We start from the raw sequence: 144,179 nt of genomic DNA on the forward strand, positions 1-144,179 counted from the left end.
GCAGTGATCGAAAATATGGCGTCCAGCTCCCTCAACAAGAATAAGGAGAATGATCGCTCCAAAAGTGTAAAAAACATAGACGACCTCGCGGCCAAGGTTGATCAGCTTTTGAAGGGTAATCAGAGCCAAGTATTCATCATGGAGGAAGCTGCATCAGAGAACAATGTTTCAGACTCTACAACTAAAGGAGACAATACTGTGGATGCTCAGCAAGAAGTGAGATACGTCAATGGGCAAGGATGGTAGTACAAGAACTACCACCCGAACCCCAACGTTAGGAACAATCCTCACCTCTTTGTGTATCCCAAGGCTGACAAACCGGTTGACAACGCGCAGAACAGTCAAGGATAGAACAGCGGCTATCAGAAACCATACCAGGGAAGAACATATGTCCTGAGCCAGGCGCATCACAACCAGTTCCAGAACTAGAAACAACAAACTGCTCAACAGACCGCTCCTTCGCCAGCGATTGCTCCGCAAGACGAGATAAAAGGTCTAGCGACAATGATGCAGCAGTTGCTCCAGGGTTAGCAAATTCAAGGGGAAGCGTTGAATCAAGTCACCACAGACATTAACTCCAGGATGAACGAAATGTTCAATGACTTGAGTACCAAATACAATAACGTAGCCAGCCATATGCGTCAGATGGACGTTCAGATCGCCCAGACAGCCGAGAGCGTTAAGAGGCATCAAGGTACTCTACCTGGAAAGACCGATAAAAGCCCTAAGGAATGCAGTGCCGTAGCACTAAGGAGTGGAAGAAATTTACTGGATACAGTCCCTAAGAAGTTGTCAGCAGCGGAGAAGGGTAAGCAAAAGGAGGGTGAGCAACCACGATCTGAAGCACCCCCTTTATCTGACGAGGAACCAAAACAGTCTGGTGAGACTGATCCAACCCCTGTCGCTACACCTGTTGAGCCTGTTCCTCCGCGTGAATACACCCCTAAGGTTCCATACCTTGTTCCAGCAAAGACATCTCGCAAGGATCGGGAGGAGACAAAGTGTAAAAAGATGCTAGAGGATCTAACTATCAAGTTACCTCTTATGGATGCGATCCAGATGATACCTTCTATGCGCAGTTTGATGAAAGGTTTGATCTCTGGCAAGGTAACTGGTGATAGTGAGCTATTGATGGTTTCAAAGGAGTGCACCGCGGTACTTAAGAACAAGCCGATTAAGAAATTGGATGATCCAGGCAAGTTTGTTCTCTCGATACAAATTGGGAGAACCGTGTTCGCTTATTCTCTATGCGATCTGGGTTCAAGTGTCAATCTCATGCCTTACTCCGTGGAAAACGATTGGGCTTCACGGACTTCAAACTGACAAGAATCTCCCTGGTGTTCGCTGACAGATCAGTCTCGTCACCGGTGGATATTCTGGAAGACCTTCGGGTCCAAGTGGGCAACACGTTTGTTCCGACAGATTTTGTGGTTTTGGAGGTTGACGAGCAACCAAGAGATCCACTCATCCTAGGTCGTCCTTTCTTGTGCACAGCTGGTGCGATCATTGATGTTCGACAAGGAAGGATTGATCTTCACCTATGAGACATTGCGATGAAGTTCGAGATGAACAAATTGCTGAAGAAACCGATGCTAGACGCGCAAACCTACACAGTTGAGGATAAAGATCAGGCGCTATTCCCTCAAGAAGGAATGATTGAGGAAATCTTGACCGATGATCCACTCGAACTAGCCCTGATTCGTTCTGAGACTGAGCATAACGTTATGAGCGAGGACGCGGATGGCTACAACAAGATGCTTGACTCTGCGAAAAGCATGGAAAAAGCTTGTCACCTATCTAAGTCTCGAGGAGAAATACAAGAGCAATCAGAGCAGTGCAACTGGAGCAGCCGCTTCGAAAAGCGCTACTAAGCCGAACATGCAACTCGACGATCCATGGAGCGAACTGAAAGCTCCAAAGATCGAGCTCAAATCCCTCCCTACGGGGCTCAGGTATGCATTCTTGGGGCCAAATTCCACGTATACTGCTATTGGGAACTCTGAATTGAACAATGTGGAAACAACTAGACTTTTGTGTGAGCTAAGAAAGTGCCGTAAGGCATTAGGTTATTCTCTAGCTGACATTCATGGCATTTCACCTGATCTTTGCAAGCATAAAATACACCTAAAAGATGAATCAATGACTTCTATAGAACATCAGAGGAGGTAAATCCGAATCTTAAAGATGTTGTAAAGAAAGAGATAATGAAACTTCTAGAGGCTGGTGTGATCTATGCCATCTTTGATAGTAACTGGGTTAGCCCTGTTCATGTAGTTCCTAAGAAAGGTGGAATAACTGCCATAACAAATGAGAAGAATGAATTGATCCCTAACTCGAACAGTAACTGGACATCGCATGTGCATTGATTTTCGCAAATTGAATGTTGCGACTCGCAAAGATCACTTTCCACTACCTTTCATTGATCAGATGCTTGAACGATTGGCTAACCACCCATACTATTGCTTTTTAGATGGTTATTAGTTTTCATTCAGATCCCTATCCACCCAAATGATCAGGAGAAGACGACGTTCACATGCCCATATGGCACGTTTGCCTACAGGAGAATGCCATTCGGCTTATGCAATGCTCCTGCGACCTTTCAACGTTGCATGATGTCTATTTTTACTGACCTGATTGAGGACATAATAGAAGTTTTCATGGATGACTTTAGTGTCTATGGAAGCTCTTTTTATGTTTATTTGAAAAACTTGTGCAGGGTGTTGCAGCGATGCGAGGAGAAAGATCTGGTGCTAAACTGGGAGAAGTGTCACTTCATGGTCAAGGATGTGATTGTTCTCGGGCACAAGATCTCTGAAAAGGGGATTAAGGTCGACAAGGCAAAGATTGAGGTGATGATGAGCTTGCAGCCGCCAACATCAATCAAGGGAATCAGGAGTTTCTTAGGGCACACTAGTTTTTACAGGAGGTTCATCAAGGATTTCTCAATGATCCCAAGACCGCTCACGAGACTGCTCTGCAAGGACACCAAGTTTGAGTTTGATAGCGACTGTTTGACTGCCTTCCACACGATAAAAGGAGCCTTAATCAGTGTGCCGGTTGTTCAGCCTCCAGACTGGGACTTACCTTTTGAGATCATGACAGATGCGAGTGATTTCGCAGTGGGAGCAGTGCTGGGACAGAGAAAAGATAAGATACTGCATGTGATCTACTACGCGAACATGACGATGGATGAAGCCCAATGCCGATATGCAACAACCGAGAAGAAGCTTTTAGCCATTTTCTATGCCTTTGAGAAATTTAGGTCCTACCTAGTAGGTTCTAAGGTGTGCACACAGATCACGCGGCTCAGAGGTACTTGCTGATGAAGAAAGATGCCAAATCGCGCCTGCTCTGATGGATCCTCCTACACCAGGAATTCGACCTTGAGATCAAGGACAAAAAAGAAATTGAGAATGGAGTCGCCGACCATTTGTCAAGAATGAAGATCGACGAAGAGACCGCTCTTGATGACAGTCTCCCTGAAGAACAGGTCTACGCGATTGATCCGTATGTCAAGAACAGACTAGATGCCCACACCACAGATCGTTCTGCTGATTGTTTCGCAGACTGTTTCTCCGATTATTCCGCGGACTGCTCTGCTGACCAGGAACACTTTATTACTGCTATAAAGCAGAGATATTTCCACCTACCTTGGTTCGCTGAGATAGCTAATTTCTTAGCTGCAGAGAAGGAACCAGTTGAGTTTACTGGGAATGAGAAGAGAAAATTCCTGAGAGATGCAAAACTCTACTTTTGGGATGAACCATTCTTGTATCGACACTGCAAGGATGGAGTGTTCTGACGATGTGTTCTAGAAGATGAAATTCTAGAGATCATGGATCACTGCAACGGTTCTTCTTACGCCAGACACTTTGCGGCATTCAAGACCATCTCCAAGGTTTTGCAAACCGGTTTTTGGTGGCCTACAATGTTCCGTGATGCTCAAGCTTTCATCTCCAAGTGCAATTCATGCCAAATACAAGGGAACATTAGCAAGCGCAACGAGATGCCCCAGAACTTCATACTTGAGATCGAGGTATTCGACTGCTGGGGGATCGACTACATGGGACCATTCCCACCATCATATAAGAACAAGTACATTCTAGTGGCGGTGGATTATGTTTCGAAGTGGGTAGAGGCAATCGCCAGCCCCACTAATGATGCACGAGTGGTGACCAAAATGTTTAAAACCATCATCTTTCCAAGGTTTGGAGTTCCTAGAGTGGTTATAAGCGATGGAGGAACCCACTTCATCAACAAAGTCTTCCAAGGCCTCTTGAAGAAGAACGGAGTCAAGCATAAGGTTGCGACTGCATACCATCCTCAGACAAATGGCCAAGTGGAAGTGTCTAATTGAGAGATCAAGAGAATCCTGCAGAAAACAGTCGGAACTACACGCAAGGACTGGTCTCTAAAATTAGATGATGCGCTATGGGCTTACAGAACAGCCAACAAAACGCCACTAGGGACCACTCCATATCATCTGGTCTATGGCAAGGCTTGTCACCTCCCTGTGGAACTCGAGTACAATGCGGAATGGGCTGTCAAACTACTCAGCTTCGATATCAAATCAGCCAAAGAGAGGCGTTCCATCAAGATTCACGAACTTGAAGAGATCAGGCATTTAGCTTATGAAAGCACGAAAATTTACAAGGAAAAGACCAAGGCCTATCATGATAAGCGGATCATTAGTAGAAGCTTTGAACCGAATGATCGAGTCTTGCTCTTGAACTCCAGGCTGAAGCTGTTCCCTAGGAAGTTGAAGTCCAGATGGTCCGGGCCGTTCACTATCAAGGAAGTCAGACCATATGGAGCAGTGGTGTTACTAGATCCGAATGGAGGAGAGTTCGTTATTAATGGTCAGGGTCTAAAGCCATATCTTGCCGAAACGACAATCGCAGAAGGTGAAGAAATTCCCTTAGGCGATCCCTCCATAGTTCAATAGACTGATCAAAGTCAAGCTAGTGACTTAAATCGAGCGCTTGGTGAGAGGCAACCCACTGGTGAGTGTAAATATGTTTTTCCTTTCAAATTCTTTTGTAGTTTGTTTTGAATTTTGTTCTAGGAAAAGAAAATCGAAGATTCCCAGAGGAACAATCCATAGACTGTTCTCGCTGGAGAACAACTGCTCCTCCATGTAAGTTTTCGACACAAAAAAAAATACAAAGAAGGAGAAGCGGTTAGGGTTTGCCTATTTAAGGCAACCCACCCCACTCCCCCACTTAGCCCAAAGTCGCCGTACACTCCCTTTCCCTAAGAATAGAATCCTAAATCAAGATCTTTAACATCTCTCTCTATTATCACGATTGTTGGTTCTAACTCCTTGGGATTTCAGGCCTAATCTAGTTTTGCAGCAATCTCTCTCAACCGAACAGGGTAAAACTCGAACTCTCTCCAAATCGCGCATGCAATTCGAGATTCGTGGTTCTCTCATTTTCCTTCTTCTCGAAACTTGAATAGATTTTGTCGGCACTATCCTTTGAATGAATACATCTTAAGATTGCTAGAAAGATAGAAGAATCAAAATTGAGAGTTAATCTTAACCGCCTTGTTTAGAATTCGAACTGAGAATCGCGACTGTTCGCAAACTTAGATAATGTGGGTTCTTTGGGATTGTTGATTGTTGATTGAATGCTGCAGATTTGGGTTTAGGGTTATTTACGGGTCGTTGATCTTCATGTTGTGATCGGGTTGTTTGGAAATTGAATGGACTTGAGTTTAAACTGAGAATGGGTAAAGTTCCATCCTTTTCTACACAACCCACGAATAGTACTAATCCATAGTTCATTGTTCTGTTTTGCAGATGGCTCCAAGAACCAAACGAAAGGCAGTGAAAACTCCGAAGATCACCTGTGAGAACTACGTGCCTCCGCCAGGCCACAATGGCCCGGCTTCTTACCCATGGCCGCATGTGGGACACGAGGGTCAGCCGATCGATCTCAACGACCCAATGCTCCTCACCTTCAACTACGAAGGGTGGAACAAAGAGTCCGCACAAAGATACAACACACTCCTCAACACTGAGATCTTTCCTACTCGATTCAGTCACACAGAGACCCTCGCTGCTCTTTGGCTTGATACCGACGTGTTCGAGACGCTCAGTGCCATGGGAATTGCTCCCCTCTGCTACCAGACGTACGAACTTTACCCAGACCTCGTCCGTCAAGCTCTCGCCACTGCTCAGATCAGCTACGAAAACCCTCAAGCGCCAACATATGAGACATGTTCTTTCTCATTCATGGCTGACAGCAAGTTCTGCTCTCTTTCGCTTGACCAGCTCAACGAGATATACGAGATCTCGGACGAGCGAAAGGATGTCGCAGTGGAGAACAAGTTCACTCCAACAGAGAGGTTTTGGGACCTCATCGCAACCGGTACCGGATCATTCGCCTCCCGCAAGGCGTATCAGTCCCAAATCAGAAACCCTACGTTGAGGGTAATTGCTAAGATGATCTCCAACCTCCTTTTCGCCAAGGATCAGACCTCCAAGGTCACCAAAGGAGAACTGCAGATGTTGTACTCGGGCCTCAAAGATGAGATTCGCAGATCTCGATCTGGAATCCCATTTCAGCCGATGCAAACTAACTCTGGGTACCATCTCATCTGGATGTTCTACTCGCGCAGAGACTGCCTGCTCCGGAATGAGAACAAGAAGGATCGCTGCGGCAGCTTGCTCACTCCGCTGTTTAAGCACTTCAGGATCAACCTCAGAGCCTACGCGGTTAACTACAACATCGAGTATGTGGATACTCCCTATCTGATCTCATGTCACATACTTCACGACGAGACCACATACAGGTTCATGGATAAAGATGGGAACATGTTGTACTTCAAACTTCCACAAACCCACCTCACGAACTTCAGCTCGATAGAGAACATTCGCTTCTTACCTGACCCGGAGTTCTTTTGCGCCGACCCACGAGCACCACCTCCTGATGACGAGATGGATGAGCCAGAGGACATCACACCAGACGAGGACACCGTTTATGACCTAGGCCTACTCGATGATGACGCAGACGACGCGACATACCGCCGCTGGATGGTTGATTTGCAGCGAAAGAACAACAGACTCATGAAGAGGATCCTCAAAGTGATCACAGGAGGTTGTTTCGGCGGCCAAGAGGCCAGGCCATTCGCACATGAGCAGACTCTGTAGCAATCACATCACCCGGGCAAGGAATTGGTTGGATCTTCCGCAGCAGGAGAGCGTCTACCGCGGAACAGGAGGACAGCTGGTCGCTCCGAGAGCGGGAGTCAGACTGATCCCGCCTCATCATCCTATCTCATTGTGTTATCCATCTGAACAATTTATTTTCCTGCTTTTTATTTGCTTTTATTCGGTTTGTTTTAGCCTACCTCGAATTTATTTTCACAACCAGGGATGGTGTGAAGTAATTCTGGGAGAGGCGATTGTGTGCAACTAATCTCCCTTCTCTTTCTTTTGGCTTTTATGTTTGAGTCAGTCCTTGTGCTTTATCGAATCAGTCCAAACTCTTGTGGGAATTAGGACCCTATTTTGTGATGATCTTTTAACCACCTCGTGCTTTAACTTTCTTATTTAGTGACCTTAGCAGCGACGAAAGACCCACACTTGGACCTGGAACAATCCTGACTTATCTCACTTGACTCTCCTAAAGTTTTCAGCCGATCAAGTTACACTGGGTAGACTTAACTCCACCTAACTTGAACCTAACATTGACTGCAATTTCCTCTTGTTATGGTCATTAGATCAGTGAAACGAGACCCACACTCAGAACTTCTTATTCTTTTCATCCATCTTGTTGATCCTGAGTGGCTAGCTCATTTTTAGCTAGTTCCTACCTTGCACCTAAGCCTTTATTCCAACTTCATGCCTTATGTTTTCAGTTTCATATGTGCAAATATGTGCAAAAAGGCTGGAGAGGAAAGGATCGACACAGCCTCTTACTTGTTATCGTTGCAAAGGATCGAACAGAACAAGAAGAACAGTCAGTCTAAGCAGTCGGAACAACTGCTCCAGAACAGTCAGTAAAGAACAAAGGGGAACTAGCAGAATCACCATCGGCACCGATCATACCATGCATCATCTCCTTCTCCGTCACACCATCATCGTGATCTCATCTTTTGTATTCAGTTAAAAAAAAATATGATGATGATGATGTATATATTCTTTTATATGAGATCACTGATTGAGAAGGATGATTAAAACGAGCAGACGTCAACAGCTGGTTGGACGTCGACCCTCTTGAGCTAATTCAATTGGAGCTAGACAAGGAAGAATGTATGCTTGACTGAGACTCTGAATGAGTGCTCTCCTTCCGATATCATGAGAACTACAGAAAAAGAACCAATAAGGAGAACCGATGGGCGATAAGGACAAGGAGATTTGGTACCAATAAAAGGGAGCACGGGAACAGTCGGAGCGATAGCTCCAGAAGTCAGTAAAACGAGTAAGGGGTTGTGGACATCAATGGATCCATCCTCTCTTGCTATTTTGCGCGATATCCTGCATCCACTACAAAAAAAAAAACTGGTAGCCCCTAAACACTCTTTGACTCCACTATTAAATTAGCCTGTTCACACCTAGCCCGTCTACCCTGAATGATGCCTGTGACAAGAGGATCATGCCACTTTAAAATGAATGTAGGGAGTTCTCTCTCGATAGTGTGCTTTTTCAGGTTTGAGATGTAGAGTATGGAGCCGATCTTTGAACAGCGATCAGTGAAAGTTCTGGTAAAAGTGTGTGGTCTCAGTTGCCTGCATGTATGGTTCAGAGATTCGTGGTTAAGGTATGGTTATTGAGAATTAAGAGAGTTCCCACACTTTCAAACTTTTTTCCCTGTTCTTGGTACTTGCCTTGTTTGAGGACAAACAAGGAGCTAAGTATGGGGGAATTGATATATGGTGTTTTTGACATCATTGTGTATATGTTTTCTAACTTGTTTTCAGTGTTTTATCGAGTTAGCCTAGTCCTTTTAGAGTCATTTCAGGCCTGGAGAAGACTGAAGAGCTAAAGGAAGGAGCGTGAAGAAATGAGCAAGAATTGGAGACCTTCCCTGAAGAACAATCAAGCAGAACAGTCTGACGGTTGATCCTACCAGGACTAGCCAGACGATTGGTCTCGACATTTATGGAAGTTTCCATATCTTTCAGAGATTGGCCCTAATTTATGATTCCCTACTACGAAGTCTAAGGGTGCCTCCATATAAAAAGCGGCCTCTATCTTTATTTTGGAATTACGCTAGTTTTGCAAGAGACTTAGACCTATTCTGGAATATATTTGCTATTGCAAGGGAGACGGCTCCTCTTCTTGACAGAGAAGATCATTCTGAACCCTATTGATTTATCTTTAAAATTATATGCAGTATTATTCAGTTATCATGTCTTGTTCATCTTGTGTTATGGCTGAGTAGTCGACTAGCTTGTCTAGGGTTCTAGGGTGTTAATCGCAAGGCTAAACATAAATAAGCAACTCTATTTTGTCTTCGTTCATCTCAGCTCTTAATGCTAGCTTTAACCTGATCACTTACTTCTAGATCTTAGGTTTAATTCACTCATTAACCGTGTAGTAGTTTGCTTGATATTGAGTGAATGAGCCGCGCATCTCTAGTCAGCGAAAGTAGATACTAGAGTGCCCGGTGAACCTATCGGACTTGATTTCTATTGCTTGTGAACGATCCTTGATCCAAACGACAGTTTAGGTATCAAATTCGAACCGCAAAGGGAACATCACCACGACAGTGGGTTGTTCTACTAAGAGAGATCCGTGTTCTAGATTGTGTTTCAAGGAGCTTGAATAAATGTTTGGTTGAGCTTTGACACCCAATGAGAAACCCTAGATCGGCTTATCTCTAACATTGAATTTTAATCATCTGAAATCATTTACTTTACTTGCACGTCACCACTTAATTCAAAACTCCACTTTTAGTTTTAGCTAAGTTGAAAACTTATAGGAATAAAGTGTAGACTGGTCCTCTGGATTGAATTTCAAATACTACAATTACCACTGTTAACTTATCACTTGACTTTCTTAAACCTCAAATCAAAATTATATTAAGCCAATCCATACTAGATTCCATTTTTCTACATTTACTGAATTTTTAAATCCAAAACGAAACTAGACTCAAAGCCAGATTGAATAGATGTGCTACCTGTAAGGGTTGATAATCATCAGGCTGGTGTATTGGGGCTTCAAATGACCATCCTTGGCTAAAAGCACGTGAGACGAGAGGCATCATTTGCTGAACCATTCTAGAGAAATCAAAGCCTGCGCCTTACCCCTGCGTTCCGCCTGACATCGTATCCTCTATCGCTTGACCATCCACCTGTTGAGCAATTTGTTGGACTGTGTTCATGATTTGTGGGTTCTGGGTGAATTGCTGCAGCATATTTCGCAGCATATTTGGTAATTCAACACCACCTTGTCGAGATACCCCGGCTAGCAATCCATTCAGTACTGCGCTCTCCAAGACCTGAGACATTGCACTTGACCAAAAAGTTTCTTAAGATTATTTGTTTTTGATAAAAAAAAATTTTAAATTCATGCAAATTTATCAAAATAGTCAAAATAGTCAAAATCTAGTCTATATTAAAATCAAATCTATTAGTTTTTAAAAAATGAAGAAGCTCAAGCTTTTAATTTGTTTTCATGAGATATCTAAAAGTAAGGTGGAAGTGAGATTATTGGAATCGAAGTGGAAATGAAGTTCCGAAAGCTACCGACTCCCATTCCAAAGTAGGAAATGTATATCTAACAAAGCTTTTGCGGTAACTACTATAATCCAAAAAAAAAATTACAAATTTTAATTGAATGCTTTACCCAAATTTTGTTTAACGAAGTTCTAAAAATGAGACTCGTATTCCTTTGTCTTTATTATCGACTTCTCCTATATCCAAATCAAATTCTTGCCAATCAAATTCTAAATCATTTTTTTCTCTGTCAAACAAATTCACAAAAGAAACTTACTTCAAAGTATGAATTATGTTAGGGATATGAAGAATGTTGATCTTATTGATTTACAAAGAAGAATATATACAAGTTTGTACATCCTAATCCAAATAAGAATATCTTAGATAGATTACAATAAATATTTTATGTACTTATTGTAATTGACTATTTCCTTATTCCTTATCTCAGTCCTCCCATCCCTCGAGTTGGTGTGGGATATCTTGAAGGGATCCTATCTTGAATCCCTAACTTGGAAAATAGATAAGCAAATGTTGAAGCTTGAAAGGACCGAGTTAAGATATTTTAGTTTCTCATTTGTATAAATGTGTTTTGTAGTAATAAGCTTTTCTTGAACAGCATCACAAACAAAATAACAATCTGATTTCACATGTTTAATATGTATGTGAAAAACTGGATAAGCTCTCTGTATATCAGCTTTGTTGTCATAAAAAGATGCATATGTAAAACACCTAACAGGAATAGTATCCGTATGATCCATTTTAACTCTTGTAATACATATGACATGAACCGATTGATACTCGGCTTCGATATAAGGCATACAAAATTTATCACTCTTCATTTTTCGAGTAAATCATAGAAACACCAATGAGAACAATATAAAAAAAAAACTAAAGAACGTCGAGTCACATGAGAAGCTCCTAATTGTGAATCAAAATAAGATGTAATATGTAATTCTGAGTCAGGAGAAGTAGAAGTCCTTAATCGTGGAAGCCGTTCATGTAAAGTGTTAAGCTAGACGGGCTTCCAACCTAAAACCAATTGGTGATAAGTGGAGTGACCCATCTATCTTATATATTACTTAGGATTCCTTCCAACTATCGATGTGGGACACTTTGTGTCTAATACGCCCCTTCGGGATGATGGCTCTTTGAGCGTCAATCTCGGAATGCTCGGGCAAGGATCGATAGGCCAACCTTGGGCCAGATCGATGGATCGGGTTGGACTTCGTGGATCGGGCTCTGATACCATGTTAAGCTAGACGGGCTTGTAACCTAAAACCAATTGGTGATAAGTGGAGTGGCTCATCTATCTTATATATTACTTAGGATCTCTTCCAACTACCGATGTGGGATACTTTGTGTCGAATATAAAGAACCACACACAAAGTTGCATTTCAATGATCGAGAAGTGGTGTTTGCATGAACTAAGATAAAAGTGCATTGTATAGGATAGTTCTCAACGCATGGTGCAAAGTGGATAACTCGTCAAATACACAACAATATGCTTATGGATTCTCAAAAGGGGACTAGTCCCCAAAAGTAAGCTTGTGATTGCGCTTTGTAGGAACATAGTCTGATTACCAAGAAGTTCGGCTGCATGAATGACATCAAACGCATATTTTTATTGTGAGAGAAAAATGCCTTTCTTGTAAAATGATTATATTTCAGTAGTTGGCGCTCTTTACTGGTGTTTTAGAGGTTTTGTTTTTCTTCATGGTTTCATCTTTCTAAGATCAGTTATGATGATTAGGTCTTTTCTAGGGATAGATGGTTGCGGTTCTGGATTGCCACTGAGATAGGTCGTTAAAGATAAGGTGTGTCACATCCCGGCCTACACCGGTCCGTGAGCCTCTTTTTTTATTACTAACTTGGACCAAAGGTCATCTTCTCCCTCTTTTATTTCTGGTCCTAGTAAACTCTAGAGTTTCCACCTATTTTCCTAAAAAGAAGGCAGTTTCCTTAGATTTTCCAATAAAGAGAAAATACAAACAAAGATCTGCCCCTTTGTTGACCTAATCTATATTGTTCTTCTTAGATCATGTTCTTCTTCTTATTCTCCTTCTCTTTCTCTTCATCTCCTCTTCTCGATATGGTCTCCATGAAAGGAATGAGCTGCCTTGATGTCATCGCCTCAGAGGCTTCTCGCGCTGTTGGAGACGAAAGCCAAGCCTTTGGATATCCGCAACGAGCTGGTCTAAATCCATGTCTAGATCTCTTCTTGTCTTCTTTCTAGATATGATCAGTAAAGTAAGAAAATCTGGTTGTTGTTTTCTTCTTCTCTTTCTTGTCTTTTATCTTAGATCTCTCATCCCTAGTCTTTTGGTTGTTGTATCAATCATTTATCTTGTAAATCTGGTTTGTTGAAAGCCTTTTGTTGCAGATATGCTTCTTCTCTCTTTTTTGTTCGTAGATTTAAGGCCAAGGTTAGGACTGATGTGATCTCTTCTTTCTTCTTTCATACTCACTTCATAGTAGGTGTTTCTGTCTAAACCATTCATACCTATGTGTTATCTATAAACATACACATATTTGTTTGATAAGTGAATTATATCATATATATATTTTATATACTATTGTATTGTATTGTATTGTGTGAACACCTAGATCTATTCATAAATTTCTAAAACAAATATAGTTGAATGATGTATGAGACTTGAATGTGGGTGTTTGCATTGTGTGTGGATACATCATGTGTATGTGTGGTGTATATGATGAGTCAGAGAAGGGCTTAAGACCTATGGTGTTTTCAGTGCAATGTGATGGAGAGCAGTACTTAACGGGGGTTGCATAATTTCTTTTTGGTCATGTAGAGACCACGTGAGATTTCATGATCCATCGACGGAGCAGGCCGGTGGCGTGCCTGTGTAAAATTGAGAATTTTGTGGCCGATCACGTAGACTCAACTAAGATAATGTGATAGCGTGAAGGCGTTGAACTCATGAGGACCGAATGAGGCGGTGAGATCTCACACGACAACTTGACGAGTGCAGCGACTAAATGAGGTGTGGTCTGGTCTCAGGTTAGCATTGTCGTGGTTATCCTCCTTACCTGTTGTTTGCTCTTATTTTATTAAATGTTCTATGTAGAGCATTTGTTATGTTGTGTGGTGATTGTTGGAAGATGATTTTGGGATTTTAGATCTTTCTTTACTGAGCTTTTGTCAAAAGGCTCACTCCTCATTTTCTTTTTTCTTTTGAAGGTTCGGTTCATATTGGTGGAGTTTTATCCAAGACGTTTTTAAAACCTAATTTATTGAAATATATGTTGTTTACTAACTTTGCAATCACTGCATAACATTTCTTCGTGTTTTGGTCTCACTGGAACGATATCGCGGATCACTTCCCGATAGGTCACCATTTTTCCACTACTACAGCTCAAGCACATTTAATTATGGAATTTTAAAGAAATTTGTGACCAAAAAAATAAGTGCACTTTGGTGACATAGGTAATCAAATCAATTTTCATAAAAAAATTCACATACACCAGAAATCGGGATGTTACATATTTGTTCAATAATAATCTTGTTGAAGAATCAGTATATGTGTTATTTCTATAATCGCCATTTGTCAAATTTAATGGAACAGTTGAAGTATTGTCGCTATTAGCTTAGTTTGGGATAATATGTAATGTTGATGTTGTTGTTAAAAAGAAACTAGCTTTTGACCCGCGCGGATGTATGTTCGATGTAATTATATATTTTCGTAATTTTAAAAACATTCATGTTATTCTTTTTTATGTAATTGAGTTCTGACATTGGTGTATATTGTTTATTCGGTTTAGTGTACATTTATAAACTATGAAGTTTAATTCTTCTTATATTTTTTTTCTTTTGCTTGGTAAACTAAATAATATTTTTTTTTTATGAAATTTTAAATTTATTGATCATCATGAGAAAAAATTAAAATTTACAAAAGAATGGCTACTTCTATAATGTGTCTATAAAGAAAAACACCAAAAAGGCTCTGCTACTCTCACCCCACAATCTCCAACCATCGCTGCAACAGTCCAGCATTTTGGTGCTGTCCAGAGTACTTCAAGGATATTATTCTATTCCTCATTTGCTTGTCTATGATCTTATAATGTTGGTCTGCTGATTTCCATGTCATCTGATGCCTTCTCTCATTTTCTCTCACTCCAATCCGGGTTTGTTCTTCTTCCAAAGAATCCTCGCATCAGTTTTTTCCAGACAGTAAAAGAGTAAGGATTTGCATCCTTCCCCTCACCTTATCAATCAGTGGCTCATACTCTTGAGCCGTCAGCGATTTGGTTGTTAATGGCATTCCCAGGTAACATATCGGTAGATTGCCCACCGGTATTCCCCTAGGCGCGGCTTCAGATAATATCAGAGCAAGTTCTTGACCAGCCACAAACATTTGTGATTTAGCAGCATTGATAAGGAGGCCAGACATCCCCGCAAAAGACTCCATAACCTGCAATACCCCCTTCAGAGAGGCTGTTGTACCATTTGTGAAGACAAGTATATCATCCGCAAAGCTAAGGTGTGTTAGCTTTACTCCTTGGCATTGGGGTTGATACGCAAACCGTCCCTCTTCTGCGGCCTTATTCAGCATCTTGGACAGCACATTATTGAGGATTACATAAAGATAAGGCAAAAGAGAACATCCCTGTCTAATGCCTCTAGCACTGGTGAAGAATCCCTCCAGGCTACCGTTCACCGACACAGAAAACGCTGCAGTTGAGATACAAGTCTTAATCCAGTGAATGAATTGAACCGGGAGCCCTATCGCTTGAAGAACCGTTGTTATGAATGACCATTTTACAGTGTAAAATGCCTTAGATATATCAAACTTAATAGCACATCTCTCTGAAGTGGTTGCTCTATGATAGCCATTGACCAACTCTGATGCCAAAAGTACATTCTCCAGCAGCAATCTCTCTTTAACAAAAGCACTCTGATTTGCTTCCACCGAACCCGGAAATATTACTTTAATCTAGTCGCTAGCAGTTTTGAAATCACCTTATAGATAAGATTACAGCAAGCAGTGGGCCTGTAATATTTCATTGTCCGAGCAGTTTCCATCTTTGGAATAAGCGTAAGTATAGTGGCATCAATCCCAGTCGGCATGAATCCGAACAGAAAGAAGGACTGTATTGCGGTGATGAAATCCCTCCCAATCACATGCCACGCAGCTACAAAGAACTCCTTTGTGTAACCATCTGGACCAGAGACCTTGTCATTTGGAAGCATACGCAAAGCAGCCAGAATTTCCTGACCTGATACTAGAGCAACTAACTTAGCACAAGCTTCTGCTGGACACCTATACGTCAAAAGATTACAAATAGTGTCCACATAAACCTCCTCCCCAGACGAGTCTTGCTATTGTAAGAAGCGTTGAAAATGAGAGACCGCTTCCTTTTTTATGTCGACTGCAGATGTAAGCATTGATCCTTGCTTAGTTGTGAGACTTCTAATGGTGTTTCGCGCAGTTCGTGTCTGGACTACCCGATGAAAGAAGACAGTATTATGGTCCCCCACTTGAAGCCAGCGAATACAAGACTTCTATTTATAGAATTTCTACTATTTCCTTGCCAGCTTCTGCCATCTAGCTGAAGCCTCTTCTTCCCTTGCAAAGGTCTCTGGATTAGGGTCTAAAAGTGCCTAATTTTGACAATCACAAAGCTCTTCATACGCCTGCTTTGTTCTGTTCTAAAGATCTCCATAGTTCGCCTTGTTCAGTGCCCGAAGATGGAACTTAAGCTCCTTTAACTTCTTATGGAGAGCCGTTAACGCATACCGAGAGTGAAACAGGCGTGGAGAAGCATCCCAAGAATCCTTAACTGTAGGTAAGAAGTCCTCATGCTCAGTTAAATAGTTGAAAAATTTGAAAGGTTTCCTATATTCATCCAGATGACCTGATAGCTTAACCAAGCAACGGGCATGATCCGAGACCCCTCCCGCTTCAAACTTTGCATAAGATTGGGGATAAGATTTGAGCCACTACCCCATTAACCAAATCCCTGTCTAGTTTCTTTCTGATCGGATCCTCTTCCCGCTTATTCCACCAAGTGAAAAGTGCACCTACAAAAGGTAAGTCTAATAAACCACAGTCTGTTGCAGTCTCCTGCGGATGAATCATTCCTGCCTGATCACTGCGATAATCCTTAGCGCGAGAATGTTCATTTGACATCAATGTAACGTTGAAGTCTCCCATGAGAATCCAAGGCAGATTTAGATGAGCATAAGCCGAATGGGTCGCCCTCAGATCCCTCCCCAAATGAAGCCTATAAAAAGCAGTATTGTAGCCAAATATCGCAGAGCAGAAGAACTGTTCTCCCGTCCCCAGAACCAGAATAGCACAAGTTATTATCTGATCACTCATATGAAGCTTTGTGACCACTACCTTATCCGACTAGCAAAACGAGATCCTTCCTAATGGATGAAATTCATAATTGTTGATAAATTGCCATTGAGGCATAGCCGCTTCCAAACAATTTTTACTCTTTCCCTCATGGACCCTTGTTTCGATCAGACTCCCAAACAAAGGATGCTCAGCCTGAATCCAACTACGAACTGCTCTGTGTTTGCATGGCATGTTGAAACCACGCATATTCCATGAAAAGAAACTCACTACAAGAAAACATTTATTTACCGACTGCAATATCAGTAGTTATTCAGTCGCAAAACGTAACATAACGACTGATTTGCGACTGATCAATGTGGTCACAAATTGCTGTGTCGCTAATACGAGGAGTTGTTAATCAGTCGCAATTTTGCGACTTAATTACGACTATTTTGTCACTGGATATTGTAGTTGTAAAATAGACGCAATTAAGTCGCAAAATATAACGACTGAACTACTACTATCCAAAGACCAAACTACGACTGTTTATCAGTCGTTATGTAGACGGGAAATTATAGTCGCTTATTAATCGTTAGAGGGGAGTCGGTAGATAGTCGCAAAATTAGCGACTACCAAACGACTGATTACGTTAGTGACTATATAGCGACTGAGTTGTTGATTTAGATGTGTAATATGTGGTTATCTAGCGACTACATTACGACTAAATTTTGTGACTTATTAGCGACTGCAAGATTCAAAAATCACAAATCAGATTTTTTTGATTTCTTTTTTTTTTTTAATTAATTTGTTCATTTGCAGTAAAAGAATGACAATAATAAAAACGAAATTTTAATATAAAACAGAGAATTCATAACATAATGTTGCAAAAGGCACTCTAAGAGTTAAGCATTAGCATACAAAATATTATAGTAGTACAAGAGTAGGGAATCTAATCTTCATCTTCATCTTCACTTTCCCCTCCATCTTCACCTTCTTCACCTTCACCTTCACCTTCACCTTGATTAGCAGCCATGAAGGCCAAAAACTTTGGATCAGTTGCAGCCAGATACTTCTTCACCAAGGAAAAACTTTTGATCTTTTTTGCTTGCTTGGCAGAGTAAGCCGCCTGCTTCTCAATCTTCCGGTGAGCATCGCTGAGCTTTTTTTCGAGGTCTACGTACGACGAAGAGGATTCACAACGTTTGCGCTTTCCGTTGACAATAGTACTTTCTAGGCTTCCTATTCCATAGTGTCTTCCTCTTTTGTCTGTGACAGTGGACTACAAAAGCAAAGGAAGTAGACAGAGATATCAATCAAAGCAAACAATATGTAGTAAAAAGTATCATTAAAAAAAAGGGATACAAAAGCAATTTACCAGAAGGAAGAGCTCATTATCCTGGTCTAGAGAGAGTTGTGGAGGGTGTGAAGTACCATATGAACTCTCTGAGTTTTCAGCTTGAAGGTCAGCCAGCTTGGCTTGTTCTTCTCATAGGCCTCTGCAACTAGCTTTGCTTTCTTATCTACAAAGCTGCCATTTTTTTGGTGTGTGCCTTGATGAAAACTTCACCAATAGTCACTGGCCTGCCCAATTCTTCAACCTGAAATGGTAAATAAAATAAAGGTTAATGAGCCAGAACAATTTCAACTTGGAGACAGGAAAAGAAGTTACCATTTCTTGTTCGATTTGGAGGTAAGACTTCTGGCCTACATTGTGCTTCTGAGGACCAAGACCATTTCAGTCAGACAACCGAGCAGCTGATGTTGTCTCGCTTTTTTGGTGGTGGAGCTGGTTGAGATAGAGGCGTTGAATCAGCTCGAGGTTGGGTCCTCGGCGTAGACTCCTCAAACAGATGTCTCGGAGGTGGGTAGTCACTCACCGTTGGTCCAGCTCCGCGGTTGCCAGGAGGCGGAGGCTCTGTTGTCCTTGGAGTGAAACAATACTGCGACGGTAGAGGAGATGGTTTAGACCTTTTTGAGGGTTTCCGAACCTTCTTCGTTGATGTTCCGGCCATCGTCTTCAGTTTCGAGAGAGAGCGATCAGGGATTACGAGAGAGAGTTTCGATTAGGGTTAAGTGTTTGGGGATTTTCGAGAGAGAGTTGCGTCGGCTAGAGTAGAGAAAGAGTGATTTTATTAAGTTTGGTCTTTGGGTTTGTAGAGTTAATTGGGCTTAAGCGGGGAATGAAATTTATGGGAGGGAAACTATTTGGACTAAAGCGGGGGAATTATTTAGTTGATAGGAGGGAAATTAAATTAGCAAATTTTGTGGACTTTAGGGGTTTGGGATTTTATAGAAGTTACGAAGGTTTTAGTGTGTTGGGGGTTAGGGATTTTCTTATAATGAAACAAAATGAAATCATAATGTACTTTTATAGTATAGTTTAAAACACAGTTTACAAAAATATATTTCAATACACATTAAAACAAAATTTACAAAATATATTACAACACACTAAAAAAAAGTTCACAGAATTATATTACAATACAAATTAAAACAAAGTTTACGCAATTATATCACAATACACACTAAACAAAAGTTTAAAACAAAGTTTACAAAATTATATTACAAACACACATTAAAACAAAGTTTAACTCCGCAATCAAAAGTTTGAGGAAGATATCAAGACTAGTTCGTGGATGATTTGGCCCAGAATTCAGAATTGTAAGAAACAAGTACTCTGTATTCATGCACATATCAGGGGTAGATTATATTGAGTTAAGATCACAGGCCACAACGAATGATTACGAGACTTACCGCTATTGCTCTGTGCTAGAGGCTGACTGCTCGCAAATGTCATAAATTGATCCACCCCCGCTATGAACTCTTATGAGAATTTCCCCGTATCTTCATCGATCCTCTTGTACAGCCACTCGCGAAAATTTGAATAATTGTAATTTCCAGACATTGTACAACATAAAACTTTCGTTTTCTAACTTTAGTTTTCCTAACATTTTTGCTTTTTTTTTCTTTTGGTGATTTTCTACGAGTGAGGAGAAGAAAATAGGCTAAAGCATGTATATATATATAGAAAATGTCCGACCAATTTGCGACCAATTACCGACTGTCTGACAAAAATTACGTACACTTGCAAAAGAAGTACCGGTTTTTAGCGACCGATTCACAACTGAGTTATGACCACATATATCAGTCGCAAAATAGTCGCAGAGTTTAAGACTGATTAGCGACTGCGTTATGACCACATGTCTTAGTCGCCAAATAGTCGCAGATTTTACGACTGATCTGCAACGAACGGTTACCGACCCCATAACAGTCGCTAGTTAGTCGTTATTTTACGACTGTCTTGCGACTAATTCTCATGGTCTCTAATAAGCGACTAAATAACGACTGAATATGCGCAGTTGCAAAGCAGTCGCCAAATAGTCGGAAGGTAGTTGTTAAATTTGGCGACTACGCTATTAGTCGCAAAGTGCAGTCGCCAATCACAGGTTTTCTTGTAGTGACTAGTCATAGCTTCCCTAAGGAAGATCTTTTAAGTTGGCCCTGCTTCCCTCCGAACTTCAGATCTTTAGCTCTCACTATTGTTTTCTTGGCTGACTTGTGCGAATTAGCTCCTGCAGCCCTTCTTCCTCTCCCATTCTCTTGTTTAGGAAGAGTAGCTTTATCCTCAATTAGCTCCCCATCCTCAGTTTCTTCTACCTCACTAATAGCATCCTCCAAAACTTCATCGTCATCTTCATCCACTTCCAATAAACGACTCAATCTAGAGGGCGAGACATCTATATTCAAGCCACCATCCCTGTGCGGAACAGAAGTACTGCCCTGCTCGGTTCTCTGTGCAGTATGAGAGCTATGCGCTTTTCCTGAAACCAAGCCCAAACCACTCTCTTCCGAGTCAATGAAACTCTCAGTGATAGGGTCAGATATCGTTAATCTTGGAGAAGTCACTCCCTCCACCTGTACAGTCTGCTTCTCTACTTGTAAATGAGATCCTATAGGAAGCGCTGCAAGCTCCCTTAATAGATCAGAGACTACATTTCCTCCTTGCCCCATAACTCCTTGAGCCCCTGTCTGCACTACAACCATTCCTGACTTCACTGCCAAGTCTACAACCAACCCTGCATCTGCAACCACCTCAGCCTCTGCGCTTCTTTGGAGTATGCTAACCCCCGCTGCCCTGCACTCAGATCCCTTGCGTCCCCATCCTTTGCACACAGTACAACGAGGGGGAAGCCATGGGTACTTAACCACAATCTCACACTTCATCCCATCGTTATCCCTAAACTCAATTTTCTCAACCAGAGGCTCATGTAGATTCACCTCCGACAAGTCATGAGCAATATCCAGACGGGTACATCTTTCGGTATGGGGAAGAAGCTTAACAAACTTCTCAACAGCTGTCGTCAAACACTTTAAACTCTTCTGAGAGAAGAGGGCGTTAGGAACACCTTTCAAATCAATCCACAGAGGCATCGCCGAAAGGTCGGCGGCTTCAAAGCAGACTCAGGGGACCACTAACTAACTATCAAAGGGACATCAGAGATATGCCAGTAACGCCTTTGAATTACCATTGCCCTCGTATGATTGTTTTCGATTCAAAACAAGATCATGTTTTTCTCAATGAACAGCATATCAATCTTAGTTCCTCCCTTTGGAGAAGCCCATATTCTATTCACCGTAGCATGGATAGATCCCACATGGGGAGCATCTCCAATGAAATACCCCACTGCATAGCTCTTCCAGAGTAGCTCCGCCTCATCAAAAACCTCCTCCGTAATGAGAATCGTAGCCACACCATCAACAACATCAATCGACGGCACCGCATCGCCTTGAGTGACATCCTTCTTCCACGGAGAGGTCCTGCCCTTTTATGTCATTCCGTCCTACTTATCCCCCGAGAGTGATACAGCCTTCAAAGATTCCGATATCGTAGAAGGGTCCCTTGGAGCGCCACCATCTTTAAGGTTTGGAGAGTCGCCATCGCCTTCGTCATTAGTATACTATTAGAGAATGTAGTTGAGGTTTAATAGTATTATTAAATAAGAAAACATATAATTTTGTGATTTCTATCTTATTTAAATTTTTTGTTTCTATTGCGTTAAAAAGGAAAAAATCGATAGAAACTATAAAACCAACTGGAAAAGTAACTCCAAAAACATATTTAAAATATATATAGCTTGTTAGGAAAGGTTTAAACAATAGTGTATTAATAGCTAAGATTTTGTTAGTTGTGAATTTTCATTATTAAATAGCGAATATACTATACGATTTTATTTCAAAAATGATCTGTTTGTTAGTTGCTTATGGAATAAAAGTTTTTAAATATAAGATTTTTTACTTGATCCGCAAGATTAGGAACAAATAAGGATGTTGTGGTCGTTGATTGATATCGTAAGGTTATTTTTTTATTGGAAAATAATAAATGATTAGTTTTGATTTTGAATTATTAGATTTAATTTGAATAAATCGTATTGTGTAAGTTGGTATCGAATTTGAATCACATGATTTATAGTAATATTGATATAAACTATGATCTTATTATATGACATATATATGTATCTATGTAATGTACTGGTTTTGATTCAGCAGACCAAAATCACTAATCTGATGCGAATGCCATGAACTAAGATAGCATCACAATTTCTTTTTGTGCAAAGATAGCATCACAATTTAATTCGATGGTTTGTCAATGATATACAACACAATTTTTGTAACCAGCAGTTGTATTTTGATTGTTGTGTAATGTAGATGTTCAGTAATGGTTTGTAATCTAAACGTTGCTTGGTTTATTAAGCATACGTGATTCGAGAATTGTTTGGCCCGTATGCTTCGGTCCATATCTATTTAATAAACCATCCACTTTCCTACAATTCGTTCTATACATAATGGATGGATGTTAGTAATTTAACGGTTTAGTAATTTAATAGTATATTAATAATTAAGCATATGTGATTCTCGGTTTATTAATATGTGATTCTCGGTTTATTAAATAATCAAAACGTTGAGTTTTAATGCCAGTGGCATATCTTGGTAAATATTGGGGAAAAATTAGGGCTAAGTATTATTCGTACTTTCCTTTTAATAGTTTTTTTTTTGCAGCAAACGGTTATTCTATTACTCAAACTTGAGGTGGTCTGGGAAGCCAGACCGGACTAGAACAACCAATAAAACATAAAGTTCTATGCAAAGAACGTGCATTCCTAGCTAACGAATCTTCAATCTCATTTTGCGTCCTTGGAAAGTAGCTGATCTTGAAATCCGAAAAACACAACCGAAGAGTTTGAATGATTTCGAGCTCAGTTGAGAAGTTGGGCCAAGCTTGTGGCTGTTCCATCATTGCAATCAGATGCTTGCCGTCTGTCCCAAACCTCTGACATGTCGAGTGTTGTATCATGCTCTCCATTGCCCATTGTAGCGCTTCCAGTTCTGAGTGTAAAGCTGTCTTCCGCCTCCTCAAGTTCCTTGAACCCATGAGTTGAATCTTCCCCATTGTATCCTTCCAAACCCATCCCATTCCACTATACTTAGCTCTGGAGGTCCATGAACCATCCACCATACAAATATTACCCAAGCTTATGGCTTGTGCTTCTTCAGCAGTCTGTGCATGTGGCGGGACCGATACAGTCTCTCTTGCATTGTACCAAGCTTGGCATTCACTCTCTGCATACCTGACTAGTTCCAATGGGTCTCTGTCTATGCCTCTAAACAACTTATCGTTCCTAACTTTCCAGATGTACCAAATTATCCAAGGATAAGGATCTCTATCATCCTCTAGCTGCAGAATACCATTCTTTCTCCAAAAAAGATAGTCGATATTAGCATAAATACTCGATACCAGAAAGATTTGAGAGCTCGATGGCGTTGATGATAGTTCTCATGCTTGTAAGGCTGGTAGGCACTCAAAGATAGAATGAGTAACAATCTCTTCTGGCGCTCCACATCTTGGGCAATAATTATCACAGCGCATATTAGGGCGTACCAGATTCCTTGTCACTGCTACCTGTCCAGATATTAGTTGCCATATAAGATGACAGATCTTTTTTGGCGCATTCACCTTCCAAGCAAAGGCTTGAAGTTTTGTAATACTGGGTTGTAGAACTTATGTATCCTCCTCATCTCTCATCAAATTTGTAGCAACCCAATATCCTGACTTAACAGTATATTGTCCGTTCTTTGTTTGACTCCAACAAAATGTATCACGTCGATGGGTAGGGCTTATGGCCAAACTCAGAATCATCGGGATATCCTCTTGAGCTACATATTGTTCCAATAATCGAACATCCCACTCCTTGGAAATAGGATTGATAAGACTGCTTACGGTCATCCTTGGGTTAACTACTGGGGCCCGGGCGCGAGCCGGTCTAGCTGGCGTCGAAGGGATCCAAAGATCCTCCCACACATTAATTTCATACCCTGAATGCACTTTGCTTCTGATGCCCAGTTGTAATAGCTTCCTCGCAGCAATAATACTCGTCCATACATACGATGGGGTATTTGCTGTGCCAATCCGCAACGGCGAACCCAGACGGTAATATTTTCCCCGAAGAACTCTCGCAACTAGTGAATCCGGGAATTGAACAAGACACCAGAGTTACTTAGCTAAGAGAGCTAAATTAAATTCATGGATCATACGGAAACCAATTTCTCCCTCCTCTCGAGGTGCACACATTTTCTCCCATTTTCCCCAGTGGATCCCTCTTTTTGGAGGATTCGAGCTCCACCAGAATTGTGCAATGGCACTTGCCAAATTTTCACATATCTCTAGAGGAAGCAGAAAGCTGGACATGAAATAGGTCGGAAGAGCTAACAATATAGATTTAACTAAAACCTACTTCCCTCCCTTAGATAACCATCTACCAGTCCAGCCATTCACTCAGTGTAGGAGTTTCTCTTTTAAGAAAGAAAATAGTTTACACTTTGACCCACTGATATCCTCTGAGATTCCTAAGTAGGAGCCCATCCCGCCTTCGTTTTGTATACCAAGAGTATCCTTGATCTGCTGTCTATCACTCGCTGGAATCCTTTTACCAAAGAGTAATGAGGATTTGTCAAAATTAATACGTTGACCTGATGCTTTCTCATATTTCCTGACTACTTTCATAACTTCTTCACACTCACGGGGCTCCGCCTTACAGAAGAAAATGCTATCATCAGCAAAGAGAAGGTGTGATACCGAGGGGCTAGCGCGAGCGACTCGCATCCCCGTTATCTTCTCTTGATTCTCTGCTTGATTAAGAAGGCAAACGAGCGCTTCCGTGCATAGAATAAATATGAAAGGAGACAAAGGACCTCCTTGTCGTAAACCTCTCCCAGGGACAATGTTTCCCCTTGGCTCTCCATTCATGAGGACTTTATACTTGACCGAGGTAATGCATCGCATAATCCATTCAATCCATATCTCTGAAAAACCCATATTTCTCATGACTGCCTCAATGAATGACCACTACATTCTATCGTATGCTTTACTCATATCAGTTTTTATGGCTATTCGTTTAACCCGTCCTCCCGGTTTAGTTCTCAAAGCATGAAACATCTCCTGAGCTATCATGACATTATCCGTAATCTATCTACCAGCAACGAAGGCTGACTGGGTCTCAGATATCCGCTGTGGAAGAACCTTCTTCAATTTTTGGCATAAGACCTTAGATATTATCTTATAGATGACATTGCATAGACTGATAGGTCTGAACTTTGTCATATCATTTGGCTTCGTTGTCTTAGGAATTAAGCAAATGTTCGTGTCATTCATGCCATGTGCCATTGTTCCCTCAAAAATAAATTGATTAACCATATTAGTTAAATCATCTTTGACAATATCCCAAAACTTCTGATAGAAGAGAGCTGTCATTCCATCTGGTCCTGGAGCTTTCTCTGGGTGCATAGCAAACAATGCTAATTTGACCTCCCATTCAGTTACTGGAGCAGTCTGGTCCTCATTTATTGCCCCAGTAATCGTAGGTGAGATCTCTGATAGCGCATCAGATATATCCTCAGGGTTGGAAGACTCAAAAATTTGTCGAAAGTAACTAGTAGCAATGGCTACTAACCCTTCCTCATCCTCCACCACATTCCCATTGTCATCTAAGAGTTGTGTTATCCTATTCCTAGCTCTTTTCTGCTTCACGAATGCATGGAAATCTTTTGAGTTCCTATCACCTTCTCTTAGCCAGAGAACCCTACTTTTCTGTCTCCAAAACATCTCTTCTGCCTTAAGAACAGTAGATAATTCCTTCAGAGCATCTGCTATTTCCTCAGAGGTAGCATCATCATTCGAATATAGATCCTCCATCTTCTCTTTAAGCTCTTCTACTAACTTCTCGGAATTCACATTGTTCTGTCTCCTCCATTGACTTAACACTTTTCTACAACTAGCAATGTGTTCCATTATATTCGCCCCAGGAGGCAAATCCTCCGACTTCCATCCCTCAAGGATGACTTGCCTGAGTTCCTCGTTATCCAGCCAGCGTTTGTCAAATTTAAATTTTTTTTTCCTCCTCACTGGCTTTGTTAGGATGTCTGCTAGGACCGGACGATGATCCGAGCCCCAAAGCCTAAGATACCTGACTGCTGAATGGGGAAAATTTTCATGCCAATCCCCATTCCCCACTGCTCTATCCAAATGACATCTAACAGTCGTCCCTCCTGATCGTTTCCCTACCCAGGATAGCATATTTCCAGTAAAAGGAAATTCCAGCATGCCACAGTCACTCAACATTTGCTTGAATGGCAAGAAAGAACTATCAGAGCACCTTCGACCACCATCCTTTTTACTATGATCAGTTATTTCATTAAAATCACCTATCATGAACCAAGGTCCATTTCGTTTTGTTGAGAAACGCGTAAGACATTGTTCTAAAACAGGGTCTCCATACAGAAATGTCATAAAGACTTTTGATCCATCAATGACTGCCTCAATGTCAATCATTCTGTTATTCGAAAATAAAACAATAACTTGAAATTCATCCATAAAGAATAAAGCTAAACCTCCGCTAAGGCCAAGTGGCTCAACGGTAAATAAATGATCAAATCCTAAGTCGGCCTTAATGTTTTGCAACAGCAGCCTCCTATTCTTCATCTCAGAAAGAAACACCAGTCCTGGGCGATGCTTCTGACACATCTCCGTAAGGCGTCGAACTGTGAGGTCGTTTCCAATCCCTCGACAGTTCCAACTGAGTGTCCTCATATATACTCCTGTGATGAGTTTTTGGAACCCATCAACCCATCACCTTTGGACACACCTTTGGAAACACCACCTCTTTGCTTCTTCGAACTCTGGTAATGTTTCCTTGACCTGCTCGGATCTCTAGCCAAATGTGTAGAAACCCGTTAAAAAAAAAAAAAAAAAAGAAGAAAGAGAATGGTCGAGTATCATTGTGGTGGTCGAATTGCTGGTGATAAGGATCGATCGAGAAGTTTTGAAGTACGAGGTGGGCGAAGAAGTGATCGTGAGTAAACTATGAGTCGAATAAGTTGCTCGACCATAGTTAGAAGATGTCCTAGATTGATAAGACGGATGTTTTGGAAGCATAACAATTTTGGAAGCACGACGGTTTAGAAGCTCGACGTTTTTGAAGACCGGCGTTTTTTCATCACGAAGTTTTCTCGGAAAATCTTCGTATCAGTAAAATATTATTCTGGAGACATAATAAGTTGGAAGCAGGACGGGAATTAAGCAGGACGGGAAGAAAGCACGACAGGAAAACCCGAAGTTGGGCGAAAACTAATTTCGGTATTATGGAATTCTTCGAAGAAGCCGGAGGCTCGGAAAATATTTTTACAGGATATCAGAATTCATCTGGATTCTATTAAAAATATTTAGAGCATCATAATGGGAGCGGAAAAATATTCAGGATTGATCACGGGTCAAAAATTTGCCTGAAGGGTCAAAAATCGCGTAAACCGACCGAGAAGCTTGAGGTGGCTCGTTGCATGGGTTCAGAACGTGGTGTCAAGCATCTAACAAGCTGAGTGTCTCCAGAAGCTCGAGGTGTCACCGTGCATGGAAGCTGTACATGCAGCCTGACATGTAGAAGCACGAGGTGGATCGACCAAGCACGAGGTGTCTCCGCGCATACAACCGAAGCATGCTAATCGACATGTGTGTACTGGTGTGGCTTCTTGCATGCAATCCAGGCATGCATCCTGACATGTGGGAGGAGTGGTGGCATCCTGCATGTGTCCTGAACATGCAGCCTGACATGTGGAGCACGAGGTGCCGCCGCGCATGCGTCCGGAGTCATGCAAAGCGACACACGGGCTGCCACCAACCTGAAGCTGATTGGCGGGTGTCTCCTATAAATACCCCCACGATCCCAGCTCATTTATTCATTTCCAGACCTGTCCAAACCAAGTTAAAAACGTGAGAGAGAAGTAGAAAAAGAAAGCAAGTGATTCCGAGCTATTTCGAGAGTTTTAGAGAGTTTTCGAGGTCAGTTCTCTACTGATTTCGAGTCAGCGCCTAGGGACGGTACTGTCCAACTGAATTCATCCAGACCACTCAGTTCCTTTGATGATGAAGTGGAGATGCTGTCCGGAGTTAGTTCAGTTCTACGGGTTCAGATCAGTCGAAGTTCTGCTCGATACTCAGCCGGGAAGTCCGAAGAACTGTCCAGAAGCTAAAGAAGGTTATGTCCGAGTCCAGATCAGTTTTTCGAGGCCTGTCAGTTTCTTCATGGTGAAGCCGAGTTTGTGTCCAAGACAATATCAGTCCAGTCCACTCCAGTCAAGTCGTCCCATGGGTTTTGGCCAAGTCCTCTCCGATTAACCAGCTGCTTCTCGCCTAGAACACTGTGAGTTGGTTTTGTGTGAATTCCACTTGGAATTTAGGGTAGTTCTGTGAGTTGGTTTTGTTTGAGTTCCACTTGGAACTTAGGGAAGATCGAGTATTCATATAGAGTAGAATGCTCACATTGTTGCATGATAGAGTCCTTAGGGTTATTTATTAAACCGGACTCAGTTTAGCACGGGCTATACTGAGATGAAATGGAATTAAGACTGAGATTATAACCTGACTAGGACTAGGATGCATCATGATTTATATTCTTGCGTGTTGATATGGTTGAGTGCAGGTTCCCGTTATCTTTAAAGATAGTGTCGTAGCAGGAAGCCGAACTATCTGGGTAACGGTTTGATTGAGTAGATTGATTGAGTAGATTTAATTAAATGCTTGCTCGTTTAATTAATTTTGTTGGTTGAGGTTAGTCATCTCTTGGTAAGGGAGTGACTAACTGGTTGAGTTGTTTAGTGATAATGTTGTTGTTTAGGGATCTTGGCCATATAGGCCGCTCTCCTGGTTGTGATATTGATACTACGGGTCCTATGCCATATAGGGTGGAATACGAGTATTGGTTGATATTGTCGTAGACTCCTATATATTGTTTAGTTTTGGGTTGGAGTCTTGTCCCTTAGGTCTTTCCTAGTGATAATTGTGTCGAGTGTGTGTTATGCCGACAGAAGGTGCGAAACCCGCCCATGCTAGGCATGTTTGGGGTGGACTAGTGTTTCCTCGCCCTCGTATTCAGCGGGTTCAAGGAAACCCCTTATTCGCTGGGTCGGGAAGACTCTGATAGACGGGGTCATGGCCTATGGATGAGTGATTACACGACGGTGTAATGTGGCAGTGACCCGAAGGACTGTGGGCAGTCGCGCGGTGACCCGAAGGACTGTGGGCCGCGGTCGGTTGAAAGTTCCTTCTTCTGGCCTCTTTGGTAAGAAGATAGGATACTGCCGATAGAGAGGATGAACACAAATTTAAAGGTTAGAGTGTTGTGTTAGTGTGTCGTAGAGGGTTATGGAACCCTCGAGTTAATGTAGCACCGATATAAGGTGTTACGAGTAATATCAAGTCTATGGTAGTTACTATCTTATTATTGTTGTGGTTGTGGTTGTTGATTGCTTTGTTTGCAGGTTCTGACATTAAGTCCTAGGTCTGGTTTAGGTACCGGACTAGGCTTGGTGTGTATTTGGTTAGTTTAGGCCTGACGTTGGCATGTATGTGTTTGAGGGATTGCTTGTGAAGGGTGGCGGATATTAAAGCTATGTGGTATCATTGGTTGGCCGATCATGTTCTTGTTTGATTGTTGGTCGACCGGCTCATGATACTTGTATAGTCTAAGTGTCTAACACTACATGAGTACTGAACTCAGGCGTATATATGGTTAACTTGGGATTGGTTGTTGACTTGTTTTAATGCAGGTTCCCGTTACTTGGAATTTGTATTATGGCAGGAGGCCAAGTCTAACTTAGTAATGGTTTGCTTAGCCTTAGCTTATATTGCATGCTAGGCTAGATTGATTGTTATTTTGGGTTGTCTGGGTTAGAGTCTAGATTGCGGGTAGAGGCCGCCAGCTCACTGAGTAATACTAGATTACTCATCCAACTCCGTTGTCCTTTTTGCAGGTCGCTTTAGGTAAGGATGATTGGATAGCTTGGTGCTGGACGTTAGGACCGCCGGTGTAGATTTTCATGCCTTTTGTAAATGGTATAGTGAATTGTGTTATGTTGACTCGATTTGGCATTAGGTCGGGCCCAGTCTTGAATTATTCAATGTATGAATATTTCTTAAATGAATAAAAGTAATTGTTTTATATGCGCTTCATGAGTACTCTGATATTTGACTAGTCCGGTCTAACACAATGTTAGGTCGTGGTACGGGTTGAAAAGTCTTACGCCTCGATCTAACGGAAAACGCTAACTCTAGGTACAGGTTGCAAAGCCTTGTGCCTTGACGCAGCGGGACATGTTAGTGGACGAACTGGTCGAGGTCGTGGAGTAAATTTTGTGACTCTGGCCGGATCGTCCCTAACCCGTCACGTAGCGCTTCTGGACCATGGTGTTGGGTTGGACGGTCAGTCATGTTCTTGTTTGATTGTTGGCTGGCCGGTTGAGCTTTCATCTCCAACCCCTTGTATGGGTCGTCCGTCGGTCGTGTTCTTGTTTGATTGTTGGCCGGTGGGTCGACCTATGCTTAGGACGGTTCGGGGGTGTTACAGAGGTGGTATCAGAGCATGGTTTCGTCCATGCTTCTGGAACTCATGATTTAATCGGTTTTCGAATTATTCTCGAGTCAAAATGAGTCACAAAAGGCATTAGGGAAACCGGTCACGTCCAGCGATAGTATTTATTTTTTTAGGAATTAGGATTGAGATAGCGAAATCTAGAATTGCTAGGTTGCTGGTTAGCACTGTTAGGTTGCTGGTTGGCATTGCTAGGTTGTTTGATTAGCATTGCTAGGTTGTTGTTAGTAGACTGTTGGGATTAGTTGTCTACTAACTTGCGTGTGAGGTGTTCTTTTGAATTGCAGCGAGTAAGTGTGTTCGTTGATCGGAACTTTAAGGGATGAAAACCTTAAAGTAGAGGGAGTTCGAGGCCAAACCCAAACCCGAAGCGAAAGAGGAGAGACAGATTCAGAGAACTGGGCTGTGGTATGGACTGGACATATGGTGAGGAACAAGACATTGTTGGGAAAGGACTTCATCAGTATTTGGGGAAAGCGAGATTGAGAAGGATTTGAGGAATCTGGACAAGTTCGTATCATGGGGAATCAGAGTGTTATGGCAGAGCAACAGTATGAGATGATCCAGCGATCATTCAACTTAAGGAACGATTGTGGACATCGTAAAGATATATTGAGACAAGTGGAGAATGTCGTGAAGATGAGCAATTTCGCAACTAAGAATTCGAGGACGAATTCTATTAAGGGGGGGGGGGGGAGAATGTAGAAACCCATTAAAAAAAAAAAAAAAGAAGAAATAGACTGGTCGAGTATCATTGTGGTGGTCGAGTTGCGGGTGATAAGGATCGATCGAGAAGTTTTGAAGTACGAGGTGGACGAAGAAGTGATCGTGAGTAAACTATGAGTCGAATAAGTTGCTCGACCATAGTTAGAAGATGTCCTAGATTGATAAGACGGAAATTTTGGAAGCATAACAATTTTGGAAGCACGATGGTTTAGAAGCTCGACGTTTTTGAAGACCGACGTTTCGTCATCACGAAGTTTTCTCAGAAAATCTTCGTATCAGTAAAATATTATTCTGGAGACATAATAAGTTGGAAGCAGGATGGGAATTAAGCAGGACGGGAAGCAAGCACGACGGGAAAACCCGAAGCTGGGCGAAAACTCTAATTTCGGTATTATGGAATTCTTCGAGGAAGCCGGAGGCTCGGGAAATATTTTTACAGGATATCAGAATTCATCTGGATTCTATTAAAAATATTTAGAGCATCAGAATGGGAGCGGAAAAATATTCAGGATTGATCACGGGTTAGAAATTTGCCAGAAGGGTCAAAAATCGCGTAAACCGACCGAGAAGCTTGAGGTGGCTCGTTGCATGGGTTAAGAACGTGGTGTCAAGCATCTAACAAGCTGAGTGTCTCCAGAAGCTCAAGGTGTCACCGTGCATGGAAGCTGTACATGCAGCCTGACATGTAGAAGCACGAAGTGGATCGACCAAGCACGAGGTGTCTCCGCGCATGCAACCGAAGCATGCTGATCGACGTGTGTGTACTGGTGTGGCTTCTTGCATGCACTCCAGGCATGCATCCTGACATGTGGGAGGAGTGGTGGCGTCCTTCATGTGTCCTGGACATGCACCCTGACATGTGGAGCACGAGGCGCCGCCGCGCATGCGTCCGGAGTCATGCGAAGTGACACACGGGCTGCCACCAACCTGAAGCTGATTGGCTGTTGTCTCTTATAAATACCCCACGATCCCATCTCATTTCTTCATATCCATTCCTGTCCAAACCAAGTTAAAAACGTGAGAGAGAAGTAGAAAAAGAAAGCAAGTAATTCCGAGCTATTTCGAGAGTTTGAGAGAGTTTTCGAGGTCAGTTCTCTACTGATTTCGAGTCAGCGCCTAGGGACGGTTCTGTCCAACTGAATTCGTCCAGACCACTCATTTCCTTTGATGATCAAGTGTAGATGCTGTCCGGACTTAGTTCAGTTCTACGGGTTCAGATCAGTCATAGTTCTGCTCGATACTCCGCCGGGAAGTCCGAAGAACTGTCCAGAAGCTAAAGGAGGTTCTGTCCGAGTCCAGATCAGTTTCTTCATAGTGAAGCCGAGGTTGTATGCAAGACAATATCAGTCCAGTCCACTCCAGTCAAGTCGTCCCATGGGTTTTGGCCAAGTCCTCTCTGATTAACCAGCTGCTTCTCGCCTAGAGCACTGTGAGTTGGTTTTGTGTGAATTCCACTTGGAATTTAGGGTAGTTCTGTTAGTTGGTTTTGTTTGAGTTCCACTTGGAACTTAGGGAAGATCGAGTATTCATATAGAGTAGAATGCTCACACTGTTGCATGATAGAGTCCTTAGGGTTATTTATTAAACCGGACTCAGTTTAGCACGGGCTATGCTGAGATGAAATAGAATTAAGACTGAGATAATAACCTGACTAGGACTAGGATGCATCATGATTTATATTCTTGCGTGTTGATATGGTTGAGTGCAGGTTCCCGTTATCTTTAAAGATAGTGTCGTAGCAGGAGGCCGAACTATCTGGGTAACGGTTTGATTGAGTAGATTGATTGAGTAGATTTAATTAAATGCTTGCTCGTTTAATTAATCTTGTTGATTGAGGTTAGTCATCTTTTGGTAAGGGAGTGACTAACTGGTTGAGTTGTTTAGTGATAATGTTGTTGTTTAGGGATCTTGGCCATATAGGCCGATCTCCTGGTTGTGATATTGTATTACGAGTCCTATGCCATATAGGCTGGACTACGAGTATTGGTTGATATTTTCGTAGACTCCTATATATTGTTTAGTTTTGGGTTGGAGTCTTGTCCCTTAGGTCTTTCCTAGGGATAATTGTGTCGAGTGTGTGTTATGCCGACAGCAGGTGCGAAACCCGCCCATGCTAGGCATGTTTTGGGGTGGACTAGTGTTTCCTCGCCCTTGTATTAAGCGGGTTCAAGGAAACCTCTTATTCGTTGGATCGGGAAAACTCAGATAGACGGGGTCATGGCCTATGGCTGAGTGATTACACGACGGTGTAATGTGGCAGTGACCCGAAGGATTGTGGGCTGTCGCGCGGTGACCCGAAGGACTGTGGGCCGCGGTCGGTTGAAAGTTCCTTCTTCTGGCCTCTGTGGTAGGAAGATAGGATATTGCCGATAGAGAGGATGAACACAAAGTCACCAGGGCCAAGGTTTGAGTGTTGTGTTAGTGTGTCGTAGAGGGTTATGGAACCCTCGAGTTAATGTAGCACCGATATACGGTGTTACGAGTAACATCGAGTCAATGGTAGTTACTATCTTATTATTGTTGTGGTTGTGGATGTTGATTGCTTTGTTTGCAGGTTCTGACATTAAGTCCTAAGTCTGGTTTAGGTACCGGACTAGGCTTGGTGTGTATTTGGTTAGTGTAGGCCTGGCGTTGGCCTGTATGTGTTCGAGGGATTGCTTGTGAAGGGTGGTGGATATTAAAGCTATGCGGTATAATTGGTTGGCCGATCATGTTCTTGTTTGATTGTTGGTCGACCGGCTCATGATACTTTTATAGTCTAAGTGTCTAACACTACATGAGTACTGAACTCAGGCGTATATATGGTTAACTTGGGATTGGTTGTTGACTTGTTTTAATGCAGGTTCCCGTTACTTGGAAGTTGGAGTATGGCAGGAGGCCAAGTCTAACTTAGTAACGGTTTGCTTGGCCTTAGCTTATATTGCATGCTAGGGCTAGATTGATTGTTATTTTGGGTTGTCTGGGTTAGAGTTTAAGTTGCGGGTAGAGGCCGCCAGCTCACTGAGTAATACTAGATTACTCATCCAACTCTGTTGTCCTTTTTGCAGGTCGCTTTAGGTAAGGATGATCGGATAGCTTGGTGCTGGACGTTAGGACCGCCGGTGTAGATTTTCATGCCTTTTGTAAACGGTATCGTGAATTGTGTTATGTTGACTCGATTTGGCATTAGGCCGGGCCCAGTCTTGAATTATTCAATGTATGAATATTTCTTAAATCAATAAAAGTAATTGTTTTATATGCGCTTCATGAGTACTCTGATATTTGACTAGTCCGGTCTAACACAACGTTAGGTCGTGGTACGGGTTGAAAAGTCTTAGGCCTCGATCTAACGGAAAACGCTAACTCTAGGTACAGGTTGCAAAGCCTTGTGCCTTGACGCAGCATAACGTGTTAGTGGACGAACTGGTCGAGGTCGTGGAGTAAATTTTGTGACTATGGCCGGATCGTTCCTAACCCATCACGTAGCGCTTCTGGACCATGGTGTTGGGTTGGACGGTCAATCATTTTCTTGTTTGATTATTGGCTGGCCGGTTGACCTTTCATCTCCAACCCTTGGTGTGGGTCGTCCGTCGGTCATGTTCTTGTTTGATTGTTGGCCGGTGGGTCGACCTATGCTTAGGACGGTTCGGGGGTGTTACAATATGAGCTTCTTGAGACAAAGAAGAAGACTTCGGTGGAGATCCCCGACGAAGAATCTCACATTTTTTGCTCAGAAAGCCCAATGGGACATTCACTTTAGTACCTTGTCGACTGCTCTTCAACCCTTTAGTATCGGGCTCTGAAGTCGCAGGCCCCGTCGTTGCCATGCTCACAGCCTGCTAGGCCTCACTCGTTTCCATCTCTTTGAGGTCAATACCAAGTAAATCCTCATCTATCCCTTCACTCTCCATCATTCCATCATCCTGATTATCCTCAATATCCATATCATTCAGAGCACCAATAATCTTATTGTCTGCAGGAACGGTTACCGGTTCATGATCACTAAGGTTCGTGAAAGAAAGAGAAGGAGTAATCTCCTTTGCCCTTTTTGTGACATTCTCCTCCATGTGGTCAATACGAGATGGCGTTACGATAGTACTGGCCAATCTCTTAGCACCTCTAGTGTTGTTCCCCTCTCCCAACCTTGCACTTTGATGCTCAATCACTCCATGGAAACCATTGTTACTTGTGCCAGAAGGTTGTTCATACGGAACAATCTGTCAAGAGCTTATTGGTGTTGACGCTGAGGGCTTTGACACTGTATCTAGACGCTTAGTAGTCTCAGCTTTCTCTCGCCAAGTCTGCCTCTGATTACGGTCATAAGGACCCTTAGAGGCTCTCGAGCCACCATATATGTTGCTCCGATTAAGATCATTGTGGCGTCGCATGATCCTATCTGAATGAGTAGCACGGAGATCACCAGACTGATGTGTCCTCTGTGCATACTTCCTATCGTCCTCACCATACCTTGGAAGAGCAGCATGTCTGGCAGATTCCATACGTTCCACATAAGGCTGACGGTCGTGAACATTTGGCCGCTGCTCGTTGTGAAATTTATGGCGCTGTGCCATATCTTGTGGAGCTTGATCCTCGTAAAGATACCAGGACGCTCTGCTTGAGGCTGAAGTCGCGACCGCACATCCGAAGAAGGACAATGATCCTTCTCATGGGTAAGCATACCACATGTAGAGCAGTGTTTAAATAGCTTCTCGTACTTGATCTCGATAGTGACCTCATCTCCATCCTTCGACTCCACTTTCCTTGAGAATTTGAGAGGTTTTCGAGAGTCCACATCAATGAGCATACTGCCCTCAGCCACTTCCAAAGAATCAACATGAACATGGCCTAATCTAGCACCAATATTCCAAAGATTTTTATCCGTCCAAAGGTGCAAAGGTAGGCCAATCACTTGAACCTTAAAAGGGACGATCCACGGGTAATCATCATGAACAATGGGTTCCCATCGCACCAGCACAAACATACAGAAGTTGAAATGAAAAGGACCCTGTCGAAAAACAGAGCTGAGATCCTCTTCCGAAGTAAAATTAAGGAGAAACTTCCCATTGCCCAAGTCATTGGCCGTAATGCGATCTTCCATACCCCATTGTGATGGCATCTTCTGAAGTAGCTTCTCAACGTTTTGTTTCTTCGGGTTGAGCACCTTCCCAATAAGCGATAGGCTGAACGCGCTAGCGATCAGTGTATCATCCTGATCCATCAGAATGATCGGCGCATCGTCATCCTCGTAAAGGATACCTTTGCCTTTCATGTCCCCCATGTGGCTAGAACGCGATCTGTAGGATGACCCCATACGAAGATATGGAAATCAAACCACCGAGCCAAAGAGATCTGTGATTCAGCTTGGGTAAGCGCGGGTGATCAGATGGGAGCGGATGCGATCAGAGCTATGGATCGGGGACACAGCGGTGAGTTCTGGTGATCCCCACGTCAAAGAACATGATGATTAGAGGGAGATCAAAGCTTCGAATGAAACTTCAATCTAGCGGGTTCTCCAACCGTTTTCAAACCATCAGACGAAGAAAACGAAGCGGCAACAGGGAAGCTTGGATGAGACGGCAGTGCCGAAACTTTTAGGAACACCGTGGGAGCGCCTCGACACATAGGGAGTGTCGGATAGTCTCCCCTGCGATGATGCAGAGCCCGCCGAGTGCAGGATCTACGTCAAGTCGATATGGATCTTGGAATCGCCATTCTCATCCCCTCTTGAGCGGCTAGGGTTGCAAACGTAACCTGAAATTGACGTAAATTCCTCATGCATTCCATTGCCCATAGTAGTGCTTCCATCTCCGCATAAAGTGGAGATAGAGAAGCCCTAGCATTCCTCGCCCCCAACAATCCATCAAAACCTTCTAAAGTGCTGAACCAACTTTGTCCTGAAAAAATATCACCCTCTTTCCATGAGCCATCTGTAAAGCACCATCTTCCTAGAGTTAACTGTAAGGTCGTATTCATTATTTGTGGTGTTGTCCTCTGGTCCTTCAGTATTTGTGCCTCAGCCCACAGTATTGATTTTGTTTCTGCCAACTTAAGCGTATCCATTGGGTCCATATCCAGGTTACTGAAAACTTTATTATTCCTAGCTTTCCAGATGTACCATTGTATCCATGCAAACTGATGATCCTCCATCTGCGGGAGAACTCTCCAGAATAGATGATCCATGTTTGTAAATAGGGAACTTGTTTGAAAAATAGCTGGATTTGATGGTATCTTCGAGAGAGCCCAAAGCTGGAGGGCAGGAGGACATTCAAAAAACACATGGTTTATCGATTCCTCAAGAGCTCCACATCTTACACAACAAATATCCCCTTGAATTCCCCTCGCTTGTAAATTCTTCCTTACTACTATACACCATGTCACTAATTGCCATAGGAAGTGTTTTAACTTTGGTGGGCACCGAATTTTCTAGCAGTAAGCCTTCAAAACATCAACTGTGGGGCCAATCAGTAGTGGTGGTCTTTCTCTATCTGGATAGATCCGCTCAACCTGATATCCTGATTTCACCGTGTATTTTCCATTTTTTGTGAAGTGCCATCCATCTCTATCTACCCTCTGATTCCTGCTCAGTGGTATGTTTTCTATAATTTTTGCATCCCGTGGATCCACCAAAGCCCGAATTGCCTCTAAATTCCAAGTGCACGAGGTAGAGTCAATGAGAGACTCCACTGTAAGGTCTGGGTACAAATTGTGTTGATTTTTATTAGTTGGTCTCGGGCGAGTGGTTGGCAGCCATGGATCATTCCATACAGATATAGAAAAACATGATCCCACCCTTTTGATTAGTCCTTTGCTTACCAGAGATCTAGCAGAGACAATACTCCGCCAGCCATATGACGGAGAATATGAACAAATCGGTTCCAAAGGTGAAGCATTCCTAAAGTACCGACCTTTGAAAACACGAGAGAATAAAGTATTTGGCTTCTCTATCAGACGCCATATTTGTTTACCAAGCATTGATGTATTGAAATCAGCGATGTCTTTAAACCCCAAACCTCCTTCATCCTTATCTGCACATACTTTGTCCCATGATTTCCAGTGCATGTCTTTTGTGCTTCCCCTGGACTCCACCAGAATTGTGATACCGCGCTCGTCAGTTTCTTCACAGTTGCCTTCGGTAAATGATTGCAGGACATCGTATGATTTGGTAATGCTGTAATCGCTGACTTAATGATCACTACTTTCCTCCTTTTGTGAAAAACTTGAAAGTCCACCCATTAACTCTATTATTTAAACGCTCTTGTACAAAGCTAAAAACTTGGATCTTTGAACCCCCCAGATTTTCTGTTAAACCAAGGTAGGATCACATTCCTCCAAGATTCTGAATGTCCAAAATATCCCGCAAGTCTTGTCTGACAGATTCTTCGATCTTGTATCCAAATTGAATTGAAGACTTGTCAAAATTTATTAATTGTCCTGAAACTGCCTCATATTCTTTTAAAATCCTAAGAATGATTTGACACTCTTCTTTTTGAGCTTTACAAAAGAATATGCTATCATCCGCAAAAAGCAAATGAGATATCGACGGACAAGCTCTAGCTACCTTCATCCCCGTTAGTTGTTGCCCTCTCTCTGCCTTTTTTATATTTGCAATTAAAGTCTCAGTACAGAGAATAAATAAATAAGGCGATAAAGGATCTCCTTGACGTAAGCCCTTATGTGGGACAATGAGTCCACGTGGTTGACCATTTATGAGAACCTTATATTGAACCGATGATATACATTCCTTCATTAATTTAATCCCATGAAGGTCAAAACCCAATTTATGTAATAAGGCCTTAATAAAGTCTCATTCCACTCTATCATACGCTTTGCTCATATCCGTTTTAATTGCCATATACTTTCCTTGACATGCTTTATTGGTCCGCAGTCCGTGGAAAATTTCCTGGGCGATAAGAATATTATCCGAGATCAACCTTCCTGCCACAAATGCCGACTGAGTTTCGGAAATGAGCAATGGAAGATAGATTTTCAATCGCTGACACAAAACCTTCGAAATAATTTTATATCCTACATTACATAGACCAATTGGCCTCAATTCCGTCATCCTTGTAGGTCTCTCCGTTTTTGGAATCATGCAAATATTAGTAATATTTAATCTTGTATCCATTTCTCCCGAGACCAAAAAATTATTCACCATCTCGACTAAATCATTCTTAATGATATGCTAGGAGTGTTGGAAAAAAAGAGCTGTCATGCCATCCGGTCCTGACGCCTTTTCTGAGTGCATCATAAACAAAGCCTCTTTAACCTCCTCCTCCGTTGCTAGCCTAAAAAAATGTTGATTCATCTGAGGAGTAATGCACGGTGTAACCTCTGTAAGGAAACTATCGAATTCTGATGGGGAGGTGGTACTGAATAGATCTTCAAAATAATCTATCGCCACCTTTTCCACACCATTATCCTCTGTAATCCAATTCCCATCCGCATCATGTAATCCAACAATTCTATTACGGACCCGTCGTTTTTTTAGTTAAAGCATGATAAAACTTTGTGTTAAGATCCCTAGATGAATACCACATGTTCCTGCTTTTCTGGCGCCAGTAATCTTCCTCATCCTTATATGCATCTTGTAATTTCCTAGACACCTCCAGAATATCCTCTCAAGACCTAGTATTATTTGTTTGTACCTCTTCAAGAGCTTGTTGTAATTCATTATTTTTTCTTTTCCATAAGGAGAATTATTTTTTCGCCATTTAGCAATTTCGTGACGACAATTACTAATTTTTTCCACTATATTCTATGTTCTCCCTTCTACTCTTCTTTTGTTATAGTCTATCCAACCCATTGTAATTGGTTCCAGAAGACCCGCTTTTCCAATCCACCTCTTATCAAACCGAAATTGTCCTTTCCTCCTTGGAACTTTATCCTCAAGATAAGCCACCACTGGCCGATGATCAGAAGCCACCAACCCTAGATACTCTGTGAAAGAACATGGGAATAGAGTATGCCACTCTTCATTTTCTAAAGCACGATCTAGACGACATCTAACCATCACTACCCCTTTCTTTTTTCCTCTTCTCCCTTGCCATGACGTTTTGTTTCCCCAAGCCGGAAATTCCAGTAAACCACTATTTCTTATCATATTATAAAAAAGAATAAAAGAATCTGCACTCCTCAGTGATCCTCCATCTTTTTCATGATTTCATGTAATCTCATTGAGATCACCAATAATGAACCAGGGTTCAGATCGCGACATTTCATATCTAGTTAAACGTTCCCACACTTGTTCTCGCATCTTTTGAACTGGATCTCCATATACAAAAGTAAGATAAACCTTTTTGCCAAGAGCCTCCGCTTCCACATCAATCATTTGATTGCTAGAATATAATTCCCTTACCTGATACTCATTATTGTAAAAAAACGCTAATCCCCCACTTCTCCCCAATGGGTCTACTGTGACCAGATTATCAAATCCAAAGTGAGCTTGAAATTTTTGGACAAACTCTGGCTCTTGCTTTGTTTCAGCTAAAAATAAAAAGTTCGGTTTATGTCTATGCCTTATCTCGCTTAAATAGCTTATAGTCCACTTGCTTCCCATTCCTCGGCAATTCCAACTTAGTACTCTCATTTAAAAAATTATCTTTTATTTGTTCCGGAGAGCCAATTCAATAAGTGTAATGATACCCTATTTCTCCATTCCAGATATATTCCTTTCTTTGTGACCATTCCATAAAAATCCATAATGACTCTAACCATTTATATTTTCGATATCGGCCACTTTCCCCATACACATAAGATGCATGAGATAAAAATATTGTGAGCATAGAGAATACTTCACCCTTAAAACTATCAACATGGATAGAAAGATACCAATCTTGCCATTTAGCTCACGTAACCTCCAATCCCAATAAACCCACAACCTGAAAGAAGACTTGAGAAACAAGACTATCTCTATACCATAGCATGAATCTTTAATATTATATAGAATCTTTAAAATGCACACATTAAAATTTTTGAAACCATCAGAGCCCTTTCCAATAAACCAAAAAGAACGTTGAAAGCTTTACATTCTTCGTGGAGAGAATCCTCCCCCACCAATCTGTAACCTTACCAGAATAAATACATTCCACTTTAGAAATATAGTATAATGATATACCATAATCACTTGATCCATGTTGCACCTAGAGACCACATATAGTAAAGTAATAACTCCAATCACCCCAAAGCGTTTATGCCACCTCTGAACTGTAATAGCCTTGATAACTAACCAAGTCACCATCCAGTTTCTTCTTACTTCGACACCATCGTGTCTCTGCACCGCGACCCTCCATTCCATAGCAACTATACCACTGCCCCGCATCTGCCGCATATACTGATCAACCCAATAAATCCTACGGTCATTAAGTAACATCAATAACACAAATACACCAACACAATCCATATTCCAATATGACGCAGTCGGAAAAACTTTTAGGAATAGCAAACACTAAACCTAGAATGAATTCAAGTTCACAAGCGATGAACTTGATGAAGAACTCTGGAAATCCACCAGATTAGATAAAAGCTCTCAATTAGAATAATAAATTGTGTCTTACAAAAACCTAGAACCTCTCTTTATATAGAGAAGGATCTCAACCATAAAATAGGAAAACAAATCAAACGTGAAAAGTAAAAAGGAAAAACTCAGAAAAATAGAAATCTCAAAAAGGAAAAACTAGGAGATCCTTCCTACATCAGTCTCCAAGTTCTCATCCGGATAGAGAATCTCATCTGCTTGATACTCATGAATGTCAGCTACGTTGAAGGTATTAGAAATGTTCATAGATTCTGGGAGAGCCACAACATAAGCATTATCATTAATCTTTCGTAACACCTTGAATGGTCCATACTTGCGTTGTTGCAGCTTGTTATAAGTACCAACGGGGAACCTCTCTTTACGGAGGAATACCATCACATCATCACCTTCTTTGAAAATTTCAATCCTCCTACGTTTATCAGCAGCAACCTTGTTCTTCTGCCCAGTAGCTTCTAACTTAGCTTTAACAGCTTCTTTAACACTCAAAATTTCTTCAGCCATGGCCTCAGCTGATGCACTGACCCCGGAGCCTTAGGCAGTTTAACCAGATCAACTACATGCTTAGGAACAGACGTGTATACCAAAGAAAAAGGTGATTTCCCCGTCGCGGAATGCACAGCACTGTTATAAGCAAATTCTACTTTAGGCAAAGCCAAATCCCACTGCTTTGGCTTATCACCACAAACACTTCGAATCATATTCCCTAGAGTTCTGTTGGTTACCTCAGTCTGCCCATCAGTTTGTGGGTGAGCTGTAGAACTCCTGTTTAGAATTGTCCCAAACATCCTCCAAAGAGTGATCCAAAAATGGCTGAGAAACTTGGTGTCTCTATCTAAAGTAATCGATTTGGGAACTCCATGAAGACGCACAACTTCTCTGAAGAACAACTTAGCAATATTGGATGCATCAGCAGTCTTTTTGCAAGCAATAAAGTGTGTCATTTTAGAAAATCTGTCAACTACCACAAACACATAATCCACACCACGTTGCGTACGAGGCAATCCCAACACAAAATCCATAGCTAGATCTTGCCAAATGTCATCAGGAATAGGTAAAGGCATATAAAGACCAGTATTTTGGGACTGACCTTTGGAAACCTGACAAATATAACATCTTTTGACAATTGTTCCAGCATCTTTTCTCAAGTGCGGCCAATAATATCTCTCCTCTAGACTGGCTATGGTTTTGTCTCTACCTAAATGCCCACTAAGACCACCACCATGCAGATCGCGGATTAACTTCTCTCTCAACGATGATCAAGGAATGCACAATCGATCTCCTTTGAATAAATAACCATCTAGAATGTGAAAATCTGCTGAAGGATGTTTTGCGTTGCATTTGGCCCACAACTCTTTGAATTCGACGTCACTTTCATATAAATCTTGCATATACTCAAAGCCCACCACCTCTTGTGCTAAGGTAACTAACAATGAAGCCCTTCTACTCAAAGCATCTGCCACTTTGTTAAGTGCTCCAAATTTATGTTGAATAATAAATGGAAACTTCTGCAAAAAGCTTACCCATCGAGCATGCATCTTGTTTATCACCTTCTGGCTGTGTAAGAATTTTAAAGCTTGATGGTCGGTGAACAAAACGAATTCTCTCTGAATTAGATAATGCTCCCACTGCCTCAAGCTCTAAACACTGCATAAAATTCTTGATCATAAGTACTCCATCTCTGCCGAGCTTCACTTAATTTCTCACTGAAGAAAGCTATAGGTCTTTTCTCCTGAGATAGAACAGCACCTATTCCTACCCCACTAGCATCACATTCAACTTGGAAAATTTTATCAAAATCAGGTAAGGCTAGAACCGGTGCAGTACACAACTTTTCTTTTATCAAGGCAAAACTTTTCTCTTGCTCAAGACCCCAACGAAACTTTCCTTTCTTCAAGCATTCCGTAATAGGAGAAGTGATAGTACTAAAATCTCTTACAAATCTCCTGTAGAAGGTAGCAAGACCATGAAAACTACGTACCTCAGCGACTGATTTAGGGGCAGGCCAGTCCCTGATAGCTTTTACTTTATCCTCATCAACCTGAATTCCTTCTTCTCCAACGACAAAGCCAAGAAAGAGTAACTTGTTGGTGCTGAATGTACACTTTTTCAAATTGACGTACAATTTGTTTTCTTGTAAAACTTGCAACACCTGCCTTATATGCTCCAAATGCTCTTCTTTTGTCTTACTATAAATCAGAATATCATCGAAATAAACCACCACAAAGGAACCAGTAAATGGACGAAGAACCTGATTCATCAGTCTCATGAAGGTACTAGGAGCGTTTGACATCCCAAAGGGCATCACCAACCATTCATATAATTCATCTTTGCTCTTAAAAGCTGTCTTCCATTCATTTCCATGTCTAATTTGAATCTGATGGTATCCACTGCGAAGATCAATCTTGGAAAAGACCTTAGAACCAGTTAACTCATCAAGCATGTCTTCCAATCGAGGAATTGGAAATCGATACTTGATAGTTATCTTGTTAATGGCTCTGCTATCGACACACATTCGCCATTGGTTTCCTTTCTTAGGAACGAGAAGGACTGGCACTGCGCAAGGGCTCATGCTCTCACGAATGAATCATTTCCTTAACAAGTCCTCAATTTGTTCCCTCATGATCTCATTTTCTTTAGGACTCATGCGATAATGGGGAAGGTTTGGTAAGCTTGACCCCGGAATAAGATCACGCATGGGAGGTAACTCATGTGGCAGCTCATCTGCGATTAAATCCTCGAAATTTTTCAGGATCTCTAGTACTTCGTTTGGTGTTGTCGTTTCCTCATTTACAACACTCATAAGGCCTTTAATCACCACTGGATAGAAACACCCTATTTCTTTGATTGCCTCATCGAGTTCCTTCTCACTATATGCCATAGCCAAGAAATTGGAATTCTTTTTCTTTGTAATCTGATCTGAATTCTTAACAGGAGCCATAGCAATCTTGTACCCGTTCCATGTAAACAATAACACGTTATCCCTTCCTCGGTATGTAATGTCATTATCATACTGCCAAGGGCGACCAAATAGGACGTGACAAACATCCATATCAAGAACATCACAAAGTACTTCTTCTTTATAATGTTTCCTAATGGAGATTGGAACTCTACAAGCCATCGTTACTCGAACTTGAGAACCTTTCCTCACCCACCCCAGGGCATATGGTTTTTCATGTGGTTTTGTAGGTAACTTCAAATAATCAACTAGTTTCTGAGAAACTAACTTTTCTGTGCTGCCATTATCCACAATCAAGTTACACAGTTTGTCACCAACCGTACAACGTGTTTGGAACAAATTCTTTCGTTGCCCCTCTTCCTTAGATGATAGTAGGACCCTTTGAAGCACCAAACTCACTACCTCAGTGGACTCTTCTTCAGCGAACTCTACCCCTTCATACTCATCCTCTTCGTCATGTTCCTCTTCTTCTCCTAGAAAAGCTACAGTTTTTCTGCTTGGGCAAACGCTCGATCTGTGACCATGTCCTTGACAATGGAAACACCTGTCAATGGTTGGTCTTGCATAAGGGTTACCCTGCCTCTGTACAGGTGCTTTATTCTGCTGATTGTTATTATATTTGTTACTAGAGCTACCAGCTTCTTGGTTGTTGTGGCTAGCTTCCTTTGATCCTGTACTTTTTTCCTTATCTCCGGTTGAGTCCAGATTATTTTGAGGCTGATATCTTTTGAAGGAAGAAAAGTTACGGGAAGAATTCTCCATTAATTCAGCTTTTAATGCTAAGCTTGAAGCCTCTTGCACAGTCCATACTGTTTGCAAACCCAGCTTCTCTTGTATAGAAATCCTTCAAACCACTTATGTACCTGGCTACTTTCTGATTTTCTGTTTATTCTAGATCATTGCGCTCGGAGAAGAAACTCAGCCGTGTACTCTGTCACTGTTCTCTTTCCTTGAGAACATTCAATATACATCTTATATAGAATCTGCTCGTAATCCTCGGGTAGAAACTTGTCCATCATGTATTGTTTCATTCGCCTCCAAGTCTTAACTGGTCCCTTTCTTTGCCTTTGCCTTTGGATAACAAGTTTATCCCACCACACAGCAGCAGTGCTCTTCAATCTAATTGCGACCATCTTGACTTGCTTATTCTCGGGAACACCCATGACTTCAAACAATCTATCAACGCTTATCTGCCAATCTAGGAAATCTTCTACTCTCATAGTTTCATAAAACAAAGGAATATCTGCCTTTACACGATAATCGTGATTATTATGTTGATTCCCTTGGTTAACCTCGTCCTCCTCGAGATCTTCTTCATCAGAACTTGAGCTCTCAATACGATTATTTCCTGCTTTATTCCATTCTCCTCTGTTTCGTTGTTGTTCTTCTTTGATCTTATTGGGTTTGGCTTCTTTGTCGTTTTGAATGATTAGGTTTCGTATCTGATCGGCCAAAGTAGTTAGGGCCGTGGTAATAGCCTCGGTGAATCCTTGTATATATCTGCTTTGGTCAAAGGTTGATCTCCCATGGCTGATCAATTTTTGAAAAGAGACAGGAAACAGCCTGCTCTGATACCACCTGACGCAGCCGGAAAAACTTTTAGGAATAGCAAACACTAAACCTAGAATGAATTCAAGTTCACAAGCGATGAACTTGATGAAGAACTCTGGAAATCCACCAGATTTGATAAAAGCTCTCAATTAGAATAATAAATTGTGTCTTACAAAAACCTAGAACCTCTCTTTATATAGAGAAGGATCTCAACCATAAAATAGGAAAACAAATCAAACGTGAAAAGTGAAAAGGAAAAGCTCAGAAAAATAGAAATCTCAAAAAGGAAAAACTAGGAGATCCTTCCTACATCACAATACCTAAGTGTATCATTAGTTCGATCATATTCCTGAAGAGAGCTGTCACGCTTACACCAAACCCGTATGCAAATTAATCCAAAGAAACCACAATACCAATAACATAAAACATTTTTATTAATCCATTGCTTACTCTCAAAAGAAAGCTCTACAAACAACCATAAAATCAAGGAAAAGACCAAAATCAATTCCTTAACACATTCCAAAATAAAGAGACAAAAAATGTTATCCAAAAAAACTATTCGCTGAATCATCCCAATAGAAAACTAAACTACCGACGGCTGTAATTCAGTTTCATCTATTAAGTTATGTACGTACACATAGGCATGAAGATTACATAAATTGATTCCCCAGTCCACCTTTAAACCATTACACCAATCACCGAATATGAAAAAAATCACATGTCTATACGATTTCCATCTAGACACCTTCAGTAACCAAAAGAAAAACATATTGATCCATAGAAAGATTCTAGGCTCAACCAAGTCTTTTGTTTTTCCAACGCCTGCACTGATACCTATTTCACAAACAAACGCCAATACATGTCCCCTCACTGCTGAGTATACTCTTGACCATACTCGCTCCTCAGACCTCTTCCCCATAATGAACAACCTGAAGACCTTATCCAGCTCTAATCCTGCCCTTTGTAACTGGTTTAAAGGGACCGGTTGTAGGGCTGGTAGGACTATAACTTGTCCACGCAAGCCGAGCCCAAGTTCCCGCCTAGTAGCAGAGAAAAACACGACACTAACCATTTCATTAGCAGAGTTATCAAAATGAGGAACTTGATGTTATTCTCCGGACCATTCTTGCTCCCCACCTTGCCCACAAGTTGACCTTGAGACATGTTAACCAAAGAAAAAAGAGACGTGCTAAAAAGCTGAAATTGAATTGCGAGAGAAATGTTGAATGTTGTGATGCTCAGTTACCTCAAAACCGCAGCTTTCTTATACTTCTCCGACTTCCAATAAATCCTCAGTAATAACTCCTCCATATCATAAACGAAAATCTTCAGATCAATCATGAAGATCCTAAGCGAGCCACCAAATTGATACGACGTAATCTCCGTGAACCATTGATGAAGTAAAATTCTTTGAACCCAGAGCAAGACTTTCCTAAGAAGGATACGCCTACCCACCATACAATATCGACAACCCTTTTCTGTTTTTCGAATGCTCTTATGCCTCACAGCTATGGGAGTATCTCGTTAAAGGTATTTTACTAAGCTCGTACTCCATAAACTGGTCTTCTTTGGTGAGGATAGTCACGGGTAGAAGCTTGGATAGGAAGGGAATGTTCTGCATTAGATATGCTTTCCAGGCTGCAATCTATGTAATTTGGAGGGAGAGAAACCATATTCGTCATGGGGAAAATCTGGTGTCTATTTCCATTTTACAAAAGCTTACCGAAAAGGGGATTAGGAACATGGAGACTGCTCTTCAACTTTGGTTTCAAACAAGATGCTAAATGGTGTTTAGAAGTGTTTAAGCTTTTGTCTTTCTTGTCTTTAAAGAGGTTTACACAGGATGTAACAAGGCTTTTTTGGTGAATAAAAATTTCACATTCATTCAAAAAAAATATATATATATCGACAACCCAAACTTTCCTTAGCCTCCGATTCAAAAGGATTCGGATTCAGATCCGTATTCGAATTAGATAGTATCATACCTTTGACTTCCTTAGACCAAAGATCCGAGCCTTCCAATCTCATTGAATGATATAGCTCCTCCATATCCCCTCGTTCCAGAGTTCTGTACACTTTCTCAATACTCCAAACAACATCCAAATCCACCCCGATCTCGCAATCATAAATCTGCCTTCTTTTTGGGTACTCCCCAAATCCCTCGATCTGATGAATAACAAATCCCTCTTGAGAACCATCAAACCCTAGATCCACTGTTTCCTTTATCCCTTGATATCCCAAATCCCCGGAATTGAAAAACATCGAACCCTAGATCCCAAGCTTCGTCGCCATCGCCGTCGCCATATGGTTAAAAAAAAGGTCATGCACTTACATAACGGTTTGTTTATTATTAGTTTCAATTTGTATCAAAATTATATGTAAGGATGTTTTTAACTTGTTCAAGTCCTTTTTCAAAAAAAAAAACTTGTTCAAGTCTCTACATGCCTGGCCGACGATTATCTTCATATATAAAAATATAATTATTTAGCTTGATAATTCATTTGAAACAGACATCGAGGATTTGATATTTTCAAAATTTTATAGAGATAAAACCTTTTATTTCCAGAATATACTGGGCTGTGCGTATGAACCTTTATGGGTTTGAAACAAAATTGGGTTCGACAGTTGTTCTGTGAAACAAAAATGGGCAGGCAAAAGAAATTATATAGTTTAGATATTGGCAACCAAAATAATCGGTTATTGAATGTATTAAACGACATAGTTTTAATTCCAGTAGCATGCCATTGGAATTATTGAGGAAAACCCAAGGGTTACAAAATGGACTTATTGAACTGGGCTGGGGTTGAGCCTATTGGGTTTCAGCCCGTTTCAATGTCAGAATGTGAGACGACCCAAAAGGAGAGAAAAGGGATAAAGATATTAATTTTCAAGGGAAAAGAAAAGAAAAGCGAAAAGAAACAAAATTTGCTTCTCTGTTAGCTCAAAGATCAACCATGGAAGCTACCGCCCTAAGCTCTGCGGCCACCATCGTCTCTTCCTCATCTTCGTCGCTATCCATCTTCTCTCCGAAGAAGAGAACATACTCATCTTCGCCAAGAATCGTCCGGCTTTCTAAGAGTAAACAACCTTACGCATAATATGCTATTTCATTGCTTACGATCATCTCTCAGGGTTACTTTGATTCTTCTCTTTTCTTATTTTGATTCAGAGGACGACAAAGATTATGATCCCAAATTCGAATCGGATTCCTTGAGCCTCGTTCCTCTATTCCAAAATCGAACTCTCTCGAATGTAAAATCTCGATCTCTGTCATAGGTTACTGTTTCCAAAAGTATTAGATAATTTCTTCGAAATTTTGATTTGTAGGATGAGGCCATGGGATTGGTCTTGAGCGCCGCCTCGGTCAGAGGCTGGACCACCGGTTCCGGGATGGAGGGGCCGTCTCTTCCGGCAAAGGCCGATGCGGAGACGATTTCAACATTTCCGTGGTCACTATTCACGAAATCGCCCCGTAGGCGTATGCGCGTTGCCTTCACTTGCAACGTTTGTGGACAGAGAACTACACGAGCCATAAATCCACATGCCTACACTGACGGCACCGTCTTCGTGCAGGTTATTTTCCAGAAAAAATACAATTACAATTAGCCTGTGTCAGTAGCAAGTTATGGACTGCGTAAATAGTATTTGTTGATGATGCAGTGTTGCGGATGCTATGTGTTCCATAAGCTGGTGGATAATCTGAACTTGTTTCATGAGGTGAAGTATTATGTGAGCTCGAGTTCCAGCCACCAAGATGCAAAGTGGGATGTTGGGGGATTCAATCTCTTCCAGATGGATGACGATACTGATGATGATGCCGGTGACGGCCGCAATGACTCCTTCCCTCTTTAAAGAGGTTGGGACTAGTGATCAATACTTTGTGCAAACGAATGCCGTATATATATATATATATATATATATATCTGTATATAGCTAGCTTTATCCTATCATCTAGCACGAATAACACGTTTGAAGTATCTCAGTTCCCATTGATAATAAATTGGTCATATATATAGCTCGATATTGCGTCCTTGTATTGGAATGACTGGATTCTGATTTCAGCTTGAGAGATCGATTGATATCTAGTAGATAGGACCTACAGTTTCTTACGAGGTTTGGATTATGATAATGAAGCTGTCAAGAACTTTGTTACGTACTCTCCAACCCACAAACTCTGTTTCACTAAAAGTACTAAAAGAGAAAGATCCGATCGTCTCAGATATCGCAACGACAAAACGAAATAGCAAAAGCTGTCTTATGATCTCATGGCAATCATAAGTGCAGGTCTCATGGCGACACTACAAACAAACAACTTTAAGCATGGAAAAGAAATGATTCACACAACGTCATTATGATTCACACAAGGTCATTATAAAGCAACTAAAAAGTTGATATTATCCGTTCGCAAAGCCTCTCTTTCTATTCGAGTATTTGCTTCTCTTATTCTTTAGTAGACTTTCTCTTCTACTCAGTCTTTCTCGACTCTTCCCGTTCCACGATCAATTCCCACTTGACCTTTCTTCTCTTCACCACTATGTTTCTTCTTACGGAAGTAGAACCTTTGCAACGTATCACTACCCCGTCCAATGAAACGCATCATGTCCTCAAGCTGAAAAGCTGGAAACTGGTTGTGTAACTCCCACCCCGACACCCAAGAACTCTCATGCTGCGGAAGACCAACCCACTGAATCAACACTTCAAGAAGACCATCCGCATTGTAGCAAGTTTCCAAAATCTTCTCTAGTTCAATAACGACTTCACCATTAACCAAGAACGACGGAGAGAGAGCCGTGATCGGCACAGAAGTCCCCAATGCCTGTTTAAGTTGAGACACGTGAAACACGGGGTGAATCTTTGAGCCATCTAGAAGACGTAAGCGATACACAACCTTTCCCACCTTCTCCAAAACTTCAAATGGGCCATAGTAATTTGCCGCCAACTTGACGACGAGTCACAGATTGTTGTCGGTACGGACGTAACTTTAAGAAAACCTTGTCTCCAATCTCAAAGTTGACATCCCTTCTATTTTTATCTGCGGACCATCTCATAGACTCTTGGGCACGTGACAGAGATGCCTTTAGATCAGCCAAACGATTGTCTCTTTCCACCAGAGCTTGTTCTAGTTCGTAATTTACCGTGGAACCCCTTTCAAACGGCAGCAAGAATGGTTGGGTTACGGCCATAGACGATCTCGAAGGGCGTTGTATGAATAGCAGAGTGATGGCTCGTATTGTACCAATATTCGGCCCAATTAAGATACTTGCTCCAAGTCTTAGGGTGAGCTGACAAGAAACAACGGAGGTACGTTTCCAAACAGCGGTTAAGCACTTCGGTTTGGCCATCCGTCTGTGAATGAAATGATGTACAATATTTGAGGAAAGTACCTACAACCTTGAAGCATTCATGCCAAAACCCACTGAGAAAAATCTTGTCTCGGTCTGAAACAATTGAAGCCAGGAAGCCGTGTAACTTGACAACTTCACGCACAAACAACTAAGCTACATCAATTGCGGTGAATGGATGTTTCAAGCCAAAGAAGTGTCCATATTTTCTTAAACGGTCCACAATAACCAGAATGATGTTGACACCATTGGAGGAAGGAAGACCCTCAATGAAGTCCATGCTGATATCCTGCCAGACAGCTTCCGGAATTGGCAAGGGTCGGAGGAGACCAGCAGGAGATAATGTGGACGTTTTGTGAGTTTGGCAAATGATACATTGAGCCACATAAGTCAGAACTGTCTTGCGCATGTTATGCCAATGAAAAGAGCCCTTTATGCGCTTCAGTGTCTTGAAAATACCAGAATGTCCCCCTTGCAAGCCATCATGAAACTCTTTAAGTAACAAAGGAATAAATGTTGATGTCTGTGGGATCAACAGACTTTTCTTATACCACACACGTCCATCAACGACAATGAGACCCTTTTTTACCGTTTCACTGGATGTGATTTGTCGCTTAAGAGTTTGAATGTCTGCATCTTGCTCAATCTCAGCATAGAAATCTTGCAACTGCAGGACAACAGGGAAACTAAGTGACAAACACAAGATTCTACCGCCTGCTTCCACAGTTTGCATCTGACGCGATAAACCATCTGCTGCCTTGTTATCGATACCAGGTTTGTATATGATATCAAACTGAAATCCTAACAGTCCTGATAGCCACCGTTGGTATTCGAGAGAGACTTCCCGTTGTTCTAAAAGGAATTTCAGGCTCTTCTGATCAGTGTGGACAACAAAGCGCCTTCCCGTTAAATAATACTTCCATTTTAACACTGCCATGACGATTTCCATAAGCTCTCTCTCTCATAAATGGATTTCAGCTGTTCACGAGGCGTTAACCCGTAACTAAAATAGGCGATAGGGTGTTTCTTCTGCATTAGTACAGCACCCAATCCGAAGCATGTAGCGTTGGTTTCCACCACAAACAGCTCGGTGAAGTCTGGAAGAGCCAAAACAGGCGCTTGCATCATAGTAGAATTCAATAGTTCGAATGCTTCCTGAGCAATCTGTGACCATTCGAACATGTCTTTCCTCAAGAGCGCGGTCAGAGGTTTAGCAATTGAGCCATAGCCTTGTACAAAATTTGTGTAGTAACCTGTGAGGCCAAGAAAGCAACACAGATCTTTTACATTGCAAGGTGTAGGCCATCGCTGCATTGCCGTAGTCTTCGCCGGATCAGTAGCAACGCCTTGACCTGAGATAATATGACCGAGATATTCCACAGATGATTAAGCAAAGGAGCACTTCTTTTGATTGGCGTAGAGACTCTGATCCGAAAATAACTGAAGTATCACTCGTAGATGACCGTAGTGAGAAGTCAAGTCTGGACTGTAAACCATGATGTCGTCAAAGAAGACAACTACGAAGCGCCAGATGTACGGACGGAACACTTCATTCATCAAAGATTGAAAGGTAACAGGCGCATTCATTAAGCCAAATGGCATAACCAAGAATTCATAATGACCGTCATGCGTGCGAAAGGCGGTCTTTTCCACATCAGTGTCCTTCATATGAATTTGGTGATACCAGGAGCATAGATCAAGCTTAGTAAACACTGCTGCACTGTGTAACTCGTCTAGAAGTTGGTCGATCATAGGAATAGGGAACTTGTCAGGCACGGTTACACGATTTTAAACTCGATAATCAACACAGAAACGGCTCGTACCATCCTTCTTTTTGACTAGAAGAACCGGACAGGAGAACGGGCTCTTACTAGGTCTGATGATCCCAGTCTGCAACATCTCTGCAACCATCTGTTCCATAGTAGTTTTACTTGATTGAGGATAACGGTATGGCCTGACTGAGATGGAAGTGACTCCAGGTTGTAGCATTATAGTGTGATCGCGGCTTCGTACTGGAGGTAGACCCGATGGTGTCTGAAACACGCCCATGAACTGATCCATCACGTCCTGAATCTGTTGAGGAGCTTGCACGGATAAGACCTGAGATGCAGCCAAGCCACTTTCCCACCCAAATGTTGGTGTTAGAGATGCACAAGAAAGTGTTTGGAGGTTAGTCTGAGACTGATGTAACGAAGGGTCCCCACGTAGTGTCACAGACTTACCCTCGTACATGAAAGAGAGCTCATGGAGCTCCCAGTCGACAGTACACTTGCCCAACTTTCAAAAGTGACAAAATATTACACCCCTAGTATCATATATGCTCCTCCTTTCTCCAAAGTGACAAAATCTGTAGTAAAGAGCGTATCTTGGATCATGAAGGGTACCTGCGGACAAACCCCCAATGATTCAACGACCACGCCCGTCCCCAACAGAACCTGAAAACGTTTTTCAGATTGTAAGGGTAACTTAGCTTTCATCACCACATGAGGCACCAAGAAGTTATGAGTAGCACCGCTGTCAATCATGATCACCACTTCCTGCAGCCCAATACGTCCTCTGATTTTAGTTGTGGTTGGTGTATCAATGCCAAGATAGGCGTTCATTGACAGCTCCATTAATTGTTTCTCACACTCCATGTCTTCTTGTAACCAATCATCCATAGCTTCATCCAAAATTTCGACTTCATATCCGTTGATAACAGTCAAAACTCGCAACTCCTTATTAGGACAAATGTGTGTTTTAAAATACGGTCCCTTTCATTTAAAGCAAATCTGTTCTCTCCGCATTTCATCCAGCTCTGCATCAACATACTTCTGTTGTGGCCTCTGATAGCCACTATTCTGAGCTCCTCTATCAACTCCAGACCCCGTACGGTGTTGACTGTTAGACGAAGAACTAGCACCACAGACCCGATGAGTGGAAACAGGACGGCGGTAGTGATAATCACCAGTAGCTGCTTCCCCCACCGATTTACAAAAGGCGCTTCCTTCTATACCAATCACAGCTGCAATGTGTTGAGTGATACCCACGGGCTCCTTCATTTTTATCAATTCCTTCATCTCTGGCTTCAACCCATTGAAAAAAACATGTTCCAAGTTACGTTCATCAACTCCGGTCACAATAGAACATAGTTCCTCAAACTCCTGGGCATAATCAGCTATAGAACCCGTCTGTTGAATCGAAAACAATCTCTTCCCAGGTTCAGCTTCTATTCTTTGTCTTAACCAAGCAACCAAACGTCTCTTAAACTGGATCCAATCAGCAAATGGGTCATTATCCATCTCTCCATTAAACCAGTTAAGGACATGACCTTCCAAACTGAGCGAGACCAGTTGCAAACGTTCCAGCCCATGAAAGTTTCCAATACGAAAGTAACGTTCCACTCGTGCAATCCACCCAAAAGGGCTGGATCCATCAAACACCGGCATGTCAATCTTCTTAAGAAGACCCTCGCGTGTCTCACAAGTCGGAGGTAACTTAAACCCCGGAGGAAGTATCGGAGGTTGAGATCGCGAAGATGATTGTAACGGAGGTGTTTGTCATTCGACGAAGAAGTGATCGCCTTTCCTTGAGCTTTTTCTGACATCCGGTTTGTTTCCATACGATATAGGATCTGGGTAAGTTGATCAAAGCGATGATCCATCGAGTCAAAACGTTTCTCATACATCACCAAGTTCCTATCAATAACCATCAGACACTCATCTACTCCATCAGACTTCAGCTTAATACGATCCCACTCCGAACGTAAAAACAACAGATCCTGAGAGAACTCCGCCACCGTCTCGTCGTACTCCTGCGTAGCACTCGAATCTTCCAACGAAGTCATCGCAAAGGTTCATCACGTCACAAGCGCACCAATTTGTTAAGAACTTTGTTACATAGTCTCCAACGCACAAACTCTGTTTCACTAAAAGTAGTAAAACCAGTACTCGAAAGAAAGAGAAAGATCCGATCGTCTCAGATATCACAACGGCAAAACGATATAGCAAAATCTGTCTTATGATCTCATGGTGATCATAAGTGCAGGTCTCATGGCGACACTACAAACAAACAACTTTAAGCATGGAAAAGAAATGACTCACACAACGTCATTATAAAGCAACTAAAAAGTAGATATTATCCGTTCGCAAAGCCTCTCCTCCTACTCGAGTCTTTGCTTCTCTTATTCCTTAGTAAACCTTCTCTTCTACTCAGAGTCTTTCTCAACTCTTCCCGTTCCACGATCAATCCCACTTCACTGTTCTTCTCTTCACCACTTTGTTTCTTCTTACGGAAGTAGATCCTCTGCAACGTATCAGAAGCTTACCATTTTCAATTTTGGTTTGATTCAAGTATGGTTTAACCTACACAGAGGCGTTTTTGTGTTATACTAAAAAAAAAAGACTTGGTGACATCTCCGGGAACATCATCCCCCCGTTACATGGAGCTTGATTGTCTGGTTTTTCTCATGCCTTACCCATATATGCTTTCATTACGTGGCTTGAAATCATAGACAAGTTGGCTACTTGAATAAGAACTAGGGAATGGAGGCATTGATCAACCTTATCTTATGTGTGGAGAGCGTGATGAGATTCGGGATCACCTTTTCTATGCGTGTATGAACTTGTTTACTCTATAAACATCATGCTGGACTGGGATAAAACCAGTGGCGGAGCTAGGAATAGAAGCCACTAGGGTCGATAACTTATGAATATAAAACTAGGGTTGGGCCGCCCTACGAGCGGGATATATTTTACTTGTGATCTAAGTTATTATTTTTATATGATTTTGTGGTTTGTGTTTTAGGTTTGCATTTGCAAGAGATACATATGATACATTACTAAAAAAAGATCACATTACATCACATAAATAGTATCAAAAAGACAAAAGAATAGCTTGCTTTGTGCTCACTACATGGCTCCATAAAATTAAAATAAAATGGTGAAAATTTGGACCATTTGTCGATTTGTGCGTGTCATCCGGCTGGAGCTTCCGCCATGGCTTCGATTCCTCTTGGCAACTTATGGACGCTTTTAGTGGCAAGAAAATACAGATTTTTGTGGACCTCGTAGTGATTAGTCATTGGGCCTAGAAAGCCTTTGGGATCACATTATGGTTATCAAAAAAAAAATAGTGTCAGAAAAACAAATGGTATCAATTTGAGACACTAATTAATAAATGATACAAAATATCGTTTTAACATCAATTATTGTAATTGATGTTGTTATTAACTTATCTTTGTCAATATTAATCTTTGTTAAACCAGTGAAGATTAATTAAAAGATACATTGTATTTTCATATATGTGTAAAAATATGCAGTTTACTCAAAAATAAAAATAATTTTAATTTTAACTATTTTTCTGTTGTTCTTATTTGAAATCAAAGGTTTGATAAATTAATAAAAGGCTCAATAATGTAATTCTTTTACATTTTTAGCGTTTGTTATATTTTTATTTTAAAAGTAAGTAAAATAAAAATATTTGACACTGTTTAAATTCAATACATAAATTATGAATTATTTTTTATTTTTATATATTTGTCTTTGAATGTGTTGGTACTTTTTGCCCTGACCTAAATTTGAGTGTGGTGATAAAATATAGAAAATATTTCTGTGAAATTCTCTCTATTTCCTTTTTGTTGACTTGAGTTTAATTGAAACGAAACAACATAGTAAGTGGGATTTCCTCTGTTTTTGATAATTTCTATCTTTATTTTTTAAAACTATATAGTTTAGATTAAATTGTGTATTTTAATTATTGATTAATATTTCACCAAGTGCAATTTGTTTACTAAATTTTATCGTATAGATATATGTTCTATTGTTGTTAAAAAGGATATATGTTCTATTTTACTATATTGGTGGTCTTATAAAAATGCCACAGCCATAGTTATAGAATGAGTTTATGATTGAGCAATCACCAACGATCACCACCCCTTTATACAAAAGCACATAACAAAGACATAAGTCGTGAAAGGTTTGCTCAGTAGCGTGGTTGGATGAGGTTAACATATGAATAGAATTGTAAAAAAGGATTGTTTAGTTTCATGTTGTATTGATTATTTTACATTATAGGATATTTGAAAGAGATGGTGGAATTCACGTCGTTAGATATTTAAGTTCGAACGTACGTGAGCTGTTTTTTATAGAGCAGTTAGAGACATTGAGCTATTACGTTTGTTAGTGTGGAAGATATTTCAAATGGGTTGACATTTGATGAAACATTATCTAAAAAATCGACGTTAAAAGTTACCGTACCATATGTATTTAACGATGAACAACAAAGAAAATAATTTGTTTCAAATTACATGTCAATTAGGACCAAATATGGGTACAATTGGTTTAAACACTGGCATTAGCCCAAAAAAATATTTAGAAATTTTTTACATGGGCATAAACTTTCAAATTGTGAGAAAAATATTTATACAAATTCTTAAAGAATGTTTCAAACCCCCTTAATATCAGGTCGGCTCTGGTGCCAATATACAAAAATAGAATAATGTCTTTACTCGTTATGGACCGATATAATATTGTAATGAACATATATACCACTTACAATAAATAGGCATATATTTATGTAAGCACAAACTCAACATGTTATAGAGATGTATGAGTGTGTATGTGCCTATATAAAATATATTCGTACATACTTTTTTGTAGCGAATATGTTTGAGAAAATTGTAGCTGCTTCTCAATAATATTCGTCTACGCAATACTATAATCAATCCATATCATCTTCAATTTTTTTTTAATTTTCAATGTTAAGTAATTAAATTAGAATATTATTTACACATGTGTACTAATTGTTTTTTATTAGTTTAAATTATCACAGTTTTATTAAAATATCTACAATGTTTATATAGTGTATCCATATTTTTTAGGAATAGTATCATATGTAGCAAATACTATTGTGAAGTAAAATAAAACCAAATATTCAATTTTTTGGTTTAAAACCTTAATTTCCAATATTAAATTGTATAGTTATAAAAAATTGCAGAGTAACAAATTCAAGTGACATATACGTGTAACAATACAAAAATAAACAAATTTAAGTTATAAAATTTTAGACTAAATTTCAAATTAATTTTTTATTAGGTTATATATTTTTAATTATACAAAATATATCTTCACATGAATAAATCGAATCCAGTGTTGACCAAAATTTAAGAGGTATTTTTTTCTAACTAGTTTATGAGGATGTTTTTAATACTTGTATTTATTTTAAATAAAATTGCATACAAATGTTTAGAAATTTTCTGTAATGAATATTGGATAATTTATATACTTCCAAATTTTGGAATTTGAAGAAAATGTTTTTATTCACCATTTTTTGTTTACAATCATTGAATTTGTTTTTAAGAACAATTAGATTATTACAATGGTCTTTGAAATTATTTTCTCCTTTTATACTTTCTGACTTGATATACTGGGTAATGTACATGATTTCTGTTAACTTGAAGAAAGAAATGGAGCCAAAGGAGTGGTTTGGAAGAGTTTGGGTCTTGGTCAAAGATAAGGCAAGATCTTCAGAGATTGTATATCAAGGCTTCATGAGGGTTTAAAGAAGTCTAGAAGTGTCATGAAGGCTATGCAAAGATAGGGATTAAGTCCAGGAAGGGCTTAGACATCATTTGGAGTAAGATAGGCAATAGTGCAAAGATAGGGCGTCCCGGAGAAACGGACAGTACGGACGGTGCAATCTTAGGGCGACCCAAGATCAGATAGGATCGACCATTGGAGAAGTCTGAACGTGAGGTGCAAAGTTAGGGCGAGGTACGGACCCGTACCAACGACCGTACAAAGCAAGTGGCCGTACCAGACTTACCCGGATCGACCAGAATAGGAGTTCGGTTCAGTTAGGGCACAAGGAAGCTTAGGGCGTGATCTTGTGACCGTTGGAGAAGCAAGTGGGCGTGAGACAGCTTGTGACAGGCTGGCCAAAAGGTAAAGCAAAAGGTAAAGCACATTTTGGAGCAGGACCACACATGAAGACAATCTTGGTTGTCCAATTCAAACTGAGCAAATCTAGCCATTGATTCTTTATCCTATCTTCTCCACTTTACAGCTTGCACAAGACCACTCCAAGACCAGATCCTGATCGTCCATCTTCAAGTCCTTTATCAGCCATTAGACTTAGGTTATGATATTGCAAATGTAAAACTCATATATAAGCCTTAGATGGCGATTTGTAATGACTAAGGGAGTAAGGGGGAATTCTCCTCTCCACTTCATGAATAATAAACTTGTTCTTGAATCTGAAACCTTAATCTCTAATCTCTTATTTTCCTAATCTCTTAGTCTCTTAATCTCTGTTCCTAAGTCTCTTATTCTCTCATAAACACTCTCATCAATCTCTCTTTCTAAATCACCTAGAACAAGCTCTCATCTTTCTTCATTGGAGTTTATACACACACACATACAACCAGAGAAGAGAACTCTACAAATCTCATATGGTATCAGAGCTAGGTTCATCAAAACCTGAGCTGTAGTTTCCGTAAAGCACTTTCTCCCATCTCAGCTCAAACCAAAGCCTAGAAGACATGTTCATCCGAGCTCAGATTCTTCAAGAAGAAGAAGTGTGAAGCCGTGAAGTGTTCTCCTTGTCTCTCTGTCTCTACTGTCCGTTCCTGATGGTGCTTCTCCTTGGAAACAATGGTGTATGGAGAGGCGTGGAAATCCTGCTTCAAATCGCCTTGTTCAAGAAGTGTTCTCTCATCCAGTCTCAAAATGGTGTCCAAGAAGAGGGCGCCTAGAAGACATGAAACAAGGAGGGGCCTTTGAGTATTAGATACAAGATGGTGGCCATGAACTGAAGGAGAAGGAGGTGGGTGATGATCCAGACTCTCAGATCCAACAAAAATCATGGCCGGTTTCACAAAATGCAAAAGGAATCAACCTGGTTCCTTGTTGTAAGTGATTCTATAAACCACCTTGATAATGAGCTTGTGTTGTTGACTGGTTGTGATGTTGTGATGTGATTGAAAACCTGAGAATTGTTTAAAAGATTGCTGAATGAAATAAAATGAATTTAGAATCTGTCCCAGGATACTAAAAGAGCTTTGTTTCTAGTAATCTCAGTCCTTGATGGTTCATCGGGTTTCCTAGTAATCCAAAAATCTTACTAGTTATACTAGGCTTACTAGCAGCAATGTAAGTGCTTTAAAATTTCTAGTAACTTATCAGTATTACTAGGATTACTAGATATGTTAATATGCTTAGCTCCGGTTCATAATGATGCTTGTTGTGATTGATTGAGTCTGCTTGCATACATGGATTGAAACCGAATTGAAAGTTGTTGCATATAGTCTTGTGGCTGTCTTACATTGAATCATTAGATTCATGTCTAAATTGCTGAGTAAAGAAGCTTTAAAAATGCCTAAGTAGCTTGCATAAATCTGGAAAAGAAAGTGTCTGTGCTTAGAGAGGTTGCTTGCAAAGATAGAACTTGAAAATGACTTGTTTTAATCTGTAGCAATGCTTGTGAGACTGGGAATCAAACTTGATGATTAATCAAGGATTGATCCCAATACTCTTGTGTCTTATCTTTGCTGGAGTTTGAGTGGTGTTTCAGGTTCACAAGAAGTGTTCTTTGCTCACCACCTATCCAAGACAAGAGGAAGACTTGATCCATTGTGTGGAGCAATGGGAAGATACTTGTGTGTAGAAGCCGGTTTAAGAAGCGCAGGCCACGAGGTTGTTGAGCTCCTGGTTCAAGACACACAAGAGGAAGACTTGATCCATTGTGTGGAGCAATGGGAAGGTGCTTGTGTGTAGAAGCTGGTTTAAGAAGCGCAGGCCACGAGTTTGTTAAGCTCCTGGTTCAAGGACACACAAGAAGAAGAAGGTCACCACCTAAGTCATGAGGAAGGCCGGTGATCTGATGATACTTGAAGCTGAAGGCAAAAGGGTGGATCAGTGATTTAAGCGCAGCTGTTAGGGTGGTGTGCTCCTGGTCTTGAAGTTCATTGAGGCTCATTTCAAGCTTGAACCTATACTCAATTCAAGCTTGCGGTGGGGATTCAAATGAGCAACCTGAAGAGCCAAAGTTCAAGACCTGTTTCCTCCTTATCATTACAAGAGAATGATAAGATGAAGCCTATTGCCAGCATTCTGTGGAGAAGTCCACAGCCTGCTCCAAAGAGGGTAGAGAGGATGTTGTAACAATGGAGAGATGAAGCCTATTGCCAACATTCTGTGGAGAAGTCCGCAGCCTGCTCTAAAGAGGGTAGAGAGGATGTTGTGACAATGGAGAGGTGACTTGCGGTTCTGTACATGGTGGTTTAGTCACCATAGCCTACACATCAGATGAGTGTAGAGAGGACAATAGACATGCAAGGAAGAGCATCACCAGGAGGGTGATGCAATTAAGACCAAGACCATTGCATCATGGAGAAGTGGGGCTGTAAGCATCAAGTCTGAAGAAGATGGAGGTGTTCCCACAAGAATGATCATAGAGCTTAGTATGCGCTCACCTTCAAGCTTGGACCTTCCCTATACTCGGTCTCAAGCTTGAGGGAGAGTGTTGGTGAGCTTGCATGATAAGAGAAGGATCTGATAAGCTTAGCAAGTGAGGGACTCAAGTGGTGTGTGAAGAGCAGCCACTCCTCACCAAAGCAAAAGGAGCTAGGCATGTCTTACCTGATGGAGATGGCAAGAAGCCACGAGAGAAGGGAAGACTCAGGCCGGTCCAGTCACTCCTCACCAAAACAAAAGGGAAGTTTCCCCGTACTCAATTTCAATTCATCATTTTCAATCGTATCTAGTAATTTGTTAGGAATACTAGTTTTACTAGACGACAACATATCTAGTAATCTATAAGGAATACTAGTCTTACTAAGACGGTCTATAAGCATGAATTGATTGAGTTATGTTACTTGATAAGTACTGATACACTTGTGGAATAATGTATCAGGTACCTTACTTGGAGACTCAATGGAGAGGATCAGGTCACTCCTAGCCTTTCAAGTAGGCATGAAGTCCGGAGACACTAAACCGGTTCTATAGAAGAGTCCAAGAAGGTGTGGTGTAAAGTGTGCACAAGCCTTGAAGTGTTGCTGCACCTGTTTAGGCCGTGATCCAGAGCTTCTTGTGTCAAACCACACTGGTTCTAAGGCACAAGAGCTCACTGGCCAATCCCTAGGCCTTGGAGACTTTACTTTTTTTCCCTCATCAAGGTTTTGTCCCAAAGGGTTTTCCTTAGTGAGGTTTTTAATGAGGAAGTTCTTCAAGGTTCCAAGCTTGACTTAGGATCAGCTAAAGTCAAGCTTGAGGAGGAGTGTTAACTTGAAGAAAGAAATGGAGCCAAAGGAGTGGTTTGGAGGAGTTTGGGTCTTGGGCAAAGATAAGGCAAGATCATCAGATATTGTCTATCAAGGCTTCATGAGGGTTTAAAGAAGTCTAGAAGTGTCATGAAGGCTGTGCAAAGATAGGGATTAAGTCCAGGAAGGGCTTAGACATCATTTGGAGTAAGATAGGCAATAGTGCAAAGATAGGGCGTCCCGGAGATACGGACGGTGCAATCTTAGGGCGACCCAAGATCAGATAGGATCGACCATTGGAGAAGTCTGAACGCGAGGTGCAAAGTTAGGGCGAGGTACGGACGGCCTGTCCGTACCAACAACCGTACAAAGCAAGTGGCCGTACCAGACTTACCCGGATCGACCAGAATTGGAGTTTGGTTCAGTTAGGGACAAGGAAGCTTAGGGCGTGATCTTGTGACCGTTGGAGAAGCAAGTGGGCGTGAGACAGCTTGTGACAGGCTGGCCAAAAGGTAAAGCAAAAGGTAAAGCACCTTTTGGAGCAGGACCACACATGAAGACAATCTTGGCTGTCCAATTCAAACTGAGCAAATCCAGCCATTGATTCCTTATCCTATCTTCTCCACTTTACAGCTTGCACAAGACCACTCCAAGACCAGATCCTGATCGTCCATCTTCAAGTCCTTTATCAGCCATTAGATTTAGGTTATGAGATTGCAAATGTAAAACTCATATAATAGATGGCGATTTGTAATGACTAAGGGAGTAAGGGGAGGGAGTAAGGGGGAGTTTCCCTCTTCACTTCATGAATGATAAATTTGTTCTTGAATCTGAAACCCTAATCTCTAATCTCTTAATCTCTTATTCTCCTAATCTCTCTGTCTCTTAATATTTGTTCCTAAGTCTCTTATTCTCTCATAAACACTCTCATCAATCTCTCTTTCTAAGTCTAGTACAAGCTCTCATCTTTCTCCATTGGAGTTTATACACACACAACCAGAGAAGAGAACTCTACAAATCTCATAATTTCAGCGTTGGTTAAAGAGTTTTGAAGTTTTTTTTTAGAGAAAACAGTTTTGTAGTTGGGAGGAATGTCAGGCTCGTGCATTGATGAGGTGAGTTGAGTGAGTCATTTTTTCTTAGGGAAATGCATCATGTGGTCTCGTGATATTCGCGTTTATCAGTTTTTATTCTTGAGCGGAGACATGTGTAGGCTTTATAGATTGCCTTTAATGTTGATTGTTTGTTTGTTTGAAAGGCAAGCAAAAACTCTGTAGAAAATAGACAATGATTCTTTTTATATATTAGAAATACGAAAGGTAGCAGTAGATAAAAACCAAGCTTGTACTTTTCTGCGACTAATAGCGTTTCTTAAACTGGCAGTTAAAAGACGTTAATCACAACATTAGATAGAAGCAAACATGCTCACTTAGGAAGGATGGTTCCCGGATGGAGAAGAGCTTGAGCTTGGTCATGAAGCAAGAGGTGAACTTTAGTAATAGCTTCAGAAATGCAATTACTTCAGCAAAGGTAGAGCAGCAACTGTTAAGTTCTTGCCTCTGGATTGGGTTTAGTTTGCTCATTTCTCACTTTTGGCCTCTCATATCTTTATGTTTGTAAGTATGTTGTGGCAGTACGTTGCGTCGTTGGCGAGAGCCCTCCCCTATTGCCATGTAAAGCACGTGATACATATATAAAGCTGGAAATTCTATTAACCGGTGATCATGTAACAATTTTAATCTTGCTCCACGAACGACATATGACTGAAATTTGGCTTACATATTTGTGTATTCTCTTTTCCAGCAATAGAACCATACACATCCATTCTTATTTACAAAAGGGCTACATGTTTTCAATCGTAAGAGTTAACAACACACATTCATCAATGCTGGTTCCAGCCGCAACTAATTTCTGCTCTCAACAATTTAGCTTCATTTGTTTCTTTACAGACAACCTCCCTGGAGTTTGACCAAGCCGTTATCATATCCACGATTTGATGGCCATAAGCAAAGAATATTAGGACGGCAATTAGCAACCTTGCACAAAAGAAATTGTGTTATAACCAACAGAAAGGTCGAGACAAACATGTGCTTAGGTATAGATGTCATTCAACGGCTCAAGATTCTTATTGCAGCCATAACAAAGAAAAAAGAACCTGCAGTGAAAGGACGTGAACAAATTGCTGCATCACAAAATGTAGCTGATGACCCTTCTTAAATGTCAAATACCTTGGAAAAATATACCCATTTATATCATGGAAAATCGACAATAATAATTTATTTTGAAATCAGAAGACATATAAAGCAATTGAAGCCTTCACCGTTATGGCTTTACATATCATCATCAAAAACTGTATTAAAATTGCAAAGATTCTGAGAATCCTTAAACTCTCCAAAGACAAATAAGTTTCTCTCAAGTGAAACAATAACATAACCTGCTCGAGGAAACTCGTCGGAATATTGTTGAATTACAAAAAAAAAAAAATTAGGAAGAACAGACTTACGTCAACGGATCCAGAAGCATATCGACCCACATGAGCTCCCCACTGCGTTTAACGTTCCTGGCCTCCCAGAACCGCAGGAGCCTAGCCTCGACGACGGAGGTACACTTGCCGGACTTCAGATCAGAGAAAAAAAACCTAGAGTTAGCCATATCAACATGTATGAGGATGAATAAAACAGATTTGAAGAGAAGACGTGTTGTAAGGGAGAAATCTCACCCCTATTTATACATAGATCACACCGACTCTGAGCTTGAAGATTGCTTTGAATACACATCGTGGGGGAGCGATTTGAGTGGATTAATCACGAAATCTTAACTCAGAGCGTTACATTTGGCGAGGGAAAGCGGAAACGTCAGAATCTCGCCGTCGAAGGATGTGGGACGCCTCTCTCGTTCTCTTGTCCGAAGAACATTAGGTCAGAGACGGTTTATGTTTGTTGGGCCAAAAAATGAACATACTCAGCAACAGAAAGCCCATACAAAATATGAACAATCGAAAGCCCACTTCGCTGACTCGGTAACAAAACGGATCCGACGTGTATATAGATCGGCTATTTATCACTTGGTCAAACTATTGAGATTCAACCAATTAATCATAATGATATATTGAAATTTTATGCCTAAATAAATTAAATTTTAAATTTTGATACATGCTTCGTGCTCCGCGACTGATGGAACGATTAGGTCACTCTCCCAACATTGCTTTCGTAGAGCTGAAGCATTGATTCTCTGCCTTGTCTTCCAAGCTGCAATGTATTGAATATGGAAAGAACGAAATGGGAGAAGAGATCTGAAGCAACCTCACTCATGATTCAAAAGGAAAAATCGAATCCAACTCTCAAATCTTTCATCACAGCATGGAGAGACAGTAAAACTCCTCTCCATTTGGGACCTCGCTTGCCAAATCGAATGCAACTCTCAAATCTTTCATCACAGCATGGAGAGACAGTAGAACTCCTCTCCATTTGGGACCTCGCTTGCCAAACGTGAAGTGGAATTATTAAAACCTCAATTTTTTCTCTTTGAAACAGTTTTAGCTCTGATTTTTAATACTGCCGGCTCTGCTTTTTTCTAGTTACAACAGAGCACTGTAGGTCTTCGTAAATACACCAAAAATTTCTTTGATGATTAAATACAATTTCACATTTTAACCAAATAAAAATAAATTTTCCTATTCACTTTATATTTTATAAATACAAATATGAGACTAGTGTTTCTTTAGACCTACCTATACATGAACAGAAACAGTCTTAAACCTTAACCTTGAAATATATGGTGTATGTCCTAGGGGCTGATGACGAGACAAACATGCTATTAAACAACAACAACACAAAAAATAAACATTGACTTATGTATCTAGAACTTGTACATTATGGTTCGCTATAAAACCATGGTTTTAAGCTGACTGGAATTATGGAGATCCCATAGCTGCCACTGGAGTTGTTGCTCTGATCATCAGACTTAAGATAAAAGCTATTGTCTACCAAAAAAAGGAAACAAATTTACCACATTTAGTAACCTAACAAACAAGTGTAAAATGAAACTGACTACTGAGAGATCGATAAAAAGAGTTTATTGTTTTAAACAGAACTAGTAGAGCTTGATGACGGATGTTAGGTTTTTCTATCTTCTTATAAATAGTGACATTTTTAAAGACACACATTATTTAGATATTTTTAGGTTATTACGAACCTACCTGGACCCGAAAGAATCTAATTCGAATCCCATCAGAGAATTTATAATACCCGAACGAAATTTAATTTTAAAATCCAAAGAACCTGATATCCAAAAAAGCTAATTTGTATTCGAACTATACATGAATGTCCATGTCTAACTGATACTATAAAAAATATCAAAATATTATGGTAGATTCAATTAATGAAGTAGTTTAGAAAGGTGAAAAAGAATATAAAAATATAATATAACACTTAAAAATAGGTAATTTTTATTTTATACATTTGTAATAAATGATGTCTAATTATTTGGAAAAGACAATAAAGGAATTGGTTAAAATTAGTTTAAAAGGAATGAAGAAAATGTAAGAAATTACTTAAGAATATAGAAGTATTGTTTTGTACTTCAGTTTTAATAGAATAGACTAGATCTTGATCCGTGCGTCCGCTTGGGTATTTGGTTTCATTTTTATGCATTAATATTTGTTTTATATAATTAATGGTAAATATATTAACAAAAATCATGTAACAAATTATAAACTTAGGTATTTCAAAACACAATAATTGCATTATTTTATTTTTAAAATTAATTTATTTGTTTCGAATTGTCATTTGTATTTCTTTGACAGCTAGAGTAGGAAACAACATATTGTTTCCTCTAGAGTTTAATCGCGCTTCTACACGAATATTTATCATATTTAAATTACATAACAAAATTACCAAGTATATTATGTACATTTTAAAATATAAATTTTATTAGATTTTATTAATCTGAAAATCTTAGACAAAATAGGAAATTGATCTAATCTTCCATAGTTTTAATACATAGATCATTTAAAATTTTATGTAAATATTAATTTATTAATTGATGCATTATTTTAGTATCTTTAAAATCAATAAATAGATATTTCTTCTTATATTAACATTGTTAGTTTCATACCTGATATATATAAAATTAGTTTGTTATTATTTTAAAATTTTGCAACATAAGAGTACATAAAATTTTAAATACATACATTATTCTACTAATTAAATTAGAAGAGGCCAATTAATTAAATATAACTGGGTTAGTTTTATTGTTCTGAAATTTTAATTTCCGTAAATCAATAAATTAATTTGATAATTTAATCTATCTCCCAGTTTTTTTCCCCCATTTATGACGGTCATCAATTTCAATGTTAACTTTTAGATTTTGATTTTTAAAGTAAATGAAAGATTGCAATCTTCTAAATTTATTTGGTAGCTAAAGATTAGACAATTTCATAACATTTTTTATGGAAACTGTTATTTATTAAGTCTTATTTATTAACCTTAATTATTATGATTAAAAGAAAAAAATAAAGAAATGGCATTGGGTGTAATTAAAATGTTATTTCAAGGGTTAGTTCATATTTGTACTTCAGTTTTAATAGATTAGATGTTATTTCAAAGGTTAGTTCATATTATTACTTCAGTTTTAATAGATTAGATGTTGTTTGAGAAAATTGCCAAAACGGAACAAAAAACAACATAGTTGTCCCTATGGTATAAAACCATCACTAAGTTGTCCCTATAGTATAATATTTTTTATAATCCCAAAACTAACATTTCCTTAATCAAATTAAACATAAATCAAAACCATTTTTAAAAAGTTTAATGGAAAAAGATATAAAAAATAAGGTAATCCCATAATGTTTTAGAAAGGAAAAAAAATGTAAAAACAATTTTAAAAAAAAATAACACACGACACAGATCAAAAATATCCCGTAACCTAATTTCATTTGGTTTCTAAAATCCTCCAAAACTATTCTTTTAAAATCCTCGAAGGTAGAACTTGATTCCAATAACAGTAGTCTATCCCCTTTATCATCAGCCAAAAAAAACTCATCATGTGCTTACACTAAATTCTCAAACACAACATATTGTATAGATATGCATCGTAGAACAAGAGTTTTTGAAAATCACAAGATAAGCTATGGAGAAATCATAGATTGATGAAGAAGAAAAGCCAAAATCATTTTTTTTTTGATATTTTGACAAAGAAAATCGACCAGGACACGGTTTTAGGAAATTAGAATATTTTTAGAATATTTTCTTAACTTAAACTTCCTTAATTTTTGGAAAAGCTTTTTTTATCTGTAGAAGACACCTTCTACACTGTGTAGAACTATGACAAAAATTATGAATATAATTTCAACTTTTTGTAGACTTTCGTGTTAAGTTTAGATTTCGCATACCCAAAATTTTAGAATACTTCATAAAAGTAGAAACTCCATTCAAAAGAAAAGTAGCAATCTTTACAATTAGTAGAATTCGCATTCTCTATATTTAGAATTTTAATCATTTTTAGATTGTTTCTTCTAAAAAAAGTAGATGAACTTGTTTATTCTGGAATTCGTTTTCTACTAACTCATTTTCCATAGAAGACGAATTCTACTTTTAGTGAAATGTAATTTTAAAATTTTATTTATCAATTTTTTTAACCAAAAAAAAAATGTGTTTGTGTATATAGGTATTTTATCAATTTTTTATATTTTTAATATTTTTTTGGATTCATAAAACTATTTATTTCATTAAATTTCAGAAATGAAAAAGGTAAAGAGAGAATAAATGGACAAATATGGTTTTATACCATAGGGACAACTATGTTATTTTTTTGTTCCGTTTTGCCAATATCTCCTTGTTTGTTTTAACTTATTTAAATTGATTCACAAAAAGCATCATTACTGGAAAAAAAAATCCTAACAAATTACGGGGAAATTAGTTTCAAAAAAATTTAGGAAAAATTGACAAATAAAAGTTAGGGAAAATTATTTTTTTCAGGCCAATAAAAAGGTAAATATGTCTCATTAGACTAATTTTTATTTCGTACCATTTTTGCCTCTAATGCCCGTTAGTATTTTTTAAAATAAATTAAATAAATAGTTTTACAAACCAAAAAAATTAGAAAAACATTAACTATTAATGAAATACTTTTATGAACTTAGTGGTATTTTTTCTAATTCTAAAAATGTTTAAATCAGTCTCTTTCTCGGTTTTACTGAACGGGGAATCACATGGCTACATCAAACCGGAACGAGGTCTTCGCCAAGGAGACCCGTTATCTCCTTTTTTGTTTATTCTTTGCGCAGAAGCTTTGGTGAGCTGTCTCAATTCCTCAGAAGAAGCTGGTCATATTCATGGTGTTCATCTTACTGAGTCTTGTCCTTCGATACATCACCTTCTGTTTGCGGATGACAGTATACTGCTTTGTAAAGCGAATTCAGGGGAAGCTGCGGAGATTTTGGCGTGTCTTAAGCTCTATGGTGATGCGTCGGGTCAAGTAGTCAATCATCTTAAATCCTCAGTTATCTTTGGCGCCAAGGTACCTGATGTGACTAAAGCTGAGGGGAAAGGAATTCTTGGGATTGATCAGGAAGGTGGAGAAGGTTCCTATCTGGGTCTTCCAGAGTGTTTCAGTGGTTCTAAGATTAAACTCTTAAGTTTCATTCGGGAGAAGCTGCAAGGTCGTCTTCGAGGTTGGTTTTCTAAGGCCCTCTCGCATGGTGGAAAGGAGATTTTGTTGAAATCAGTGTGCTTAGCCCTTCCAGTGTACGCGATGTCCTGTTTCAAGCTTCCTAAGTACGTTTGTACGAAGCTTACCAGTGTAATGATTGAGTTTTGGTGGAGTAGCGGAAATAACAGAAAAAAGATTCCTTGGGTGGCGTGGCAGAAGCTATGTAAAGAGAAAGAACTGGGAGGGTTGGGTTTCAAAGATATTGAGAAGTTTAATCAGTCCTTACTAGCCAAACAGGCATGGAGAGTGTGGTCGGAGCCTAACTCGTTACTGTCTTGGTTGCTCAGACAACGCTATTTTAGTCGTTCATCCTTCCTTGACTGTGGCGTGGGAGTGAGACCTTCTTTTGCTTTGCGTAGTATGCTTCATGGGAGAGATCTGATGAAACAAGGTTTGCTTCAAGAGATTGGCAATGGTGAAGAATCCAGAGTTTGGCTGGACAATTGGTTACTTCCTTCAGTTCCTCGTCCTCCCCGTTATCATCAGAATGCCATTACTGATCTTACCTTGCGAGTATCGGATTTGATTGATGGTCAGACAGGGACTTGGGATCATAACCTAGTATGTCAACTTATTGATGAAGAAGACGTTAACTTGGTGTTAAATACGAAGATCAATCTCTCTCGTGCTGATAAGCTAATATGGGGTCTTTCTAAGAACGGTAAATATGATGTTAAGAGCGGGTATAAGCTTATTGATTCTCTGCTTGAACTTGATAACCAGCAAATCAATGCTCAGCCCCCTTTGGAGAGACAACTATGGTGTAACCTCTGGAAAACAAAAGCTCCTCCCAAGTTAAAGCATTTCTTATGGAGAGTGAATTCGGGGGCTCTAGCAGTTAAGGCTCGTCTCAAACACGTGGTATCCAAGTGAATCCAGTCTGCTCTATGTGTGGCCAAGGTTCAGAAACGATATGTCATGTTCTCTTCCACTGTAAAACTGCGAAAGAAGTATGGGACAAGTCAAGGTTTCCTCTCCCTCCTGCTGGCTGGTCTCAGAACTCTGTCTTCCTCAACCTGCATTATCTTATTAGGTGCAGCAAAAACACGGCAATTGGACCTTGTATGCGCCTTTCCTTTCCATGGATCCTTTGGCACCTGTGGAAAGCAAGGAATGGCTTTTGCTATGAACGTGTGACCCCAGACCCTGCAATCATTCTCCGTAGAGCTATGGAGGATACGGCGGTGTGGCTTAATCTGCATGATAATCTCCCTATAGAAGAGTATTCGGCAATGTTCATGGGTTCTGTTCCAGAGAAATGGCAGAAGCCGCCATCCTCTTTCTTGAAATGTAACGTGGGCTCCTCACTGGATGGAGGTTCTACAATAGCGGGAGCTGCTTGGGTGGTGCGAGATGCAAGAGGAGTTGTTTTACTTCACAGTAGAAGAGCCTTTGCTAATGTATGCTCGCTGCATCAAGCCAACGTTATGGCTCTACATTGGGCAGCTGAAGCCATGAGTGATCTGAAACTTAAGAAAGTGGTTTTTGAATTCTCAGCTCTTGAGGTTAAAAAGGCAATGGACCATCCACTTCTCTGTTTTGGACATTTCCAGCCTGTCTCTCATGCCCTATCGGCGATCTATTCCATCAGAGATGCCAAGATCAGCTATGTCACAAGCTCGTGTAACCTCATTGCCAATTTAATTGCAGTAAGTGTGACAAGAGATCAAAGGTATCAATCGTACGTCACTAGGAATGGTCCTGCATGGTTAGCTACCCAGATTGGCCAGGAAGCATCAGCATGAAGGGCTCTTTTACGTAGAGCTTACGCTTTCTTCGGGTCTCCTTATCTCTGGTTTTCTTTGCTCCTACTGGAGTGTTGTTTTTTTGGTTTTATCTATTTTTATTAGCTACATTGATCCTCCTCCCATCCTTTGATGGTGCTATGTTCTTTCAAAACTCTATAATGACAAAAAAAAAATGTTTAAATCATAATTTTATATTCTGTTTTACATAGAGTAGAATTGGCATTCTACGAAGTAGAAAATGAAATCTAGTTTTTTCATTGAATCTACTATGCTAAGAATATGTGATCTACGTAAATAATAGTACTCTAAAAATATTTAGAATACACATTCCGCGCTTAACCTATCGTTCTAAAATTTGTAGAAATCAGAATCTACAGATTACTATAAATCTAAAACCGGTAGAAATCAAAATCTACACATAGCTATAAATCTAGAAACCTGTAGAAACTGAGTTTTACAGATTTACTGTATTCTACGGATAAGAATAATTAGTTCCAAAAAATATGAGAAAATATATTTGGAAATATTCAGTTTCCATATATGAGAAAAATCGATTTTCAGAAAATAAAATATAAAAAACATTCGTGGGACATAAAGTATAGGTTTAGGTTTTTTTTTATTTGAGAATTTTTAATGTTTTTTTATTTTAATATTTAACAATTGTTTTGTTAATTTTAATTTCAAGTTTATAATTGAAATTAAGGGAATTATTGCCATTTTGAAAATAATTATCCTAATGAAACATAAAAGTATAAAAGATTAGCCTAATGGGACATAGTTACTATTTTTTTGCCTAAAAAAACAAGTTTCCCTTAAAGTTTTCAAGTACGATTTAGCTATTTTCATACATATACACGATTTTTTAAGGTTCTCTTAAACTTTAATATAATAAGAATGTCATTTAGGAGTTTTAAGGAACGAAATTTTTAATTTTGTTAATATTCGCTCAGTATAAGGTATAAAATTAGTACTGAATTTAGTTAAATGTAATGTGCGTGAATATTATGAAGACCATATATGCTTCGACAAATGGCCAAACAATTATTATTTTTCATGAGATTGTGAATACGAAATAAGTATTTCTCGAAACATATGTTTATTATCTAAACTCTCATGAAAAAACACTAATTGTTAACCTAAAATAGCTCTCTTTAAGAAACGAAACGTGCATTGAATCAATATAATAAAGAAAAAATCAATATCTTTTCCGGACACCATCTGGTGGTTTTTATGCATCAGTGTTATGGATTTTGTTTGTTTTTACTCTTATTCCAGAGAATTTGATTTAATCTGAGAGTTTAAAAATATATGTTATGCCTTCATGAAGGTATTTTGTGGATTTGGTTCTGATTTTACAGACTTAGAAGTGTTTGTTTTTTTTTTTTTTGGCGACAGAAGTGTTTGTTTTTGTTGGTGGTTTTGCCATTATTAACTTCTCTTTGTATTTTAGGGGTCTAAACCTAAAAACATTTGAAAAAGGTTCAGTTTTCATATTTGATCAATATGAACCATAAATCTGGTTTAAAAAATGAGCTTGCATAGGGTCCATGTTTACTTTGAGATTTCAATTTAAAATGCAGAATGGCAAAAGTTATATTACCATAGTAAACCCCGCGCACATAAGACTGAACCCTGGGAAATGAAATGGTGCTCTTTCAGACAAAAACCAGCCTAGAAGAAGCAAAGAAAAGAGCACTTGTGTCAGTTGCAAGTATTGTCTGCTTTTTAATACAAAATGCCCTGTATTTTTAATTGTTAACTTTCAGTAGTTACTGAACCTGTTAGAGGTGAAAATGCTAGCGGAGAAATGACGTTTGCAAGAGAGCATATGCTTGAAATAATCCCTTGGGCCTTACCCTGAGTTAAGTCAGAGAGAAAGTTAAATGGACTGTTACAAAATTCACTTCTAACATAGGTCTCATTTCATTAGAATATCAATTAGTTTTTAATTCGCACTACGCGCAAAATATATCTATTAAAATATTTAAATTTATAAAATGATGAATTAAAAAGGATATTAATTAATTTAATTATATTTATAAAGTTTTATATTTTATATTAAATTGATGAATAAAATTAAATATATTTGGTGTGTGCTTGTGTGAATAATAAATTTTAATTCAAACTATAAACATTTATTTTAAGTTTTTATCTAACGAATATTATAATGCGAGATCATCATTTTAAAATAGTTTATAAAAAAATTATTTTTTTATAGCAATGCCAATATGCATAAATAAAATATAAAACAGATTAATTTATGTATTTAACCTTTAAAGTTTATGATGTTTTCTATGTTTTCAATTAAAATAAGTTAATCCATTTTTATCGCGTTTCACAAAATCAAAGTTTATTTTAATATTTTTAGGACTGTAAGAGTTAATATGTTCTTTTAATCAATTTAAAAACATAAAAACATCACACCATAAAATCCAGTAACAAAATTTTTATATATTTGTTTTTTTTATCAAATTAAAAGTATAACAATGTAATTTAATACTCTCTTAATTAAAATTAATTATATTAATCTAGAAATTTCCTTATAATATTTATAAAATATGTTAGAATACAAGTATTTATATTTTTTGTAGATTATAATATAATATAGTACATGTTTTAATAATATTTGATTTATTAAGCTATTAGCTATATTAATCATTTTAAATAATTTAATCATACTTTTGAAATATTTATTTTTATAATTTAAAAATATATATTTTGTAAATTTAAAAATAAGAATTTTTATAACATTTTATACTTATAATTAATACTCTCATTTGTAATGGTTCATCTTATTAAATAATCTAATGTATAATTAATAGCCAAAATACATGTAATGAATTTTTAGGTGTAGTTTTAATTTCAATGGTTTTTTTCTAAATTTCACATCAACAAAAAGTTGGTTCCACATGGATTCTATTTTATTAGAATATATATAATTGATGTCTTAGAAATAATTTCTTCCATATTTATCTTACATCAGGAGTTCTAGTGGTTTAGATTATTGTAAAGGAAAATTACAAGTACTTACATTTATTGAATGTGTGTGTGTGTTTATAAGCTCTTCCGCCGATTTTAGAAAAATTTATTATTTATTTAATTGCTATAATATATAATTTTTTTCTACGATATTCTGATATGGATATCAAATTTATTATATAGAGGTTAGAGCTAAAGATTAGGATTAATTTTGCTAAAGAGTCTATTTCAATTTTGTTTTTATAAAAATCATCTGTTTAGTAAAAAGTAAAATAAGAATTTAAAGTATCAAAATTTCTACATTACTTTAGTTCTGTTTACAAACTTGATACCCAAAGATTGTCATTTCTTCAATTTATTTTCAATTTTTCTTTTGCTATCTATCAAATAAAATCAAGGAAGTAATGTAGCTTCTTTTAAGCGAAGAGTTTGTTACCTGTTCATATGATGTTACTTGTTTGGAGACAATGCTCCGCATCTGCAAAATTGAACTACTAATAATATGAAATCAAAATAAAATTGGGTTATAAGAAAAGATGTTAAAAAGTTGGATTATAAACGCAGAACCAACGACTCGTTGGGTTAGTGGACGCGTTACAATGGGTTCTTGTACGGCTGATATGTCTTGCTTGAGAATGGCATCATGTTTTACTGTGTTTAGCCACCACCTTTTTGTGAAGGCATCTCTCTTCTAACTCATATATGTTGTGGTGGTGGCTCCGTGTCGAGCCGTCGGATTGAAGTGGTAGATAAGGATTTAAATTTATTTATAGAAATGAAGGAGAGTCTCCTAAACCTATTCTCAAAGAAATACAGAGAAAAGTCCTACAAAAAATCCCTACTTCTTTCTTCGGACTTCCGAATCTGATTAATTTTGTGGGACTTTTCTCTGTATATTTTTGAATTCTTCTTTTGTTGATTCTGTCACAATGTCTCTTCAAGGGTTTATTGCTATTAATTGGTATCAACAAAGTACTAATTGGATTCGTTTCCATGTTTTTTTTTGGCATGGAACCATTCTCTTAAGTCAAGAAATTTGTAATCATAATTTTACATCTAAACTTTCATTGATATGATATACTTACCATTTAGCGAAAAAAAAAGTAATGGTAAAAATGATATGTAACAAACTTACACATGACTGATGAAATATAGAGACAAGTGAAAACATGGCCGCCATATATGGAACCCACGCGGACCATGCCATACCGAGGAGGAACATCTTGAAGTTTATAACATGAGAAACAAAGACATAACAAAATAAAAGAAAAGAAAAACAGAAGTCATTTTAAGTCTCATAAATTTATATCACGAAATTAATTTAACATTGAACTATATTATATAGATTATCTATCTTCTAGTTTCCTATTTGAGATCCTAACAAGTTTAGAAAATTGTAACACAGTAGATAAGAGAAGCTGCTTACATGCGCACATCCGAAAAAAAGACCAATTGAGAGCAGTTTCTCCTCTTTTAAAGCAGGAATTAAAATGGGCATGAAGAGCAACTGTGAAATTGATTTTTTGTTAGTTATATAATGAGGATAAATATTAAATTTCACAAGTCCCTAGAAAAGTAAGCATACTAGTTCTCCTCTACCTGTGAAACAGACCCGGCAATGCCAAATATGATCATCAAGTCTGCAAACTGATCTTTGTTAAACTGAAACTTGGCCTTTAGATAGTACTGCGTGAAACAATTAACAAACTCAAATACTCTTATTTGCAGCTTTGAGAATTAAAGAAATGAACAAAATTAATCATATTAACATAACTAAACCCCAAAAACAATTGTAGTTAAATTAAGAGGAATTATTGGAATTCAGTTTGTTTAAAAATGAAAATTCACATATGTGCATAAAGTTATAAAATGCTTGTGTACGTTAACGCAATTCTAATTTCATTAGCACTTTTTCAAAAAATATCATATCAACTACACTAAATTTTATATAATATATTTGTAAATATAAGAATATAAACCAAATTAAATCAGTTAAAAATAATCAGATTTTAAACTAATTATATCAAAAATATGATTTAATTAGAAAGAATATACACAGCCCACAATATACCAAACAAGGATAACTTAACATATCAAAATTGTTATATATAAAATTAAATAACAATATAGTGATATTTAACATAAACTTATATATACATAAACTATAATAAAATTTAAACTAATAAACCAAAGTAAAATATTGATAAATTCTTATGATTTGATTATTTTGTAACCTTTTATATCTGTACATAAGTATACTTTTGAGAGAGAGAGTCATATAGTTCACACATTAACATAAATAATGTTTCTTGGAACTGTTGAATGGATGATAAAGAGAGTTACTTAATTTATTTTTTGCTGCATTGATATTCTCCTACAAATTATCATTTACCTAATTTTTCTTATTATTGTCAGCGTCCAGGGCTGACCTGAAACAATTGGGGTTTGTGACAAAAAAAAATGAAGAGCATGTGTTTTATTAATATCAAAAACTTAAATTATGAAGGAAAAAAAAGATCATGAAGAAGATAAAGGCCATAAGACTTTTGAGTCTATAAAACTGGATAATGTATGAAAATTATAAATGAGGTTTTTACTGCAAATTTTTCTTTTCATCACAATTTTAAAATTGTAGGAATTATATGCATTAATAGTTAGATGCTTAAAACATACCATAGATGAAGCATGTAGACCGGCCTCACTAAGACTACTGAAGAATGACACCATTGCAACTTGAAAAAGTGGAACGCTGGAAAATTAAAACAAGTGATTTTTTTTACTAAAACCCAAGTGAATGTAGTCTAAAACTAATATGAAAATTAATCGACTTTAGTCACTAAAAGAGTATTGAAAGAGTCGACGCACCTGCTCCTCATTAGAGAGGCCATTTCACGTACAGAACGTACTGTTCTAGATATTTGATTTCTATGTCCAGGGTAATCTTCAAGTAACACGTAACTCAATTTCTCGGTTGAAACAATGGAAGTAACCAAGCTATTGTCTCGGATCGAATCAGGTAGAAAAATTCTCATGTACACTGTTGAAAAAATTGCTACCGTTGTCGCGACCTAAAAGACAAAAAAAAAATCGAATATAAGAATTTGAAATGAATGTTCACTATAGCTATATAAACGCACATGTCTACATATATGAATGGAAAGGAAACCTGAAATGTAGATGCACATGTCTACATATATGAATGGAAAGGAAACCTGAAATATAGCGGTGGTGGATAAGAATCGAGCACAACAATTTGCACATACAAATGCGCAAGATCCAATTCCGGTAAGTATTCCAAATGCAGAGGCTCGTTGATTTTCGGATACATTATCAGCCTATATATTGTCCATAAATTTTGTGAAAATTGGAAATTTTTAAATATATATAATCATTTAAATATACTAGAGTTTTTCATAAAAAAAATTGTTTAAAAATCAGATTAAAAATGATTGTCAATACTTTTATATTTACATTCTTAAATAATTTTAAATGAAAAATAATTTGTAATAATATTAAAATTGAACTTCTGAAAGAAACATTAAGATGAAATAAATAGTTTTAATAGTTATGGTGTTTTGCAAGAAAAACCCCTATAAGTACACGTTTTGAGCTATTCGTAATTGCTTCTATCTTTTGTAATTTGTAAGTTGACGACAAAAAAGAAAGAAAAGAAAAAGGAAAAGGAAAGAACGAAAGGGACGTACCACATAAGCAAGGGCAAGACAGAACACACTTCCTTCACAAAATATGGACGTGAAAGTCTTGAGAACATAGTAGATGTAGAAGACAGACGTCTCTCTGCTATACGCTAATATAGCTGTAGTTTCAACCAAATTATATCAGACTATTCGTTGATATTTTCTAAAAAAACAAACGACAATGTGGTTTATTAATGTCCTATACCAATACTTTACAATATAATAAAATAAAATGAGAAGTTAAGAAACAATGCGGGAAGGATACGATTTAGCTAGTTTTGATGAATGTAGACATTTTTTTTTTATTTTGTATAAATGTATATTAAAAATTTTGATTTCGGATTTATAGTTTACTTTAGTTTTTTTTATTTGAAAATCTATTTGAGAAATAAACATGAAGATGTAATGCTGACAGGTTTAAGAAAATATTAGAAGAACTCACGATACATGTCAATGTTGTTCTATTGGCGACAATGTTGTCTGTTTGATGTTAGGACAGCTGATTCTAAGAGAATGGCATCTACGAAGGCTCATTAATTTATTTTAAAAGGACAAACGTACAACTTATGTTGGCTTCAAGCAACGAAGATACAAGCTGAGGAACATGCACTGATCTGAATATCACAAGAGACGCCGGTTGCCTGGTGACGAAATTCAGAAATAAAGGGGTTCTTAGTGGATTATACGAGAACATGGTTAGTCATTTAGCGAGAAATGTCAACAAATGTCTTGTCAAAGTTATTCGGAAATGTAACTGAAATTGCATCACTACGAAAGAAAGAATATGTGTGTTGTATTGTTCTTCTTTTCACCACCGGGAGAAGGATTGTCAGGACTTAAGCTCATAATGTTTCTGAGAGAATATAGGCTCAGTCATGAACGGATTATTCTAATTTTATTTGAAACAAAGCTCAGTTATTGTACACCACGGTTCTGTTCAAGGTTAAGACTGAGTGTTCTGGTATAGATGTGGTTCTACAATGTTCTCAGTGGTGTGAAGCAAAGCATGGAAGTGATCTCTTTAAATGTTGGTTGATGATAAAGATCAGTTTTACATTTGCGAGCAGCTTGAGAATAAAGAAGTTATTTTCAGAGAACTTCCAAGAACAGAGGAGCAAGGACTACATTGATGGATGTGCTAGACGTTACAACCCAATTTTTTTTTAATTTAGTTGTTCACTCAAGCAGGGAGAGAATTATGATACTGACAATGTGTAGAGAGATCAAGAGCATTAAAGGCGTGGGAGCAGCACTCATGGGGAATCTTAATTTTGCGTACACTGATTAAAGGATGGAGTGCTTGAGTATCAAGCTAAGCTAAAAAGGAGGAGAATGAAGATGCCAAATCCTTTGTGATGATCAGATGATTTTTGATACACATCATTGAGGATGCGTTGTTGGATTCAAAAACTCAGTCATCAAGGGAGAGATTGAAGATATAATGATGACTGGTTTAAGAAAGTGTTAGAATAAGTCACAATACATGTCAAAAGATGTATCAAACGTCTGTATTGTTCCATGTGCTAATCCCGGAGTAGTATAAGAAGTGGTACAAGAAGTAGTTCACGAAGATGAGCTGTCAAAGGACTGCTGAAGTATATAAGTGGATAACAAGGGCTCGACTTATACAAGCTAAGACGTGGCTTCTTAGTTGGGTAATCATATTAAATAATATATTTAAGATAAGAAAGAACTTTATTATTCTTAAGAGAAGAAAAAAGAAAGATTGTGTGGAGACCCTAAGTTTAGGGTTTAGCAATCAGATAAATACCATGAGGCCGTCAATGAAAAAGGCATGCGCCTAGGGTATTCTTGAGAGAGGCACATATGTGTGTGGCGTCGTCCCACCAGATAGATGGTGAAATCTGTTGGTGGTTTAGTTGTAGAGAACTATGCTCTGCATAAAAAAAAAAGAGTAGTAGTTGCTCTAACAATTGTAATCTAGATAAGAGTGGTAGGCACCGTATAGCAATTGTAGGTTGCGGCTTTTTCTAGTGAATGGTTTCTGGACGTGGTCCCGAATTGTGGAAAACGAGCCTTGTTATCAAATCTCTATGTGTTCTTTACTTTATGCTCATACATATTCTATATGCACTCGAACACATAGTACTAGCCATAATATGCACTTACAATTGGTATCAGAGCAGGTTCTTGATAGAAATATGTTCTTATCTCGGGTATGATCATGGATTTGTGGCTTGCATGGAGAAGTGAAGTGGATTAGAACGAAGGATTGCTCAAAAACACGGAGTAAGAGAGTCGAACTGGAGTATGACAGAAGAAACATGCACGTTTGAGTTTCAAAGGTCAAAAGGTTTCTCGATCAGCTTCATGATTTTGCTAAGAGTCATAATAAGGAACCATTTTCTGATTTCGGTTTAGTCTGTGAGCATAAAAAAATGTCAGCATAACATAACCTTCATATGTGATTAACCATGAAGAATCAAGGAACAGAGAAGGAAGATGGAGTTGTGGATCAAAGGAATTAAAACAAGTGTCTCAAAGATATTGTTGGTGAAGGAACCACAAGAAATTCATATATTTTAGTGAAGTCTTAGAGATCACTTAGCTTACATTCGGAGATCATGTTCATGGTAGTCTAGAACAAGTAAATCATCTGATAGTGAAACATTCTCTTTGGAATATTTGCTTGTCATGGGGTATATGCTTAAGAAGAAGAGACATGCGAGTTAGATCATGGCAGAGAAGAAGACCTCACATAGCTGTGAGATTCAACCGAGTTAATACCAAAGAGATTTTGTGTTATGTGTTTTCATGACGTTGTTGATGCGGTTTTACAGTTTGGTGCAAATGAAATTGGGTAAACGAAGAAAAGTTATTTTCTTGCTGATACAAAGTTCAAGACTATTTTAAGAGAGGAGATAAGGGTGATAAATGGGTGCATCAGAAATATTTCTTGGAGAATGATTAATAGTGTCAGTGATTGGGCTCAAAGATATAGAATAATAATCGGGTTTTCACTTTCTGGTGCTATTTAACATGCTGATTATAGTTGATGGTGGAATATTAAAGCCTTTGGAGATTTTGATAGGTGAAGTCGGTTAGTCACAACTTCAGAAACTTTTTATAAAATTACAAACATGTAAGGTTCGTTGCTTCAGGTTCAGAAAGAAATTAGTTAAATTTATTCTGTTGTATTTCTATCGCAACACGAGTGTGTATGAAGATGAAGCGGTCATCAGGTGTAATGAGACGCAAGGGAACATCTTCACATCAAATCTTGGGATCTGATTTGAAAAGATGTTGAGGGAGTTGCTACTGCTATAATAGAGAGAGCCCAAGAACCAAAAAGTGTGTGCATTCATATTGTTTATCAAGATGTATGATCAAATTGAGAGTGAACTAAAAGGGAAATCAGTTTTTTACATGAATAGAAGATATAACCAGAAATAGGAATGAAGTTTTCTTGTAGATAAAGGTTTCTATTAATACTTTAGTGATGAGTGTCAAACGAAATGACTTTCAAGTTAATTCAGTTTATTTGAAATAGCTGGTAATCTTTGTTTTATCATAAAGAAATTCGTGAGGTACAAAACGAAATTGTTTGTTGGTTTTGTTTGAAGATTTCTAGATGTTAGACTTGGTGCATCTAAAGTATTTGGTGATTGAAATCATGGCTGTGGAAGCTTGTGGAAGTCTATGTCTGAAAAACACCTTGTACGGATTTTCAGATTATATATGGATGCTTTGGAGTATGATTTATCCAATGTGTTGTACATGCCGTTGAGAGATTTCAAGAGACAGATGGCACTATTCAGAGATTCTTCAAAGTGAACATTCAACATCTACATCAAAGACTACACAGAAAATAAAGATTTAGTTTAGTGAAAACAACATCTGAAAGCAAAGACATGTACATTTTATAAAATAAAGATTTTCATGTGGGTGGTGAACAGAATGAAGAAAGCCTTCACCTTGGGCAGATTTTGATGCACAATAAAGAGAATTTTTAACTCCACAGTTCAAAGATATGTCATGTTATGCATCTGATACAGATCAAAAGAACTGTTGCAGAAATCAATTTTGAGATGAGTTATTCAAGGCAACATATGATGATCCAAAAGTAATCTGATTGAGTTGAAATTTTGTGAAGATCTTCATTATACTACAGTCTTGAAATTCAACGGTTGGATTGAGATTTCAACGTTTGGTTTGTCTTTTATTAGAGTTTATTCAACCTTCTTCAGGTATAGCTCATCTGAAGTTTCAGATTTTATCAGTTCTGGTGGAAAAGTCAAAAAGGGCAATCAAACGAAGCCGAAATGAAAAACATTATGGCAGAAACATTCTAAATATGTAGAATTGCATTATGATAGAAGGTATTTGGAGTCGGAGGTCAAGATCATAGTGGAATGATGGAAATTGAGAGAAACTGATTCAGAGCTGTAATAATGGTTTAAAGAGATTGAAGATTTGAAATCTTGCTCAGTGGGGCTCATGGGAAATGGCAGGGACTAAAGGATTCATCAGAGAGAATATATGTGTAGATGTGATGCTATCTAAAAATAAATATGAGTTTGTTTTCTTTTAGGTGATGATTCAGAGTTATGTTCATGGGCATCAAGCAGAATTTGGAAGAAGAGAATGTATTTGCTCAGAACTGCTAGTGCATCAAAAAAAAACTGTTATGTGCGTACCATAAGCTCAGATCTTGTTCTATTGGCGACAATGTTGTCTGTTTGATGTTAGGACAGCTGATTCTAAGAGAATGGCATCTACGAAGGCTCATTAATTTATTTTAAAAGGACAAACGTACAACTTATGTTGGCTTCAAGCAACGAAGATACAAGCTGAGGAACATGCACTGATCTGAATATCACAAGAGACGCCGGTTGCCTGGTGACGAAATTCAGAAATAAAGGGGTTCTTAGTGGATTATACGAGAACATGGTTAGTCATTTAGCGAGAAATGTCAACAAATGTCTTGTCAAAGTTATTCGGAAATGTAACTGAAATTGCATCACTACGAAAGAAAGAATATGTGTGTTGTATTGTTCTTCTTTTCACCACCGGGAGAAGGATTGTCAGGACTTAAGCTCATAATGTTTCTGAGAGAATATAGGCTCAGTCATGAACGGATTATTCTAATTTTATTTGAAACAAAGCTCAGTTATTGTACACCACGGTTCTGTTCAAGGTTAAGACTGAGTGTTCTGGTATAGATGTGGTTCTACAATGTTCTCAGTGGTGTGAAGCAAAGCATGGAAGTGATCTCTTTAAATGTTGGTTGATGATAAAGATCAGTTTTACATTTGCGAGCAGCTTGAGAATAAAGAAGTTATTTTCAGAGAACTTCCAAGAACAGAGGAGCAAGGACTACATTGATGGATGTGCTAGACGTTACAACCCAATTTTTTTTTAATTTAGTTGTTCACTCAAGCAGGGAGAGAATTATGATACTGACAATGTGTAGAGAGATCAAGAGCATTAAAGGCGTGGGAGCAGCACTCATGGGGAATCTTAATTTTGCGTACACTGATTAAAGGATGGAGTGCTTGAGTATCAAGCTAAGCTAAAAAGGAGGAGAATGAAGATGCCAAATCCTTTGTGATGATCAGATGATTTTTGATACACATCATTGAGGATGCGTTGTTGGATTCAAAAACTCAGTCATCAAGGGAGAGATTGAAGATATAATGATGACTGGTTTAAGAAAGTGTTAGAATAAGTCACAATACATGTCAAAAGATGTATCAAACGTCTGTAGTGTTCCATGTGTTAATCCTGGAGTAGTACAAGAAGTGGTACAAGAAGTCATTCACGAAGATGAGCTGTGAGGCGACTACTGAAATAAATAAGTGGACAACATCGGCTCGATTTATACAAGCCAAGACGTGGCTGATGAGTTGGATAACCATCTTAAATAGTATTTAAGATAAGAAAGAACTTCTTTATTATTAAGAGAATAAAAAGAAAAGATTGTGTGGAGACCCTAAGTTTAGGGTAGCAATCAGATGAATACCATGATGCCGTCAAAGAAAAAGGCACGTACCTCGGGTATTCTTGAGAGAGGCACATAGGTGTGTGGCGTCGTCCCACCAGACAAATGGTGAGATATGTTGGTGGTTTAGTTGTAGAGAATTATGCTCTTCATAAATACAATGAGTAGCAGTTGTTCTAACCATTATAATCGAGATAAGAATAGTAAACATAAGTGTGTTGGATACCAAATAGCAATTATTCGTTCCACCTTTTTCTAGTGAATGGTTTATGGACGTGATCCTAGAGATGTATGAAACCAACCCCATTAACAAATATCTGTGTTCATTACTTTATATATTCTATGCACCCGAACACATAGTACTAGCCGTAATATTACAAAACATATATTAAATAGATGACTGAGTTTTTATTTCTCTCTAAATTTTTTTTAATAAATATTATATAGAGAGGATATGATACTAATGAAATGTTCCAAGTATCATTCACTTGTCTTCAATTTTTGTTGTTTTCTGATATTTACCAGGTTATCTCGTGAAAGTATGTGAAACATAAATGGTACTGTTGCTTTTGCTTTTGCTTTTGCTTTTGCTTTGAAGCAAGGCATACTAGACGTGAATTAAAAAGCTTATGAAAGCTCTCAAGTGGGACCATGAGGAAACGTACCAAGAGGCAGAATGTTGAGTGCCATTGGAAGTGTGAGTAAACTTTTTCTTCCATGCTTATCTGACAAGCTTCCTACCAACGGCATCATCATCAAGGACCCCACACCCGTAATCTAATAACCGCAGATATTAAAGATAATTTGTGGAAGATACGATTCCATTTCGTTTTAAACTATATAACTAGGTATAAAAATAAAATTTACAAATGACATAAACAAAATTATGTGGTAAGAAACCATAACCAACCAAATTACTTTATTTTCTTACTTGCAATTTCGAAAATGTATGTTTTCACAGAGGGCTATATGTTTGTAGTTTCAGTCACTTTGTATCTGAAATTATTAACTTTGTCAGTTCGTTTTGCATCTTTTAAAAATTTAAAATTAAAATTTCAGATTAAATTATGTTTAAAATTTAAGTATTTTCTGTCTGAACACCTCAGTTCAACTATCTTTTTCTCAGTATGTATGTGTGGGTTTTTATTCGTTTTGGATAAATTAAGTTTATGAATATAAGTTTCAAAAAAAAATTAATGAATTTATTTTTAGTTGCAGCCTTACCCAAAACAAATAGTCTCTATAATATTATTTGAAAAGTCACTTTCCTATGTGACGCACTCACGTTAACTCTCACGGTGGTTTATTATATTAATATCCTTAATGAATTAAGTTTATTATATAATTGTCATTATTAATATTTTATTTTTATTTTTTTTCTATTAATACATTCCTATTATAACCATATTGTTATCAAAAAAGGAATTTCATATAAAAAGCAATATTTATATATATTTTTGTTTTATTTTCATTTTTTATTAATAAAACCATATTATGATGGTTTATTAATAATTGAGTTTATTATTATAACTGTCGTTATTAATATTTTATTTTATGTTATTTTTAGTAATAAATACCTTTTATAACTTATTTTTATCAAAAATGAATTCCATATAAAAGACAATATCTAGAAATATTTTCGTTTTTATTTTAGTTTTTATTAATAAAACCATATTTTTATGAAAAAGGCAATATTTTTACTATTAAAGTGCAAAATTTTAATATATTTCAAATATATCCTTTTTTAATAAAGGAAAATGTTTTACATCATAAAATTTTAATCCTAATACTATTTAAATGCTTCAAAAATAATAATAAATAAGCAACTGATTCTCATATATCTAAACTATTAAACAATCGACATCAATATAAAATATCAGTCAATCATTCATTATTCACATAAAATCTTATTCATAAAAAATATTGTCTTTCCTTGATAGGAAAACAATTTCTATGACTTCTATCCGACAATTTTGTTCTTCTTTAGATATATGCATCTAAAATCAAAATAAACATTATGACGTGTTTGGAAAAAAATATCTTAAAGAAGCTGTTTCTATTAAGATGGTTTTGATTGATAATAAGATAATTTTAAGAGCACATATCTTTTAACTTCTACTAATCCTACAATCATAAAAATCAAAATTGAAGAATAGTGACCGTAACAACTAAAAGTAATGACTTGGTTAAGAAATTCGAGAAACAATTGGTAAAATTTTATTCCAAAATAATTAACACATTTAAGATCAATTTTTACACTAGATTTTAGAAATAAATATTAGTGCCGAGTTGAATATATTTCACAAAAAATCATAACACTGCAACTAAATTATTTATAAATAAAAATTTAATTAAAATAACATGAAAATACACAGTTTGTGTACATTGTAAATTGTATGATTGTAAGAAGATTCAAATAAATAATCCTTAGAAAAACCCATGGGGTAAAAACTTCACAAAATTGCGGAGATTTTCAATATGGTTAAACAAGATAATTAATTGTTATGGTTAAAAATTGGATCAGTAACAGAATATCAACTGTACTAGATTGTCTAGTGAATCTTTTAACTATGATAAATCCTTTCTCATAAATTTCTTTTATTATACTTTTATTTTAATTTAATATTTATGATATACTACTCTCTTAGATACTCACTCCCATATGAATGGCGTTAGAAGTAAGGCAGACATGATAGCTTTGATGCAATGAAAGAAAGTGAATATGTATTTTTGTCTTCATTGGCTTACAATAAAAAAAAGACTTACAATAAGTGATTTCTTTGCACATGCTGTGCGGTAGGCCTGGGACGGATCGGATATCCGGGCAATTTTAAGGTATCCGGATCCGGATCCTTATCCGGCGGATCCATAATTTTACTATCCTTATCCGGATCCGGGGTTCTCGGATATCCGGGTGTCGGATATCCTCCTAAAAATTGTAATATCCGGCGGATATCCGGATCCGGATTTGGATCCTTAAAATAAATAAAAAATAATATTAATATATATATATAAAATATTAACAATAATTTAAAATATATATATATATATATATATATATAACATTTTTAATTATTTCTATGTACAATATTACAAAATTTACATAAAATTTATATATATTATTATAAAAATGAAAATATATTAAATAAAATTAATTTTTATATATAGATATTACTATTTTTGAAATATTTATTAATAAAACTTACGGATCCGGATATCCGGACTTAAAAATTAAGATATCCGGATCCGGCTTTGACGGATCCAACATTTTACTATCCGGATCCGGATTCGGCCCCTCCGGATATCCGGATTTTCGGATCGGATCCGGATCGAATCTCGGATCGAATCCGGATCTCGGATAAAAGTCCCAGGCCTACTGTGCGGTAAATTAGAATGGATGTTTTTGGAAAAAAGCAACCGAAAACCGTAAGCAATCCAATACCGATCAATTGAATAGTATTTTTTTTATATAAAAACTGATCGACTCTGAGAAAAAATAAATCCAAACTGAACCAAACTAAATTAAACTAAATTACACAGAATTTCCATACAATTTAAGTCTTTAAAACTGTTAGACTCAAAAGGCAAACAAATTAGCCGAAATTAAGCAATTAATTAATCGAAATTGTCATTTATACTTTTAGTGTTTAGTAAGACCATGATTAACCCGGAGTTTTTAGAGTGGGGTTCTTAGCAGAAGTTAAGAAACTGTTTCTTAACTTCCGGTAAGAACCTCATCGTAAGAACCCCGAGTTAATCATGTTCTAAGTGATAGAAGAAACGGTTATACGGATAGATAAATATGAAGTAGTGAAAATCTAAAAGTAAAAACGTAATTGAAATATATTAATTTAATACGTACAGCCTGTTGAAAGCCTGAGAGGTAAATTGCGAGGGAACACTCGTCTTTTCCAGGACATAAAGCCGCCATGCTGACGTCTGTAATGACCGGGACTACAATGAACGCCGAGAATCCGTGCAAGAAGACGGTCATGAAAAGGTGTCTTAGCCCCTGAAACGTTGTTGTTTCCTCCATTGTTAAGAGATGTCCTCTAAGCAAATGAAAAAATGTGAGTGCAGCTAAATTAAACACGAGAGAGATTAAATATAAGAATGAGGTTGCTTCCTTCGACTTCTCATTCGCTTTCAATTTTTACTTTTATGCTCTTACTTCTTGTTGGAGCAACGCCAAAGGTAGACGTCTCACACAAGTTCAAAAACAAAAAAAAAGGTAGACGTCTCACATATTTCTTTTTTCTTTTTTAAGAAAACATATCAGATCTCACTTACAACATTTATAAGAAAGTTAATTTTGGACTGATGATTTAATTCAGTTGGTAGCTTTTTTCTCCTCTCGATATACTTAATTAAAAAATGGAGAACCAATTTTCAGATATATATATATATATATATATAGAATATATCAAAATTAATAGGTTCATAAATCTCTGAATTCAATTTGAAAATTTAATATACAAGCCATCAATATATATATATATATATAAAAAAAGAAATGTTCCTTTCTGCCGAACGCGCCACATCATAAATTTGTGCGTCTTAGGAGTGAAAGGTGTTCCCTTTACCGAAATTATGTGTCATTTATTCAAGTTTAAATATAGTTTGGGCTTTTGATTGCACACAATTTTTTTTAATAAAGCTTGGTAAAGTCCATCCTGAATAAGAGAAACTCGACATTTTCTAAACACGTCATTTTCTATTTCATGGGTTGAACCCTTATCATTCTCAGTCATGGGTTAAACCTGTAAATGTGAGAACTATAGCACAAAAGTAGAGTAAAAAGTACACGAGAAAATATATATATAAAGATATATGTATATAATAATATCCTTTTAAAGCAAATTTACAAGTCTCTCTTTAAACAAAACTCCAACAAGATACCTCTTGATTTGTTGCTGATATGTCATGGATTTTACTCACTTTTATCCATGATTTATATATGTTTTTAGAGTCTTTTATATGCATTTGGAGTCTTTTTAGAGGCTTTACATGTTCAGATACTCATTGGACATATTTGAAGCATGTTCAGATACTCATTGGACATATTTGAAGCTTTTTGGATCATTTTGGAACTTTGAAAGAAGCTCTGCTGAAAACATGAAGTCGGAGCCAACTATTACAACAAACATCGATCGACGGAAGACATGAAGCGTCGGTCGACATTTTACTCCGAGGGTTTTATGATGATTTTACAAAATTACATGTTTTACCCAGAAGTTCCTAGATATTGCACCATAGGTCCCTTGCCGCCTGTTAGGCTATTTATTAAGGTTTTTCTGTTATACATAGACAGACTTTTAGAGAGGGAACACTTTGGAGGCACACATCTCTACACTTAGGAGAGAGAGCTTAGGATTGGAGAGAGATATCTGAACTTCATACGAGAGAAGATCTTGAACACCCTTGTTTCTTACTTTACTTTGTTTGCCTTTCATTATATTATATTGCAGTATTATTCAGACCATCATAATATTTTCTACGAATATGTCTGAGTAGTCTCATTGTTAGATTTGGGTTTCTTCAAAGGTTGATCTATGTATTGCTAAAATGAATATTTGTTAGGGAATTAAAATAGTTCTTCATCTAGTTATTCTTACTGCTAAGTCTAGGCTTGATCACCTTGAACTTAGACCTTAAGATTGATTGGTGCAAACTTGGTTTATCACCTGAAACTTAACTAGTATGATCTAACTTGCTAAGCGCACACAGAAGTTGGTATATGAATTTAGAGACCGCATCAAACCTGCTCGCTAAGGCTTGCTAGAAAGAACATCGATCGACACACTGATAAGTGTATCAATCGGCGTTCTGAAAGGTGTATCCATCGATACTTATGAAAGTGCATCGATTGACACATTCTAATGATTAACAAACGGAAGTTGAGATCTTAGATCTAGAAAATAGATAATCTAAACAAATGGAAGTTGATAGATTATAATCCAAGTTTGAGTTCGAAAACAATTAATATTAATAAATCCCTAATATACCAATAGAAAACATAATTGTCATACCCGAGAAATCACGTGAATCTAGCTATTAATCTTTAATTGTTTACAACCTAAATCAATCAACCGAACAACTGCTTTGTTCACCAAACCTTCAGTTATTTACAGTTTACATTTCCATCTAGCTTTACTTCGAAAACTATAAAATCTATTGTGTAATCCTAGAGTCTCTGTGGATTCGATCCCTAAGTACTACAGCTGAGCCTCTTATTTGAGAGAGTAAAGTCACTCCTTAGGGTAATTTGAGTGATATGAAATTTGGCGTCATTGCCAAGGACTCTTTCTTATTACCATTAGATTAAGTTTTAGAATATAGTCTAGATTTTATTTCTCTGATTAGCTAAAAATTATCCTTCTTACCCTGTCGACACATGTACTTACGAGAAGAATGCGTATTTCAGAAGAGCAATCAACAGCATGACAGACACGTCGAGCGACACTTTGGTAGAGGAATCGATCGACACTGAGCTATTTGACGCGATCGACGCTACCCATCCGGAAACAGGTAAGTTTTTACTTACCAATCTGAATGATAAGGAAGTAGTCCTAGGAGAACCAAAAGGTCAAAAATGCAACGCAAGAAACCAAATCATTAAAGAACAGGGGGCTGCAATCCCTGGTAAAATTAATACAAATTTAATCAATGAAATGGAACATAAATTGCCATTGCAAGACTACTTAGATCCTGGCAGGACCTATTCCAATAGGTCAGCAATCAAACTACCGGAAAACTACATAAGAGGATTTGAGAACTTGGCTAAAGGTAAAACATTTGAGAGGATGGATGTCGAAAGAGGAAACGAAGCTACAACCACAAAAAAGCGCAGTTAGTCGAAGTCAAAGAGGTTTTAGACTCACTTCACTCACTCCTCACAGAACAAAACCGGTTGATATCACTCAAATTACCCTAAGTGATTTGTATTCTCTCAAATAAGAGGTCGAGTTGTAGTACTTAGGGATCGAATCCACAAAGAGCTGGGGCACACAAAAGATCTTAAAACAGTTTATAATTTAAGCTAAGTCAATTATGGAAATAATAAATTGCAGTGGTGAACAAGGTAGTTGTCCGGTTTATTGGATTGAGGTTTTGTAAACAATTATGAGAAAGTGTTAGACTTAGGGTTTCTATTCAGGTAATCATGATTATAATAGTATAGAAGCTAGAGTAGTTTATTGGATATTCTAGAACTCAAACAATGTAATATTTTATCAACTGTCGTTTGTTCAGAATATCTATTGTTTGGATCTCTGATCTCAACTGTCGTTTGTTGATCTGGAGAAAGTTTTGATCGATATAATCAATGGATAATTAATCGATACACCTTTCAGAACGTCGATCGATACACCGATAGGGTTGTCGATCGATGTTCCTTCCTACAAGCTTTACCGAGCGGGTTTGACTTATGTTCACTAGGTTTCTCGATCAACTTCCGTTTGTTTCTAGCAATCCTAGCACAATGTGAATTAATTCAGGTAACAGACCATGCTTTCACTTGCGCTTAATTATCCTAATATCATGGTTCTAGTTAGTTACTCTAAACCACAAGCAATAAGAGCAATTCAACTAATGGATATCACAAACAACTCAGCAATCTATATTTGAGGTTAATCCTTCATAATCCTATTTGAACCTTAAACCTAACAAAAGCGAATTACTCAGACATAGCAAAGCAATTCATAACAAATAATATAAAGGAAAGCATAACTAGATTAAGGTTAGAAATACTGGAGTTCCAATACAAATCTCTAAAGGAGTCTTGGATCTTCTCTACAAATCTACTAAAAACCTTTGCTGTGTAAAACTAGAAAAGTAGGAAAAGTGTAGAAAGCATGTGTTGCCTAGAACAATGGCAGAACACATAAATATTAGGTTAAAAGTCAGCCAGGGGTATTTCTGTAAATATGTCTTAACTTGGGTTTTAAGCCGGTTGGGGTTTGCATGCTTCACCATCGATCGATGGCACAGAGTGTGCATCGACCGATGGTGGACTCTGAATGTCGACCTCGAACTTGTTCGATGTTCAACTTCGAGCTTCCTCTCATTTTTGCTCCAAAATGCACCCAAATCATCACTTTTCTCCAACGTCCCTGAACCTGTAAAAGTACTAAAAATACTCCAAAACAACATAGATAGTTCTTAAAACACCTATATACCACGGCTGAAAGTGGGTAAAATCCATGGTATGTCACACCCCCAGACTTACATTTTTGCTTGTCCTCAAACAAAACAAAGGGTAGTATGCTCGCTGATGTTGATTGTCGATCGACGTGTGTAAGTGATCGTCGGTCGATTCCGGTGTGGTAATGTCGGACATTTCCTCGGGTCATTTTTTTTATCCGACCTGCAATAAATTAAATGCGAAAATCAATAGCAATTTTGAAATAAAACTAAGTAAAATTACCTAATAGTGGGTTGTCTCCCACTCATCGCTTTGTTATAGTCATTTAGCTTGACGTTGGAAGTAGGTTGGCTAGTAAGGAGGTGGATGACTACTTGTTGGGAAACAAGTGTCTACATCTTCTTTGCTCATCTGAAACCATGTACCAATGAAGCTTCTTATGGCTTCATCTCCTCTGGTCCACTGATATTTTAGTATCTCCTTATCAACCTCATTGACATGCATCCCTTTCTGAAGGTTATTGATGCTGCGCTGGTGTATTCTAACTCTGGCCACAGTTGTTTCACAAGGTCCTCCAATCTCTGGAAAAAGTCTTCTCGCATCAAGTCTTGAAAAAAATTAATCTCATCAAGCTTGTCTTGTAACAACTTCACTGTGACCAGCCGTTTCTTCAGTTATTCGTATCCACCGTCGATCGATGGTCGAGTTACGACTCTCGATCGATATTTCAGATCGGATTGCATTTTGTCTCCGGATCATGTCCATCTCCTCTTTCAGCTCACCCATGCGTGTAGTCAGCTTCTCAATGATGTCATTAAGTGGGTATCTAGTGACATCTCTTCGGCTCTGTAGATACCATGTACTATATCATCGATATCTGCTGTGCTGTAGCTTCTTAGCTTGGGCAAGATTCTATTGAACTTCTCTGCTTGCTCTGGTAGACAAATACAAGCTGCCTCATACATTGTAGCTCTTGCCATAATATCTCTGATGTATTCCCTTGATACATGAATGATTCTTCCATCTGGTGCTCGTGCATATCCATGCTCGTCTCTTTGGTCAAGCATTAATGCGCGGATTGAATATGCTCACTAAGCTTCCTAGATCAGCTCTCGCCTTACTCTAGCAATTTAAGCTCAGTTAGGATGGATTCAGGGTGAGATGTAAGCTACCGCTTATGTCTACAACTCCTAGGACAATTTCTAGGTAGCTAATCTAGAAACATGCATTAATGATAATCCTAAAGATGAATATCACAACTTAGCAATCTATAGTTGGAGCTAATCCCTCATAACCTATTGATAGACCATGGATTTGACCCACTTTTACCCATGGTTTATAACTGTTTTAACTATTAATTATTATATTATAGAGTCTATTTAGTATATTTACCGGATCAGGAGTGATTTGGAGATAAGTGATGATTTTGGAGCATTTTGGAGATATTTGGAGTAAGCACCCGAGATGACCATCGAGATCGACCATCGGTCGATATTAAAGAGGAATAATCGATCGATGTTCACATCTTGACATCGATCGACAGAGAAGCGTGCAGAAAGCCCGTTTGGTCACAGTCGACTTGAAGCCCAAGTCTTCACCAATTTACAAGATTACCCCTGACAAGTTTTAACCTAATTATATAAGCTTTGCCAACATCTTAGAGGCAAAGTGTGCTTTCTTGTTTTACTATTTTCACAGCAAATGTTTTCTAGGATTTTGATAGATTGGAGAGAATATCCAAAGTTATATATGTGATTGGAACTCCATTGATATCTAGTTACTATTCTAATGCAATTTTCATGCATATTTGCTGTTATGAATTACTTGGCCATGTCTGAGTAGTTTTCTTATTAGATTTTAGGGTTTAAATAGGTTATGAGGGATAAGCCCCAACTATAGATTGTTACAGAGGCATCGCGGTGCAGTACCAGATGGCTCTTGATGCTTCCAGCAATGGGAACTTCAACACCAAGAATACAGAGGAAGCAGTAAAGGTCATTGAAAACCTAACATCTAGCAGCAGCACCAAGAACACTGATTTTGAGAGGAAGAGATCTGCCACTATCCTTGGGAATGATCAGATGGATGAGGTGAAGGCAAAGCTGGACAGTGTTCAAAGCTTCTCAGGAAGCAGGTCTGCTTGGTTGAAGATGCAGAGTCTGTAGACACAGAGGGGGAGAGCAGAGGAAGCAGATGTGAACTTCATCAGTGGCATTGGATTCCAAGGTTCTGGAAACCAGGGTGGAAACAGAAATTCCTATGGAAATAAGGGTAGTTTCAACCAGAGTTCACAGCACCAGAAACCCTACAGCAACAACTACAACTACAACAATAACATGAGTTATGGAAGCTCCTACTACCAGAAGCCACCACCGCCAAATCAAGAGAGCAAGATTGAGGAGATGCTGGATAGAGTTCTCGAGGGACAGCAGCGTATGACAGTGGACTTCAATGGGAAGATTGATTCTGTCTACACCAACCTAAACACAAAGTTTGAGACTTTGAGCACTCATGTGAAGAAGCTGGAGATGCAGGTTGTTCATATAGGAGAAGCTGTTAAGAGGCAGGGAGCCTTGACCAGAGGGGTAGAAGATGATGTGATGAAGCACCACGTGAATGCCATCATTGGGGATGATTTCTGGCAAGTGGTGAGAGAAGAGAAGCTGCAAGAAGGAGATTTCGAAGTAGAGAGTCTGATGAGTTTCGGCGGATCATTGGTGTCGATCGACACCAAGCCTCGAACATCGGTCGACAGAATCCAAAATCGATCGACATCCTCTACTGCACATCGACCGACAACACCTACGGAATCAACCGCATCTTGCAAAGCCGTAAGGATCATGACTCACGAGGAGTTCGCAGCAAAAAACCCACATCCGCACAGACCTGTCTACATAAACATCGATCGAGATTCTGACCCCGCCAACGATCAACATCAAGAGACCGTCATCGATCGACAACCTCCAGAGTCCATCGATCGACGAGCACCTCTTACGTACCGAGTGCATATGCCGAAGATAGATGATGCACGTCTTAATGCACTCAGGCCCAAACCCAAACCTTCAGAAAACCCACCAGAGGCCGCTAGGACACCTTCAGATGATGGAATTCTATAGTGGTTGATAAGGTTCCTATGGGAAGAACCCTAAGGAAAATAAAAGAAAAAGTGGCGAAACATCTGAAGAGGGGGGGGGGCTAATGAAAAGGAAAAAGAAAGTTTCCGAAAAAGAGTCTTCAGTCCTCTAGAAAAACCATTTGATGAAGCTTATTATACCCACAGATTGTGGATATTCTTCAGAGAAACCAGAGAGACAGAAGAAGACATTAGGAGAATGTTCTGTGAAGCTAGAGAGTAGATGAGGAAGAGGGTTACATTGAAGAAGAAGAGTGATCCTGGGCAATTTGCAATACCTTGCACGGTGAAGGGTATTGAATTCCCACATGCCTTGTGCAACACATGAGCATCAGTCAGCATCCTACCTAGGGTTATGGCAGACCATTTGGGTCTGCAGGTGGAGCCTTCCAAGGAATTATTAACTTTTGTGGATTGTTCCCAGAGGAATTCAGGAGGAATTGTGAGAGACCTAGAGGTGCAGATTGGTAATGCCCTAGTTCTAGTTGATTTCCATGTCTTGGACATCAAGCTGAACTGGAACTCTTCTCTACTACTTGGGAGAGCCTTCTTGTCAACAGTGAGAACAGTGTGCAACTTGCAAACCAACCAGTTGTGCCTAACGCTCATAGATCCTCATGTCCTCTACAACCCTATTCCAGTCAAGAAGCCACAGACGACCCCCAGAAGAATCAATGATCCTAAAATCATTGCAGCATGCCACTGTGAAGCCGAGTACAAGACAGAATACTCGGCGTCGATCGAAACTCACACTGCAACATCGATCGACAGTTCCCATTAGATATCGATCGACACACCAAAGGAAGAATCGATCCACAGTAGTCCAGAAGAATGGGAGAACGACTACTACAATCCCATCATCCCAACACACAACATGCATACAGAGGAGTATGATGAAGATTATGAGGAAGAACGAGCCATAGAACAAAGAGCGAATCTTGACGAGGAAGATATACTTCTCCATCATTCCTCTTGGAAAAAGAAGTCGCCATCGATCGACAGATATGGTTCAACATCGATCGACACTCAACCTCACCAACTAAACCACCTTCGAGCATCGACCGACATTGCCTACTTCCCATCGATCAACACTAACGTCGACGCGACCCAAGACGGAGATTACTCAATTGGAAATTGGGCAGATGATCACTATCACGAGAGCTACGCAGTAGAGATAACATACCATGATCAAGGAGCTGATGAACTTCATGAGGGTTTCACATATGAGGAACTTCTCAACATGCAAAGACGAGATGAAACATATCAAAATCGAGCAGAGCACATCCATCGATCGACATCAATCCTTCAACATCGATCTACGTTGATCATACCACATCGATCGACATCCGTCCAAAACCAAAAACCACTGTAAGCGAAAAATATAAATTTGATAACCGGTATCTAACTCCAGACGAATTTGGTATTTTCAGGGACCCAGATGCCTATGCAAAAGGAATAGACAGACGCACAATGCACGAGAAGATATCGCAGACATCCTTCAGACATCCAATGGAGCAGACAATCTGTTCATGCATCAACGCAACATTCCAGAACACCAACAGAAGTTTACAAAGGAGTTCTATGACACAGCTGGTGGCATAGACAAAAGCTTCAAACCAAGGTCTCGCCATCCAACTCAACAATCGGTCGACGCTGACGTCCCAACATCGGTCGACAGACGTCCAGAATTTGGCAGAAGGGCCTTTGATCTTTTTGGTACTAGGAGATTCGACTGGGAAGAAAAGAATGAGTATGGTATCTACAGAGATGATCAGGGATACACCAGAGATCTAGATGTACATGTCATTCGTGTTCACAGCAAGGATATCAGAAGACTTCTGGAAGGAGCTTCAAGAGATGAGCCAAACTACATATGTCTTCCAGAACATGCTAGCTCATTTACTCAAACAAAGCTAGTACCAGAGATCTAGACCAAGGACGAGATCAATGAGATGTTCTATGGAGTCTGTGGAGAACAAGAGAAGCACACACTACAAGAAATATGAGTATTGGTAGCAGTTCACGGTAGCACGAATTCACCAACTGCTAGTAAAGTAGCAAATTTGGACACCAACTCTATAGTAGCATTAAATTAGTGCTAGGATCTATTTTTTTTTTAAACAAAAGACGCAAATTTTGTTTAGGATAACACTTTTGTGCGAAAATTTTAGTTGGTGCGCCAACACTTTAAAAAATATACTTTGCCACCAAAGAACTTAGCCAATTCCTTTTTTTTTCTCTCTTATCTTCGACGAATCATCTTTTTTTCTTTCTGTTTTCAGATTTCATCTCCTCCATCTCTATTCTTAATAATCTCTCATACACACACACCTCTCTCTCTGTCTTACTCTCCTCACCTCACTCCCACACACGATTCCTCTAACACAGACATCTCTCTCTGTTTCACTCTCCTAATCTCACTCTCACACGCGACACATCGATTTCAAACGTAGAACTCGGGATCCCTAACCCGTCGTTGTAGAATGTTCCAACTCCGACGGTGGCTCCTAACTCTGACTTGTTTACTTCGTGTCTCTCGGTCGGCGGCTCCTCCTTCTCCAACGAATTCTCCAGTCTCGTCTTCATCTTTTTCGAGCACTGGAATGTTGCAGAGACAAAGTTTCTCTCTAGACTGAGTTCATCATTCTCTGTGAGCCATCCTTCAACCCGCATCAGTCATCTTGTTATCCTCACGGTTACTCTGCTGTAATCAAATCCAATAGCCTATCAGTCTCTTCATCTGTCTCTTAAAGTCTTCACCTTTTCAGGGTTTGTTGAGTCTGATGTGAGCTTTCTTTCCTTTATCAAAGTCTTCACATTTAAAGCTTTCTTTGTTGAATTCTGAAATCTCAATGTGTTTGTTTGAATTTTTACTGTTAAGTTCCAGAAACTTTCTTGTTGATTTCGCCTGCTTGGGAGCTTCTTCGTCACCAGATGAAACAGATCTGAACTTTGAGATTATAGAAGTATGGCGAGCTCAGAGGTGTCTAAGAAAGGAAATCGTGGAGGAGAAAACTTCCATTGCCTTCCCTGAAATCGTGAACAACATGTTGGGTCGACAAGTATCACTCAAAATCTCAATATACCGGTAGAGAAGGTAACCTTCTTCCCTTTCGTTTTTGTCTTTAGGTCTAGTTTGGTAGTAACTAAAGATGAAGACTTTGAACCCTATTGCTGTTGAGATGTGGTTAAGTTAGGACAAACTCTTTGTTTTCGACAGAGAGCTATGGCACGCTTGTGCTGTTCCTCTCGTGACAGTCCCTTGTTTGTTGCTTTTGAATCAAACCAGTGTTAAAAGTGATGATACTTTTGTTTCAAGCAAGTGAATGATTATCTTGTGTTCATGAAAGTTTTTGTCTTGTAGGTTGCAGTTTACAAGTTAAATGATAGATAGATCCCATGGGTAAGAGCCTGCTGATCTCGAGATTAGTTTGTTTTCTGAAAAGATCTCAGGCAGAACTCTCATTTCAAAAAGAGAAGTTCAGGTACCAGTTTCGATCTATCATTTTCAGAAGATTCTTTACTTGTGGCTGGTCTCTTCCTTTTGCTCTGTTCTTGAGTTTTAATCTTATCATATATCATCAGAAACTGCTACTAGTTTATCTGTCATTAGTCTATGTTTCTCTCTTTTGCTCTTGCAGCGTTCTTATTCAATGTTCAATGAAATAAGATGGTCACTTGTAGGTTGGTGAATCTCGCCTTGTCAAGCCGGAAGAAGAGAGAGCGGTGACACGGTGAAGCCGGAAGTGGAGACAACGGTGAAGCTACGGCTGAGGCGGTGAAGCCGAAGGAGTACAGACAGAAGTTGGGCTAGTATCATTTTCTGGTTTGACTGTTTGGTCTCTGAAGTTATATCATTCATAAGAGTGATTAAGACGTGTTTTTGGATTATGAAAAAGGGAATTGTAATTGATTATGTAAAGAACTGTAGTTGTTATATTTGAGCTCAGTTCATGGAATTGGATCAAACCAATGTTAAAAGTGTTGATACTTTTGTTTCAAATAAGAGTAAAATGACGAATAAGTAAAAGAAATGTTAGAAATTGTTATAATGTTAAAACCGGTTACAATTTTGAAAAAGAATTTAGATTTATTAAAAAATTGGTAATTTGTATTTTGTGATTCAAAAAGAAAAAACAAAACCCTAAAATAAGTTTTAAACTTCAATCTTTTCATGATATAATTTTAATCTTAAACTTAAACTCAATATTTAATTATTTTAAAAATCTTATATCAAATTTAAAATCTAAATTTTGTAACTACACCCTAAACATAATACCCTAAACCCCAAATTCAAAGCCTATATACAAAATCATAAATCAAATCTATGCAAATAACATAATTACTAAACTAAAACCTATTCCTTATATAAACTATAACTTTATTAATTTTATTTTCAAATATCTATCTCAACTACAATTCTATTTCACAAACCTCAAACCATATACTTTAAACTTAACTACAACCATATAAGCTAATAGTCAACAATAGTAATTTAATATTTTTAATTTTAATCTATAAATTCCAAAACATAATCAAACACATACATTATAAAAGCCAAAAACCAAACCCTATGTCAAACCCTATTCCTCCAATTTATATTCAAACTCTAAATCTTTTTTTAATAATTCTTAACTTTTTGTTTTTGAAGAAAATCATAATTATATATCATAATTGACATTTTGCCATTACAATTTATAATTACTGAAAATTAATCATCACTTAATCTTCAAACATTAGTCTTTGTAAACATATAAAATGATATGTTAAAATTAACAAAGTATTGAAAGATTAAATAAAAGAAAATAAAATAAAAACGAGGATAACCTCTCTATCTCACATCCTTTTACGTTATTTTTTTATTTTTTAATAGCAATCGTCGTGATTCTTTTCTATTGGCTAATACAAGAAAGTGAAGATAACTTCTTTTTTTAATCTTAACCGTTGATGAATATAATCTAAGGGACATAAACATTTTGCTTTTTTAAATAGGTTTTATCTCTCTCGAGATCTCTGTTCTCTCCTCTTCTACCGTCGTAAACCTGAAAAAAAAAAAATAAAAGTTCCATCTTTTCTTCTTCTCTCGATCGTGGAATAAACCCTAAGAAACCGAGAAAAATTCTCCATCTTTTACGAAGCGTGTCGACTCCACTTCTCACATCGTTGGTTCACGTCTCGAGCCCAAGAGAATCTCCAATCGAAACCGAATCTGACACTGTAAGCCATATAGTAAGTTCCTCACTGGGGCTCCGACTAGGGTTTAGATTCGTAATCTCTAGTCTGTCCTTTTGATCGATTTGGTCCTTCTGATTTGTTTTTTCAGTAGTGAATGATGACGAAGAGGTTTTCGACAAGGACCCCAAAACAGTTTCATCTCAGCTACTGAGCCTTCTCATTTTCCACTTCTCAATGGGACTACTGGTGAGATTTACCTGTCTTCTTTCCCTTTCTCTATATGTATTTCATTTCCGTCCACTCTAACTCTGCTTCTGTTCATTGTGTTTTTCCCCAATAATATGGGACTTGAGGAAGCTGAAACCGACAATTAAGTATTCAGCTCTTTACAGTGATATTAGTGGAGCGCTCTATTCTTGCTACAGAAACCTTGATCTGGCTATTATCAATCAACAGCTTTGCAGAGCAGCGGAGGAGGCGGTGCCAAAGGAGTTAGGGTTATTTTTTGTAGTTTTAGATTTCGTAAAACAAATTTGTAAACCGGTTTACTTTATAAACCAAAATCAGTTGTAAACCAAAGTTTAAATATAAACCGAAGTCATTTGTAAACCAGTTTAATCTATAAACCGAAATCAGTTGTAAACCAAAATTAATATTAAACCAGATTAAATCTCAAAATTAATTATATTAATAATCAGATTTATTTTTAAATTTAAAATTTACTTTCAAATTTTACGGCACTAAAAATGTGTCATTATAAATTATATTACAACACGAAGAAAATGCCATAAAAAAATATACAGTAACACGAAACAAATGTCACAACAAAATTTTCTATAACACATAATTAATGCTACAATACTTCTATTTATTATAGCTAATGAAAAAACGCTATAATAGAAGGAGGGTCTACCGTAGCTGCGGCAGACCTAGCGTTTGTGAAAACGCTACGAAAACCTTATGATAGCATTTTCGGTGTGCTACTAATGCCAATATTTCTTGTAGTGACAAAGAAGCCTTCCAGATGAAACTTGATGGTGACTACTATCCATTGAATGATAGTATCAGTTGGCTGACTACTTGTATAGAGGAGATGAAGCAAGACATAGCCAGAATTCAGCGCGCTACCGACGTTGCTTGACCTACATCGATCGACAGACATCAACGAGCATCGATCGACAGTCTCCTACCAGCATCGATCGATAACTGCTTACCAGCATCGGTCGATGACAACCCACCACACTCACATACGATGAAGTCTCAACCAGATTTTCACACTAGGGGAGAGATAGATCAGTAAGTAGAAGGGATCTACAGAGCTCTGGAAACTACATAAGAGAGGCTTGATGGGAGATGTGATGACATCTATTTTCCAATGGATCTTAGCATTAGTGTTTTGACTTCAAAGATATAAGCTATTCAAGGGGAATTAGTGGAGATTCAGAGTTACATTGCCCGTCGACCAGAAGCATCACCATCGATCGACAGACGCAACAACAAATCGACCGACATTCATCATCGGACATCGGTCGACGAAGCTTCAAACCGAGGGAGGCTAGTACAAAAGGTGACATCAGACATGCCTGATACACACAACCATGGAGAGCAGATCTCAGCTGACACATACGCCAGACTTATGAGACATCAGTTCATTCTTGAGAGTCTTGGAGATAGATTGCAGAAAATAGAAGATGCAACTACCATAATGAAGGACAAATTGCGCAGAGGAGATGAAGCAATGAGAGACTTCACTGGTACATAGTTCAACAAGCGCAAAGAAGATATGGAGACTTGTTTCCCAACAAGTGCCAGCTTTCAACATCACTAGCCCAATCACCTCCAAGGTTAAGCTAAATAACTATAACAAAGCGCTGAGTGGGAGGCAACCCATTATTAGGTACTATTTATTTAGTTTTTATTAATATACTATTTATGTTTGTTTTTAATTATTGCAGGTCATAAAAATAAAAAGAAACAAAAATAGATCCGAGTAGACGATTGCCCTAAGTATCGACCGATGAGACACTGTCGACATCGATCGACAGAGCAGTATCTGCATCGACCGATATCAACATCCTTACATCGGTTACGGTCTGGTATATCGTTCTAACTCGTTACATTGAGTACTTATGATTTATTATCACCATAACTCTGACTGAATTTACACTGGGGACATTGTAGTTTAAGTCTGGGGGGAGGTTTACTAATATTAGTTTATTCATGAATTTTTTTTAAAATATTTTCAAACATAAAGTTTTTATTGAGTCAAGAAAGGGATAATGAACTTATTAGATTTTTGCTTGTTATTTAACCACTCTTTAGCACCATTCTAGAATTTACTGATTGCAGATAGTACTAAAGATACTAAAGCGGATCAACCTGTCAACTATGTTACACTTGCTGAGATTGTTTGAAGGAACCAAAGCTGACCTCCAACACTAAACTTGACACAACTGCTTGTCTTGGGGCTTGGTATACATGGTATCAGATTCTTCAAACAAGTCTGGAAGGTAAACCCTTGTGTATATAGATTTATCACCCTCTCTCTCTCTATTTTCGAAATATAGATATAAAAAAAAATTATATATATATATATATATATATATACATATCTATTAGAGATTTATTAGGAAGATATTCGAACAGGACTTGGTGTCTACAACCATTAAGGCTTGCTTCATAAGAATTCTATAGGTAAAGGATTAGAACATGACTTGGTGGCTACAACCATTAAGGTTTGCTAGCTGCAACCATTAAGGTTTGCTTCACAAATAATCCTAGGATATATGTCATAAAGAAATGAACAGGACTTGGTGGCAACCACCATTAAGGGTTGATTCATGGAAGCCTGTCCAATCTTGGTCAATCATCTTGCAAATATAAGCATACTTTGACTAAGAGAGAAAATTAGTAGAGAGAGATGATATGAACTAATGTTTACCTGTGATAGACCATGGATTTGACCCATTTTCATTCATGGTTTATATGTGTTTTTACTATCTATTATTATATTGTAGAGTCTATTTATTATATTTATAAGATCAGGAGTGATTTGGAGATAAGTGTTGATTTTGGAGCATTTTGGAGATATTTGGAGCAAGCACCCGAGATGACCATCGAGCTCGACCATCGGTCGATATTGGAGGAGGAATATCGATCGATGTTCACACCTGAACATCGATCGACAGCAACGCGCGCAAGAAAGCCCGTTTGGTCACACCCGATTTGAAGCCCAAGTATTCACCAATTTACAAGATTATCCCTGGCAAGTTTTAACCTAACTATATAAGCTTTGCCACCATGTTAGAGGCAAAGTGTGCTTTTCTGTGTTTTTAGCTTTATTACTTTCAACAAAAGGTTTTAGGATTGTGATAGATTGGAGAGAAGATCCAAAGTTATAATTTGTGATTGGAACTACATTAATATCTATTTTACTATTCTATAAAGTTTTCTAACCTAATTGCTTTCATGAATTGTTTGATCATGTCTCAGTAGTTCCACTGTTAGATTTAGGGTTTAAATAGGTTATGAGGGATTAGCCCCAACTATAGATTGCTGAGTTGTGGTAATTGTCATTAGGATTATTCATTAATGTCTGTTTCTATATTAGCTACCTAGAACTTGCCCTAGGATTGATAGATAAAAGCGAGAGCTTCATTCTCATCCTGAAAACATTCTAACTGAGCTAAGTTTCTTGCTAAGAGTAAGGCGAGAGTTGATCTAGTGAGCTTAGTAAGCATTATTCAACCCACGCATAAAGCTTAACTGGAAGCACGTCGATCGATATTCATATTGGATAATTGATCGACGGAGCAAAAGGTATATCGATCGATATTCCTATAGGATCATCGATCGACACTGCTATTGATCGAACACATTTGTTTGGACCATTGGATCTAGTTAATAGACAAGTTCAAACATGCGATAGCTGATAGACTTGTTGAATTGATAGTTGAGCTTTACATTATCATGCATGCAACTCATTAGGCATCTGTAGGATTATAATTCCAAGCTTCCTTAATAGAAACCCTAAGTCTAGCTATTTCCTTTTAAGCACCAAAACCTCAACCAATCAATCGAGCAATTACTTGCTCAACCAAAACTGCAAATTTACATTTTAAATCTTAAAAACTTCTTACATAACTAATCATATTAGATCCATTAGGTTTCCTAGCTCCCTGTGAATTCGATCCCTAAGTACTACAACTCGACCTCTTATTTGAGAGATTATAAACCACTCCTTAAGGTAATTTGAGTGATAATCAAAATTGGCGCCGTTGCCGGGGAGCTTTGATCGCCCATTGATTTAATTTTTGTTAAGTTTCTGACATAAAATTTTTTCTTGGATTTTCAGGTACATGCCCAGCAATACTAGAAGCAACAAGGAAACTCAACTACTATTCTCACCAGATCCTACAAGCTTGGAGCATTCAATCCGCAAATAAGCACGCTCCTCATCGATCGATAACACCACCTGTTCATCGATCGATTTCTTTTAACCACCGTCGACCCAGACACTAGTCCCGTCGACCGATACTCGCTCACCACTATCGACCAAAGACACTCATCTTCCGTCGACCGACATCTTCCATCCGACATCGATCGATACTTCAGCCCGAACATCGATGGATACTGAGCCGCGAGACATGGATGCTACTTTGATACTTATACGAGATGATAAAGGAAACCTGCATGACCAGGAGGGTCATCTGCGTAATGCAGCAGTTCAGAGGATAGATGCTCAGGGGGCTGCAATCCCTGAGTCCGATACTGATCCTATAGGCGCTACTCTACCTGTAGATGAGGCTGCTCAAACCAGAACGTTGGCTGACTACAACCGTCTAGATCAGTTCTACACCAACCGATCAGCCATTCGTCTGACCACTTTTCAGAGGGATTTCGAGTTGAAGCCACAGTACTACACACTCATGGGATAGACACCCTACTATGGGTTATCTCACGAGCATCCTATGGACCATCTGGAGAGGTTCGAGGATTTTATATCTGCTATTAAAGTCGAGGGAGTCTCTGAAGACTACCTCCTATGCAAGCTCTTCAACTACTCACTTGCTGGAGATGCTTCGCATTGGCTTAAGCAGTTACCACCAGGATCTCTGACATCCTGGGGCGCCATCAAGAATGAATTATTATGCGACTTTTTCGATGAAGCACGTGATGAGGACTTGAGGAGCAAGTTTGCTACATTCACTCAGGAGCCTGCAGAGTCATTCAAAAGCTCCTGGATCAGATTCAAGTCTTATCAGAGAGACTGTCCACACCATGGATTCAATGAAGTACAGTTGCTCAGTACTTTCTACAGAGGCATCGCGGTGCAGTACCAGATGAATCTTAATGCTTCCAACAATGGGAACTTCAACACCAGGAATCCAGATGAGGCAGTGAAGGTTATTGAGAACCTAGCATCTAGAAGCAACACCAAGAACACTGACTTTGAGAGGAAGAAATATGCCACCATCCTTGAGAATGATCAGATGGATGAGGTGAAGGCAAAGTTGGACAGTGTTCACAAGCTTCTTAGGAAGCAGGTCTGCTTAGTTGAAGATGCAGAGCCTGTAGAAACAGAGAGCAGTGGAACTGGATTCCAAGGTTTGGGGAACCAGGGAGGAAACAAAAACTCCTATTTAAATAGGGGTAACTTCAACCAGAGTTCGCAGCACCAGAAACCCTACAACAACAACTACAAAAACAACATGGGTTATGGAAGCTCCTAGTACCAGATACCACCACCACCAACTCAAGAGAGAAAGATTGAGGAGATGCTTGATAGAGTTCTAGAGGGACAGCAGCGCATGACGGTTGACTTAAATAGGAAGATTGATTCTGTCTACACCAACCTGAACACAAAGTTTGAAACTTTGAGCACTCTTGTGAAGAAGCTGGAGATGCAAGTTGTTCAGACAGGAGAAGCTGTTAAGAGGCAGGGAGCCTTAACAAGAGGGGTTGAAGATGATGTGATGAAACACCACGTGAATGTCATCATTGGGGATGATTTCTGGCTAGTGGTGAAGGAAGAGAAGCTGCAAGAAGGAGATTTCAAAGTAGAAAGTCTGATGAGTTTCGACAGATCACCTTGTTGTCGATCGATGCCAATCCACGAACATCGATCGACAGAGGTCATCCAAAATCGATCGACGTCCTCTCCTGGATATCGATCGATAACACCTATGGAATTAACCGCATCTTAAAAAGTCATGAGGATCATGACTCACGAGGAGTTCGCAGCAAAACACCCACATCCGCCCAGCCCTGTCTACGTAAACATCGATCGACATTCTGACCCCACCATCGATCGACATCAGGAGACCATCATCGATCGACAACCTCCAGTGCCTATCGATCGACGAGCGCCTATTACGTACCAAGTGCAGATGCCAAAGATAGATGTTGCACGTCTTAATGCACTCAGGCCCAAACCCAAACCTTCCGAAAACCCACCGAGACCGTTAGGACACCTTCAGATGATGGAGTGGATCCTATGGAAGTTGATAGGGTTCCTATGGGAAGAACCTTAAGAAGAAGAAAGGAAACAGTGGCGAAACATGTGAAGAGGGGGGCTAATGAAAAAGAAAAGGAAACTTTCCGAAAAAGAGTCTTCAGGATTCCTCTAGATAAGCCATTCGATGAAGCTTATTTTACCCACAGATTGTGGATGTTCTTCAGAGAAACTAGAGAGACAGAAGAAGACATTAGAAGAATGTTTTGTGAAGCTAGAGAAAAGATAAGGATGAGGATTACATTGAAGAAGAAGAGTGATCCTGGGCAATTTGCAATACCTTGCACGGTGAAGGGTATTGAATTCCCACATGCAGCATCCTACCTAGGGTTATGGCAGATCATCTAGGCCTGCAAGTGGAGCCTTCACCGGAATTATTCACTTTTGTGGATTGTTCCCAGAGGAACTCAGGAGGAATTGTGAGAGACCTAGATGTGCAGATTGGTAATGCCCTAGTTCCAGTAGATTTCCATGTCTTGGACATCAAGCAGAACTGGAACTCTTCTCTATTACTTGGGAGAGCCTTCTTGTCAACAGTGGGAGCAGTGTGCAACTTGCAAACCAACCTGTTGTGTCTAACACTCATCGATCCTAATGCCCACTACGACCCTATCCCAGTCAAGAAGCCATAGACGACCTCCACAAGACTCAATGATCAAGGAATCATTGCAACTTGCCACTGTGGAGCCGAGTACGAGAAAGAGTACTTAGCGTCGATCGAAACTCACACTGCAACATCGATCGACTGTGCCCAACAAAAATCGACCGACGCAGTAGGAGAAGAATCGGTCGATATCCGTCAAGGAGAATGGGAAAACGACTACTACATTCCCACTATGGCAACACACACCATGCATACAGAGGAGTATGATAAAGATTATGAGGAAGAACGAGCTATAGAGCAAAGAGCGACTCTTGACGAGGAAGATAGACTTCTCCAGCATTCCTCTTGGAAACAGAAGTCGCCCTCGATCGACAGATACGGTTGACTATCGATCGACACTCAACCTCACCAACCAAACCACCTTCGAGCATCGACCGACAACACCTACTTCCCATCGATCGACACTAACGTCGACGCTACAAGAGACGGAGATTACTCAATTGGCAGTTGGGAAGATGATTGCTATCACGGGAGCTACACAGTAGAGACAGCATACCGTGATCAAGGAGATGATGAACTTCATCAGGGTTTCACCAACGAGGAAATTCTTAACATGTAAAGACGCAATGAAACAGATCAGAATCGAGCAGAAGATGCTTGGGAATAACATGTTTCAGCCATCCGATCAACAGGGAGAGCCGTCCATCGATCGACATCAATCATTAAACATTAGGAATTGCTGGTGGACGGATCACAGACCTGTTAGTGTAGAACCAATCAGGTCTGTTGCAATCTCCAAGCGTTCGGTGATGCTCCGGTCAAGCATTCAAAACAACAGCTATTCCAATAGGAATTGGAGCCCTATGTCTATAATTAATTTGGTTTGATGTGTTGCATACTCGACCTTTTTGATCTCCTAGAACTACTTTTCCATTATTGAAATAGGTAAGAACATACTTACCTCCGTCCGGCAGGATGGCATCGGTCGATATTGGTAGCGGAGTGTCAATCGATTTTTGTGTCGACCCGTCGCTCTATGTTGTTGTCTGACCATAGATCGATTTCCGGGGGAAATTCATGTCCTCCATCTTAAGTACATGTGTCAGCAAGGAAAGAGGGAAAATTTATCAAATCCAGTAACAAAATCTAGACTATATTCAAAACTAAATCTAATGGTAATAAGAAAGAGTCCCCGGCTACGACGCCAAATTTAATATCACTCAAATTACCCTAAGGAGTGAATTACTCTCTCAAATAAGAGGTTTAGATGTAATACTTAGGGATCGAATCCACAGAGACTCTAAGATTACACAATAGATTTATAGTCTTTGAATTAAAGCTAGATTAATAGGTTATAGGTTTTAAAGCAGTAAATTAATTGGTGAGCAAGGTAATTGCTCGATTGGTTTAATTTGAGGTTGTTAACAGTCGAGGAATATAGCTAGATTCAATTATATTCTCAGGTATGATAAGTAGTAACTTAATTTGGGTTTTTAGGGGTTTGTTGACATTAATTGTTCTTGAAAAACTTAGGTATAATCAATTAGATTATCAAATCTGGATCTCGGATTTCAACTTTCGTATGTTAATCACGAGAAAGTATCGATCGATGATTCGTAAAGAATATCGATCGATACACCTTTCAAAATATATCGACATAACTGTCGTCGCGTCGATCGACATAACTGTCGTCGCGTCGATCGATGCTTCTTCCAGAAAGCTTTACCAGCGGGTTTGATCAGTGTTCTCTAACTTACAAGACCAACTTTCGTGTGTATCTAGTCAGTTAGATCATACTAGTTTAGTTTCAGGTAAAAGGCCAAGTTCTCACTTGCACCAATCAGTCCTAATATCTAAGATTCAGGGTTTATCAACCCTAAGATTAATAGTAAGAACAACTTATTAAATCACCCTAACAACAATTTAAGCTAGCAATACATATTTCAACCTTATGAGAAACGTAAATCTAATAGTGAGATTACTCAGACATATTCGTAAAACACATGGTTATGATGGTCTGAATAATATTGCAATAGATAAATAAAAAAAATAGAGTAAAGAAACAAAGCGAGTTCAAGATCTTCCCTCTCTCAAGGTGTACAGATCTCTCTCTCCAATCCTAAGCTCTCTCTAGAATAGTATGAAGCATACCCGTCAACAATGGCTTAGAAACAGTAAAATAAGATTTTTAGTCGTGCAGGTGTATTCTGGTAATATGTGGTAACTTCTGGTCCTAAATTAGTCATAAAATATAACAGGCCTGCATTCTGGAAACACTGTCGATAGATGCCAAGGCTTCACCATCGATCGATTTTCTTTCATCTCCTCGATAGCTTTCTCTCGCGAGGCAGACTGGCCACTCTTCAGTAAAATAGGCATAACTTCTGCTACAGGATGTTGATTGACCTCAAACCGGTGGAATTGAAAAGCTAACTCAAAGATATATCTTGTTTCAAAAGATAGGCTCAATCTAACGGTGCGAAGGTCTCCATTCATATCTAAACATCTGATGCGTTTGTGCAGCTCTGCACTCAAAAGGCTCCAAAAGACCCCAAAATCACCACTTTCCTCCAAATCGTCCCTGAACCTGTAAACACTCTAAATATACTCTATATCGTAGTAATTAGTTATTAAAACACTTATAAACCATGGCTAAAAATGGGTAAAATCCATGGCCTATCATCTCACGAGCATCCTATGGACCATCTTGAGAGCTTCGAGGATCTTATATATGCTATTAAAGTCAATGGAGGACTACCTAGTCTGCAAGCTCTTCAAGTACTCACTTACTGGAGAGGCTTCGCATTGGCTTAAGCAGTTATCACTAGGATCTCTTACATCATGGGCCGACATCGATAACGCATTCCTGCGTAACTTCTTTGATGAGGCGCGTGCTGAAGAATCGAGGAGCAAGATTGCTACATTCGCGCATGAGCCTACAAAATCATTCAGAAGCTCCTGGATCAGATTCAAGGCTTACGAGAGATATTGTCCACACCATGGGTTCAATGAAGTACAGCTGCTCAGTACTTTCTTCAGAGGCATCACAGTGCAGTATCAGATGGCTCTTGATGCTTCCAGCGATGGGAACTTCAACACTAGGAATCCAGAAGAGGCTGTGAGAGTTATTGAGAACTTGGCATCCAGCAAAAGCACCAAAAACACTGATTTCGAGAGAGAGAGAGAGATCTGCAGCCATCCTTGGGAAGGATCAGATGGATGAGGTGAAAGCAAAGCTGGACACTGTTCACAAGCTTCTCAGTAAGCAGGTGTGGGAACTGAAATTCGCACTGTCTATTTCTGTTTAAATAAGGAAAACTAGGAAAACCCTAATTTTCCAGAGGTCCCAATCACACGCCAAGCAATCAAAACACAAGAATAACAACGATAAAGTATAAGAAATCGAAAAGAGAGCAAAGTAGATCTTATTCCGAATTCGCGTTTCAGCGTTACAACAAGGTAAGAGCCTGGGCTACGAGAGCTGTCGGCGAGATTCCTAGTTCTAAAACCCTAAGACGGCAATAACCTAGTTGAGTCGCAGCTCGAATAACAAAAACGGAAATATGCCTAAATCGCTCTAAGTGCTAAGTTTTCTCTCAAAAAGTCTCCCTCATGCCTCTTGCCTAGGACTCCTTATATACTGGCTCTGAGGTCGGTTTACGCTTTTCCTCTTCTGCCCTTAAGCCACCATAGCATAAAAATGGAGATATTCCATTTTTTCCGATCTTCGTAATTATCCTCAAAATTTTGTATTTATCTGCGGAAACTTGACATTTGTCTTTCCTTGCAAACCAAGCGTAAACCGTCATGCGGCTTACGGGCTGTTGGTTAAGAAATCGTAAGTTGGGCCTCGAGTCATGTCTTAGGTCCCTTTGGGCCGTCTTCTAACTTGAAGCGTTTATTACGGCTTCTTTCGATAAAGAACGAACTTTCCGCTGTTTTTACCGTAAAGTTTGATCGATGACTTAGAATGGCGGGAAACATAAAATGGGTTCGCTACGGTCTTCGGGAGATAGCACCGAAGGGTAGACGAGAATGCATGGACTAATGTCATATCGACGTTTCGAAAGAGCTCAGTCGCTACGTAGCGCCCGAGCGGACGAACACTCGGTCGCTACGTAGCGACCGAGCTTCGGCTCGAGCTCGGTCGCTACATATCGACCAAGCGGACGAACACTCGGTCGCTACGTAGCGACCGAGCTTTGGCTCAAGCTCTGTCGTTACGTAGCGACTGAGCTTCGGCTCGAGCTCAGTCGCTACGTAGCGACCGAGCGGACGAATACTCGGTCGCTACGTAGTGACCGAGCGGGACGAACGCTCGTTCGCTACGTAGCGACTGAGCTTCGGCTCGAGCTCGGTCGCTATGTAGCGACCGAGCGGAACACGCACTCGGTCGCTGCGTAGCGACCCTTTTTGAGCTCTTGTCCGATGTCTAGTGTTTTCTCCGCAAAGCTTTTCGTAAGGAAGAATCTATTTCGAAAAAGTATTTATCGAAGAAGGTTTTTTGTTTTCTTCTTCGGGAATTTAGACGTTAACTTCGTTGTAACCGTTTTTGACCCCAACAGTTAGCCCCCCAGCTCGTTAGGATCGTGGATTTCTAGTGAGATCCAAACGTGTGGTATGGCGAGTTCGGACGAGATTGGTGTATTTGGACGAAGTTTGTGTCCGAAAATCCGCAAGTAAATAGTAATTTCTCATGCCTATAAGAAGGGAGGTAATTTCTTCACAATCTTTACACTTACTCATTCTCATAGAGAGGTTTCTTGAAAAATTCTTTCTTCTTTTTATTTCTCTTTATCATTTCCTTCTTGATAAAAAAAAAGAAAAGCACGAGATGTCGAGTAAGAAGAGGAGTTCGAAGAAAGGGTCCTTGCCCGCGAACGTTTCTGAAGTGCTCCGTGTACCAAAGATGGAATTCGTTCCTCATTCGGTAGACCCGGCCGAGAACGAGGCATGGTGGGTGGCGTGTTATGGTTCGATCACGCCTCCCAAAGAGAAATCGTTAGCGGACATGAACCGTCGCCCGGTGGAGGAAGGTGCACCAAGTAGGAGTACTAGCGAATTGCTCGAGGTCATTCGGTCGTTATACCATATTTCGGTTGCGGTGGAGTTCAGGGTTCCTCGTCAAGGAGAGCGCGCTAGTAGTCCCCCGGAGGGTTACTTTACATGTTACGAAGCATTCGTAGGGCGCTGTCGTTTGTGGTTCCCGATTCCCAAAATTATCGTCCGTGTGTTGGATCGTTTCGGGGTGGCGATAAGCCAACTGAATCCTCTTGGCATCTAGCACCTCATTGGAGTCCTGATCCTGAGCTACGAGCATGGTCTCTCCCTTACCGTCGATCACTTCGAAGCTCTTCTTCGGTTACAGATCATCAAGGATACGGACACGTACAGGCTGGTTCCTCGGAACTTCATGTCAGTGGTTAAGGGGTTTACTTCTAACTTCAACTCGTGGAAGAAGTTTTTCTTCTTTGTTCGTGTAGACGCCGCGTCCGTTGAGGAGAGTTGTATCCCATTGTTCCGGAGGTTGCCGAACGATCGTCCCTTCATCAATCCTCTTGCTCTATTTCCTGAGGACATTATTGCGGTGAGGGATCTGCTCAGGAACGGTCCTTTTTTCTGGACTTCCTTTACACCGAAGAGAGTTCGAAAGGCGCTGAGGTTTGTGCATCCTAGTCCTGCTTTGGGCGGAGAGACAAGGAGTGATTCCGAGCCTGATGACCAAGGTCCCGATGCTGCTCCCGCGATTGCGACGGGGCTGAATTCTTTGAAGGGGAAAGATATTGACCTCGGTGACCTGGAGTTTTCGGTGGACAATTGCATGCTTCCAGGATGGGATCCGGACCTTGCTTTTGGCGATGGAAGCGGTACGAGCAAAGTCCCTATTCCGAACTTCAATGATTTCTTCACTGGTCTTCCGTCGGGCTTCGATGCTCCTCCGGCCACGAACGAGTCGGGGAGGCCGAAAGTCGTCGCGGAAGGATCTCATATCATCAACGAGGTATAAGCTTTAAGAATTTTGACGATCGTTATTATTATTATTTTTTGCTTATAACGTGTCAATCGGTTTTACAGGGCTTGAACTTGCGTGGATCGGCCATTGAGGCAAGCCATAGAGGGGCCATGATCTATCGCTTTATAGCAGAGAAGGCGGAAAAGGATCTTGCTCGCATGCGAGACGAGATGTTGGCGCGAGATGCTCAACTCGCTCGTGATCATGCCAGGTCTGTTCGTAGGGCGGAACAGAAGGGCAAAAGGGAAATTGTCAAGGTGATGAACACTCGCGCCTCTCAATTCCAGGTTGAGTACGGGAACCTCAAGGACGCTTTCAACTCGCTGGGCGACTTCCGTAAGTGTCGCGGCTCAGTCGGGAGCCTTTGGAAGACGCGGGCGTATGACTACGTTTTCAAGAGGGAGATGGAGTTAATGAAGGGTGGCATGAAGGATCATGATCACGCTGAGACGCTCATTTCTCCGATGGATGGGAAGATTCAGGGATTCTGGGATCCCATCCCGGTTTCTCCTGATACCGTAGAAACCACGACTGATTTTGCCAGTGCCGATGAGGAAGTGAACTATCCCGCGGATGCATTCGGAGCTTTCTTGTCCGGGAATTTTAACTTTGATCTGTGAGTGTTTGACGGGAAGAAGTTTTTCCCTTATCTAGTATTTTGCGGCCAAGTGTGGCCTTTGTTCATATATGTCCGGCCGAGTGTGACCTTCGAACTTTGTATGGGCCTGTTTTGGCCGTTTTTATTTTTATCGGGACTGGCCGTTGGTGGCTTTGAACCCCTACCGCTATGCGGTTTATATAATGGATGTTTGTTTGAGTTACTTTGTTTCGAGTGGGTTTGAAGTAAACATGAGTTGTCTTCTCATATTTAACTTCGTTGAGGCGTTCAATCTGTTAGTTTGTTCGTGAGTTTTTTCGTAAAAATTATTTATTCTTACGGACTTTCGGAAACGTCAAGATATGAACAGAGAGACATGTTTTAGGATCTCGTATCGTTTAGATATCATGTCTTGAGATGTTTGAGACCAATGCGATGGGTTTAGGGCAAGACCTAGGTTTACTCTCGGTTTTAAGGTTTGTGCGGTGACTAGCCGGCTATCGATTTTCCTGTTGCGATTTCTACCTGATTCGTACCAATTTAAAGTCTGCGAAAGGTTCTCGGCTTATATGACTTGTATGGCATGAATCGAGCATCTTTCCTGAGACAATTTTTAAGCCAACTGGAAGTGCTAGACCAAAATTTCGAATTTTTTTGGTAGCGCGCCTTCGTCCTTGTGTTGGACGTTCGAAGATCAAAAGAGTGATCAAGTTGCGTTTGTTTAAGACGGCTGATGTGTTCGTCGGGGTCAATCGACGAACGGAGTGTAAGGTTTTTGTGGTCGCGTTCGGACAATTTGTTCATATCGTCTTGACTTTTAACTTGGCGACGTAGCGACCGAGCGTTTGCTACGTAGTGACCGAGCTCGGCGCTCGGTCACTACATAGCGACCGAGCTCTTCCGAAACATCGATACAACATTAGTCCATGCATTCTCGTCTGCCCTTCGATGCTATCTCCCAAAGACCGTAGCGAACCCATTTCATGTTCCCCGCCATTCTAAGTTATCGATCACACTTTACCGTAAAAACCGCGGAATGTTCGTTCTTTATGGAAAGAGGCCGTAATAAACGCTTCGAGTCAGAAGACGGCCCAAAAGGACCTAGGACATGACTCGAGGCCCGACTTATGATTTCTTAACCAACAGCCCATGAGCCGCATATCGGTTTACGCTTGTTCGCAAGGAAAGATAAATGTCAAGTTTCGGCGGATAAATACGAAATTTTGAAGGTAATTACGAAGATCGGAAAAAATGGAATATCTCCATTTTTATGCTATGGCGGCTTAAGGGCAGAAGAGGAAAAGTGTAAACCGACCTTGGAGCCAGTATATAACAAGTCCTAGGCGAGAGGCATGGGGGAAGACTTTTCACCGCAAACTTAGCACTTAGAGCGATTTTAGGCAATTTTCCGTTTTGGTTATTCGAGTTGCGACTCAATTAGGTTTTTGCCGTCTTAGGGTTTTAGAGCTAGAAATCTCGCCGACAGCTCTCGTAGCCCAGGCACTTACCTTGTTGTAAACGCTCAAACGCAGATTCGGAATAAGAACTATCTTGCTATCTTTTTTGATTTCTTATTTTATTACTGTTCTCGTTTCGTGTTCTGATTGCTTGGCGTGTGGTATTAGCAGATATCCGGGACCTCTGGGAAACTAGGGTTCTCCTACTTTCCTAATTTAAACGGAAATCGACAGTGCAAATTTTGGTTCCCACAGTTTGGCACTAGAAGGAGGGGGGGGGGGAATAGATCAATCTAACCCGAAAAAGCCACTCAATGATCAGGAACGATATGCAAGACTCAGCGTGCGCGAACGTCATCTCGTTCAAGGGGGGAGCAACGGTCGATCGAGCCAAACCTCAAAACGATCTCCTTGTTATCGAACTGACGATCCGAGATATCGACGTCGCTAGGGTGCTAATCGACACCGGATGTTCGGCTGATATCATCTTCAAAGATACTGTCGAGAAAATGGGGATCGATCAATCCAAAATTGTGAAATACCCTAGCCTACTACTGGGACTTTCGGGAGAAACGACCATGGCCTACGGGTCGATTAATCTCGCAGTCAAAGCCAGAACCGTGACAAGAGTCACAGAGTTTCTAGTCGTTGACCGGTGGTGCTGCTGTATTTAGGTTGGAGTACAAAGGGCAGCCTGCTTGTCTGGCTCAGTCTCCTCAGCATCTTACAACGTTATCATGGGAACGCCATGGTTAAACACCATGCGTGCCATCCCATCAATGTACCATCTTTGCCTCAAGTTTCCAACCCCTAACGGAGTCGAGGTAATATGGGGAAACCCAAGAGTATCACAGGTGTGTTACGCCGTAGAACAAAAACGAAAAAGACCAGACCTCGACACCACTCCTAGAAAAACGGAGAAAAAGGTCTTCGACCAGGGTTCGCGAAGTCAAGATTCGGCTGAACTCTTCTGGCAGTCTCGTAACATCACGGCCCTAGAACAAAAATGCGAACCAACTTGCGAACCTGTGGTCACAGTCTGTCTCCACAAAGCATCTCCGGAACGATGCGTCGAGATCGGAGCCAATCTCCGCGAGCCTTTGAGGACAGAGCTCATAACCTGTCTTAAAAAGAACCTCAATACTTTCGCATGGGCCGCGGAAGATATGCCAGGGATTGACATTAACATAACGTGTCACGAATTAAATATCGATCCAACTTTCAAACCCGTCAAACAAAAAAGGCGGAAGCTAGGACCTGAATGGGCTTCCGCGGTCAACGACGAGGTCGAAAAATTGCTTAAAGTCGGGTCAATAACGGCAGTAAGGTATCCAGACTGGCTCGCTAACCCTGTAGTAGTCAGAAAGAAAAACAGAAAATGGCGAGTTTGCGTGGATTTTTCCGACCTAAACAAGGCCTGTCCAAAAGATAGTTTCCCCCTGCCACACATCGATCGATTAGTAGAAGCAACGGCGGGAAACAAACTTCTGTATTAATGGACGCCTTCTGATGCGCCTCAGTACATGGATCAGCACATGGAACCAGGACAGGATGGAGAACAGGACGATCAGATCATTCCAACCGAGGTTCATGCAGACGACCGTTCCAGACAGACACACCGAGCCGTGTACCGGATTGACCCGCACGCAGCCAGAAAAGAACTAAGGCTAGAACCATGTCCAGATGACCAAACCGACCGTACCGGAGCCCGTCTTTCCCGACCAACTCGCCAAGCCAAGACTGATGGTCGAGCCGGAACCCACTTGGGTTGAGTGGAAATCGAGACAGACCATAGTCTTTCCCTTTTGGTCCGTCTGATCCGAGCCGAGTGTCCCGATGAGCGTACTGATGGATCAGCCGGCCAGTATGATCAGTTCTTGAATTTTGATGATCAAAATTTCTCTAAGGCACGGATTCTACAACTGTCCAAGGACTTGGGTCGTGCTGGAACCAAGTTGGCGCATGAGCCTTACCAGGCTGACCGTCCGGAACGCGCCACACTCGTTCTGCTCCTTACCGCGAAGGAACCACTTGGTTCAGAAGAACCTGGACGTTAGCCGAAGAGTCATCTTTGACCAGATCTGGAATTTAAGAGTTTAATACATTGTCTTTCAAAATTCTAGTCATATTCGATTTACTAAGTCTATCTTTAATACATTCATATGTCTCTTTCTATTCCTCAAGTAGTATAAATATGTAAACACTTCTATCAATCAAATCATTCCATTTTCTTTCAACTTCTTTTTGAGTCTTTACTCTTTGTTCTTTGTTTAGAACTTTTCCAGTTTTCTTGGTGTGGCTAGCTCCAAGCAAACGCCCTTGTCTGTTGGTCTTGTGAGTCATATCAAGCAACGGTTCAAGATTGCCTCTTTGTTGGACCGGTGAGTCACATCCGGCAACAATCTGGTTCGGGAATATCAAAGGCCACTCCGCAACCTTTGTGCGACCCCTCATTCCATCAGATCTCCTTTTGGAGTTCATATCCTTTCTCAAATCCGGTCGAGTGATCCTTTTAAGGCGTATCAAAGTGGTATCAGAGCCACTCTTCTGGTATTATCTGTTCATCTTCTCATCTCTCATTTTCTAAACACTTCATCTTCTTCTTTCTATCTCAAATCCAGGCCATTACCTTACCTATCGCCATTCTTCTAGTAAAAAAAAAAAAAGAAAAAGATCTATCAAAAAAAAAAAAAAAACAAAGCAAAAATTTGATTTGTTGGCAAGGTGGTGGAAGAGAAATCCTGCTGGCTGAGGAGAAATCCAGCCTTGGAGTGGTTAATACGGATTTCAAAATCAATTCTCTTATATTTCTATCTTGTGTTTCATCTCTTGCTTGCTTGGAGAAACCCATTGAGTTACTTGATTTGTTCTCTTAGAACTTTGAGAGGAGACTCTTGAGTGACCACTAAAATCTTAGAGAAACACTTGTGTGGGTGAGATCAAACACTTGAGAGTGTGAGGATTATTTTATCTGTTAACCCTTTTGTGTTAAGTAATTTTTCAGGATAAAGATGTTTGGTCTTCACAAGGGAAGTAGCAAGTAGAAATTCCAGAGAGAGGCTAACTTTAAATCTTCATCTCAAAATTCATTGAATGTTTTTGATGATTTTGTTCCTGTGCAGGAAAGACTAGCCCAAAGAAGACCACATAAGATGCCGAACAGGAGGTGCAAAGAGCAGTTCAAAACGTCCAAAGGCGAAGCTGATCCAAAAAGGAAACATTTTCAGTTTGATGTCCAACAATTTTGTGATAACTTTGTGAAGGGTGTGGACAAAGCCCTCAAGGACGTCAGCAAGAGCCAAAAGAAGAGCACACCCACACGTGCCCTAGTAGCTGAGCCATCAATTTACATCAGTGAAAAACCCAAAGGTAAATATGAAAACAACCTTGAAGATCTAAAAGATTTTTCAGATTCTTTACCAATTTTTGATAAGTATGATGAAGAGCTAATGGAAAGTTGGATCACTTGTGAGGATGAATGTGATCTTCCTTCTCCAAAACCTGATCTTATGTTTGATATTGATAATGAAGAGACTAATGGACTAACCTGTTTTGAACCGGAGCATCCGAGTAGTCTTGTTCTAGTTTCACAGGTTTTTGAGGAAGAACCATTGAACTACCAACATCAAGGACCACGTCTTGAGACTAGGAGACCCTTGGACAATGATCTTAGTCCCATCTTTGATGAAGAAGACGAGCTTGATCCAATCTTTGATGAGGAAGCACCAAGCACATCATCCATCATCATAGAGAAACATCTTTGCTTTGATCCAGGCACAACTTCTACGCCTTTGCCTAAAAAGCACTGTGAGAAACTTTATTTACTTAATTCTCTGCCTGAAATGTTTGTTAAGATCAGTTCTCCTGTTGTAAATTGTTTTGGTTTTGACAAAGTTAAAGAATTTTGTGTTTCAAATTCTGTTTTTGATAACATGATTCATTCTTCTGAGAAATTTGAACTTGACGGAATTCTTGATCAAAAACGTTTTCAAAATGGCAATGACATCCATTTTGGATTTGTTTTGAGTCTTGATCAGTTTTTGAAACATAGCAAAAGTTTTGATCATCTTGAAAAGTCATTTGAGCTTGATTTACAACAGTCTGATTTTTGTGCTAGAAAATCGTTTGATTCATCTGTCTTCAAAGAAAATGACTTTAATCTGAGCCCTTATAGACATGAACTGATCACTGGTAATTTATTTTCATCCACTTGTGCCTTGGACGAATTTTTGGTTAAGAAGTTGCTGAAACAAAAATCACATAGAGCTGAAACCGATTTTATTTTTGATTCTGTTTTGAAGCTTGATAACTTGTGTGATGAAACTGATAAACCTTGGCATAATTTGAAACAAATGTTTGAAAATTGTGTTGTCTTGAGCTTTGATGTCATCTTCGTTTACAACACATTCTTTGATGATTATCCTAAGAGCTTGGATCATGTTCTTGATGTCCTAAGGATAGAGAAACTCTTTGATTATTTCTCTCGCAGATTTGATGTGGTTTCCCTAGTTGTTTTGAAAGTACAGGATAAGTATGATCAGTTCCCAAGGAGAGAAAGCACTGGTGAACGCCAAAGTTCTTATGTATCAGGGACATGGAACTGGAAGTACTTGAGGAAAACAAGTCCAAAACTCCAAGGAAGTTTTTGTCCATACTTTTCCTTCATTGAATTTTATATGATTTTAAAATTCATTTTCTCTTATTCTTTTTCTTTTGATAGAGGTGAAATGGATTTGAGGTCAAATCCTTTTCAAGAGGGAGGGAATGATGCGCCCTTGAGTAGCGCACCAGGCAAAACAGACATGCATGGCTTGATCAGGGAGATCTAGTCCTTCGCAAAATTACCAACACGCAGCCGTACGGAATCACAGATTTAATCAGGGAGATCTAGTCCTTCGCAAAGTCTTCCAAAACACCGCTGAATGAAACGAGGAAAAACTCGGAGCAAACTTGGAGGAACCCTACAAAATCAAAAAAGTTGTCCAACTGGGCTCCTACGAAATAGCCAACATGCAAGGCATAAAAATTCCAAGGACCTGGAAAGCGATGCATCTCAAAAAATACTATATCTAAACAAACCAACTCACAATGACCGAACTACGAGACGGCTTGATCTCCATAAGGAGTACGTAGGCAGTTTGTCGAAAGGCAAATTCAGCTGTCTCCCCTCATTAAAAGGGGGGGGGGGGAGTGGATACGTATACTCGTATACTCTCAAACTCGGACATTCGACCACGCCTTCGATGTTTCCGACATATCTTAACCAAGCAAATTATCTTTCATCCGCAAAACATTTTCGATATGCGAAAATAAATCAGCAATTAGGAGAAGGAGCCTTTGGCATCGCGAGACGTCGCGAGAGATGCCTCGAGGGTTACTTCTTACGAACGACGAAAATGGACACTCCGTAAAAAAAAAAAATCACAAACATTTTAACACATATCTCGCGCAAAAAACTCTAAACGACGGCATCTGCCGCCAAGTCCGGTGCTGATCACATCGAACTCTTGAACGTCCTAAACAGACATAGCCATCTCACGAAGATGACTCTCGTACATCAGACACAAGGATAATAGCGCTATAAAAGAAACCCAAAATTTTGGTCCAACACTTCCGGTTGGCTTAAAAACTGTCTCCGGAGAGATGCTCGATTCGTATCTAACAAGTCATATAAGCCGAGAACCCATCGCAGACTTTAAATCGGTACACATCAGGTTAAAATCGCGACAGATAAATCGATAGCCGGCTAGTCACCGCATAAAATCTTAAAACCGAAAGTAAACCTAGGTCTTGCCCTAAACCCAGCGCACTGGTCTCTAACATCTCAAGGCATGATATCCAAATGATAGGAGATCCCAAAACCATGCCTCTATGTTTATATTCGACATCTTCAGATATCCCGCGAAGTCGATATTTCGCGGAAAAACTCTTGAAACAGATCTCGAGCCGCATCACCTCCGCCTTCTCCGAGCACCGGATCTTTCCCCTCTGGGCCTTCTGAACACGTCGGAAGAAAGCACGCGGATTTCAGGTCAGCTAGGATGAAATCAAAATCTCCATCCACGACTGCCAAATTTCCCTTGCAGCCGGACAGTCTGGCCTCTTCAGCCTCTAAGGTCGGAGGAGTCTCATTCTGCAACGACTGAACCACGGCCATCCCGCCCTCAATCGTCGCCAAGGCTAAATCCCTATTCTGGATGCACTCGAGGGAGCCCAGATAGGCGGAGATCTTCGCCAAGTGAGCCTGAAACTCAGAGCGAAGAGCGTCCTTGGCCTCTCGAATCCCGCGGCTTGCTAACCCTGCATCGCCCTTGATATGACGCTGAAGACGTCGAACCTCCAAAGATTTGGCCTTTCTGGCTTTCTTTTCCTTAAGCAGTGAACTCGCCGTCTTCCCGAGGTCCCTCTCGAGCTCCCCTATCGCGACCTCGAGTTTCGACACCTTCACGGAGTGAGAATCCTTGACAGCCGTCAGCATGGCCTCAGTTTCAGACCATCTACCCTGCAGCTCCAACAACTCCCCGGCGAGACGACTAGTCTCAGAACCGCACTCGCTGATCATCCTGTCGATCAACGACATGAACTACGAAACGAGAAAAAAGTTAGGGATCCTTTGTCTTTAGAAAAATATGTAACAATCAAGAGAATAAGCGAGCGACAAACCTTTCCGCGAAGCCCTGACGCTATGCTCGAGTCACCTTGCTGCGAAGATTCCCCGTCACCGCCCTTGGTTAACTTCCTCTTCCGGCACTTAGGCTGAGCAACCGGAACAACACTAGGAGCACGCAGCGCTAGAACGATCTCTTTCCTGGCCGGAGGAGGAGGCATAGAGTCAGCAGCCCTCTCCTTATATTCGACGGGAATCAGAGTCGTGGACGATCCAGCAGGTAAAGCCGAAGCATCCGGAATGGACGACTCGTTCGGTCCAACTCGCCGAACGGGCGACTTGGACGGTGCATTCGGTCCAACTCCCCCATTCAGCGCGTTGGATGGGTCCAACTCACAGAAAGGGTGAGTTGGATGGTTTGATTTGTCCAACTTGAGTTTTGATGGTACGTTGATGCGGTTGTTTCGTAAATGCTATTAATTTTATTCTATGAAAGTCGTATCGTAACGTACTGACTTGTTTCACTTTTGCGAACGATGTTCCATAAAACATTGTCGAGCTTTAATTTTATGAAATTTATTCCGCAAAATGTCATGAGTTTAGTTTTACGAAAGTTGTTTCATAAAATATTGTTAAGCTTTATTTTACGAAAGTTATTCCACAAACTGTTATGAGTTTAGTTTTACGAAAGCTGTTTCGTAAACATGTTTTCGAGTTCGGCTGTAGAAGAGTCCTTTTTGGAAAAGTGATGTTTTGCGGCTCTTCCGAAACTATAGTTTATGGGTTCAAGTATCAGAAACTTTGGCTGTGACGAGTTATTATTGCGGTCAAGCTTCATTGGAAATTTCCTCATTTCCCTAAGATCGATCCGAGGGAGTATTGAGTTGTTTTTACGAAATAAGCATGGTAGGCAAGTATCGAGAATTCGCTGAATATGTTACTATATAATCAAAGCTTGAGTTTTTACGAAACCTTTGGTTTCAGAAGACGTTCAGCAGTGAGGAATACGATCTTCTGTCTTGCTTAGTTTAGTCTTCGTCAGCCGTTTTAGGTTTCTAGTGATTCAGTAGGGATCAACTTCGTTTCTCCGAAAATTATTCGAAAGAAATACAACAGTGTGGAATTGGCAACTCGATTTGCCGTTCTTTTATTTCCGCGAGTAACCTAGATTTTTTCTGCGACTTCGGGAAGTCGAAGTGATTTCTCAGAAGGATTTTAAGGAAGTTATTTTGGAAAACGTTCAGCGGTGAGTTACGAACCCGATTTGCTGTGCTTCCTTTTTCCGCGAGTGACCTAAGGTTTTTCCGACGTCTTGAGGAGAACAAAATTTTATTTTTCCGAAAAGTTCTCGGAAAAACGTCTTTTGCTCAAACTCTTATGCGCTCAGATTTCTCCAACTCGGTAATGAGACAAGTTTTGCGGGGTTTAGAGTAATCCGTACCCCCCTCCTTCTAGCGCCAAATTGTGGGAACCAAAATTCACACCGTCGATTTTCGTAATCGGAGAAAAGTCAAGAAACCCTAACTTTCCCTGAGGTCTCGGATTCTCTGTGGGAGCCAACGACAAGTGACCAAATAAATGCGGAAAATATGAAAAGATAACAAACGAATTTATAGAAAAGGTAGACCTTATTTCGAATCCCCGTAAGAGCGTTGCAATCATTACAAGAGATTATAAAAGCTTTGGCCGCAAGAGCTGTCAGCGAATTACCTAATTCTAGCAACCTAAAATCTTAAACTTAGTTGAGTCGCGGCTCGATAACAGAAGACGAAAAAGATATGAAAAAGGTTTTGATTGATTTCGGACTGAACCTTATGAAATGCTGCCCACGTACCCCTTTAGAGGATCAAGCCGAACAAAATTCGATTGAAAGAGTGAACCAATAGATCGAACTACCTGTGCGAGTTCGTCTGGTAATCGGCAGCTAGTCATAGAAATAGAACATGTCGAGAATAATGCCTAAAGTTTCTAAGTTCAGAGAGTTCTAAGAGTAAAAGAATTGTCTCCTCCTGCATCTTCAACTTCGACATTCTTATATACTCTCCAAGAGACGGTCTGCTCTTTCCTTTTCTGCCCTCGGTAGACTTTATCGCTTCGCAGAAATATTCCATTTTCCCTCGATCTCCGTGTTTATCTTCGAAAACTTCACATTTATCTTCCGAACTTGACATTTATCTTCTCCTGCATAATAAAAAGATAAACCGTCATAACAATTCGGGTGTTATTTCATAAAATCATAAGCGTACATTTTGCCGCGTTCTGGGCCCTTTCGGGCCGTTCTTCGACCTAAGCGTTTTTATGATTTAACATAAAGGGTATTGTCGAAACGATATCGATTTCGAAGAACAACCAAATTTCTCGTATAGCGTAGGCAGTTCGGGGTGTTCAGTTAACCGTTGCCGTTTTACACGAGAAATACGAATTTCATTCGAGTGAACTAGTTCTTTACGGTTTTCAAACTGTAAAGTTCCGATGATGGCTCCGATCGACACGAAACAAGAGTCAGTTCGATCCGATCACAGAAGAAGGAGCTCCGAGAATGGGGTGAAGGCAGCGTGGTCGGTTCAACTCGTCCATTTGACAAATTGGACTAAGTCCAACTCATCAAATGGACGAGTTGGACGGTATGATCAGTCTAACTCGCCAAATGGGCGAATGGGACATTGTGGTCGGTCCAACTCGCCCACATGACGAGTTGAACTAAGTCCAAAATCATCACTTTCCTCCAAATAACTCCTGATCCTATAAATATTCTAAATAGACTCTATAATATAATATAATAGATCGAGCGCTCATTCGAATCCAAAATTACCAACACGCAGCCGCAAAGTACTACAATTCCAACGTACGGAATCGCAGATTTAATCAGGGAGATCTAGTCCTTCGCAAAGTCTTCCAAAACACCGCTGAACGAAACGCGGGAAAACTCGGAGCAAACTTGGAGGAACCCTACAAAATCAAAAAAGTTGTCCAACTGGGCTCCTACGAAATAGCCAACATGCAAGGCATAAAAATTCCAAGGACCTGGAAAGCGATGCATCTCAAAAAATACTATCACTAAACAAACCAACTCACAATGACCGAACTACGACACGGCTTGATCTCCATAAGGAGTACGTAGGAAGTTTGTCGAAAGGCAAATTCAGCTGTCTCCCCTCATTAAAAGGGGGGGGGGAGTGGATACGTATACTCGTATACTCTCAAACTCGGAAACACTCGACCACGCCTTCGATGTTTCCGACATATCTTAACCAAGCAAATTATCTTTCATCCGCAAAACAATTTCGATATGCGAAAATAAACAGCCGTTAGGAGAAGCAGCCTTTGGCATCGCGAGACGTCGCGAGAGATGCCTCGAGGGTTACTTCTTCCGAACGACGAAAATGGACACTCCGTCAAAAAAAAAAATCACAAACATCTTAACACATATCTCGCGCAAAAAACTCTAAACGACGGCATCTGCCGCCAAGTTCGGTGCTGATCACATCGAACTCTTGAACGTCCTAAACAGACATAGCCATCTCACGAAGATGACTCTCGTACATCAGACAAAAGGATAATAGCGCTATAAAAGAAACCCGAAATTTTGGTCCAACACTTCCGGTTGGCTTAAAAACTGTCTCCGGAGAGATGCTCGATTCGTATCTAACAAGTCATATAAGCCGAGAACCCATCGCAGACTTTAAATCGGTACGAATCAGGTTAAAATCGCGACAGATAAATCGATAGCCGGCTAGTCACCGCATAAAATCTTAAAACCGAAAGTAAACCTAGGTTTTGCCCTAAACCCAGCGCACTGGTCTCTAACATCTCAAGGCATGATATCCAAATGATACGAGATCCCAAAACCATGCCTCTATGTTTATATTCGACATCTTCAGATATCCCGCGAAGTCGATATTTCGCGGAAAAACTCTTGAAACAGATCTCGTACGAAACATTTCACATCGAAGAAGGATATGAGACGACAACTCATCACCCTTCTTCCACGCCATACGAAAAATGCAACTCGGTCATCTTATCAAAAAAAGAAAGCCGCAGAACGGCAGGGATTCAAAGCCACATACGGCCAGTCCCGAAACACGAAATAATAAGGCCGAAACATCAAACATAAAAAAAATCTCCCGCAAGAGATCTAACCAAAGTCATCCTCAGAACTCACGCTCCCTCTTCACCCGTCGCTTCATCCAAGCCTGGAGCCGCATCACCTCCGCCTTCTCCGAGCACCGGATCTTTCCCCTCTGGGCCTTCTGAACACGTCGGAAGAAAGCACGCGGATTTCAGGTCAGCTAGGATGAAATCAAAATCTCCATCCACGACTGCGAAATTTCCCTTGCAGCCAGACAGTCTGGCCTCTTCAGCCTCTAAGGTCGGAGGAGTCTCATTCTGCAACGACTGAACCACGGCCATCCCCCCTCAATCGTCGCCAAGCCTAAATCCCTATTCTGGATGCACTCGAGGGAGCCCAGATAGGCGGAGATCTTCGCCAAGTGAGCCTGAAACTCAGAGCGAAGAGCGTCCTTGGCCTCTCGAATCCCGCGGCTTGCTAACCCTGCATCGCCCTCGATCTGACGCTAAAGACGTCGCACCTCCGAAGATTTGGCCTTTCTGGCTTTCTTTTCCTTAAGCTGTGAACTCGCCGTCTTCCCGAGGTCCCTCTCGAGCTCCCCTATCGCGACCTCGAGTTTCGACACCTTCACGGAGTGAGAATCCTTGACAGCCGTCAGCATGGCCTCAGTTTCAGACCATCTACCCTGCAGCTCCAACAACTCCCCGGCGAGACGACTAGTCTCAGAACCGCACTCGCTGATCATCCTGTCGATCAACGACATGAACTGCGAAACGAGAAAAAAGTTAGGGATCCTTTGTCTTTAGAAAAATATGTAACAATCAAGAGAATAAGCGAGCGACAAACTTTTCCGCGAAGCCCTGACGCTATGCTCGAGTCTCCTTGCTGCGAAGATTCCCTGTCACCGCCCTTGGTAAACTTCCTCTTCCGGCACTTAGGCTGAGCAACCGGAACAATACTAGGAGCACGCAGCGCTAGAACGATCTCTTTCCTGGCCGGAGGAGGAGGCATAGAGTCAGCAGCCCTCTCTTTATATTCGACGAGAATCAGAGTCGTGGACGATCCAGCAGGTAAAACCGAAGCATCCGGAATGACCGAGCCTGCGAGAGTTCCCGTATCTCGTGGAGCAACGGCCAGTGCAGAAGAGGACGGTAACTCGGCGCCGGCTCGAACCTGTTCTTTCTCGGCTTGGCGACGAACTAATCTCTCTCGAAAGGAGAGATGGTCGGCAACGCAAACCGGCGCTTCGACCGGAGAAGTCGGAATCAGTGCCGGAGAGGTGGCCTCGCCCATCTCCACTTCGGAACTTTGCTTGTCACCATGGGAAGAAGACATGTTAAAAACACGAAATTTGGAGCTAGAGAAGTTTTGAAGGTGTGAAGGAGGGAAGGTGTGAAGCAAATGAATGACAAGAGCTCACTACTTGTAGAAGTAAGGGCTCAAAATTTTATATTTTTTAATAAACACTTTCTCGAGAACTCTCTTCCGCGGAGTTTGAAGTAAACTTCGTTTAATACGCCTAACTTTTCCAAAATCATCGAACCGCCCGCTAGAGTCTCGACTCTAACGAGCTGGGGGGCTAACTGTTGGGGTCGAAAACGGTTGCGACGAAGTTAACATCCAAATCCCCGAAGAAGAAAACGAAAAAAACCTTCTTCGACGAATACTTTTTCGAAATAGATTCTTCCTTACGAAAAGCTATGCAGAGGAAACACGAGTCATCGGACAAAAGCTCGAAAAGGGTCGCTACGCAGCGCCTGAACGCGTGTTCCGCTCGGTCGCTACGTAGCGACCGAGCGTTCGTCCATGCATTCTCATCTACCCTTCGATGCTATCTCCCGAAGACAGTAGCAAACCCTTTTCACGTTCCCCGCCGTTCTAAGTTATCGATCAAACTTTACCGTAAAAACCGCGGAAAGTTCGTTCTTTATCGAAAGAAGCCGTAATAAATGCTTCGAGTCAGAAAACGGCCCAAAAGGACCTAGGACATGACTCGAGGCCCGACTTACGATTTCTTAACCAACAGCCCGTGAGCCGCATAGCGGTTTACACTTGGTTCGCAAGGAAAGATAAATGTCAAGTTTCCACGGATAAATACGAAATTTTGAAGATAATTACGAAAATCGGAAAAAATGGAATATCTCCATTTTTATGCTATGGCGGCTTAAGGGCAGAAGAGGAAAAGCGTAAACCGACCTTGGTGCCAGTATATAAGGAGTCCTAGGCGAGAGGCGTGGGGGAGGACTTTTCACAGCAAACTTAGCACTTAGAGCGATTTTAGGCAATTTTCCGTTTTTGTTATTCGAGCTGCGACTCAATTAGATTTTTGCCGTCTTAGGGTTTTAGAGCTAGGAATCTCTCCGACAGCTCTCGTAGCCCAGCCACTTACCTTGTTGTAAATGCTCAAACGCAGATTCTGAATAAGAACTATCTTGCTCTCTTTTTCGATTTCTTATTTTATTACAGTTCTCGTTTCGTGTTTTGATTGCTTGGCGTGTGGTATTAGCAGATATCCGGGACCTCTGGGAAACTAGGGTTCTCCTACTTTCCTAATTTAAACCGAAATCGAAAGTGCGAATTTTGGTTCCCACACCCGCCGGCTTCCTCCTTCGTGAAGGTGATTGAGCAATTCTGATCATCTCGGGTAGGAGACCATGTAGGCCAGTTTGCGCTCGACTCCACCTTCCGCTGGTAAGCCTTGATGGCTGAAACCGTATCGTTGCAGAATTGCGATCCTCCAATGATCATGTTGACTCTGCGACGATTGTTATCGTTCCCCTTGTTGTCTGGCCTCCTGCCGCGTTTATCCCCAGATTGGTTTCTTTGAGGAGATCTCTCCATGGGAGGATTTCTGTCCGGCTTCGAGGGGCGATCCATTTCCAGGATGAGATCTTTCACGCTGGTCACTTCCGAGAGCTCTCCAGCTAGTAGCTTCGCGGCCAGCCTTGCTCCCAAGACTTTGCAGTTAGTCGTGGAGTGTCCTCGGGACTGGTGGAACTCGCAGACGGTGTTTTCATCGTATCCTTGATTGCGAGTCCACGTATTACCCGTGGTTCGGCCCTGGTCTGAGCCGATCGCGTAATTGTGCACTCCTTGGAGATCTTCCCCCTCGTGATGGACGTACTTGTCGTTACGAGGGTTCTTCTTCTTCGTTTTTGGATCTGCATCTTTCGAGGTTGGTCTAGCCGACTTATGTTTTTGCTATAACACTTTCGTTTCTTCCTCGATCATGATGTAGTCCGTCGCCTTGTGGAGGGCTTCCTGGATCGTCCGCGGTTTGTCGAGGGATATCCATTTTCTGAATTTCGACTTGTACCCGAGCCCCTTTTGAGCGCGTTGATGGCCACCTTGTCGCTTATCCCGCTGACCCTGGACATTACCAACTTGAATCGGCTGATGAAATTGCGGAGAGGTTCGTCTTCCCTCTGGGACAGACTCCAGAGATCGACATCTGAAGTTTCTCTATCTATGAACATAGAGTATTGCTTGAGAAATTTCGATGCGAGCTGTCGGAAACTTCCGATAGAGTTTTGCTTAAGGCGCTCGAACCATTCGAGGGCTACTCCTTCTAGATTCTCGACGAACAGGCGGCAGTAGCCGGCATCTTTTTCGCCGTCCTTCAGCCTCGCTCTTCCCATCGTGATGTGGAAAGCCTGAAGGTGCGCTCTTGGATCAATCGTACCATCATACTTCGGTACTTTGATTTTTTCCTGGATCGGATACCCTAATATCTGAGATGCGAGTGGCGAAGGGGGTCTTCTGAGCCCCTTCCAGCAGCCTGTCAATTTCGGGGGCCGCGCTGGTAGCGTGATGGATTTGGGATTTTCCGGCTCTTACTTCTACCGCAGTCTTGGTGATATAGTCGCGAAGATTGCGGATATCCGACGTCTCGCCAGCAGATTTTCGTGCATGTCGGCGTTTACTGCGAGTGAGCTCGGTTTGCTTTTCAGCCATCTCTTCTTGTTCGTTCCAATAGAGGATTTCCTCCTATTCTGTCATTGGTTTGTCGAACGGAGAGATTTCTCGAGCGAATCGGCTTCTGGTCCTCCTTGGATGTCTGTCGACGTCCTCATCAGTATCGTTGGAGACATCGCTAGGATCCAGGTCGACTTGCTCGACTCCGTTGTCCTCCGAAGCCTAAGCGGGAGGCAGAGGACTTTCAGGGTTTCCCTTTTCGATGGGAGATTTCTCGCTAGGGTTTTGACCCAAAGTTCGTTCCTGCGCGGCTCCAGGCCTGTCAAGTGGGGTTACGAAGTCGAGTCTTTTCCCGCGGACTTTAGTGGTTCCGCGGGGACGGATTTCTCGAGTCCTTGCCGTTAAAGTTTCAACTTGTTTGGTCAAGGTGCTCACGAGCTTATCCTGTTCTTCCGACCTTTTTTTGTAGGTGGCGAACATCTTTTTAAACTCCTCGAGCGCCGCGGCGTTGGCTGGTGCGTTGGCCACGGATACGTCTGCTTCGGGAGTGTGGAGGTCAGTGCCACTGCTTCCGTTAAGAGGAGTCTGCACGTTATCCGCGTCGTCAGTTGACATGTCTGGTTGAGTGTGATGTGGTTGAGAGTTAGATTGATCCGTACCCCCCCTCCTTCTAGCGCCAAACTGTGGGAACCAAAATTCGCACTGTCGATTTCCATTTAAATAAGGAAAACTAGGAAAACCCTAATTTCCCAGAGGTCTCGGATATCTGCTACTACCACGCGCCAAGCAATCAGAACACAAGAATAACAACGATAAAGTATAAGAAATCGAAAAGAGAGCAAAGTAGATCTTATTCCGAATTGGCGTTTGAGCGTTACAACAAGGTAAGAGCTTGGGCTACGAGAGCTGTCGGCGAGATTCCTAGTTCTAAAAACCTAAGACGGCAATAACCTAGTTGAGTCGCAGCTCGAATAACAAAAACGAAAATATGCCTAAATCGCTCTAAGTGCGAAGTTTCCTCTAAAAAAGTCTCCCTCATGCCTCTCGCCTATGACTCCTTATATACTGGCTCCTAGGACGGTTTACGCTTTTCCTCTTCTGTCCTTAAGCCGCCATAGCATAAAAATGAATTTTTTCCGATCTTTGTAATTATCTTCAAAATTTTGTATTTATCCGCGGAAACTTGACATTTATCTTTCCTTGCAAACCAAGCGTAAACCGTCATGCGGCTTACGGGATGTTGGTTAAAAAATCGCAAGTTGGGCCTCGAGTCATGTCGTAGGTCCCTTTGGGCCGTCTTCTGACTTGAAGCGTTTTATTATGGCTTCTTTCGATAAAGAACGATCTTTCCACGATTTTTACCGTAAAGTTTGATCGATGACTTAGAATGGCGGGAAACATGAAATGGGTTCGCTACGGTCTTCGGGAGATAGCATCGAAGGGTAGACGAAAATGCATGGACTAATGTCGTATCGACGTTTCGGAAGAGCTCGGTCGCTACGTAGCGACCGAGCGGAACACGCGTTCGGTCGCTGCGTAGCAACCCTTTTCGAGCTCTTGTTTGATGTATAGTGTTTCCTCGGCAAAGCTTTTCGTAAGGAAGAATCTATTTCGAAAAAGTATTTGTCGAAGAAAGTTTTTCGTTTTTTTCTTCGGGAATTTGGACGTTAACTTCGTCGTAACCGTTTTCGACCCCAACAACAGGCTTTCTTAGTAGAGGATGCAGATGTTGTAGATAAAGAGGGTAGAGCAAAAGTAGAGGAGGATGTGAACTTCATTAGTGGAACTAGATTCCAGGGTTCTGGAAACCAGAGTGGGAACATAAACTTCTATGGTAATGAACAGAGGAGTAACTTCAACCAGAGTTCGCAGTACCAGAAGCCCTACAACAACAACTACAACAGCAACATGAGTTATGGAAACTCATCTTACCAGAAGCCACAACAACCTACTCATGAGAGCAAGATTGAAGCAATGCTTGATAGGGTTCTTAAAGGACAACAGAGCATGACGGTGGACTTCAATGGGAAGATTGATTTTGTCTACAACAACTTGAATACAAAGTTTGAGACTTTGAGCACTCATGTGAAGAAGCTGGAGATGAAGGTAGTTCAGACAATAGAAGCTGTTGAGAGGCAAGAAGCCTAAACAAAGGGGGTAGGAGATGATGTAATGAAGCCCCACGTGAATGCCATCATAGATGGTGATTTCTGGCAAGTGGTGAAGCATGAGAAGCTGAAAGAAAGAGATTTCGAAGTAGAGAGTTCGATGAGTTTCGGCGGATCGCATTGGTGTCGATCGACGTCAGACTTCTAACATCGATCGACGGACTTCAACCAGAACCGATCGATGTTGGGTTCAAAATCGGTCACGGTGGAATCAATGTCTAAAAGTCCCCGAAAAAAATTTCTCGCAATAAAAAATTAGTATAATTTTTATTGAAAATGTTATACGACGATTTCTTGATATATTTTATCGATAACAAGAAGCAAACATTGTTGGGGTCAAAAACAGTTATCTCAAAATAAACGTCCAAATATTGCGTTTCTGTGCGAAAGCTTTCTTGACACACTCTCGACAACCGTTCCTGAGCAAAAGACTCGAGAGAAATGGATCACGGAACCAAACACTCAGTCCAACTCGTTCGTTCAGACCTTTTGAGGTGCAGAACTGCACAGACGTGTTGGTTATTTAGCTATGGATGAAGACCTTCACATGGTTTGATTGAGCCCATCTTTTGACATAAAATAGAGCTTTGAGTTAGCTTTTCAATGCCACCTGTCTGAGGTCAATCAGCATCCTGTAGCATAAGTTATGCCCGTTTTATTGAATGGTGGACAGAGCACACCGTCCAGCTCGGCGGATGGAAGAGCTGGATCGACCAAACGACCAGCTCGGCGGATGGACGAGCTGGATCGACCAAACGACCTGGTCGGCCATCCGCCAAGCTGAACCAATCCAGCTCGGCAGATGGCCGAGCTGGATCGAGCATGCGACCAGCTCGGCCATCCGCCGAGCTGAACCAGTCCAGCTTGGCGGATGGCCAAACTGGATCGAACACGCGACCAGCTCGGCCATCCGCCAAGCTGGGCAAGTCCAGTTCGGCGGATGGCCGAGCTGGATCGAACACGCGACCAGCTCGGCCATCCGCCGAGCTGGACCAGTCCAGTTCAGCTCTCATTGGTCTACTATGCGGTGAGGAGCCTGGTTCACATGGAGGGTATAGAAGAGCCAGACGATGACACGTGGCCCAACCTCAGAGCCCTCTTTGCTGAGCACCTCGTCAAGCTCAAGATAAAGCCGTTCCAGACATCGGGAATGAAGAAGGAGACGGTCAAGAGTCTGCTTACACCGATCTTTAGGCACTGCGGGATACCGTTAGATGAGGTTGCGGTTGATGACCAGCTCGTCTACATGGATGCAGCACACCTCACGGACTTCTCAGGGGGACTCGTAAGCATCCAGTTTCACCCCGATCAGCACCTCCTCTGTGCCCCATCGACCATGCCGCGCCGCTACACCGTACATCGAGCTGGAGGACCTCAGCAGGAGCAGCCAGGGCCAGCACTTCCACCATTCCCACCAATGCCAGACATGTGTACACACCCTGAGGGAGATTTCCAGTGCGTCGTAGTTGATGCTCTCACCGCCATCTGGGCTCGAATATCAAGATGCCGCTGTTCGACTGGCGAGTGTGGGAGCCAGCTCACCATCAGCCGCAGGAGCATCACTCCAGTGCAGGGACGACTCCGAGACCACCGACGAGACCACTGATGAGGACTAGTCCTCATATTTCTATCCCTATCTACTTATGTTTTCTTTTGATATTGTACTATGAGGATTTCTTGTCGGATTTATTCTATTATGTTATGACTGGAGTTTATCTATTGCTGATCTTGTATGTGTTTGGATTGTCTAACAGAGCTAACCTCGCTGACTGATACTCATATTGTGATGAGTTGGACCTTTCAACACGCTGTAGCACGCACTGAAATTTTATGTCTACGTGTCATCGATCGAAGAAGAGGGGCTTACGTCGATCGACTAACAGGTGCTTATGTCGATCGATAAAGAGGTACTTCTTTCGATCGACATAGGGGTACGATCATTTTTTCTCTTGGCTAACATCTAACTTAGTAATTATGATTTATTCTCTAACCAATCTTAGATTGAATATCACTGGGGACAATGAAATTTAAATCTGGGGGAGGTATTTACTGATACTAGTTTGCTACTTAATTCTTACTAGAATGTTTTCTAACAATGTTTTCTAAAAGAATTTTATCGAGTCAAGAAGGGGACAATGAACTTCTTTAAATTTTTACTTGTTATCTAACCACTCTATATCGCTACTCTTAGACTTACTGACTGCAGAAAGTACTAGAGATAATAAAGTGGATCAACCTGCAACTATGACTACACTTGATGAGAATGTTTGAAGGAACCAATGCTGACCATCGACCTAACCTGACTCAACTGCTTGTCTTGGGGCTTGGTATACATGAGATCAGATTCTTCAAACAAGTCTGGAAGGTACAACCTTGTGTAGATTTATCACCCTCTCTATTTCTATTTCAAAATATACATATAAAAAAATATATAACATATATATATATATAATAATAATATATAATATCATAGATAATAAATTAGGAAAAGAATTCGAACATGACTTGGTGGCTACAACCATTAAGGCTTGATTCATAAGAATTCTATAGGTAAAGAATTAGAACATGACTTGGTGGCTACAACCATTAAGGCTTGATTCATAAAAAATCCTAGGATATAGGTCAAAAAGAAGTAAACATGATTTGGTGGCTAAAACCATTAAAGCTTGATTCATAGAAGCATGTCCAATCTTGGTCAATGATCTTGCAATAAGCAGACTTTGACTGAGAGATAAATTAGTAGAGAAAGAGAGGAAACAAACTCTTGTTTACCTGCAGGTCCAAATACTTGTTTGAACATCATTGCATCCTGTGATCGATACTCCCAAAGTAAAGCTTACACTTTTATTTATGCAAGAAATTAAGTTAGTAGAGGAGAAAGTAAGATAAGATCTCTTGAGTTGTTGGCTAGATGAATTTGGTTGCTATACTAGGATATTGTATGATGTGCTTCTAAAGTTAGGTTGACATTGATGTGGTTAGCAACATTATAGAAGTGATGATTCTAAGTTTTAAATCTGTGAGTCCCCGTTGTTTCCAAACCTCTCTCAGAGAGACTGCTCTTGTATGTTTTGCTTGAGGACAAGCAAAAGAGTAACTCTGGGGGAGTTCATAAGCCATGAATTTTACCCACTTTTAGCCATGGTTTATATAGGTTTCAGAGTCTTTTATATGTATTCGGACCCTTATTAGGGTAATTACAGGTTCAAGTACTTACTTGAGGAAAATGATGTAATTGGGGCAATTTGGAAACTTTAAAGAGCTTTGCTGGAACAAAGAAAGAGTCGATTATTGAGTCAGAATGTCGACCGACGATCACCAACAATAATCGATCAACAGTAGTCTAGACGATTGGGAGAATGACTACTACAATCCCACCCTGGCAGTACACACTGCGACACCTTCAGCCAGAGCTACTCTGCATACAGAGGAGTATGATGAGGATTATGAGGAGGAACGAGCTACAGAGTATAGAGTAATCCGTACAGAGGAAGATAGACTTCTCCACCATTCCTATCGGACAAGGAATGCGACGTCGATCGACAGAACCGTCCCAACATCGATCGAAACTCATCATCACCAGACAAACCATAAACGAGCATCGACTGGCATTTCATACTACACATTGGTCGTCGATGGAGTCGACCGTGCACAAGAAGGAAATTATTCAATTGGCAGTTGGGCAGATGATCACTCAGTTGGGCAGATGATCACTATCACGAGCTATGCAGTAGAAACAGTAGTACATGAACCAGGAGCTGAAAATATCTTCATGCAACAATGCAACATTCCAGAGCACCAGCAGAAAGTTACAAACGAGTTCAATGACACAGCTAATAGAGTAGATGGTCGTTTCAAGCCGAAGTATCAACAACATACTCGACCATCGATGTCGATCGATGTTCGATCGACATATACCCCGAGTTTGGAAAAAGAGCCTATGACTGTGATCGAACTAGGAGATTCCACTAGGAGGAGAAGGATGAGTATGGAGCCTACATAGATGATCATGGACATGCCCGAGATGTAGATGGACACATCATCCGTGTATCGAAGGATGATATCAGAAATCTTCTGGAAAGAACTTCAATGGACGAGCACATCTACCTACGTCTTCCAGAACATGCTAGGTCATTCACACAGACCAAGCTAGTACCAGACTTGACTTTTATCTTCTCCCTTCATACAACATCAATTTTTATAAAAGGGTTCAAATTACTCGTATAGTCGAGGCAGCAAAGGTGTTAAGTTAAATGTTGCTGTTTTATACGATCAATTTGAATTCATACGAGAAAACAAGTCTTTGCGGTTTTTATCGTAAAGTTCCAATGGTAAATCCAATCGAGCCGAAACAAAAGACGTTTTGATCGAGATTCGAAGGAGAATGCAAAGATGGAGGTAAGGGCTAGTAGGATGCCCAAGAGGGCAAGTAGGAGCAAGCCAAGGAGTTTAGGCGAGTCTTACTTGCTTTCATCGTAAAATCTCAACGGAAACTTTGATTGAGACGAAATGAAAAGTGTTTAGATCAGGATTCAAAGAAGAACGCAAACAAGGAGCCTTTGGGGGCTTGTCCAACTGTCCAACACCCTAAATGGGCGAGTTAGACGACTCGTTCGGCGAGTTGGATCAACAAGCAAGTCCTCCAACTTGTTTTTATCGCAAAATCTCAACGGAAACTCCGATTGAGACGAAAGGAAAAGCGTTTCAATCGGAATTCAAAAGAGAACGCAAAGAAGGAGCCCTTGAGGGCTGGTCAACTTTCCCATTTGGTGAGTTGGATGGGTCTAACTCGCCAAATGAGCATTTTGAACGAGTCGTTCGGTCCAACTCGCCGAACGGGCGGGTTGGACGACTCGTTCGGTCCAACTCGCCGAACAGGCGAGTTGGATGGTTTGATTTGTCCAACTTGAGTTTTGATGGTACGTTGATGCGGTCGTTTCGTAAATGCTATTAATTTTATTCGACGAAAGTCGTATCGTAACGTACTGACTTGTTTCACTTTTGCGAACGATGTTCCATAAAACATTGTCGAGCTTTAATTTTATGAAAGTTATTCCGCAAAACGTCATGAGTTTAGTTTTACGAAAGTTGTTTCATAAAATATTGTTAAGCTTTATTTTACGAAAGTTATTCCACAAACTGTTATGAGTTTAGTTTTACGAAAACTGTTTTGTAAACATGTTTTCGAGTTCGGCTGTAGAAGAGTCCTTTTTGGAAAAGTGATGTTTTGCGGCTCTTCCGAAACTTTAGTTTATGGGTTCAAGTATCAGAAACTTTGGCTGTGACGAGTTATTATTGCGGTCAAGCTTCATTGGAAATTTCCTCATTTCCCTAAGATCGATCCGAGGGAGTATTGAGTTGTTTTTCCGAAATAAGCATGGTAGGCAAGTATCGAGAATTCGCTGAATATGTTACTATATAATCAAAGCTTGAGTTTTTACGAAATCTTAGGTTTTAGAAGACGTTCAGCAGTGAGGAATACGATCTTCTATCTTGCTTAGTTTAGTCTTCGTCAGCCGTTTTAGGTTTCTAGTGATTCAGTAGGGATCAACTTCGTTTCTCCGAAAATTATTCGAAAGAAATACAACAGTGGGGAATTGGCAACTCGATTTGCCGTTCTTCTATTTCCTCGAGTAACCTAGATTTTTTCCGCGACTTCGGGAAGTCGAAGTGATTTCTCAGAAGGATTTTACGGAAGTTATTTTGGAAAACGTTCAGCGGTGAGTTACGAACCCGATTTGCTGTGCTTCCTTTTTCCGCGAGTAACCTAAGGTTTTTCCGACGTCTTGAGGAGAACAAAATTTTATTTTTCCGAAAAGTTCTCGGAAAACGTCTTTTGCTCAAACTCTTATGCGCTGAGATTTCTCCAACTCGGTAATGAGACAAGTTTTGCGGGGTTTAGAGTAATCCGTACCCCCTCTCCTTCTAGCGCCAAATTGTGGGAACCAAAATTCACACCGTCGATTTTCGTAATCATCACTTTCCTCCAAATCATCACTTTCCTCCAAATCACTCCTGATCCTATAAATATTCTAAATAGACTCTATAATATAATAACTAGTAGTTAAAACACTTATAAACCGTGGATAAAAGTGGGTCAAATCCATGGTCTATCACCAACTCTTCATATGGGCGAGTTGGACGGTATGATCGGTCCAACTCGCCAAATGGGCGAGTTGGACAATGTGGTCGGTCAAACTCGCCCATTTGACGAGTTAGACGGTGTGATTGGTCCAACTCGCCCATTTGGCGAGTTGGTGATAGACCACGGATTTGACCCACTTTTATCCACGGTTTATAAGTGTTTTAACTACTAGTTATTATATTATAGAATCTATTTAAAATATTTATAGGATCAGGAGTGATTTGGAGGAAAGTGATGATTTTGGAGCATTTTGGAGATATTTGGAGTAAGCACCCGAGATGACCATCGAGCTCGACCATCAGTTGACATTGTAGAGGAATAATCGATCGATGTACACATCTTGACATCGATCGACAAAGAAGCGTGCAGAAAGCCCGTTTGGTCACAGCCGACTTAGAGCCCAAGTCTTCACCAATTTACAAGATTACCCCTGGTAAGTTTTGCCAACATGTTAGACGCAAAGTGTGCTTTCTTGTTTTACTATTTTCACAGCAAAGGTTTTCTAGGATTATTAGTAGATTGGAGAGAAGATCCAGAGAGATTTTTAATTGGAACACCAATTTTATCTATCTATTTATTTATGCAGTTTTTATACCTTATTGATGTTATGAATTGCTTAGCCATGTCTGAGTAGTTTTCTTGTTAGATTTTAGGGTTTAAATAGGTTATGAGGGATTAGCCCCAACTTTAGATTTTTAAGTTGTGATATTCATCATTAGGATTGTCATTAATGCCTGTTTCTAGATTAGCTACCTAGAACTTGCCCTAGGAATTGTAGACATAAGCGATAGCTTGCATCTCACCCTGAATCCATCCTACCTGAGCTAAGACTTGCTAGAATAAGCGAGAGCTGATCTAGAAACCTTAGTGAGCATATTCAATCTGTGCATTAACGCTTGACCAAGCACGTCGATCGATATTCCTGTCGAATAATCGGTCGATGTTTAAACAAGTGTATCGATCGATATTCCTATAGAATAATCGATCGACGTTGGTCAATAGACAAACCTAGAAAGCGAAAACCTAAGGGTTTGTTATCAAGTGTTGAGCTCTATAATATCATGCATACAACTTATTAGGCATCTGTAGGATTATAATCCTGATTTCTGGAATAAAAACCCTAAGTCTAGCTATTTCCAGTAAAGTACCAAAACCCCAATCAATCAATCGGGCAATTACTTGCTCACAAACTTGCAACTTTACATTTAAAACATTAAAACAAACTAGCTTAACAAATCTGATTAGATTTATTAGGTTCCCTAGCTCCTTATGGATTCGATCGCTAAGTACTACAATTGAACTTCTTATTTGAGAGAGTAATTCACTCCTTAGGGTTATTTAAGTGATATCAGTTGGACAATGTGGTTGGCCAACTCGCCCATTTGACTAGTTGGACGTTGTGATCGGTCCAACTCGCCCATTTGGCGAGTTGGACAATGTGGTCGGTCCAACTCGAACGTTTGGCGAGTTGAACGGTGCGTTCTTTAGTAAAACATGCATAACTTCTGCTACAAGATGCTGATTGACCTCAGACTGGTGGAATTAGAAAGCTAAATTAAATCTCTATATTGTATCAAACGATGGGCTCAACCAAACCATGGGAAGGTTTTCATCTATAGCTAAACATCTGACGCGTCTATGCTGTTCTGCACCTCAAAAGGTCTGAAAGAACAAGTTGGACAGTTTGTTTGGTTCTGTGATCCATTTCTTTCGAGTCTTTTACTCAGGAACTTTTGTCGAGAGTGTGTTGACAGAGCTTTCGTACAGAAACGCAATTTTTAGACGTTTATTTCGAGATAACCGTTTTTGACCCAACAATGTTTGCTTCTTGTTGTCGGTAAAATAATTCTAGAACGTCGTACAACCTTTTCAATAAAAATTATACGAAATTTATATTGCGAGAAATATTTTCCAGGGACTTTTAGACATTGATTCTGTCGTAACCGATTTTTACCCTAACAATGAAGATGACTTCCAGATGAAGCTTGATGGTGTCTACTACCCACTGAATGATAACATCAGGTTGTTGACTACATGCATGGAGGAGATGAGGCAAGACATAGCCAGAATGCAGACACAGCGTGCGGCCGAAGCAACTACACCAACATCGATCGGCAGAAACCTTTCAACATCGATCGACGATGCCCTGTCACCATCAAATCCGATGAAGTCTCAACCAGATTCTTACACCAGAGCAGAGATTGATCAGATGGTAGAAGAGATCTTTAAAACTCTGGGAGCAGCAGAAGAGAGGCTTGATAAGATATGTGATGACATCTATTTCCCATGGGACATCACCATCATTTCTTTGACTTCCAGACATAAGCAATGCAGAGGGAGATATTAGAGATTCAGAGATACATCGCTCATCGACCAGAAGCATCGACATCGATCGACAGACGAATCAACATATCGACCGACAGTTATAGAAGGACATCGATCGACGAAGCCACACCAACAGACCGAGGACATCTAGTAACAAAGGTGACTTAAGACATTTCTGATGTTAACAACCATGGAAAGGAGATCTCAGATGACATATACGCCATACTTGTGAGACATCAGTTCGAACTTGAATGTCTTGGAGACAGATTGCAGAAGATAGAGAATGCAACTGCAACTATGAATGACAAATGGCACAGAGGAGACAAAGCAATGAGATACTTCATTGGTACATGTTTCAACAAGAGCAGAGAAGAGATGGAGAATTGCTTCCCAGCAAGTGCCAGCTTTCCACATTACTAGGCGAATCACCTCCAAAGTCAAGCTAAATGACTATAACAAAGCGCTGAATGGGAGGCAACCCACTATTTGGTAATTTCTAATTTGTTTTTATTAGTTTAGTACTTATGTTAGTTTTAAAATTTTTGCAGGTTATAAAAAAAAAGATCCAAGTAGACGATTGCCCATAATATCAACCGATGACTCTGCCGACATCGATCAATAGAACATCACCTGCCGCGACCGATGACAACATCTTTACATCGATCGACATCTATTCCGGTCTGGTATGTCGTTCTAACTCGTTACACTGAGTCCTTATGCTTTAGTTATCACCATAACTCCGATTGAATTTACACTAGGACAATGTAGTTTAAGTCTGAGGGGAAGTTTACTGATATTAGTTGATTTCATGAGTCTTATTAAATGTTTTCAAAAATAAGTTTTTATTGACTCCAGAAGGGGAAAATGAACTTATTGATTTTGCCTATCATCTAACCACACCATTCTAGACTTACTAGTTGCATATAACACTAATAATACCAAAGTGGATCAACCTGTCAACTATGTTACACTTGCTGAGAATGTTTGAAGGAACCAAAGCTGACCTCCAACCTAATTGTCTTGGGGCTTGGTATACATGGGATCAGATTCTTCAAACAAGCTTGGAAGGTAAAGCCTTGTGTAGATTTATCACCCTCTCTCTCTCTATTTCGAAATATAGATAAATAAATAAATATATATATATATTTATATTATATATATATATATAATATATAAATATAGAGGATAAATTAGGAAAGGAATTCGAACATGACTTGGTGGTTACAACCATTAAGGCTTGATTCATAAGAATTCTATAGGCACAAGATTAGAACATGACTTGGTGGCTACAACCATTAAGACTTGATTCACAAATAATCCTAGGATATAGTTCAAAAACAAGTGAATTGGATTTGGTGGCTAAAATCATTAAAGCTTGATTCATGGAAGCCTGTCCAATCTTGGTTAATGATCTTGCAATATAAGCAGACTTTGACCAAGAGAGAAATTAGTAGAGAGAGAGTAAAGGAACTCTTATTTACCTGCAGGTCCAGATACTTGTTTGGGCATCCTTGCATCATGTGATCGATACCCCCAAGGTAAAGCCTACACTTTTATTTATGCAAGAATTGAGGTTGGTAGAGGGGATTGTCAGACAAGATTTGCTAAGTTGTTGATTAGGAGAATTTGGTTGCTAGACTAGGATATGGTATAGTGTGCTTCTGAGACTAGGATTTCCTAAGGTGATGATTATGAGTTTTAAATCTGTGAGTCCCTACTGTTTTCAAACCTCTTTCAGAGAGACTGAATGTATGTTTTGCTTGAGGATAAGCAAAAGGGTAAGTTTGGGAGAGTTGATAGGCCATGTATTTTACCCACTTTTAATAACTAATTATTATGTTTTAGAGTCTATTTAGTATATTTATAGGATCAGGAGTGATTTGGAAGAAAGTGATGATTTTGGAGCATTTTGGAGATAGTTGGAGAAAGCATCCGAGCTGACAATCGAG

At 39.9% G+C, this 144,179-nt stretch overlaps 5 protein-coding genes and 2 long non-coding RNA genes across 37 annotated transcripts in view; 5 read left to right on the forward strand and 2 right to left on the reverse strand.

Annotated features, from left to right (window-relative positions):
• Positions 1 to 7,527, forward strand: part of LOC111202967 — a 14,406-nt gene extending 6,879 nt beyond the window's left edge. For all 8 annotated transcript variants that reach the window (XM_048747918.1, XM_048747915.1, XM_048747914.1 and 5 more), the window contains one exon: positions 5,804 to 7,527. In XM_048747918.1, coding sequence (XP_048603875.1) covers positions 5,804 to 7,156 — 1,353 coding nt within the window. In that variant the 3' untranslated portion in view covers positions 7,157 to 7,527. The remainder of the gene's footprint in view (positions 1 to 5,803) is intronic.
• On the forward strand, positions 592 to 1,323 carry LOC106392645. The gene has a single exon (XM_013833450.1). It carries the CDS (start codon positions 592 to 594, stop codon positions 1,321 to 1,323), a length of 732 nt encoding a protein of 243 aa, XP_013688904.1.
• Positions 7,528 to 44,766: 37,239 nt separating the features above from the next.
• Positions 44,767 to 45,900, reverse strand: LOC125582374. Its single transcript, XM_048749045.1, has one exon. The coding sequence runs from the start codon at positions 45,898 to 45,900 to the stop codon at positions 44,767 to 44,769; it is 1,134 nt and encodes a 377-aa protein (XP_048605002.1).
• Positions 45,901 to 49,517: 3,617 nt separating this feature from the next.
• On the forward strand, positions 49,518 to 50,710 carry BNAC02G29950D. The gene is made up of 4 exons (XM_013830562.3): positions 49,518 to 49,767; positions 49,859 to 49,941; positions 50,017 to 50,262; positions 50,350 to 50,710. The coding sequence occupies exons 1-4, from the start codon at positions 49,644 to 49,646 to the stop codon at positions 50,539 to 50,541; spliced, it is 645 nt and encodes a 214-aa protein (XP_013686016.1). The 5' UTR covers positions 49,518 to 49,643; the 3' UTR covers positions 50,542 to 50,710.
• Positions 50,711 to 58,418: 7,708 nt separating this feature from the next.
• LOC125581844 lies at positions 58,419 to 65,564 on the forward strand. Its single transcript, XR_007319591.1, has 2 exons — positions 58,419 to 64,382; positions 64,651 to 65,564. It is a non-coding gene; the product is annotated as an uncharacterized LOC125581844 (long non-coding RNA).
• Positions 64,958 to 89,919, reverse strand: LOC106447820 (hippocampus abundant transcript 1 protein-like). 18 transcript variants are annotated; one of them, XM_048747932.1, is made up of 16 exons: positions 89,227 to 89,895; positions 86,030 to 86,141; positions 79,409 to 79,521; positions 78,917 to 79,039; positions 78,570 to 78,772; positions 78,378 to 78,453; positions 77,304 to 77,390; positions 77,131 to 77,211; positions 76,840 to 76,926; positions 76,141 to 76,182; positions 74,504 to 74,582; positions 74,326 to 74,396; positions 65,987 to 67,249; positions 65,771 to 65,883; positions 65,353 to 65,422; positions 64,958 to 65,225 (listed from the first exon to the last, which is right to left on the reverse strand). In XM_048747932.1, exons 1-13 carry the CDS (start codon positions 89,398 to 89,400, stop codon positions 67,181 to 67,183), a joined length of 1,317 nt encoding a protein of 438 aa, XP_048603889.1. In that variant the 5' UTR covers positions 89,401 to 89,895; the 3' UTR covers positions 64,958 to 65,225; positions 65,353 to 65,422; positions 65,771 to 65,883; positions 65,987 to 67,180. The 18 variants fall into 18 exon arrangements, with proteins under 18 accessions (XP_048603889.1, XP_048603882.1, XP_048603888.1 ...); XM_048747925.1 differs by lacking the exon at positions 65,353 to 65,422 and adding an exon at positions 65,423 to 65,495 and having other exon boundaries at positions 64,958 to 65,303; XM_048747931.1 differs by lacking the exon at positions 65,353 to 65,422 and adding an exon at positions 65,423 to 65,495 and having other exon boundaries at positions 64,958 to 65,303; positions 65,771 to 65,905.
• An 8,633-nt stretch (positions 89,920 to 98,552) lies between these two features.
• On the forward strand, positions 98,553 to 102,427 carry LOC106391744. Of its 7 annotated transcripts, none has more exons than XR_007319597.1 (5): positions 98,553 to 99,425; positions 99,522 to 99,737; positions 100,012 to 100,125; positions 100,311 to 101,869; positions 101,964 to 102,427. It is a non-coding gene; the product is annotated as an uncharacterized LOC106391744 (long non-coding RNA). The 7 variants fall into 7 exon arrangements; XR_007319593.1 differs by having other exon boundaries at positions 98,564 to 99,425; positions 100,005 to 100,125; XR_007319595.1 differs by having other exon boundaries at positions 98,564 to 99,425; positions 99,528 to 99,737; positions 100,325 to 101,869.
• The last annotated feature ends 41,752 nt before the right edge of the window (positions 102,428 to 144,179 follow it).

This window comes from Brassica napus, chromosome C2 (assembly GCF_020379485.1).
Source record: "Brassica napus cultivar Da-Ae chromosome C2, Da-Ae, whole genome shotgun sequence".
NCBI classification, from domain to species: Eukaryota; Viridiplantae; Streptophyta; class Magnoliopsida; order Brassicales; family Brassicaceae; genus Brassica; species Brassica napus.

Bases quoted from the DNA above. Each gene is read 5' to 3' on its own strand.
- LOC106447820 (XM_048747933.1), bottom strand. From the start codon at position 89,400: ATGGAGGAAACAACAACGTTTCAGGGGCTAAGACACCTTTTCATGACC. The intron at 76,927-77,130 runs GTAAGCAGCTTC...ATAAACTTCAAG, and splicing joins TTTTTTTCGGATGTGCGCAT to ATGTTCCTCCTCGGTATGGC. The intron at 74,583-76,140 runs GTAACAAACTCT...GACTTAACTCAG, and splicing joins AAGTAACATCATATGAACAG to GGTAAGGCCCAAGGGATTAT.
- BNAC02G29950D (XM_013830562.3), top strand. From the start codon at position 49,644: ATGGAAGCTACCGCCCTAAGCTCTGCGGCCACCATCGTCTCTTCCTCA. The intron at 49,768-49,858 runs GTAAACAACCTT...ATTTTGATTCAG, and splicing joins AATCGTCCGGCTTTCTAAGA to AGGACGACAAAGATTATGAT. The intron at 50,263-50,349 runs GTTATTTTCCAG...TTGATGATGCAG, and splicing joins ACGGCACCGTCTTCGTGCAG to TGTTGCGGATGCTATGTGTT.
- LOC125582374 (XM_048749045.1), bottom strand. From the start codon at position 45,900: ATGGAGAATTCTTCCCGTAACTTTTCTTCCTTCAAAAGATATCAGCCT.
- LOC106392645 (XM_013833450.1), top strand. From the start codon at position 592: ATGTTCAATGACTTGAGTACCAAATACAATAACGTAGCCAGCCATATG.